This window comes from Vicugna pacos, chromosome 13 (genome assembly GCF_048564905.1).
Source record: "Vicugna pacos chromosome 13, VicPac4, whole genome shotgun sequence".
Classification (NCBI taxonomy): domain Eukaryota; kingdom Metazoa; phylum Chordata; class Mammalia; order Artiodactyla; family Camelidae; genus Vicugna; species Vicugna pacos.
In genome coordinates this window covers 48,419,068-48,525,160 of record NC_132999.1, presented here as the reverse complement: position 1 = coordinate 48,525,160, position 106,093 = coordinate 48,419,068, and the positions used below count along the sequence as shown (strand labels likewise).

Here is a 106,093-nt window from a genome sequence, read left to right as displayed (position 1 = left end):
TCGGTGCGATCTTGAGCAGGAGTGCTCACCCATCTGAGTCTCTGTACCCCCATCTATAAAGCAGTGGAGGGAGGCAATTAAACACATATAACAAAGGACAATATATTAAAAGATGACAACAACAGCCTGAGGCTGAATTCCCATTAAGGAGAGGACAGTGGCTGTGCCCTAACCCTGTCCAATCCACACACGGCTCAAGACATGGGACATAAAACACAGTGCTGGAAAGAGCTCCTTTATTTGAGGGCAGTGTCCAGGCCAGGTCAATGGGAAGAGGCAGGCCCAGACCTAATACCAGGCAAGGGGCCTGAAGGGACGATGGATGAGAACGGAGGCGGTTGAAGGATGCTCTCAGCTGCAGGTTCCAGGCCCAGGACAGGAGGGGATGCAGGTATTGGGCACTGAGCCTGCTCAATGCCCACAGGAGCCAGAATTTGGTGGTCAAAGTTTTTCCCACCCGCAGTGTCCACAAGGGGGTCAAGAGGGCAGCCTCTTCATCCTCTTCCCCCTGAGTGTGGAATCCAGGCCTGAAGGGGATCAAATTCTACAGAGGCCAGACAGAGAGGGCACTCAGGGAGGTGGCCCCATCTCAGCTGGGCCAAGGACTCCCATCCCCAGAGAGCAGGCAGCAGCCGAAAGAGCAAGCACTTTAATGGAGGCTGCAGCCATCAACCCCACAGCACACAGGGGCCACAGCACACGGGGCCTCAGAGCAGCTCCCCTTCGCAGAGGAAAACCAAACCGCACACATGGCCCAGGCTCCTGCCTGCAGCCACAGAGCTGCAGGTGGAAGGCTGCCTGGGCTGTCACCTACTGGTTCTCCTCCCTGCTGGCAGCATGAGGGGACAAAGACAGGTAGGCTTCGTTGGGCTGTGACAGCCGGGCCCAGGCTGAGTCCTGCCCCAGCCAACACCCAGCAGAGAGAACTTCACAACTGGAGGAGGGAGAAGGGGTGCTGCTCACATAGGGGAGGTTGGGAGTCATTGCCCTTAAGGCTGCCCCATTGAGAAGACAGTGCACTGCCACTAATGGCAACCTGAGGGGCCAGAGGTGGGCAAGGGCAGTGAGCCAGCCCTCGGCTGGCTGAAGAGGTACTCACAGGGTCTGGTAGGTGCTGTCCTTGGCCTTGAGGAAGCGCAAGACGAAGAAGGCCACCGCCTGCAGGCTCAGCACCAGCACGACGCCCCCAATGAAGCTGGCCCCATCAAAGCCAGGGCTGTGGGCCTCGGGGACCTGGGGGCTCTCTGCAGGGTGGAGGTCACAGCAGGCCACTGTGGACCAAGATCTTAGCCTCACCCCAACACCTGGCACAGGTCACCAGGAGGCCCCAGTCCTCACCATGGGAGCCTTGAGCGGCAGGCTCAGAAGTTCAACATTCAACCCATATCCTACGGGCAGTTGGGAAGTTCCTGGTGGGAAGGACAGTGCCTGGCTGGGGATGGAGGGGCCTTGGCTCCAGTCCTGGCTCTGCTCCTAAGTTGCCCTGTGGCTTGATGCCTCTCACACCCTCTCTGGGCCTCCTGATTGCAGGGACCAGATGGTGACTGAGCTCCCTGCCAGCCTCCCACTCACTTACTAGCCCAACAGGGTGAGGATGGACCCAGAACTTGGGCATTCACCTCCCTTTAGCTCAGAGTCCCTTTCAGCCTTGGATCTTGGGGTTTGAAGCCCAGATACAGATGCTGCAATCTCCTTTCATGACTCCTAAGTCCTGAGACTCTGGAGTCACCCAATGCCAGAGCCCTTACGTAAAGGGGGAAGGAGCAGAGGAAGAAGTGGAGGCCCAACCCTACTAAGAGGATAAATGAAGTCTAGGTGGTGTAGGTCAGAGGGAGAAGCTGGGCTCTGAGCTCCAGGACTGTCCAAAGTCACCTCATAGTTAGGGCAGAGCCAGACTCACACAGAATTCCCTGACCCTTTCCCCTGCCCTGCCTCAGGGCCCATGGTTGCCAGGACATCTGGGTGGCTCCCAGCTGTGCCATGTTAGCCATCAACTCCCACCAGGGATTCGATTTCAGGCCCTGGGCCAGGTGCCCAGGGTAGGGCAGGGCTGGTGGTGGAAGATCTTTCTAGGGCAGTGAAAGAGGCCCAGCTGGGAGCTGGGTCGGTCGGCCTCTCAGAGGGTGTAGCTTGCGGAAAGGGACCTGAGAATATGAAAGGCAAAGGGTGGTCCCAGCTGCAGCTCAGTGAACCCCAGAGAAGGGCATTGAGGAAAGAGGAGCAGAATAGGGAAGAAATGAGCTGCATAAGGCCGATCTGAGGCTCGAGCTGGAGGGAGCTGAGCCATCAATAATTCAGCCCTTGAGATCACGTTTCTGGCTTTAATTAACCAAGAGCCTCTTCAGCTATCCCTGCCAAGGCTGCTGACCTCTGGGTCCTGAGGGGCAGTGGGAACCAAGGGGTGGGGTTTTTGCTTCTGTTCTGCTGGGAAACTGCTTTATGACCCTCTCTGAGCCGGGAGGTTGCAGTAGGTAGGCACTGAGGACATCTCCTTGGCAACCTGAGCCATACACCCTCAGCACCCTCAGGTCCTGAGGGGGTCATCCTGAGTTCTCAGAACTGGTATTGGGGAGAAGGGTTGGGAACCATCATTTTTTGATCACCTCCCATGCATCAGAAATTGAACTAGATGCTATATACCCTCTCATAAAATCCTCATAGCAACTTTGTGAGGTTTTATCCAACACATTTTACAAATGTGGAAACAGGATCAGAGGGAGAAGCCACAGGGCTTAGGTCAAAGAGCATGTTAGTGCCTGAGCCCATTTCTGGCTTTCCCTGCACCTCCCATTTCCCCAGGAAGTACCTACCTGTTGTGATTGTCTTTGGTTCATAAGTTGGGTGGTAGCGCACAGCTGAAGAGACAGGGAATCCATAATAAACCAGGCTCCCCTCTTCATCCCCAACATACCATCAAGACCCCAACCCAGGCCAACAGCTGGACTTTTTACTCAGACCAGGTCCTCTGTCCAGGTCGAAGTCCACCCAATGTAATTTTGATGTCTTAGTTCACACAATTCCTTCCACCAGCTATGCCCTCTCTCTATCTTTGTCATCTCTGATGCCACCTTCTCCAGGAAGCCCTCCTCCTATTCCTTTATGAACTTCCAAAGTTGTCACTATGGTTTAAAATAGAAGAGTTAACTCCTTCATCCCTTCCATACACTTATCCTGGGTCTTCTGGAAAACAGAGCCAGAGAGGGGAAGGAACTTTTCTCTGAGCCAAAAGCAGAACTGAAATTGGACCCAGGTGTTCGTGGGCATAGTCCACTCCCTAGGAGAGGCTGATTCCTCATTGGAGGGCTGGCTCTGGCTGGGGACATCTCACCCTCCTCCCTCCAACTTAGCTTAGGCCAGCAGGAGCCCCCTTACCTGGACATGACTCTGAGTGGTTGAAGACAGAACAACCTTCCTTGACTACCTCATCTTGGGCCACACAGTGTCCTGGTGGGAGAAGGTGCAGGGAAGAGGTTTAGGGAGAGGGGCCAAGGACTTGGTGTTCAGAACTGGAGGCACTCAACCTGGGGAAGGTCTAACTCCATACCTGGCTCCTCCAGCTGACACTGCTCCCACACGCAGCCAGAGAGGTTGTGTGCTCTGTCCCCCTCTACACAATGCTCACAGAGTTTCAGCTGTTTGCACGCCCCTCGGACAGCTGGCCAGATGTTCATGCGGAGCAGGGCTCCCCTTCCAAAACCTCGAGCTCCTTTACCTGGGAGTGAGGTGGGAGCAACACTTTGAACCCAAGCTACATCTCCCTTCCTCCCCACTACTGAGTCTCAACCCTCTGCACACATACACTCACTTGGATCCCTTAAGCCCCACGACACACCTGGAGTTTCCAAAAACACATGGTTACACACATGTAGAACCTCGCTGACATTCACCCAGAGGCCTCTCCCTTTGCATACTCCCGAGGTTCACAGATATATTTGGAATAGCCCCCAGACACACCTGGGGCTGCTTCACTCTCATACACCTGAAGCTTCCTCACACCTGGAGCCCATATATACACACAGGGTTCCACACACAGCCGGATTCCCCTTCTACCCACCCCTGGAGCCTTATGCACATCTGGGAAGTCCCCTCCCGTCCCTCAAACCCAGACTGCTCCTGGCAGGCAGTTGGTTTAAGGGCACGCTCCACCTGCCGCTGCCCGGTCCCCTAACCAGACCCTGGCTCGCATTACCAGCTACAGCGAGCTGGGCACACAGGAGGAGGCAGCAGCAGCCGCCACAGAGCGCAGCCCGTAAGGCGCGGGGTCCCGGTGCGGCCATGGGCGCGGGGGCGGGGCCTGGGGGGGTCGGCGGACAGCTAGTGTGGCGTGTCCCTTCTGACTCAGCTCCGCCGGGGTGTGGGAAGCGAGACCCAGGCAACCCGGGGCAAGGCCAGGTGGGCGGGGTCACTCTGGGCGGGGCTAGTGACGTGTGCAGGTGGGCGGTGCTTGGTGGTCTGAGGCGGAGCCATATAGGGCGTGGCTAGTGGGCGTGGTCTGGTGGGCGCCAGGTTTGATGGTCTGGGTCCCGGCTCAGACTAAAGGGGGCGGGGTCCAGGACTAGTTGCCGGCCTGGTCCCTGGATATCTCCACCAGCAAATTCGCGAAAACTCTTGAGTTATTACTCTTCCTTCACAGGTGAGGAAACTGAGGCTCACAAAATGAGTGACTAGTCGGTCACAGAGTCAGTGGCAAAAACTGGATTTTAAGTGAGGTCACGTTCCTGACTTCCAGATTCCGTGCAGGCGGGGCCGTATCAAGGGCGTCCTCCAACCGAGCTCTACGACAGCTAGGACCGACCGCTAGGCTCTCGCAGCCCCACCTCGTTTCATCCCTTGCACCCTCCTCTCTTCTTCCCCTCAACGCACCGTGTCTGTCTGGCACCCGACTGCAAACCATGGTCACATCTTCACCCCCTCCCTCTGTCTCAGGCCCCAGGCTGAAGTCCTGCAGGTTCTGCCTCTACGTATCCCCTGGCTCCTGTTCCCTCACCTTCCCTTTGCTGGCTTCACTGCCTCTCAGCCTCCAGGCCCCTCCCCAAGTCAGCCTTCACAGTGCAGAGCTCTCCTGAAAATATGAATTCAACCATGAAACAACTTTTCAGCTCAGCTTGGTCTCCACGACCCTTTGATTCCTGGTTCTAGAAATCTCTACAGCATGACTTGTGCTCACCCAAACACCTTTTTACTCTCTGAGAAAATAGAATAGCCCCTTCTCAACACACACCCTCTTTTGTACCTCCTTGCCTTTATCCTATAGCTATTCTCTCTCCCGGAGGTTCCTTCTCTTCTCCTGACTCCATATGTCTGGCAAACTAATCCTTCATGACACCACTAAGAGACCACCTCCTGCAGGAAGCCCTCTATAACTGTCCCAGAGCCAGGCTGAGCTGCTGCAGCACTTGTCCCAACTGCACCCAAGCCCTCATCCTCTCACCATCTCTTGCCTGGGTGACTGCAGTGGCCTCCTGGTAGGGCTTCTGCTTCTGCTCCCCACTTCCGGTCTGTTCTCCACTCAGTAGCCAGAGTGATCCTTTGAAAATGTAAGTCAAATCACAACATTTTCCCATGTTTAAGCCCACCAATGGCTCTCATCTCACTGCTTTCCAAGACTTACATGATCTTCCCCCTGCCCACCTCTCTGAGCTCAACTCCTACCTCTCCTCTTGCCTCATTTGGCTTCAGACACACTAGCCTCCTCTCTATTCCTCAAATGCGTCAACTCTTTTCCTCCTCACACTTTGCACCTGCTGTGTCCTCTCCTTGAAACTCTATCCTCTCATCAACTGACTTGCTCCATCACCTCCCTACTTAAAAGAGGTCTCCTGGTTTGTTATTCTACATCATGACACTTCCTATTCCCTTCAGAACATGTATCAACTGTATACTTAATTACTCATTTGTTTCCTAGGCTATAAGTTCCATGAAGGCAGGAACCATGTTTACCTTCACCTGCACACATAAAAGTTAAGTAGGTGCTTATTAAATAACCACAATTACCATGTTGTGGCCATGTACATGTTTGTCTGTCCTGCTGGTCTGTGAGATCCTCAAAGTCTCCCTACTTAATATCACATTACTTACTTGTATATTGTCCATCTCTCCCCACTGGGATGGAAGCTCCATGAGGAAGGAAGTGATTTTTGTTCATTGCTGTATCCTCTGTGCTAGAACTGTACCTGGAAAACAGTATATGCTCAATAAATATTTACTGAATGTTGAAAATGCAGGGATATGGCCAGATCATCTCTCTGTCTGTGGCACCCACTCAAACTCAAGCCCAGGGGAACTGTCAGTGAATATTGGCTGAACGAATGAGTGGGTCTATGCTATGAATGAATGCACTGATGATGCCCATATTTGGGGGCTTGGACAAGGAGTTTGTGTGGATATTACCTGTGTCTCTCGCACACACACCTCTCTTCAGAGCCTAAGTGGACAGGATTCTCCAGGTTGAAGAGAAAAGAGGTAAAGTCTTACCTGGAAGTGAGCGCTCCCAGCCATCTCGTGGTCACCTGGGGAACTGCAAGCATTGTTAGCCCTAGTCAAACTTCACTTTCAGTCCCTTCTGGGGAGATGGTGACAGCTAAGCTAGAATGAAAGACACACTGGATTTGGTTATAGAGAGACTGACTTCTGATCCTAGCTCTGCCATTTACTGTGTGATTTGGGGAAGTCCTTTGGCTTCTCTGGGCTTCATCTATGAAACGAGGATGCAGGATTATTATAAGCACTGGGCTCTCGAGTTGGCACCTGGTGGGTAAGAAGGACTGGAGGGGGTGTCAGTGATGGGAATGAATCAAGGAGGCAGGGCAGAGGGCATGAGGAGGAGAGAGGAGGATGGGCTGCCCCTTCCCCTAGGCAGCTGATCTTTGGGAAAGAGAGACCTGGTTGGCAGTGATGGCTTCAATGGTCCTGTAGACATGGGGCAGTTTTGGAGCATAAGAGAGTGTTCATGTGAAAATCTGTAGCCTCACTTGAGTCTCTTGAGTTTCTGGGGTTTCTATGATTAGAAATATCACTACAGTCTTCTCCCTGGATGCCTGAGGATCGCCTCCATCACAAATGACACTATAATTATCTGGGTCAGGGAATTCTGGCCAACCAGCTACTTCAGTGGAAACATGATCATCAATGTTCTTTACCCTGGAAGGGCAACTCAGTACCCAAGACAGAAATTCGGGGAAAACTAGCCAAAAGTTACAAGACCACACCAGATGTCATCTTTATATTTGGAGTCACAACCCATTTTGGTGGTGACAAGACAACTGGCTTGGGCATGATTTGCGATTCCTTGGATTATGCAAGAAAAATAAATCAGCATAGCCCTGCAAGACATGGCCTGCCTGAGAAGAAAAAGAACTCAAGGAAACAACATACGGAACACGAGAACAGAATGAAGGAGGCCCAGGGGACCACAAAGGCCAATGTAGGTGCTGGCAAAAGGAAGGTGGGGGAAAAAAAAGAAAGGAGTGGAGATTCAGTAGTGACTTTATCTGTGATGATTGTGCAGATTTTTCATGAGAGGATTATTAAACTATGAAAAATTAAAAGGATCACCACCACTCAGAATAGCAGAAGACAGTCTCTCATACACTGTTTCATGCCAGCTTCCCAGCAAACTTCATGCTTCTCTGCGACCAGCTGGATAGTTATTGGTACCCAGCTCTGATGGGGGAGAAAGTGGATACCTGGGTCCTGGGGCACTGATGGCCTTGTATTCTAATGCCCCCAAATTTCTTGACACCTTGACACGTGCAAATTACTACTCTTTCTGAGTTTTCCTTCTCTCTTTCTAGATGCTATGTTTAGTTTAATCATCCACTCAACAAGTATTTATTGGATACGCACTATATGCCAGGCACTGTTCTCCAGGATGGGACAGAACAGAACAAAATCTGTACCCTCATGGAGCTTATATTCTGATGGGGCTGACACATATTTAAACACATACACATGAATAAATTCATAATTTCAGGAGCACTAAGTGCTCTGAAAAATAATAAATCAATTTCACCCCAATAACTTGGAAAAATAATTCAATTTTAACTTATTTCTGCTGCCTCTTATTTACCTCTCATTTATTTGTTCTACAATCCTGTTTCTAGACTTTTGTATAACATAATGATGGATAGTGAAATTGGTTTATCTCCTTGAAAAAAAATCAAGGAAAGGGAGGAGAGAGTGATGGGAAGGGGAGTAGTAATCTAGAGTAAATGTCAGGAAAGCTTGCTCTGGAAGAAGTGATTTAGGTGCAGAAACCTGAGTGAAGTGAAGGAGTTTCAGGCAGAGGGATTAGCCAGTGCAAAGGCCCAGGGGCAGGAACACACCCATCCACAGTCTGTGCTCTCAATGGTGAGGTTCCCTGAGGCTCCTCCTCACTCTCTGCTCCCTCCCCTGGTGATGTCCTCTACCCCTAGAACCTCAGTCACTAATCTGCACACCTGTGCCTCCCAGGTCTCCTCCTGTCAGATATACTGATAGTCAATACAGCCACTGGTGATAATGTGCCAGGCTCCTCCTGACAAAGTAGATACTAACATTCTTTCTATCTGATAGATGAGAAAACAGGCACAAAGAGCCTAAGATATTCACCCAAAGTCACACAGCTAGGAAATGGAGGAATTGGGATTTGAACCCCAGTCTATACTCCTAACCACATCTACCTACTAAACACCCCAAACTCACCACATCCAATCTGAAGTGCATTATCTTCCCCAGCCCTGACCCTCTCCTCTTCCCATGTACCCTTCCACCTCCTTCCCCTGCCCTACACTGACTGTGGGAGCTGTAGTGATTCTGTTTTGGGAAGAGAAGTTGGTGGGGCCCGGAATCTGGGCCCCTCTGGTTTCCTCAAGCCCTAACCTGATCCCTGCCCCCCACCCCCATCCCACAACAGGTCTGGTTGATTCCAGTGAGGATCAAAGCTAGAGATGGAGGAAGAGAAGCCAGTTCTCTTCCCCCAGGACCAGCCAAATCTGTCACGTATGGAGAAGTCAGCTGAGAGAGGTTCCCTGGGAACAGGCGGGGTTGGGAAAGGGGGAGCTCCTTCTCCGTGCCCTATCCTGCCAGGGTGCCTAAGACGGGTGGTTGAGAGGTGCCTGCCCTAGGGACTGAGCTGCCAGGTTTTCTGCTTCAGAGTTTTTCCCGGCTCCCGGCTCCTGCTGCTTCGGGGAAGTGCCCCCACCACCACCACCACCCTGCTGGCTTTCCAGATCCTTGAATAAATAATTCAGGTTTTGAAATCTTGCCAGGCCCACCCCACCTCCCGTGCTGTGAGGGCGCTATTGGGCTGACATGATTGACGTCACTCAGCTCCTTATGCCAGCCCCAGCATCACGAGGACCTGCCCTGGCAGCAACTTACCTGCCTGGTCACTGTCAGTCCAGACCCTCTCCCTTGTCCCAATCACCCTGGGGCCCACTCTCCACAGTCACTTTGTATCTTCATTCAAGGACCCTGTAATCCTTATCACAGCCTTGTCACTTCAGTACGTCAGCACTTGTGACAGGGTCACGGTGACCTGAAGTCCTATCACCTGGACACACAGTCTTCCCTTTCCCTTGCCACTGCCTCTGCCATCCTGGGATCCCTGAATCCCATCATGCCACACAGTCACCCTGACGCTGCTTCCCTCTCTACCTCCGCGTCCCACAGCCACCATCCCCCAAGATCCTGTCATCATGCTCATACTGTCACGGCCACCCACCTCCCTGCTCCTTCGTGCTCCTGTCACCGTCACCTAGGGCCCCATCATCTTAGCAATCCCCGTCATCTTCACCGGGGACGCTCATTCAGCCCCATCACTTTGTCTCCGTCACTTGAATTCCGTCAGCTTGTGTCTGCCACCCAAGGGTCCCATCACCCTACAGCCTATTCAGGTCCCCTTTCTGCTCCCCACGTACATCCCCTTCAGCCTCCCTAGGACTTCTCCAAGGCTCTCGCACCAGAGCCCCCGAAACCCCTGGCCGGTAGAGGGCGCCGCGTCAAGGACAGCGCGTACCGACTCAGGAGGGGGCGGGGCCGCAGCCACGGTTGCTTTTTATGAATGGGGGAGCGGGCGGCACGAGGCCTCATTACTATGCCGAGAGGAGCGCGCTGCGCCCCAGCGCGACGCGCCCATTGGCCAGCCGGACCGCTGACGTCACTGAACCGGTGGCCGGGGGCGGGGCGGGGCGGGGTGACTCACGCCGCTTCTCCCGCGGCCGCGGGGGCTTCTCGGGGTCCCCACATACCCTGCGCAGCCCGAACCCAAGCGGAGCCTCCCCTGGCCCGACCGCGCCCCGTCCCGAGAGGTGAGTAGCGGGCCCCGCCGAGGGCACCTGGCATCCGGGAGAGCACGTAGGATGCTGGGGCGCTGGGCCAGCGGTAAGGCTCCCAGTGGGTGGCTGGGGTCGGAGGTCGAGACCAGGAAGCCAGATTCTGGGCTAGCAAGAGGGGACCCAGTGTCTGCGTACTGAGTGAGAGCCCTCAGTTGGGTGACCTGGCTCGGGGGTGAGCACTCCTGCAGGGACTTGAGGCCCTGTAGGAACCAACGGTCATCTGAGGTTGGGCCGGCAGGAGGCGTCTGGGAAAGAACCCAGGCGTCCGAGCAGAAGGAGTGTCTGACCTAGGGATCCAGACATCCGAGCAGGAGGCGGAGTCAGGCCCAAGATCCAGGTGTCCGAGAAGAGGTCTGACTCAGGGATCCAGGCTTCCAGCAGGGGGTGTATGTTCCAAAGACCCAGAGGTTTAGGCAGAAAGAGTGGTCTGGCTAGGGACAGAAGTCTAGGCGGGTGTGTGTTAGGGGGGCTGAGTTCCAAAGTGGTGCTACCCTAGGAGGGCAATGCGGGGGCTGGCGGGAGCTTCATGAGCATTCTCTTGGGGTGGAGTCTGGGATGGCATCACTGAGAATCGTGAGGGGTCTGGTGAGCCTCAGAAACTGAGCATCATCCTCCCTGGTGGGGAGGGAGCAGAGCTGCCCTCAGTCTTAAGATGTTTCCCTCCCCCAGTCCTTGGCCTTTCCAGGTGTCTCCTGGATCCTATGGGCCTCCATTCACTTATGGTAGTCCTTCATCTTGTTCTCCTCTGGTCACACATGTGGGAGAAAGAGGCCTGCAGGACTCAGGGAGTTGGAAGGGAGGATGAAGAAGACCAGGACAGCGATCCCCAGGAAAAGAGACCCCTGTTGGCCTGGGGGCATGAGAAAGGGAGAGTAAACATATCCTGGAAGGAGCTCCAGGGCACAAGTCAGGGGACAAGGCATTGGGTCCCAGCCAAGTATCCTGTCACCAGACCCCTTCACCCAGCACCCAGCCCTGCCAGCTTCTCACAGGGCCTTTCTCCTGCAGGTACCATGATGCGGGGTGCAGGCAGCCCCCTGGCCTGGCTCTCTGCTGGCCCAGGCAACATGAACATGAGCAGCGTGGGCTCAACAGAGGGGCCCACAGACCCAGACGCACCACTGCCCTCACCTAGCGCCTGGGATGTAGTGCTGTGCATCTCGGGTACGCTTGTGTCCTGTGAGAACGCACTGGTGGTGGCCATCATTGTGGGCACTCCTGCCTTCCGTGCCCCCATGTTCCTGCTAGTCGGCAGCCTGGCCGTGGCAGACCTGCTGGCAGGATTGGGCCTGGTCATGCACTTTGCTGCTGTCTTCTGCATTGGCTCAGTGGAGATGAAGCTGGTGCTGGTTGGCGTGCTGGCGATGGCCTTTACTGCCAGCGTAGGCAGCCTACTGGCCATCACTGTAGATCGCTACCTTTCTCTGTACAATGCCCTCACCTACTACTCAGAGACAACAGTGATGCGGACCTATGTGATGCTGGCCCTGGTGTGGGGGGGCGCGCTGGGCCTGGGGCTGCTGCCTGCGCTGGCCTGGAACTGCCTGGATGCCCAGACCACGTGTGGCATTGTATATCCACTCTCCAAGAACCATCTGGTGGTCCTGGCCGTTGCCTTCTTCATGGTGTTTGGCATCATGCTGCAGCTCTATGCCCAGATCTGTCGCATCGTCTGCCGCCATGCCCAGCAAATTGCCCTCCAGCGGCACCTGCTGCCTGCCTCCCACTATGTGGCCACCCGAAAGGGCATCGCCACCCTGGCCGTGGTGCTTGGGGCCTTTGCTGCCTGCTGGCTGCCCTTCACTGTCTACTGCCTGTTGGGCGATGCCCACTCCCCGCTCCTCTACACCTATCTCACCCTGCTCCCTGCCACCTACAACTCCATGATCAACCCCATCATCTACGCCTTCCGCAACCAGGATGTGCAGAAGGTGCTGTGGGCTGTCTGCTGCTGCTGTTCTTCTTCCAAGATCTCATTCCGATCCCGTTCCCCTAGTGATGTCTAGTCTCATCCTGTTGACCCTTCAGCCCTGATCACTACAGAATTCCAGAATGTTAGGTCCTCCAGGGCTTTGTCCCAACCCCTCCAGCTCCACACCCCCAAGATCCAGCTGGTTCTGGAGTTCTAGGACATTGGGTATTTCACAGGATTCTGTTCAGATCCATACAGGGCCCAGCTGGCTCCATGGTTCCAGAATGTTACGGTGGTCAGGGTTCCACTCAGAAATGTCCCACAGCCAAGCTAGCTTGGAGTTCCAGCATGCTGCTGGGTGTTTTACAGTGCCATTCCAAGTCCCTGATCTTCCTCCTCCCTTGATCTTGATCATGTCACTTTACCTTTGAGTTTCTGAGCTAAAGAGTCAGAGAGGTTAGTTACTCAGTAGCCTAGATAAGAAAAAGAAAGATTTACCTGTATATATGAGCACATACAAAGAAGAATATCTATTTACTATTTATTTATTTATGAATTTATTTATGGGTGTTAAGGGGAGAAAAGAGACCCACCCCTTGAAATCCAGGCCATACCAGGGTACTCCTAGTCCCCAACACCCCCATTTCTGACCTCAGTTCCTAGAGGGGGGGAAGGGAGAGAGAGAAACCACGTATTTTGTTATGATTTTTGCTTATTTTTTAATCAAAGAGATCATAGAAACCAGAGCCTTCTTCCCAGACCCGCCCCCCTCGGGTCTGCAGGGGGAACACACCAGCCTCTGGTTTTTTATTTTTTTAAGAAGCCATCGCCTGAGAAACCGAGAATTCCTCTGCGCTGGGAGCCGGCTGCCCTCTGGTGGCCGTTTTGGGGAAACTGCAGCCCGGCCAGGCAGCCGGGACCAGGCCAAGCAACCCCAACTCCACTCCAGCCTGGCATCCAGCGCCACAGCCAGAGCTTGGGGGCCAGGCCCCACCCTGCGGTGCCCTAGAGGAGGCAGGGTGCAAGCCAACACCTGACTCCTCTGCCAACTGGGGTATGGCCCCCAGTGCACTCCCTATTTCTGTCCCTGACCCAATCCTCAATAAAAAATGATTTTGTGATAAATACTTTTGTTTGTGTGTGTGGAGGGGGTGGAGTGGGGCCTGATGGAGGATAGCCTTGAATGGGAGGATTAGGCCAGGTCTGGGGGTCTCGGGTATCCGGGGAGCTGGAGAACCAGATGGAGTATGGCTGGCCGGATTATGACACCTCCCACCCCAGGGTGCCAACCAGATGTGTCCCTCTGCTCAGACCTACGCACCACCAGGCAAGAACCCATCTCCTCCTGGGGACAGGAACCCCTGGTACTGGACCCTTCTTGGGTTGAGGATGCCCACATCCTGCCCACATTAACTGTAGTTTGGGGCTTTGGCATGAAGTATATACTCAAAGCATGTAGATGTTCCAAACAACCCCTTCTAATCATGAGTGTTTACTGTATGCTAGGTACTGTGCTAAGTGTACTATGTACATTACCTAATTTATGCCTAACAAGCATCCCATGTCACAGGTAATATCTTCTCCATTTTACAGATAAGGAACCAGGCCGAAGGAGGTTCAGTGACTAGCTCAGGTGACTGGCTTATACAGCTAGGAAATGGTAGAGCCAGGATTCAAACGAGGAACCTGTGCACTGTACTGGCCAATGGTCCCTTCCTAAGCCCTAGGCTTAGGAAATTCTGGACCCTGATTTGTGGTGGGGTTCAATCTCAGAGCCAGTGGCCACATTTTGGGAGGTGGTTGATGGGGTCTGTATATTCAGGAGCTGGAAGAGATTTTTCTATGCAAAGGTGAATGATGGTAAGTGTGTGCATGTGCCCTTGTGTGCATTTGAAGACCTAAGTGTGCAGGACCCTGAATTTGGGTGTTTTGGAACCAGAACGTGTTCACCAGGCAAGGGCAGGAACACATTTGGGGTGTGGTTGAAGAGGAAGCTCTGACTAGCTAAACCCCCTCAACCTCCCAGATGTGAAAAGCCTGGAGGCGAGGCCCTCAGAGCATCTCCATTGTACAGATGGGGAGACTGAGGCCTGAAGAGGAACAGCCACTTGCTCAAACTCAGATAGCTGTGCTAAGGCTCAGGTCTCTCCCCATTTCCCTGGCCAGAGATCGTTTTGGTGTTCAAGACTCCTCCCCAATAGTAGCCATGGAAATCTAAGGGGAGTAAACATGCCAGCAGGGGCTGGGTCAGAGCCGGTGGAGGGTGGGTCTGGGCTGAGCTCCAGTCTAGGCGCAAAGTGGGGAAGCTCCACCTGGTCAGTTCAAGGTTTATCTTCTCTCCCCACCTTCCTGGAAGGTCCCTGGGAAAAGATCCCCTCTCAACAAGTGCCCCCCCCACCCCAGCCACACTAAACATTTCACACAACATCACTGTGGCCCATTGGATGGTACTATTGCTCTCCCCATTTTACAGAAGAGAAAGTTGAGGCTTTGAGAGTAATGGGCTTTCATTCATTCAATGCTTGTCCTTGTGGGCAGCATGAATTCTAGCCAGGGGAGGCAGTAATCAAGAGACAAGTTAAAATATGGTAATGTCAAAGAGTGAAAAGTGTTCAGAGAAAAAGAGAAGGGGCACAGGAAATGCATGTAATCTTTAAGGAGGGTGTCCCAAAAAAGATCTTACTGAAGATGACTTTTGATTTGCCTAAAGTCACACAGTAAGGAGTTGAGCTGAGATTTGAACCCAGGTCCATTTTTCTCTAAATCTGTTTCTCTCCTAGGTGAGGAAATAGGTTTCAGAAGCAGCTCAGAAACAGCAAGCAAGGAAACCAGGGCAGGGAGGGGAAAAGTTGAGGGTCTCCAGGCTACCCCCAGACCTTTGAGAGAGCTGGTGTACGAAAGGGCCTCCTTGCTGCCTCCGCCACACTCCCAAGGAGCCCCCACCAAGGTCCAGAAGGAGGTGGGGCCAGGTGCCTATCCTACCCTGGGTGGACTTAGCCCTTTGCTTCCCCATCCTGGCTTCTGGCTCTAGGGCCCAGCAGAGCCTACTGCCTGCCAGCTTCGTGTCTGTCTGTGAGGGCCTATGGGGGACCGTCATGCTGTGAGTTCTTCTCTGTCTGGCTGTGGTTGTGTGGTGGATCTGAGGCATTTCTGGGAGCCTGCATCTACAGTCCCTGCCTTGGGTCCTGGGCCTACCCGAAGAGTGTCTGAATCTGCCCCTGGGTTTGAGCCCGTGTGTGTGGTGGGGCTAGCTGGCTTCTCCCTCCTCCCGAGATTCTGCAGGTACACCTGAGGTCCTCTGTATACCCCCACTTCAAGCCTCCTCCAGGAAGCCTCCTGTGGCTGTGAAGATGTGGTTTGTACAACACACCTTGCTACAATTCTCCTTAGTAAATATTTATGAAGAAGTCTTGCCTTCCTTGTCAGAATGGGGGCCCCTTAAGGCTATGTCCCCCTTCCAACTGAGAGTCCCTGAGAGAAGGGGCATGTCCATCCCTTCAAACTAAAGCCTTCTATGTCTCTTTCAGACTCAGACTCACCTGGCACTCAGCCTGGGGCTGCTCAGCACTACACACCTGTGTGCGTGCATGCATGTGTGTGTGTCTGTATGTGTTTTGGGAGTAGGGTAGCCAAGCCTGCCAGCCTCTCTGTCTTTGCCTGTTGTCCAACTCCATGCCTGATCCCACCCAGTTACAGAGGCTGCGGAGGGTGAACTGGGCAGTGGGGGCTCCCTGGCTTGGGGGAGGCAAGGGCTGGGGCCCAGAGCCCTGCCTTCCTGCTGGGGTAGGCCTTGGGGTAGGGGTGGGAGTGGGTCCCACCTCTCCTCCCCTTCTTCCCAGGTCCTGTGTGGGGGAGGGGGCAGCCCCCGCCAGGGCCATGACCAGCTCTCCCTGCAATAAGTGAGGAGACAGCAGCTATTAATATAAGATGAATTCACGGGCTCACAGCTTCTGCAGGCTGGAAAACAGGCTCCCGGGGCTGGGGGCTGCGGCAAGTCTCGTCTGTCAGATTCTCTCCTGGAGCCTGGAGCCTAGAGCCCACCAGCCCCACATCCCCCAGATCCCTACATGCTGAGACCTGTGCGCACACAGCTACGTGAATAAGGGCATGTGCACAGGGGCACACATGTCACTGGATGTTCAGAGAACATACACACATGCACACACATCCAGACACGCACATATACCCAGATGTGTCTGCACACTGGTACACTCACCTGGCTGCACAGATAAATCATAGCACACATGTGTGCAGGCTATGTCAACTTAATGTGCACATGTTTGCACACAGAAGCACATACTTAAATGTATGCACATGCCCTTGCACACACATATGTATACAAACTTACCCTTGTATATACATGTGTGCACACAGGTCCAGACATGCTTGCATACCCAGACCCATCTGTACACCACTGCACACCATGTATCTACAGACACAAAACGGCACATGTGCATACACATGGTATCCATAATCATGTACACACATCTGCATACAGAACCACAGTCAAGGACTTGAACGTCCTTCTGCGCAGTGTACACAGTCACACAGGCTCCTCACTGTCAGTGCTCAGCAATCATGAATTCACAGACAGACCCTTGGTTTCCAGCACCATCCAGTGGGCTCAGGCTCCCCTCCCCCAGCCTCATGACAGGCAGCTCATGCTCCTGCCAACCCCAATGCCTGCCTTCGGCTTCCCACCCCCCGGGGGTCCCCAGATCCCTGATTAACCCCTCGCTAATTGGCCACCAGCCCCTTGACTTTGCTGCAGGCCTTCTCGGGAGCTGGGAGCGAGAGGCTGCAAATTGGCCAAGCAGGATGGGTCTGGGGAATAGAGTGCAAGGGGGGGTGGGGGTGCTACGAGCCCAGTGCCTGACTGGAGTCAGGAAGGGCACCCCTATACCAGGGCTGGGGGAGGGCACTCCTAGGATTCGTGTGTACCCAGTCACTTGAAGCCTTCCATGCACGCAATTTTCCACACACTCAACAGTTGTGTGTGTGGACATGTTCCACCCCACTTCTTCACACTAATGCATGTGGACATTTGCACACACTCAAGTACTGAATAAACCCAGTATGCACACAAGCAAAATCTCACACATTCAAATTCACCTACCTTATATGCAGAAACCATTTACATATGTACATTCAAACACAATTCACCTAAACACACAAATGTAGTCACAAGTATACAGGCTTGCAAACACAAATTTACATGTCTATAAATGTATACCTAAGTAAACTTATAGGCATGCATGCACATACCACTCACGTGTGTGTACCTACCTTGATGAACAAGATACCAAGTGGCCACAGAATAAGGAGAACCCCTCAATGGAGGGCCAGCCACTGGCTTTGCAGAGGAATAGGAAACTTGAGGTTCCTACAGTCTACAGGTGCGAGTGGGCAGTGGTGGAACTCACCCAGGTTCCAAGTTGCCTTTTCCCAGCCTCCATGCTAATGCCCAAGCCTGGGACATCTCCTGGATTCTCCTCAGCCTTCAGGGCTCCTGGACAGAAGGGCAGAGGTTGTGGCTTTCACTTCTGTAGTTCCTGTTTCCTTGGCTCTGGGTCAGAGTGCACAGGGTGTTCTACTCTCTTGCAGGTGGCCTGGGGTATTGGAAAGAAGAGGGTTTCTATTTCCATGCTTGCTGCCAACTTGCTGTGTGACTCTGGGGAAGTTGTTGTGCCTCTCTGTGCTTGTGTTTCCTCAACTATAAAATAGGAATAAAAAGCTGTGTGTTGGTAATCCTCCGAGGACTGACCTGAGGAGTCCATGGGGGCATGTTTATGGATGTGCTTTACTCAGCCACACATGTCTGGGAGAGTTTAGCTCCCAAGATAGTGAATGAAATGCCAGAGTGGAGGGGCAGCATACATCATTCTGATCAAGTCCTCATTGAATAGGTGAGGAAGCTGAGGCCCACAGGGGAAAGAGCAAGGTAGGAACTAGAAGACCTGACTGCTGACTTAGCCAGGAAGTCTGCTTTAAATATGCAATCAGAGCATGAGCAGGTGTGTGCATATTCCCAAGATAAGGGAGGGGGGTGGCTGCCTGCTGTGGTGGGAGGGAGTCTATGCAGATTCCTGCCACCATGATATTGACAATTTTATCATGAGAGATTCTTTTGGGTGTGGAAGGCCTTTTTTTGTCCTCCAGTTTGTCCCCCACTAGCCCCATCATCTCCTGAGGCTAAGGCTGGCCTTGGGGAGCACCTGAAAATGCTCCTAGCCTCCTGTTCTAGGAGAGAACTAGCTGACAACTACCCCAGAGCAGAACTTACAGGAGATGGTGCCAGGTTGCCCTGGTCACTGGGCAGCCAGGAGAGGGCAGTGAGGAACTGGCAGAGGCAGCACAAAGGGAAGGGTGGGTCCTGAGGACTTTGTGTGAGATTTGCTTGCGCTTATGTGTGTTCCTGTAACTGTGTGCTGATCTGTGCCCTTGTTTGCACAAGGACAGGGCTCTGTGTGCATGTGTCCCTGGGCATGGTTCTCAAGTGTGTCTATTCACATGTGCAGGTGTCTCTGAGTGTGCACAAATGTGTGCACCTGAACAGGTGTGTGTGCACATATTGAGGGTGTCTGTTGGAAGCCCCAGCCCATACCTAGGGAATCCACTTTGTTCCAAGTAGTTGAGGGCACATGGTACTTCTAATTCTAAAGGATAGCTGGGCCCTCAGTCTAGCACTTGACTTCAAAGTAACAGCAAAAATAACCATCACCTATCAAACTGGGCACCGGGGGGTGAGGTAGACCATAACAGAAAACCTTTAGCATGCATCCTAAGGCACTAAAGACTATGATTCCAGAAGAAAATATTCTGAAAACTGTTTAAGCTGCACAGTGGACAGAGCATGGGAGACCCATGTGCAAACTGTGGCTCTTCTCTGGCCAGTTATGTGATCTTAGGCAACTCACTTAACCTCTCTGGATCTGTTTTTCTTAAGTGTAAAATGGGAGACCCTTGGCTCATAAGGTTGAAATAAGCTTAAGTGCAGGGTCACAGCTCCCAAGTGGAGGAGCTGGAATTTAAGCCCAGGCTTCTGGCTTCCCAGAACCACATTCCTTCCCTCCAATTCTCCAGCAAGGGCGGCTCCCGACACCACCATTTTGTCTTCTCCCAGGGCGGGCGTCTGGCTGCCTGTCAGTCACCGGCCTCGGGAAGCCAAGTGCTGACTAAACACAGGCCTGAACAGGAGGGTGGAGCGAGGGGCTCCGCTGGGGCGAGCTGGCTCCCGCGCCCCCTCCCCTGCACCCCCACCTTCAGCGATGAGCTCAGAGTGGCTGGCGCAGCAGTTGCTGACAATTCAAAACTTCTGCCCCCTCTCCTGGGATGCCAGTGGGTGACTGAACAGCAGGCGTGACCAGCCAAGTCACCAACCCTGTTCCTGCCCCTCTCCTGGGGCCACTCCACGGTGTCTGTTGGCCCAGGAATTGGGTGTCTGCTCATAAATTACCCCCAGGGACAGTTACCCGCAGCAGCTGTGCTCAGAACAACCGTTGCTTCCTGGGTAGGTCATTTTTTGGGGTCAGAATATAAACCCAGCCCCCTCGACTTCCCAGGCAGGAGAGGGGGCGTGGAGCAGCCTAAACCTTTTATCGGATTCCATTGTAAATCGTTCTATTTAAGGTAAGTTGCTTGGGTCTGAGAGGCAGACAAGATGCTGGCCAGATGTTGGGAGGCAGCATCAGCATTCAGCTTGTGCTCCTCTCCTGCCGGATGCAAGGAGTTGCTGGCAGCCCCTGCCAGCTGAGGGCCTCTAGGTCCCCCAGTTAAGGTTCCTCCTAAACCAGAAGGGTTTTGGCCTTTATCCCCCACCTCCTGCACGGGGTGCACAATCCAGACCCAGAGGCCTCCTGCCCTCCGAGCCCACCCACACCACCCTCCCTCCGGAACTCTGGCCACCACCTGTGGCAAACAGTGTTGCCCCCTTCTAACTATTTCTCCCATTAAACACATACAGACACACAGACACACACACCAGAGGTGGCTGAGTGGCTACAAAGACTTTATCAAATTATTTAAAATGCTGGCATTTATGTATTCGCATGTATAGATAAAACAATTACATGGAATCTTCAGGTCACTGGGGTGCTAATGTAGTACACACATGAGCCTGGCAAGGACTCAAATGAGACCGGGCTTGGAGGCACAGGGCTTTAAAAAACTGGACATCCTTCCAAGGACCTGAGAGGAGTAGGGTGAAGAGGAAAGACTCACTTTAGGTGTTTGGCTTAACAACATTACTCAGATCTCCACCTTAAGCTCCTTTCCCATCTTCAGGGGAAGGGGACCCATCTTCAGACTGTAGCCCCACTACATACATGCCCAGTCCCTAAAATCTTGATGTAGCAGACACACCCAAGAATCCACTGGATCAGGTCCTTATAAATATATTTATAACAGAGAAAACAAGGCACTTCGGGAGCTCTCCTACACATACATCATTCTAGACAGAAAGTAAAAATTGGTTAGTTTCTCAAGTGAACTGAGTAAAGTTAATACAGTAACAAAATTGTTCCCTAGCCCTTCCTGAGGCACAGGATGAGGCGCATCTCTGGGCGACACCTGGTCCCAGGTTAGCTGGAGCCCAGTAGACCTCAAAGCCTGATGCCCCTAGAAAGCCTGACATCTCTCCTGAGCAAAAGCCCCTGGCCTTGGGGCACTGCCTACCCTCCTCCCAGGCCCTGAGGTCAGGTGAGGGGGGCTGCAGTGGGAGGCAGGCTGAGCGCAGAGCTGGGACACGGTGGGAATGCTTAAGCAGGGTCACCAAAGCCACAGAGACCTCAATCTGTCCAAGCTGGCGCTGCAGAGCCGGAGGATCGGCGCCACGGGAAGAGATTTCACATTAGCCCTGACAACACCGCCTCAGCTCTGCGGTGACATTGGCCAGGGTCGTTTTTGAGGGCACTTGAGCTTCCACTGGAGGAGAGCTAGAGCTTGGGCCAGCTGCTCTGAGCCTCCAAGGGATCGCTGAGCCTGCCCCCTCCCCATGGTTGCTTCTTTGGAATGTGCTCATCTCACAACCAAGGCAAAGCCACAAGTCACTTCTGACCTTGCCGACTGGAAGCTGGGGCCCTGGGCCACAGGAATGGGGGCAGGACCCTGCGCTGGGCAGACCAGGGAAGGGAGGTGGCTCCCAGGCTTCAGCCCTTAGAGTCCTTATGGGCCATTGCTCCATATTCTTACCAGCCTCAGCCCACTTTAAATAATCACTAAACTTTGCATTCTATAACTACAGGATTCCAAAGACACACAATTACCTGCACAAGGTCCTTTATCATCTTAAAGGAAGCTCTGGGTTTAAGGAAATTTTTGTGTGTGTGTGCACATATGCATAAGTAGAGCCCAGAGGGCCTCTCGGCTGACTGGGTCCCCAGCACCCCCCCAGCTGAGGAGGCTTCGCAAGGCCGGCTGCTACAAAGCGCCGAGCTTGGCTGCATAGATTTTAATGAGAGCATCGGGTAGAGCTGTGCTGTTGCTCTCCGGGACTTGCAGATCATTACCAAACCAGCTGTAGGATGAGAACACAGCACATAGAAACCCTAGGAGGTCACTGAGCTAATGATCTAATCCTACCTTCCGCAGGCAGTGCCCCTCCCCACCTCCTCCTGCCCCCAGCCCTTTCCACAGCAGACTCTGTCCATTCCAGAAGCCAAGCCAACACCGCCCCCTTCAAGGTCAGAGCAGAATGATAGTGAGTGGTGCTGGCTCCCCCTTTTCCAGGAAGGAGGGGGATGGGGTAATTTAGTCAAAGCCATTAGGCCCAAACCCTGCCCTGGCCTGGCCAGGCCCCAGGACACCTATTTGGAAGAACCACTGTTCTCCGTCTGCCACTTCAGCCACTGCTGGGCTGCAGCCGGGGGCACCTTCAACAGCCATTTTAGGTTCTGAAGAAAGCCCCTTCAGCTCCCAGATCGCAAGGTGGGAAGCAAGGCAGGGGTGCACACCATCTGATACGCTCCTCACTGAGCCGGTGCCAGCCCTGTGCCAGAGACATCTGATCTGGGGAGAGCAGCCCCTGCAGGAGGGCATGCTGGCCTCTAAAGGCTCAGTCCCCACACCTGGAGTTCAAGGAAAGAAGAGGGGGAACATTCAGCCAGGGCACAGCGGCAGCACCCGTGCTTACACACTCCTCAAGCCGGAGGGGTTTATGAGGGCTTTGACAATTACTGTAACCATTTGCTGTGCTGGGTAGAGGCAGATCCTGTTTCTCTTTGTTTCAGGGCTCTGAAAGCCAGAGAAGCCAGGAGAAGCCGGTTTCAGCATAAGAGGCTACACAATAGTTAGGGCAGAAGAGAAGAAACCTCACTGTTGGCCAAAGCTGACCAGTTTTTTCCTGAATAATAGCACCTGTGTATTAGCTCTGGGAGAAAGGGGGAGCAAGGAGGGAACATCACCGTGTGCAGTGAGGAGAGGAGCTGGAAACAAGACCCAGAGTCCCTCTGCCTTTCAGCTCTTCTCATGGCTGCCAGGCCCCTCCAGGCAGCTACCTGAGGCAGCTGCCAGCCTGAGGGACTGAAGTTTCTACAGTTGGCAGAACCTACGCTTAAATTGGGGAAATAAAAGGGGGAGGAGTTGTAGAGGAATTGAAAGCAGCACCTGTCACGCTGCCTACCCTCTTCCTTCTCTCACTACCTCTGGTCCCCCAGAAGGGCAGCTCTCAAGGCCAGGTGGTTGGCTGGTGATAGGAAAGGGGGAGCAAAGAATTACAATAGAGGCTATAAGGGTCTGAGCAGCACTGACAGGCCTGGCACAGGCCCTGAGCCCTTCTACTGGGACCCCCACCTGTGGTGAGGTCTAGAGTTACACAATGCCAAGACTGCTCTGCCCAGACTCCAGGGGTGCCCACTATTTGGTCCCAGAAAGCACAGGTGATTTGGAATCAGGAACTCTGGGCTCTAGCTCTGTCACCATCCAACTGTGTGACCTTGAGCAAGTCACCTTCCATCTCTAGGCTGCAGCATCATTAAGAGGGCAGGACCCAAGGAGTTCTACCATTTTTCCAGTCCTGTAGTTCCAAGTCTCTAACCTTGGCTCCTGACAGCCAGCAGAGGCCCAGATCCCTGCGTGTCAGAGCTAGTTTGGTCATGGGTATTAGAGGTGAGAACTGGGCTATGGTGCTTGGAGGCACCTGGTGGTGGGGGAGAGGCATTTTAGGGCCACCTGAACACCACATTCATGAGAGGGAGCCTGGGAGGGAGGCAACCAGCCCTGCTTTCAGAAAGGCGTCGTTTCTGAGCAGTAGGGGGAGTGTGTGACACATTTCTTTAGGGGCTTGATGGCCCCGGGAATAAAGGGCATCCAGATACAGAGGTGGCTTAAGCAAAAAAGTAGCCTCACCCTGCTGATCAGGGCAGAAGGGTGAGGCACGCGGGTGTGTGGCCTGCTCTGCCCTCTTAGTGCATGGGAAAAGGGGCCAGCTGTGTCCCTCCAGGCTTTAGAACCTGAACATGGGGGGCATTATTCGAAGTAGCTGAGGGCAAGGATTCTGGAAGACAACGACAGAAAATGGCTCTTAGGAGAAGGCACCAACTCCAATTTAAACCCAATCAAAGGGATCTGCTTTGGGGTTTTTCCTTCTCTTCAATATGCAACAGTCACTTGAAGGGAACAGGAAACATCTCAGCTACTGAATCTCAGGAGCCGCATGGGGCCTGACTACGGGGAGATGGGAAATACATGTTGATTTGGAGGAAGCACTTGGATACATCTTTGGTTGCTTTAGGGAAGGCTTTGGCCCCTGGAAATTTTTTTTCTCCCTTTTCTTCCCCTTGGGACTGTTGGGATAGGCAGCAAAGAAGGCAGGTAGGCAGGAAAGAAAAAGGAAGTGGGCAGCAGGCAGAAGAGTTAATCCGACCATTCGTCCTCATCAAACTCAGAGGAGTCATCTTCTGAGTCGCTGTACTCCACAGCAATGCGACGCGACAAGATGGTGGCCACGTCATTGCCCACAACATCTCGCTTTTCTTGTTCCCGCTGCTCCTCAACCCTGCGCAGCTGAAAGCCTGGTGGGAGAGAGAAGGGTTAAAAAGGCAAGTCAGTCTCAGAATCCACTCCAGACTGAAGGGAGTGGCCCTGGTGGCTGTGGTGGGGTTAGGTACTGGAAAGGACAACAAAAAAGAAGGATCCTCTGGGAAAGCCAAGAGGGAAAGGGGGAAACGGGACAAGAAGTAAAGATGAGGTTTTATGAAATCGTGGCCCCAGCACTATAGGTGTTTCTGAAAGGAAGCCTGCCATTCTTCCTGATTTCTGCGCTCTCAGGCTGATGAGGATGGTACTTCTCATGAGGATCTGAGTGGGCAGTATCTGCCCTGAGTGCAGCAGGCACTCAGTCTGCCCAATTCATCAATTTTCATGGAGCTCAGCTAGGTTGTCTCCTCTAGACAATCCTTCAGTCCCTTCAGGATCAAACAGAAGAAACCACTATAACCCCTTGGGACCAGACCCAAACTCTGACAGAAAAAGAATAAATGCTCCCAAGGGTAAACTGATGATGAGGGAGGGGAGAAAGGTAGAGAGAAAGGAAAGGAAGGGGATAGCAAGAAAGGGGAAGAAGAAGGGGGTGGGAAGCAGGGGTGGGGGGAGTAGGGAGGAAGGATATAAAAGGCAAAAGTGGCGGACAGGGGGGTTACAGTCCAGCTGAGGAAATACCTTCTAGGACAGTGATGCTTGTTTTCCCCCGGGGCACAAAATAGATGCAAACACACACAAAGCATACATTTTCAAGGTCAAAGATCCCACGTTAAGAATCCTTTACTTTAAACCAAGGTGGAAAGAAATATAAACCTTTGTGTTTTTAGAGTGAAGCCTTCCTTCAGACAGATCCAAGGTCTGAGGTCCCAATCTCTCCCCACCCAATGAAAGCTAGTCCCTTAGAAGGGCACAGAACCCCTTGCCCACCCTCCAGTCAGTCATCCCAGCTGTAGGAAGACAAGGCTTCATGATTTTACCTTGACGGATTGCTGAAAGCAAGTCGCTGCGGGCATCACTCACAGGCGGCAAGGAGGACTTGGGCTTGGTGGTGTCAGAAAGTGGCAGAGGTGCAGCAGGCTGGCCATCTGCACCACTGAAAGGGGGAGGTGGGGGCCCCGGAGGAGGTGGGGGAGGCGGAGGGGGAGGGGCTCCTCCTGCTGGATGGGATAAGGGAGGTGGTGGCAGTGTTGAATAGTCAGCTGCTGGTGGTGGGGGAGGAGGTGGAGGGGCAGCAAAATCGGGGTGAGGTGGGAAAGATGGGGGTGAAGGTGGTGGTGGGGTCCCTGGAGACCCAAATCCTCCAGGCAGTGGTGGGGGTGGACTGTTCATCATTGGAGGTGGAGGCGGAGGGGCAGGTGGTGGAGCAAACCCGGGTTTGGGGCCTGGTGGAGAGCCCAGAGGAGGAGCTGGTGGTGGATGGCTTGGGCTAACCACACTGGATCTTTTGGGTCCAACTAAGCCAGACCCTCTTTGGTTACTGTCTGCTGGGTAGCTGAAATGACAAAGAAAAAAGACCCACCATCACTCTCAGGATGGAAACATCCAGCTATAGTTAAGCCTCTCTATAAGCCTAGGTTCATTATGGTTGATAGTATCATTTCATTTTGACTCCAAAAGAAAGGAAAACCTGGAAATGGTCAGAACAGAACAATGATGTGGGCAGCCTTGTAAGGTAATGAGCTTCCCATCAGCACAGGAATATAAGCAGAAATTTAAAAAAACTGAAAGAGTGGACTTAGGATTCTTCTAACAGGTAAGGGCTGGCCAAGATCATCTCTTCAAACACCACCCACCCACCAGGATCTGTTCCACAGGCTATTAACATTCACCAGATCCTGTGAGAGCAGGAAATCCAAGCCAAGCTAACCAAACTTGAGCAGGGTACAGATTTAGGTGAATGCACCTTCAGTGCTCATGTGGAAAAACTGGAGAGGGAATGAGGGCCGGAGGGTCAGCAAAGACGGGAAATGAATGTGGCACCAGACTTGACCCGGGTTGAGAGAGGATTAAGACGCACTTTTCCTGGGTCAGGCATGCTCCACTGCAGCTGCAAGGTCTCAGGCTATGTGTGAGACTGAAAGGCTTCTTTTTCCACCTTTGTATCTGCCCTGCACTAATAGCTACTCCTTAGAAAAGCATCCATCTTGGAATTTTCCACAGACCTTCAAGCCTTAGTAGCATCCGACAGGGCAACCAGCAAGAAGTGATTTGGGAGGCAGGAGATTTGAGATTAGTGGTGTCAAGAGCCAAGAATGGGGTGAGGAGTGGGGGTGACAGCACTGCTTTAGGTCTCCATCTGAGGGGTCCTCAACATATCCAATCACTGATTAAACAGTGCCCAAGGAGAAAAGCATACCTTTCAAAACTCTCACTTGTCAGGCATCAGACAAGACAAAGAAAAGTAACTAAGAGGAAACACTGAAATCTGAACACTCCCCAGATCCCTTCCCCTTTCAGCTATTACTTGCTAACTCTTCTCCTACACACCTCCACTGTCAATTTATCACAATGACACTGGCAAATTATCACAATGGTCACATTCTAAGTTTCATCTCTTTTCCTTTTGTTTCATTCTTTCTGGAGATTCTACCCAACAGTGGAATGAACCAGAGGCAACAGGAGGAAAAGGTGACTATCTTCTAGATAACTGGGCAAGATGTCTGCTCAATATGGATAGCAGCAGATTATACCATCTCATTTCATGCAGTGTCAAAGCTAAGAAAAAAACAAGTGATAAGCTGGTGACTTCTGTCACGTTCAGGTATAGCTAGTAGTTAAGAACACAGGCTCTGGAGTCAGACTGGCCTGCTTTCCAACTATCACTCTGCCACTAACTGGCCATGTGATCTTAGATAAGATCACTGACCACTCTGTGCCTCACTGTTCACTCATCTGAAAAATGGGTACTATCTCAAGAGGACTCCTGAATAATTAAGTAACATACAGTGTCTGGCATAATGCCTGGCAACTTACAAACATTTCATAAATGTTAATTACTTTTATTATCTAGACAGACTTGCCTGAAGTTATTTTAGTGCTCCTGGCCTGGATTTGGAACTCCTACCTTGTTCTTGAGTGTTTAACCATCCAAAGTAGATGGAAGAGGTACCACCATTTACCTGAATTCTGCTGGTGGGGGAGGCAAGCTGTCCTCAGAGAAGGAAGGAGAAGGTGGAGAAGTGGAGTCTGACTGTGGTGGTGGTGGGTAGTTGCTTGCATCCACGTTTTCAATAGAGCCAATGCTGCCATTCTGGTACACCAAAGTGGGTGGATACCTGAAAATGAACGCAAGGCCAAAACTGACACTTAAAGTCTGAGTGGTACTCTCTTATTTTTGCAAGAGACCCCACAAAACTACATTTGATATAAAAGCTATTAGGGGGAAATAAAATTGGTATATTTTCCATACAGTTTCTGTTGTACTGAAATTTTATTTTAGGACTAAACATACTATTGCTAAAATATCTCCCAGATATTTCTGCTCAATTGTCTGTAGAAATGGGATTCAACTCAGGTTATCAAAACCATGCTGTTGCTCTCCCAGTGTTGGCCTTGTTAAACCCAGCACTTCTTTTAAATTCTCTCCCAAATATTAGGAGCAGCCCAGACCCAAATCCCAAAGTCTGTCTTGTGGCAAAGGGCAAAGCCAAGCCCCAAGGCTAGTGAGCTACAAACACGTGACTGGCACACAGCCTGGTTTTGAGGTCAGCAAGCCTCTAGAGTGCTCAAAGGCCAAGGAGGCATCTGATTGCAAAATCAAGCTGAGGACAGATGCATGTTGCTGTGTGGTAGTTAGACATGGTCTCTGCCAGGTCTCTTTATCTAACAAAATGAGCTGCTGATTAAAGTGGGGTGCTAGGGCTTGCCTCGTGAAAACCTCCTGTCCTCACAGAACTGGGCCTTGGGTGAAACTGTTCTGGGTGGATGGCAAAAAACTTCCAAACAAGCACAAATACAGCCAAGCAGCAGCTAGCAAAACGGGGCCTGTTTTGCTCTACCTCTCCCTTCTTTCCACCATTGTTGGGTTCTAAGGAACTCAAGTAAACAGACTCTAAGAAGAGAGTTGGAGGGAACTAACTTAATCAAATGATGCTCTGATGTTGAGAATCTCCAAGGCCTGTAGCCCTGTAGACTTGGCATATCTCTTTACAGCTTCACCAATAAGCATCTGCAGGTCGACAGCCATGCTGACCAATCCCAAACCTCTTGGACAACAGGAAAACGGGAGGCAAAGTCCTCCTTTTCACCACCACAATTACATAGACACACAGACACACACACATACATGTACACACACAAAATTGTTGGTTGGCATTCCGAATATGCAAGCTGCTGGCCTTAGAGTCACTGAACCATCATATGACAAGGGCCTGTCTGAACAGCATGGAACTGTGGAACAAAATGGCCCCTTTTTATCAGGAGGAAGCTAATGGAGGTACCCCCAGGGCTGATTCCCCCGGAGAAAGAAAGGTTTAGTTTTCCTCTCACCATCTTCATCACTCTTTAAGACAAATCTCTTAATTCAGGAAGAACAAGTGTCAGAAGTGTCAAGATTTCTAAAAGTCAAGATTTTCAAGGTAGAATTATTCCTAAAAGCAAGAACAACTCATCTCTTTCCTTTTATCATTCCTAGATACCAGGCATTGGCTGGCATGGTTCTCTGACAGCCAGGATGCAAGGTATTTAAGGGAAAGACCAGGGCGACATTCATGCCAAGCAGTTGTGGTGACTTGGCTTGGAATGTCACACGGGTCGGACACCAGGATAAGCATCAAACCAAGCTTTAAAACCATTTTTTCCCTTTTAAACCTCTAGTGTGATTTGGTATTGGGAAATGGGGTCAAAATGACATCTACTATTTCTCCACAGAGATATATAGCCTCAATATTGGCTGAGCAACCTTTCCCACACTGTCTCTTAGGTCTGCTTTCAGTCCCTTGGCCAACCTCTCTTCTGAGACTGACAAAGGCTGACTGAAAAGTTGCTTTGGTGATGCACACAAATTCTGCCTGGCCCTCCCCACTCCCGTGAACTACCCAGCTCTTAGCCATGACCTTCAAATCAATGCTCTGGAGGCAAAAGCCTCCCAAGATCACTTTCCTTTCCTTTCTAGTCTTTCCTTTGAGACCCTCAAGACATACCAGTGTCTGGCAGAGTAAGGGCACTAGAAGGCATGGGCTTTCTTTTCCAGACCACTCTGGTCACCTCATTTAAACTGCCGAGTCTCTTGATTTTTTTTTTTTTTAGCAAATTTTAATCACCAGATGGAGGCACTTTAAACTAGCTGCTTAACAGTGGTATTGATTTAAGCCACACAGCCAGACTTCAGGGGGTAAGAAAGGTATCATGCTAGAGCTGTCAGACTGCTGTCCCCAGGTGCCCAGCCCCTTTAAAGAATGCTACCAAGACAACAAAAGCGACACCTACCCAGAAGGCCCCAGCTTCTCTTTGGATTCCACAAATTCTTGACCCATCTTCATTTTCTCCCACTCTTCCTTACGTGTCTTGATTTTACGCGGGTTTACATTCCCTCGATTTGGATTCTCTTTCTTTTCTTTCTATAATGAAAAGAAACAGAAAAGCTTTAAAACATTTCCCAAAGTTCTTCATTAAAATTCCATCCACCTTCATAGATGCACACCCAAGAGATGATCTGCCTAGACAACATACAAAAACTCCAGAATTTATAGAATTGCTGGGTTTAGAGTAACCTAGAGGTCATCCAATCCAAACTACCTCCTGGGCTCAAACACCTCTAGGGATGGAAACCCACTCTTTGAGTGGGTTTGAGTAACTGAAAGTTACTCTTTGGGTAACTCATTCATGTTTTTAAGCAGCTCTAATTGTTAGGAAGTTAGTAAACAGGTATTTGTTATTTGCTCTGCCACAAAAGGTCAGTCAAGAGAGAAGAGAAATAATAGCAGCTGTAGGTATCTGGGACAGAAATAAGGAAATAGTTAAAAAAAAAAAAACCCGAAATAACCAATGAAGAATTCTTCAGCCTGTACATCTGCACTAGCCCCTGGCACTCTCTTGGGCCTCCCAGCAGCCATGCTAATGGGACTGTGGGGATGCAACTGGTAAGTCATATGCTTATACATATCACTGGGAGTCTAAGGGGAGCGGAGCGTCTCCCAAAACTAGGCCTACACCCCCATTCCTGCCCCGCCCAATCGGTAGTCAAGGTGTTTAAGTGCTCCTGTTGCAAATCAAACACTGTAGAGCCTTGTGCTGACCTCTGAGAAATGAGCTGCAGAACTGGTGGGGAAGGGACTAGCTTAGCTTGAGTGTCCAGCAGAGTCAGGTGCAAATTGCAAGAGAAATAAACGGTGACTAGAAAAGTCAATTTCTAAAACTCAGCCTGAATATACTCAATTGTTAATAGCACTGGGGGGAACAAACACATTTTTGGTATCATTTATACTTTCATCTTGGTTGTGCTTGGAGTGGACACATTTTTTTAAGAGTTTCACCTGGCATCCAAGCAAGCAGCCACTCGGAATGATTACTTCACATAAGACTGGCTTCCTTTTTATCCCCCTCCACAATCGTGCCTACTGATGTGTAGAACAGAGGCCCCTTTCCCCTCACCCTATGCTTTCTCTTCTCTTTCATGATATCCTTGGTGTCCTGCAGCATCTTCTCCTTCCAAAGATCAAAGAAGTACGAAGGGTCTGTGTAGAATTTGAGTGCCTCTTTCCCATCGTCCCTGGGATAGAAATGAAGACAAGCAGCTGTCAGTGGACAGATGAGTTCCCAACCAAATCCAATATTCCAAACACCTACCAGTTAGCAGTTTTTACACTGAGGAATCAAAAAGTCATTCAAATCGATTGCATATTTCCTCTCCCATATCTGCGTTCCAATGACCCTGAATGGCATAACACTTCTTTACTTGTCTGGCTTTTTAAGAACCTTAGCTTTACTTTCAAATTTTGGTAGAGGAATTTGCATGATCACGGCAAGAATGAGCTACAGCACCAGGGATTCTGATTATTTCTAATGATCTGCATGGCCACAGACATCTCCCTGAGGACATTCTGATATCTTGGCACATCAGATGGGATTTCTGCCGCTGGTTCCCCTAACACCATCAACTGCCCAGGTCTGTCTAGAAATCATTAGTGGCTTCCCAACCACCCAAAACCTGTGCACACATGTGCAGGTTCACATGTGTACACATGTAATGCATATACACCCATGAATATGTGTAGGTGTGCAGCTGTTATTCTTCTGTAAATACAGATAATCACAGTACTCCACTTCCAATTGCTCCCTTCCAGAATAGCTCAGCTTCCGCCCCCCAGCCCCCAACCACAAGGGGGCCCCAGTGAGAAAAGATGGCCAGCTGTTTTATGACCACAAGATTTAATTACCATCTCTTAGTGGCTGTGACAGAAGTACAGAGTGAGCTACTGAGTGTCAATGTAAGGGTTATCTGCCAGACTCAATGACCTTGGTTGCAGTCCCGCACCTTGGTATGGCTAAGTCTCTCTCGCTTTTCAGAAAGCATGTCTGTAAGGATGGACATTTATTTTAACACTACTCTGAAGTAAAAAGAATTGGAAAGGCAACTCTTCCTTGACCTCCAATCCTATCACAACACACAGAAAGCATTTCCAAATCAAGCACTAATGATTTTTATATTAAATTGTGTTCTGAGTTAGCTACACCATTGCTCATTTCTGTTAGGCCAAATCCAGATAACTGAGTGGAGAATGTTAAAAAGGAAAATACTCTACATTAACTGAAAAACAAACTTGTCTTCTCATACTCCCTTCAATATTATCAGGTGTATTGTCCGTTCTTGCCCCACAACCTCTCTGCTCAGATATAATCAGCCTAAACTGATGGAGGCTACAGAGTCAAATCTCTGCTCTGCTGTGTTAGCGAGCCCCTTTGAGAGGCAAACATAATTTCACCCAGTGATAATACAGGATAGATGTCATGTACTTTCCTGTGTCTGTGTGAGAAGCGACTGTGCTCCTATTCCGGCTCTCTGGATCAGGTGGGTGTCCTTGAATTTCACACACACATATCCTACTTTGCAGTATACCCATGTCTCACAGAAGACATCTGCCTCCAGCTATCTGTAATTACTTTTACCTGTTCCAAAGATATTTATGGATGCAAGCAAGATAAATATTCACTTTCTGCCCCTGCTCGGTGGTTTTTCGCAGGATAACACTACCAGACCACTAGAGGGGAGGGACGTTATGTTGTCTATAAGGCTACCTTCTTTTTCAAGTCCAGCCACTGCACTGTAGGTCCTTTCAGAGGGGGCTGTTGAAAAGATGTTCAAAACAAAGTGAACGACACTCATATGGAAGAATGCCAATTACTCCTTAAGCTTTGGAAGGACCCTCAGGGCCCAGCATAGCCAGTCCACAAGGCTGGCCCCACTAACACGCCCAAACATCTGGTGATCTAGTGGTTTCAGAGTAAGTAGGAGCCTTGCTAGAATGTTGCCCCTGGGATGCATGCTATAGGACTGCCTTATAACAAAGTCCTTTTGGTTCTATAATAACTGAATTCCTTGGATGGAATCCAAGATGGACCTGGTTTATACCAAATCAAACTCTGCAGCATGCAATGCTATAACAAACTTTCAATATACATTATATTCATTACGAATTTCAGAAACCAAACAATAATGGGTGATAACTGTTTACGTGGTAAATGGTAGCTTCTGTGGCCACAAGCAACTCTGGGATAGTAGGTAGTATGTTTCTGATACAATCCTCTGATCTAAACATCTTTAAATAAGAAGGCAACCTAGTGTTGTTAACCACAGGCCGAAAAAGGGAGGAGCTAGCCAGGTTACCTATAAGGGGTAAGATTATTGAGAGGAGGAGGAGTATCACAGGTGTTGTATGTTTCCAAGACAGGTACAGGGAGAGAGTTCCTGTCAAAAAGCTTCTGGTCTTGAATGGTAGAGCTTCTGAAGGCCTTTCGGGTGTTGATTCCTTGTAGTGACACTGAAAGAAGATGGAAGGCATTAGAAAATGGACGACAGGCTATTTGAACAAACACTGAGTCACACCAGTCGGAGAGGCCTCAGCTGCCGCATTTTCTTGGCTGCGGCTGTCTGCAGCCAGGTTTTTTTTCCTCCCCCTCTGGGGAAGCCCCACAAGGCTGTCAGCAGCCCAGCCATTTCATGACTGAACAAAATGAGGCAACACAAAGGTTTACTATGTGGCCAGATCTAGCAGGCCTCTCCTTAGGAGGAATGAATCTTCCAAGTACTTTTATGGTAGCAAAATACGATCCTGGGGAAGGGGAATTTGGGAAAGAGGGAATGGGGGAAATGGGAGAAAGGGAGTGTGTGGAGGTGTGGTAGAGATAAAAAGGTTTCTTTACACCACCCAGGCTTGTGTCATTTCAAAGCAGAATTCCATAGGTCTCTGTGATTTCTCCCCTCATTTTTTATAAATCAGGGGAAAAAAAAAAACTCTAAGCAACTGCTCAGCAGAGCCTGCAAATGCTGAGCTCAGCTTCCTTACCTTCTTCTTCCTTGGGATCCAGCTGAGTGACTTTAACTTGTAGGCGGTCGACCCTCTCAGCAAGGGAGCTTACCCGAGAGGCAAAAGTATTTGCCTGGGTAAAGAGCTCTCCAAAAATGTCCTCAGCATATTTACCTGAGAGAGCAAAGAAACCAAGTCACTACTGCATAAAAGTGACATAAATGGTCAGAAAAACTGGCCACTAAAGACTGTACTCCCCGTCTCCCAAATACATACATCTGCCCTCTAAGATGGTTCAGGCTACATGCAGAGCCTGCTCTTAGAGACAGAGACGTACCCTCCAGAGCTTGGGCAGTCTGCACGTGTTTTAAAACTAATAGAGTCTTTTTGGCAAACTGAACTGTCACAAAACTCAAAGCAGGATGAATAAAATCAAAAGGTGTATTAGAAAAAAACTAATCCTGGAAGAGTGTACAGTATTTCTACACATTTGCCTACAGCCCTTAGTTTTGCTGATTTGTAAAATGTAAAAGCACTTTGTAAAAATGGTTCTGGAAAGTAGACTGGGAGTTAGAAGGATCTTCTAGATGTCTACAATTAACATGAAAAGTCAGAAATTACATCCTCAGTGGAGCCCCAAAAGTACATGATGAGATGTGATATCTTCAAGGGGCCTTGAACTTACTAACAACTCATAATAGACTCAGAACTTCTTCTAAGAGTTGAAAAGGTTATTTTATATTTTATAACCTAGAACTTTGGAAGTCTTTGTTTTAGGTTATAATCCTTCAAATTTACATCTCAGGGAACAAGTGAAAAGCTGAAACATTGAAGCTCTCCCTGAAAAACAACATACCAGTGGTCTCTTTCCACAATATCTTGTTTTTTAGAAAAAGAAAAGTGTTCTGTACTTTCAACCCTGGAATGGAAGGAGAATTTGCAGCCAAAGAAACATAACAGCAATCTGACACTACCTCCATATTGTCATTCCAAGCCACAAAGCACATTCTTGCTAGGAATGAAAAGCAGTGCATACGAATAATGTAGCATCTGAGTTTCTTACTTGCAAGGTGAAGGCAGGCATAAGTGACTGTGCCCAACCAAAAGATCATTTCTTTGAGAACTATTTAAAGTAGGCTCTGATTTTTAGCTTCTAAACTACATCTATGCTTAGTCTACCCTTGAGGAGAAAAAATTAGGCCAAAAGGCCAAAACTGCACCTTCAGGGTGAAGTGCAGCTCACTCACCTTCCCAGAGTAACCTGGAGGGTAAGGGTAAGACCAATCAACGGCATATTTTAAATTGCTGGTAAATTTAGTCAATAAAGAGTTTTTAATCAAGGAAGAAGCAACTCTTTGCATACCAAATGGTTTTGTGATCTAAACCATAGGAAGCTCCTGAGACCAAAGGACACAAATTGGCTAATGAGCTGCATTTCTACTCCAGCAGACTGAGGATCCTATCTGATCCCTGTCCATCATATGGCTAAGTTCCTGTAAAAACCACACTGTATGGACTCACACACACAGAGAACAAACTAGTGGTTACCAGTGGGAGAGGGAAGGGGAGAGAGGCAGGATGAGGTAGGGAATTAAGAGGTACAGACTATTATGCATAAAATAAGTAAGCTACAAAGATATATTGTACAGCACAGGAAGAGCCAGTATTTTATAATAACTCTAAATGGAATATAACTATTAAAAATTGTGAACCACTAAGTTGTATACCTGACACTTACATAATATTATAAATCAACTACATCTCAATTAAAAAGAACAAAGCAAAGAAATCATACTGTATCATGCTTGTCTAGGTAACAAAAACTTGTGATTGGAAGGCTAAAGTAGAGAAACACACAACATTAAGTGTGGAAAATAAACCAGGCTCAAAAGCATCTGTTAACCAACCAACTGTTTTGGAGGAAAAGAAAACCCCAAATTAACTTACCCTTAGGTCACCAAGAGAGTACCTAGGATTTCCTGCTCCCCAGTGAAGGGAGCAGTGACAGTGGGAGTAGAGCTTAGTGTGGCACAGTGGTTTTCAAGATAAAATCATACAAAGAACCCCAACATATAAAAATGGCAACACTGAGAACACTATTTGAAGAGGGAGTGAGGTGGTATGTCACATCATGTCAGGCCCTAGGCATGCTTAGAACTATAAGATGATACGTGGAAGAAGACTTCAAGTCAGAAAGTCTGGATTTAAGTCTTAGTTCTTTCTGTTTCTACCTGTGTACTCTTCAGCAAGTCTTGCTCTCAGTCTCAGTTTCCTCAACTGTAAAATGGGGACAACTATACCTTTCTCACCAAGTTGTCATAGGATTAAATGAGCCAAAAATGTAAACTGTTAAAAAAAGATTCTTCCTTATATTGGTCAACCACATCAGATGACTTTTTTAAGAGTGTGATCATTCAAGTATCTTAAGTTTTATGCTTAGATGAAATTATAAATATAATTCCTGTCAGTAATGTGACAGCCCTGTTCTTTAAGTAGGAAAAATTACTCCAATCTCTGAAAACAGAAGTGTGATACTTACACAGGAGAAAATCAAAGTGCCTTGTTCAGAGTTAAACTTCACTCATTCAGATTACCAAGACACTATCACATCAGGACATTCATAACAGATATCTATCCCATTTTACAAAAGATTCCAGCAGCAGTCTTCAATTTTTTTTTCCTTAGCATAACTTTTCAAATGAAATCTTATGTGAAACAAGTAAAACTGATTTTTAAAAATATGAAGCTGCTCTTGTTTGAGTTTGAGTGGGAGTCTTGGAGCTCCCCCAATGGCATGGCCTCACTGCACTCAGAAAAGCCAATACCACAGCATACCTTCTTAATGACCCAAGAGGGGGTTCCATTCTCCTGGGTGGTCAGGATCCTGATTCAGAAGTGCTGGCTGGCTGGCTGTGCCCATATTTCCTAAGATATGGCAACCTAATATGTGAAATGCCAATCTCACTGCACTGAGGGAAAATAAGAATTCTGGATATGCTACCAGGGAGCAATCTATGGCTGTGGAATTTTTTATTTTTGTACTTTACCCATTCCATAATCAGACTTTCTCTACTAGACCAAGCATTTCTGGCTATAGTATAATATATGAGGCCAATGTCATGAGCTTGAAGCACATATGACCCCATTTCTGCACCCTTCTCTGCTAAATGAAAATCTCAGTCAACTTTCAAGGCTCAGTTCAAATGTAACCTCTTCCATGAAGACTTCCTTGACTCTTCCTATTCCCCGTGTGCTCCTACTCCCCATAGGAAGTATTTCTCCCCTCCCTATATTCTCAGTGCACCAACTGCATGGAATGGTGGAGAGACTACATGCATGACTCATTTGACAAACATTTACTGAGCTTCTACTGAGTGCCGGGTACCACACAAGATAGACACTGGGATTCAAGGACAAACACATGATTTCTGCCTTCAAAGAACTTTTAATTTGGTATAGGAGATAAAGATAGTTTTCAATATAATGTGATAGGTAATAATACAGGCATGAAATAGGAGCTCAGAGGGGTGCTTAGTCCAACCTGGAGGAGGAGATCCCTGAGCCTTGAAGTTCAGCTACCAGGATGGTAAGGACTCTCCACACAGTGTGAAAAACCAAGGCACTGGGAGGAAGTAGGAGAGAGTATGGTCTGTCTCAGAAGCTATAAGTAGTTGGTAATCCATTCTTTCTTCTTTCCCTTTTCATCCCCTCTTTTTTCCCTTTTTCATTTTAAAAGAATCTTAAAAAGATTATAAAATGGGAAAAGATGGATTGCAGAAAATGAGGCTGAAAAGAAAGGCAGGTCTTAAAAAGTCTTGAATGCCAGGCCAAGTAGGAAGAGGGGAGATAAATTCATAGTTAACATTTATATTCTTACTTTAAAAACACTTTTTAAATTGTAAAAGTTAAAAAAAAATAAAACAAGACACTGCTTAAGAAAAAAAAATAAACTGCAAAAGTTAACATAGGCTTAACTTTTAAAAATTCAAACAATTCAAAATTGAAAAATGTAAAAAGTGGTATTTTAGTTTTGGGCAGACTACTCTGGCAAGAGTCTAAGTGTAAGATTTATAAGATTTTATAAGAGTTTTAAATTTGCAGATTTAAGTGAGATGACCAGAGAAGGGGGAGGCTAGAACAAAAGTTTAGGTGAGAGTTAAAGAAGGTCTAAACCAGGGCAGCATTGGCAGAGACAGAGACAGAAGATAGGACTGATACATTCTTATGAAGTCTGACTTTGTTTCTTACTAACTGTTCCTTCTGCAGGCAAATTATCTTAATTTTCTGAGCCTTCATTTCTTCACCTGAAAAATGGGAACACCAACACCTAATCTCATAGGATTATTGAGAGGATTAAGTAAAATAATCTATGTCAAGATCCTATTAAACCTGGCATAAAGTAGGCAATCAACAAATGTTGAGTTCCCTTCTCACCCTCTCCCCATTCTCCCCTTGAGAAATATTTCTTTCTTTCTCCTTTGGTAGATTATGAGCTCCTGGAAGGCAGAGACCATTTCTTATTATTGCTCTATCCCCTCAGCATCTGGCACATAAAATATGTTCAATACACATTTATTGGATGAATAAAGGGTCAGCTAAGCTCTACAGCATGAGGAAATCTTGTTTCCATAGGCACAAGCTGGCCCTGGCCCTCAGATCAGCTTTCTCAAGATAGGAGTGGTCTGATCACAAGTGGGAGAGTGAGCAATGGCATCCATCAACACTACCCTGGAAAAACACCTGAGAGAGAGCATAACTCCTGCTGAGTGAGAATAAGAAGCATCATTAGCTAGATGTCCTTTGTCCTATGGAGAAGGAACCAGTGTGTGATTGACTTCCACCCATTTGGCCTTCTCAGGGTGACAGAGGCAGAAATGATGCTTTTAAGAAGCAGTGAGGCTCTCTGCAGCCTTCATGTGCTTCCTTGTCAGCTGTACTGCTGCTGCACCGCTGTCAACGTTCCTTTGTGTAAGACAGACACTTGCAGGGTTTCATTTCTTTCATGACGCCCCATCCAGGTTTCCCTAAGCCCTGGATCAACTGAGATGGCCTCTGGGCTAGGTGAAGGCTTAGGAATCTCAGACCCCATACATCAACTGGTCACACAGCTGTCTCCTCAAGCCCCTATTTTAAAAGCAGGGTCTATTACTATCTGGGGGGAGATGTAGGCTTTCTTGATATTGCACTGCCTTCACTAAGGGGAGTGACGCAATAGGAGGGGTGAATGTTTGAAATAATTTACACCAAGATGCTTTTGCTAAGGAATATCACTCACATGGCATTCTGAGAGATTCTGGAGAGCTGGGGTGGCACTAGACAAACGCAGAGCCTATCCAAGCATCTGCCCTTCCCATACCTTGGCTCCAAGCAAAGTCAGCTTAATTCAGAATGAAATCCAAACCCATGCATGTACCTACCCCACCTGAGGCAGCCTTATTCATACTTGCCAATTAAAAAAAAATTATAGTTGAGCTGGCTTTCCCTCAGCTCCAAACAGACTGGGCTAACCCCCATTCTCCTCCTTAAGAAGAATGGCTCCAGTTACAATTTGTGTCACTGTGTTCACATAGCTTGCAAAACTCCCCAATACCCCAGAGACTACAGAAGCAATTTGTACCCTGAACTTGGACCTGGGGGCTTGCAGCACAATTAAATGTGTACCAGGGTAGACAAGTCAGCCAGAATCTCTCTGAGTGCATGTTTGCTTTACTCCTCTTTGGAAAGAAAAGGGGGTGTCGGGTAGATACAGACTATTGGAACATTTGTGGCTTCAACAAAGGCTACATTGAACAGCTCATGCAATTACAGGCACATTCCCCAACCCAAGATACTGCTCTGTGAACCTCCCACTTTACACACAGAGAATTCTGCTCTGTCATTCCATCTGCAGTTTCTGCTGCAGCCCTTCCGGCCACCCTTTCCACAGATTTCTTTTGAAGCAGGTGGAGGGGGAGGGGGAGGGAACCTAGAGGGTGGCGGTAGATGAAGAAAGGGTTGAGGGGAAGACTCTGTACAAAGGAGCCTCTCTTGGGGGGTGGGGGGGATACATTTTCACATTACCTAGGGAAGGCAGATGGGGGAGAAATAGGAAAACGGGAGGAGAAGGAAACTAAATAAAGAGCACCAACGACCCCTGAGGGCAAAGCACAGGCTCTCTGCGGCACTCACTCAGGCTGCCCAGCTGTCGGATGACATTTGCCAGTGTGATGTTGGTCATGCATTCCAGCTCGCTTCTAACGCTAGGCAACGTCTGACGGCACAGGTGCCTTGGCTCGATGTTCCTCGTTACTAACGGCATGGTGGACCTGCTTCAGGCAATGTTCTGAATGATGAAAAACAACCTAAAAAAGAAATAACAGGAAAGTATTACTCAACCGCAAATTCCAGGCACACTATGGCTGTGTGAGTCCTTTTTTTTGTCTTGCTCTGATCTAAAAAAACACTTCTATCTTTTTTTCTTTTTGAAGCCCTTCCCATCCCCCCTTTCTAAGGTTTGCTATTGGAGGTTTGCTGGGTAAGTTTAGAAATTCTGAACTGGTGACTGCTGGCTAAGGTATCCAGACAGCATAAAAACCTAAAAAACCTTAAAATAACAACTATGCTCCAACCAACAAGAGTCTCCAGAGGCAAGGACGCATGGTCAGAAAACAGTCTATTCAGCAGATCCTGGATGGTACAGATTCAATCCTTGCGGTGTCCATAACCAGGACAAATCAGATTCTAGATGATCAATTGTAAGAATCAAAAAAGAGCTTCTGTCATCTGATAATCTCCACAATCAAAATAAGTTGCCAACAGTGATTCCACTGATCTACACTGGGATATAACTTGTCCAGTTCTTCCCTGATAGAGGACTGTCAATGTACAACTAAATACTGCCAGTATCTATTAACACTACTAAAGTTTAGTCTGTAAATGGACAGAATGAAAGAGTATCAAGGAAACTTTTACACGTTCAATAGATCAAACACGATGACAAGCAAACTGTGCTATAAGATTCCCTAGTCCTTTCTCTTCTACCCACAGCTCCCTTTCTCTCTCCCATCCGGTTCAACACACCTGGGCCAAAAGGCTCTTGAGACAGCAGGAAGTGTCTGGAGCAGATCCGGAAACCTTCCAGTTACTGTTTCTTATCCTGTCGGCTGAGCCCCTTTCCCTAGGAAATCCCCCAGCACTTTAGGTTCATGCTGAGCCATTGTTTTAGAGTTAGATTACCAAATTCCTAGCTTTACAAGGATAGGAGGTTTTTTATCCAACAAAATGGATATGACTACAGCCAAGGCACACTGGGCTGGAACAGTTTCCCTATCTTGTGAAACTAAAGAAATCTAAAAAAGCCTAATGGGCTTCATGCTAGGGAAAATGGTGAATTCAAAAGAAAAGGTAAAGCATAAAGGTAACATACCCAAGTTCCCAAGACTACAAACTCCTGTTAAAAACAAACAACCCCCCCAGAGGTTTACCTACAGCATATGTTAAAACAGTTTATCAGTTCATCACTAGAAAGTTAATTGTGAATATGAAGTGCTTAAACCAAGCTAAACATCATAGATCTTAAAAGTGAACCAACATATTGTCTGACCGAAGGGAAAAAAAAAAAAGCACTTCAAGCTCAAAGAGGGAGTAGAACCCTTGGAACAGACTGCTCCTTGTTATGGACATTCTGATCTGCTAAGAGTAAAAATAAAACAGGAAGCCAGCAGCTTGGGGAACAAGATTTCCTGTCACCAACAGCAACAGCCCAAGAACCAAGAGAATCAGCTGTTTGCTCATAATTTTGAACCTCCCTTTAATAGTCACTGTGGCAGCTGTGCCTATCTTTGGGGTGCAGAGGTGTTTCCTGAATATTTGTCTACTGTCTAAGGAAATAATTTTCATTCCGCTCCTCTGCTAAGTTCCCCTTTGACTCAACAGGTTTTCTAATCCAAACTCTGGCCTTTCCCTTCCAGTCTAACTCGTCTCCTCCTTTACATAATGTAAAGGGTATTGGGTATTAAGATGCAATCTTTAGCAATACTGAAAAGAGAGTTTAGAACAGGAAAGGAGGCAAAGGGTTACAAATAAAAGAACTTCACAGAGCTCTGCATCCTCTGAATGCCCTTAGACTCCCAAATTTCAAGCTTTCTGGAAGAATCAGAAATTCAGGAGTATAGCCAGATGGCTGAAAATATGGCTTCCTCCATTAGCAATCATTTCAGTACTTGTTCTAGCTTCTCAGAGGAGCTAAAGGAGCCAGATCCCTTGAAAGTGGCCACTGACAAGGCATTTCAGACATTATCTTTGGATACCTAATGGAAACTGGATTCCAGATGGCTAGGTAAAAGTCAGATTCGGGGTGGGGCTGAGGAAGCAATGCTTAACACCTTGGTACTTTGGCATTTATGCTTTCCCAAGTGCCTTGGGTAAGCAGACACAAATGAAGTCAATTCTATGTCATCTGGGTGGGGTTTACCTGGAATCAAGTTTTCAATAGCAGGATAGCAACCTCTTGCCAAAAAGACTCCCAAAACTAGCTAGAGTTTTAAGTCAAGAAATTACAATATGTCAACATCCTTCAAGACAAAACAATCAGAAAAGTGAATCTGCTACTAAAAATAAAAAAGTCATTTAATATGTTTCAGAGCCACTAAAGAAAGACAAGATTCCCTATCCTATGGAATTACCTGTATCACTGCTCATTTTTCCTTCGGATAATCAAGGTTAGTTGTATTCTGCCAAAGAAGTATGGAATTACACATGATCTGAACCACAACAGTAATTTGATGACCAAGAGAAAAAAAAAAATCCTACATTCCCGTGAAGATAAACTTAGAAATGGGCAAAGACTCCCAAGGTTCCTGACTCAACTCAGCTTCAAGTTGTGGAGCTGAGACATACTTGGGTTAGTGCCCTGACTCTTGACCCCTTACTAGCTATGTGATCTTGGGCAATTTTCCTAGAGACATAAAACAATGTAACATATATAAAATGTCCAGTACAGGGCTAAGAAAAAAGGTAGGTATTTGAAGTTTCACAGACCTTAGGCAAATCTTCCTATAAAATCAATTTTATTCATTGATAAATATTTTAGAACATTTTTAACCATGGACATATTATGTAGTAGAATGCAACAGTCACATAAATTTAAAGATAAAACCCTAGTCTTTAACACAAATGTGTACGTTCTCAGCAGCACTATTTACAATAGCCAAGACATGGAAACAGCCTAAATGTCCATCAACAGATGATTAGATGAAGAAGATGTGGTATACAATGGAATACTATTCAGCCATAAAAACCGACGTGACACCATTTGCAGCAACATGGATGCTCCTAGAGAATGTCATTCTAAGTGAAGTAAGCCAGAAATAGAAAGAAAAATACCATATGAGATCACTCGTATGTGGAATCTAAAATAAAAAACAAACAAACAAAACATAAATACAAAACAGAAACAGACTCATAGACACAGAATACAAACTTGTGGTTGCCAAGGGGGCAGGGGGTGCGAAGGGATAGACTGGGATTTCAAAATGTAGAACAGATAAACAAGATTATACTGTATAGCACAGGGAAATATATACAAGATCTTATGGTAGCTCACAGAGAAAATAAATGTGATAACGAATACATATATGTTCATGTATAACTGAAAAATTGTGCTCTACACTGGAATTTGACACAACACTGTAAAATTATTATAAATCAATAAAAAATGTTTAAAAAAAAAACAAAACAACAAATGTGTACATTCTTTTTTTTTTCTTTTCCTGGAGGTTGCTCCCAGCCATGTTTCTGGACCTCCTGAAAAACACACTCTCTCTCTCCTCCACTCTTTTATACTGGGTTCCTTACCTGGACCACAGAACAAAGAATACGATCAGAGTGACTATCTTCTCAGTTCTCCTCAAGAGTATACAGAGCTAGCACCATTCCAGATGCACTGGAGAAAAGTTAATATGTTACACATACAATGGGTGCCTAATGGCATTAGGGTTTAATTCTCTCATGAAAATCCAGTTGAGAAAAGCTCCTCTACCATAAGTAGTCATTTTGTAGAAAATTGGTGGAGCACTAGGTATTGAGAAATCACTGAATTAAGGAAGTGACATGGTCAAATTTGCATTTTGGTCAGATCATTCTAACAGAAGAAGAGACGCTGTATTTGGCCAAGAGAAGGCTGGAGGTAAGAAGGTTAGTGGGGAATCTCTTCCCAGGCTATGAAGGAGACAACAGAAATGGAGATGCCCACCAGAGCTAGCAAATATGAAGTGAGAAACCAAGACAGGTTGCAGGGGTAAGTCCAGCCCTTCAGCCCTATATGTTGCTCTCTCCTGATAGTTTTGTACAGTTATATTCACAAAGTGATAAAATGTATGATTCTTTATTAAAAGTATTATGAAAAGAACTAAATGCTAGTGCTAGTAATGAAGAGAAAGTGAAGAAAACCAAGAAAGTAGCCGCTCTTAGCTGGAAAAAGAAGTTTTTCCATTATTCCATGTGAAAGCAGAATGCCCTGTCTTCATAGAATCAATAAAGCTCTTTTTGTATATAAAGTTATACTTTACTTTGATTAGGGAAATTATATGCTATAGTGATATTTGCTAATTTGGGGATCTGAGAAGGTCTTACCTTGTGGGGTGTTACACAGGAGAGGAATTAAATTAGAAACACTGAGAAGATAAAGTTACAAGGAAGTAGATTTCAATTAAGTTAGTTCCTTTTAATTAGAGCTGTCCTATATTTAAATGGGTTCTCTTCAGAGGTTATGAGTTCCCCTGTACCATCCTCTGGATGACCAGCTATAAGGCATGTTGCAGAAGAGTTTCCTAGACTGTAAGAAGATGTTGTTGAAAAGTCAGACTGGATGACTTCTACAATGCCTTCTAAGTCAAAGATGATATAATTCTCACTCTGGGCTTCAGTTTCCTCACCTGCAAATTAAAGGCACTAAGCTGGATGACCTTTACGAAGTTCTAAAATTCCTGGATTTGCTTCTGCCTCAGCTGCCATAACTTCCTCACTTGGCCAATATCCACTTGCCTTCAGAACACAAGGCCAAAGGCAGGTCTAGGGACTGTAGAGATGGATGGATTATGGTCATGAATCAAACCCTTTTCCAGATCGAGATTCATTTAGTTACTAGGACCGGTATGATCCAGAATGATAAAATGAACATTCCAGACAGAGTCCTGGGGTTAAGTTATTTACACCCTGGGAGCTTCCCAAACCAATCTGGGAGGTGGCTATCCAAAGAAGTCCAAAGGAAAAATTGGCTTTGGAAGAGTTCCAGACATCCAAGCAGACTCAGCAGAAACCCTCATCTTTACCCCTGGCTATTTTCAGCCTAAAGGACTTGAGAATGAGTCTGAGAATAAATAAAAGACTTAAGGCATCCCTTCCCAGCAACAGCCTGGCAGTATACTGAACAGTCCAAACTGCCAGTACCATGATGGGATTCATGCTTTGAATTGGAAACTGGATGAGGTATTCTTTGAGGTCCCTTCAAACTAATATTCTATAAGTCAGTATATTTGAAGTTATCATGGAATATTTATATATCACATTTGATCAGTATAAAGTCAAAAGGAGGCTTTGACATGTACCCTACACTCTGAACTCTCAACTCTGATCCCAACAGCCTGAGGCAGGAGTAGGGTGAGATGAGAGGTAGGGATTGGGAGGGTGGAAGAAGGTAATAAGGGAAGGCTGCATGTGGAGGATGCACCCATCTGTACCCCACATTCTGAATTCCTGTTATTACAGGACATAAGACAGATGACTGATCATTCTGGCAATGATATTTATTACTAGCTATTTACTATAAATAAATAAACAATGCTTCATTTAGAGCCAAGGTCACTGGTAACACCTGCAGATTTCGATGGTCACATCCAAAAGCAAGTATATCTGAGCTATAGCAATAACCGTAAGAACAGAAATGCTTCTCAAGGCAGTTCCTCTTTGAAATATACCCCCAAAATGCTGATCAGCAGTAGCAGGGGATGAGAACATGTGGGGATATTGTATGTGTGGCAATTAGGACTTCTGCTTTCACTTCAGCATTTCCCACTGTTCTATAGTTAACAACACTTTGGATGGGGGCATACAAGAAGAGCTTTACTTTGTAGACCAGTTTCTCTTTCAAGAGGTAAACTTCTTTAAAAGAATATGCGTTCCACATGGGTTCAAAATCTCGACTGAAAAATCAAATAATCATTTGACTTCAAAATGACAGACAACACACAGGTTTACTGTAATCTAAGTCTGTCTACTAATATGTTTAAAGAAGTATGAATTTACTGTTGCATATAGCAGTCCTCACTATCATGCAACAATCACAAGGAGGAATGCCTCACTATAGACTTAAGTATCCACCCACTTCCTGTTGAAATACAGGGTGGGGCTGAGCCTACAAATATAACTAGACTCTCTCTAAACACAAGAAATAACTGACAAATCAGTTTAGGTCACTAGAGTATGCCCAAAAGAGCTGGCAAGACAAATGGAACTCCAAGGGTAGACAGAGAAAAGTATCTAACTGGGAGAACCAAGAAAAAAAGCTTTCTTGTGATGTAAAACCAGGAGAAACTTCCTATTTCATAAGGGACCTACATTCAATAATTGTAAGGGTTGGGGGAGGGTATAGCTCAGTGGTAGAGTGTGTGCTTAGCATGTACGAGGTCCTGGGTTCAATCCCCAGTACCTCCGTTAAAAATAAATAAATGAATCAATCAATCAATAAACGTAATTACCTACCCTCACCAAAAAAAGAAAAATTGTAAGGCCCCTTCTTGTCCTGATTTGCTTTGGGGAAAGCAGCCCAGGGAAACAGGACTTTTAAAATACAGTATCTTACTCTTTGAACACACTGTACATCTATCAAGGATCATTCACATCCGGTAGTTCCATAACTTTCTATTATCTTTTGGGGACAATACCACCTTTTGTTCTTACCTTTATTACGCTTCAGGCTCTAATCATAGTTTTACTCTTAAAGTGAAAATTGGGGGATCACTTTTACCTTCAAAATTGGTTTCTTGTAGTATCAACTATTCCATAGAAGACTGCCTTTTAAATGGCCCAAATTAGGCTCTTTTTAGTAGGATCCATCTAGTTGTCCAAAAGAAAATACACTTAAACTGTGAGTCAGAAACCTGGATTCTAGTTCTTACTCTAATGATGACTAGCAACTGGGGAAAAACTTTCAATTCATCTTTTTAGTTCAGCTGCAAGCTGCACTAAAAAATGCTTGAGAGGTGCTATGCGAGACTGGGATTTTGTATGCAAAGTATTCTAAGTTCCAAAGAAAAGATTTATTCATGTAAAATCTCCATCTTTGCCCAAGTTCCCTGTTATGTATCCACTTAAATTACACAGGATCTACATCGTCATCACTGATGACTTACAGTCACAGACACAAAGTTCATTCTACTTTCCTAATCTAGCATTAATTTCTAGCAATTTCCAATTCATCAAAATGGAATGGTCTGAAATACTCCAAACTATCCATCTAAGAGGGCTTACTTTTAACCTATAATTAAAAAGAATATGAAAATGAATATATGTATGTATATGTATGACTGAAACATTATGCGGTACACCAGAAACTGATACAACATTGTAATATTGACTACACTTCAATTTAAAAAAAGGGAGGGAACTTACTTTTGATCCAGCAATTCCACTCCTGAGTATTTATCCAAAGACAAAAATACTAATTTGAAAAGATATCTACACCCTGATGTTCACTGTAGCATTATTTATAATAGCCAAGATATGGAAGCAACCCCGGTGCCCATCAACAGTTGAGTGGATAAAGAAGATGTGTGTGAGTGAATACAGATACACACACACACACACACACACACACATACACACAGAATACTACTCAGCCATAAAAAAAGAATGAAATCTTGCCATCTGAAACAGCATGGATAGATCTAGAGAGTATAATGCTAAGTGCAATAAGTCAAAGAAAAAGAAAAACTGTATGATTTCACTTTTATGTGGAATCTAAAAACAAATGAACAAAACATAACAGAAACAGAATTATAGATACAGAGAACAAACAGGTGGCTGCCAGAGGGAAGGAGCAAAGAAAAACAGGTGAAGGAGATTAAGAAGTACAAACTTCCAGTTGCAAAATAAATGTCACTGGTATGAAATGTACAGTGTGGGGAATATAGTCAGTAACAATGTAATATATTTGTTTGGTAACATATCTGGCTAGACTTACCCTGGTGATCATTTGAAATGTACAGAAGCACCAAATCACTATGTTGTGTAATAGGAACGAACATAGTGTTGTAGGTCAATTATACTTCAAAAACAAATAAACTCACAGGAAAAGAGATCAAATCTGTAGTTATCAGAGGCAGGAGGAGGGGGAATTGGATGAGGGCAGTCAAAAGGTACAAACTTCTAGTTATAAGATAAATAAGTACTAGGGATGTAATACACAACATGATAAATATAATTAACACTGCTGTACATTATATATGAAAATTGTTAAGAGAGTAAATCTTAAGAGTTCTCTTCACACAAATTTTTCTTCTAGTTCTTCAATTTTGTATCTATACAAAATGATGGACGTAAGTCAAATCATTATCCTGTACATCTTAAACTTATACAGTGCTGTATATCAATTATATCTCAATAAAACTGGAAAGAACAATAAATAGACTTACTTTTACTCCAACTGGATAAATATAAATTATGAATGATTTTACTCAGAAATGAAGAAATCTTATTCCTAACATTTGTGGGTACTCAAGTATCAGATTTCTTTCAGCTATGGTCATCAACTGAGCATTCTATTCACACAGGAGTTTAACATGAAAAACAACTAAACTGCTCTGAAAAAAAGAATACCAACTCATAAAACAAAGTACCAAACCTCAACAAATCAGTTCATAAGATTACTAGAAATATGTCAATAACTCACATAAGCCCTAATGAAGTATTATTTTTAAGAACTTCCTTTATTTATAGCCAATGATAGAAGAGAATGAGCTCCAGTTGGTGGTGGCCAAGAATTTGAGATAAGAGGATAGACACAAAATACATTCCTCTCCAAGAACCTGGGCTTGAGTACCTGGGAGGAAGCCAAATCTGGTCATGTGCTACCATATGGGAAGACACAGCTGATTTTTATGGAAGAGTGTCTAATCCCAGTTTATTACCTTTCCCAGGGATGGAGAAGTTGAAGCTAGGCTGTAACCTATCTTTCCTGGTTCTTGTAAGCAGCAGTCACTACTACACTAGGTTAAGCTCCCTATAGACAAGGCTCTAGAGCACCTACTGGCGGACTGGACAGAGAGGTAAGTTTGAAAATAAGGGAGGAAGGAGATAATCAGGGCTGAATCATATGTCAGGCACTGAGAGTAAGTCTCATTTCAACCTATTTGCTGTCTAACCACGCATCTTAACCTCTGTGATGCTTCTTTTCACATTATAAGTTCTCTCTGCAGTAACTACTCCCTCTCTGGGGTGGAAAGGCCGAAAAAGAAAAAAAGTTTTATATAAATGAGAAAGGCCAGGGGAAAAAAGGTTGCAGAGCAACAACAAAAAAAGGAAATTAAGCAAAATGTTTCACTGACAGCTCAGGGCAATATATAAATACACTGTGTGGCTATGGAGCAGATAGAAGCAGTAGTCCTGGATATACCAACTTAAGTGAGGAGAGAGACCTAGCAATCACAACTACATCTGAAGACAGTGACTGGAATTATGGAGCAAACTGCCATGAAATTCCATATAAACTATTCTATTCTGCTAGCTGTAACAAGAATTCATTCCTGAAAAAGTGTCACACACTCATCTATTACTAACGGCCAAACTGCCAGCAACTAAGAGTCAGCAGCAAAGGGCAGCTGTACATCTACTTCCTCTCACAAGGTCTATTCACCACTCAAAACATGGGATTTATAAGTAAAAGTCCTTGAACAGAGAGGAAAGTAAGTACCCATTCTTTTCTTTCTACCATCCATTTGTTATGCAGTTACCAAAACCCTCAAAACCTAATAAGCAGTGGCACAGAGCAGCAAGAGCATGGACATTAAGAGACAGAAGTGTGGATTTCAACCCACTACCGCCAAATTTCAGTTTTGGGACTGCAGCAAGCAGTCAATCTCTCAGTCTGTTTCCTAATCTGTTAAAATTAGTATGACTTCTTGTAAGGTTGTTGTGAAGAAAACTGAAATAATGCATATATAAAATGTTTAACATTGTACTTGACACAGAATAGATAATTACAATAGCAGCAGCAGCAGCAGCAGCAGCAGCAGCAGCAGCAGCAGTAATAGTAGTAGCAGCAGCAGGAGGAGGAAGAGAAGGAGAAGTAGGAGGACTAATTCTACATCTATAGCACTTAATTAAATAAGTGGTTCTCTTAACCATTAAATAACACTATTAATAAGCTTCAGATTGTATTAATGGCTAACAACTACTTACAGCACCCTTATCAATCAATGAATATTTATCAGGTAGACACAAAGAAATATAAAATTCCTCCCTTGAGTCCAACAGCTTATAATTTAACTGAGGAGATAAATAAAATCACAGTTAAGTAACAATATAGCAAATAAACAGAAGTTCAGTTATCAAACAAATGATGTAGTCAGTGATGACAATAGAAAGGATGAAAAGATTGCTGTGACCTTAAGACTGAACAGACTTCCCGAAATAAAGTTCTGAACTGGGCAGGATCTAGATATAAAGAATAAAGGGAAGGTGGGGAGGGTATAGTTCAGTGGTACAGTGCGTGCCTCACGTGCACGAGGTCCTGGGTTCAATCCCCATTAATGCCATTAAAAAAAATAATAAATAAACAAACCTGATTACCTTCACCTCAAAAAAAAAAAGGAATAAAAGAAGGGAAAGGTTTCTAGGTTTCCAGGTGGAGGTAACATAAGCAGAAGTCTACCACTTAGAATTTATAGAAAAAGCACAACTCTAATGGGTTTTAAGGTATTTCATCAAATCTAAGATGTGTCATGATTCAACAGATGTTAAAATGCGGAGAAAATGTACGTCTCAGAACCAGGGAAACATACTATTTCTTTTTCTACAATATGAGAGGGTGAACAAGATGATCTTTAGAAAGTTCTTTCCAACCCTAAAATGACATGATTCTGTAACTCAGACTTACAAGACAATATTCAAATTTTACCAAACCATCAACACCATGAGAAGAACAAAGATAATAAAAATAAGAGAGACTGGAACCACACTCCACTATTTATTTGCAAGGCTACAATGTTTACCACCTAATTAGTATGTTCATATTTTTCTTTAAATACTTGAACATAGTTATAACAGCTGTTTTAATATCGTTGGTAATTTCATCATCTCTCATTTCTGAGTGTTTCTACTGACTGATTTTTCTAATTATGGGCCACATTTTCCTGGGAAGTCTGGTGACTTCTGACTGGATGTTGGAAATTAAAATTTTAAAGTGTTGAGTATCTAGCATTGTTGTCTTGGTTTCAAGAGTGTTGGGCCTTGTTCTGGTAGGCAGTTAAGTTACTTTTCAGTTTAGTACTTCTGAGGTTTCTTTTTAAGCTTTGTTAGGGTGGATCTGAAGTACCCTTTACTCTGGATATTTTAGCCCCAATACAAAGATATGGCCCTTCTGAGATCTCTATTGGATGCTCTCTACCAGATCTCTGCTGGAGAGTGAGTAATATGGTCTCTCTATTCTGGCTGAAAGGAACTCAACCAACTCCCTGCACGAGGACCAGTTAGCTCATAGCTTCCTGGTCAATTTTTCCCCAGCCTCCTCTAGTTTGACCCCAGGCATGTGTGTGATCAGCCGAGCCTCAACCTTGAGGAGACTTCCAGAACAGTTTTTCTGCATAGCTCCCTCTTTTCCAAAACTCCACTCCATATCTCCCAGTTGCCCTGAACTACAATTTTCGACTCTTCAATTCAGCAAGACCAATGTGCTCTGCTTGGGATCCCCCACCCTGCTTCATGGTCAAAATATACATCTAGACAGAAAGCCAGGGTAATCATAAGGCTCACCTCCTTTATTTTCCTTCTCCCAGGGATCCAAGCCGCAAGCTTCCTGTTTAAATCAGGATTGATTTCCACTCTAGTTTTGCAAGGTCCCAAATCCTAAAAAGGTATTGTAAAATTCTTAAAGTCAGATTAATTTAAATTTATCTTCAATATGTGTATACCATGGAGTACTTTTAAAAGGAATGACAGGAAAAAGTTGGTAATATCCTGAAAGCAAACAAATAAGAAAGCACTACAAATAGGTAGAATATCATCATAATCATATAACATATTTTAATAATGTATTTAGTTAACTTTTTGAACAATCACAATGAAAAACAACGACAGAAAATGTCTCTTTTCTCTTTTAAATTTAACACTCATATAGGTGCTTACCATATTCAAAAATCAATACAGCTTGGTGAACCCAGAGGCATGCTCAGTCAAGAGACTCAAGGATTCCCTGAGCTGCTAGTTATATGACTTTGCATTGGTTAATCTCTCTGAGCCTCATCTGTAAAATGGGGAAAATAAAACCTACCTCACAGAATGGTTCTAAGGATAAAATAACATACATAAGCCTTCTAGAGGGGTGTCTAGCATTCAGTAGGTACCCAATAACTGATAGCTTTCGTAACTGCTAATTCAAAGGAACGCCGAGTTTGGACTCACCTCCTAGGGGTAATAAAATAATTTAAGGAGAGCAGGTCAAATTAAAAGCACTGAGCATGACACAAAGGGCTCTCCTAATTGGTTCTCTTTTCTTTGGTCTCAGTAGAGGCCAAGTAGTAGGTGGGCCTCTTATCTTCTGAAACAGGCTCTCCAGGAGTGTGAAGACAAGTGCTGAGAAAGAAATGGATGGCCTCTGCTTACGTTATGCCAATTTTAAGGATTAAGACAAAAGGTATCAGTCTTCCAAATCACAGTCAAGAGTCAATTCAATATTTTCACTTTATGTACTTTGAAAGCAAAATAGTCTCAAAGGTACTATTATCTGGATTGTGGCATTTCTTTAAAAAAAAAAAAAACTTTCATCTTAAAGGCCCAAGGCAAATGTCACCACTTCTAAGAAGTCTTCCTTGACTCTACTAGTCTGAAATCATTTCTCTCTCTTTACAAGTGCCAAGGAAGTATGCAGAACCTTTTATGGCAGTCACTACATTCTATACTGTAGCAGATTTCTGGAGTGTACAACTCTTTGAATACAGGAATGGAAAAACAAAATATCTTTAAATCTAACAGAAGCAGTAGTAACATCAGCAGCTATCTGGAGTCAAGGACGGGATTCTTAAAACTTTTTTGTATCCTATAGTTTCTGCCCAATAAATATCTGTTGAATTCCTAAAAAGTGTCAGTATTCATTTTCATTTTCTTGAATATCTCTAATCCTCAAAACACTTCTGTAAGGTAAGCTAATAGCATTCTGATTTTACAGGTGAGAGAACTAAAAAACTAAGAGCAGTTCTGCAATTTTATCAAAGTCACAGTCAGCTTTTAAACCCAGGTCCATTCGTGTCCATGACACCACTGACTTTTCACGGAACACCCAAACCAAGAAGTTAGACAAATATGCCCGTATTTCTCATTTTCATACACAAGTGCCACCAAACCCCAGTTTCTTCCCCCTCAAAAAAAGACTGCATGCTAACATAAGAAAGCCTTCTTGACATATTTACCCTAGAACTGAAATGGTGTTAATGAGAATAACACACTGCTTTCTCCCTCTTTATACCCAGTTTTAGCCAGCTGCTCAGGGACTTCACATTTTTCACTTTAAACAACATAAACGCTGGCTCATTTAAAGTGCCAGCCTCAGATAACATATTCAGATGCTGTTGCTTTCCAAACAAACTGCTGTTTTCAAACACCTAGGCATTTGGGGTTCCGTCACTTCTAACAGGTTACTTTTGTCTACAGGATCCCTGAAAATCACTTTTTATTTTCTGTGTGCTGTTCAGCACATCAAATCTTGTCATCAGGATTTGTTTTTTTTAAGTGCCTAATCTTTCATCTTCTTCTACAATGAACCGAAAGACATTCCTATGGGTAATTTCTAAACTGTATAAGGTAGTCTCCTCTTATCTCTCCTCTTATCCTCAGATATCCAAGACCCCCAGTGGATGTCTGAAAGTACCAAACTCCATATACAGTACATTTTTCCTTGTTGAGAACTTTCACCTTTTCACTTTAAAGGAAGCACTTCACAGCTTTCTCTTAGGCATATCTGAACTGCCAGAATCACTTCTCAAGCACTTTGGGGCCATTATTATGTAAAATAAGGATTACTTTAACACACGCACTGCGACACCTCGACAACCGATCTGATAACTGGGACTGATAAGTAACCAATGGGCAGGTAGCACACATAGTGTGGATATGCTGGACAAAAGGATGATTCATGTCCAGGGCAAGAAAGAACAGGATGGCATGAGATTTCATTATGCTACTCACAATGTTGCACAATTTAAAATTTATGAATTGCTTATTTCTGAAATTTTCCATTTAATAATTTTGGATGCTGCTGACTGTGAATAAATGAAACCATGGAAAGTGAAACTGTGGATAAGGGACAACAACTGCATGTATATTTTAAAATATTCTTCTGACCCTTTTTCTAAATGCACAGTTGTTTTTCCTTTTAGCCCAAGTAAAGATAATTATATCAGAAGTGAGTTTTCCCTCATCTCTCCCTGCATATGGGGAATACTGAAAAGATAAGTCTTTTTTAATTATTAAATGTAAATAGCTCATTAAATATAATCCAATTACTTTAATTGTAAAAAGGAAGTAATTACAATATGTATATGTATTCTTGCCTAGTAGATTTAATATCTTAAATTAATCTTTTCAGCATTAATATTTTAAATTAACCTCTGACATTAGAAAAAATTCAAGAAACTGATGTCTATTTAAAAAAAATATATATATATATATGTGTGTAAGGCTGTACTTTATGGATCTTTGTTGTGATTTCACCCACAAACAATTTTAGTGGGTTGCCCCATTCTCACAGAGAAGGGTAATTAAGTAACACCTGCCCTAACTGAACTGGTATTTCTTGTCTGCCATAAATCATGTTAAAGGGTCTGTTTTAAATTCTGATGCCTTTGTGGGACAAAAAGCCAAGAGATGAATTCTGTGGCATCTCAATGATCACAAAAGCTTTACTCAGAAAGACAATTCCAAGTCAAAATTTGTTAGGAGCATGTCTCTCATATAGTAGCCTAAATTTTCCACTACCTAATTTCTATTTTGTTACTGTCTACTATAGTTTCCTGAGATCACCTCCAAACATTCTTCCTGCTCTCTGGTCTAGACCCTCAAGTTTGCTGTTACATCTTCCCTTAGCGGCCACCTGGTTCTTTGATTTTCACTCTTTCTTGGTGACCAAGAGTAAGTAAACTGCATAGCTAAATCTCTATGGACTGCTTGGAAAATGGCTCTGCCATGGTCTGTGCACTGAAGAACTTCTATTAAAATGAAGGGGAAAAGCTTCACAGATGAGGAATTAAGAAGACTGAGCTTTGTTCTTCTACCTCCTACCAAAATCTGTCAATGAGTGTTGTCTTAAGATATGAATATGTATTTAGAAAAATTAAAATTTTATTTAGATTAACACAGAGCATTTTCCAGACTTTAGAAATAGCAAGAACTGTATGAATACATATGTGGAACTGGTAACAACCGGGACCATGTTTGTATAGCACTCTCCCTCCAAAGTAGAAAAGTTGTATTTAACGTACAAAGAAGCATCATGGGTTTTCAGCAACTCTCAAGAATTTCACTGAAATAGATTCTTCTGTTCAGACCCCTGTATTAATGAGCCAAAGATGTGGCTCTGCCTCTCTGATACCACTTCTCAAAACAAATTAATGAAACTGATAAGCCTGACTATGACTAACTCCTTTGGTCATTTGGACTTTAGCCATGCTGGAAGAGTTACTGACTCCATAAGGCTGGCTTCTGCTGTCAACCAGGCAAACTATGGAAAGCTATTTTATGTTCCAAAAGGACAGTGACATGGGTCACTGTGAGTTCCCTCACCCCAAACACTGTAATGAATTCTGAACAGTTACCAAAGGTTAGCAGAAGGAATGAAGCCTGATATCTGATGATCACAGTCCTCCAGGAGGAGAGTGCCATTAAAAGACAACAAGAAGTAATTTCACAAGTAAAAGATATAACAGCAGCTAAAACTAAGCCCCTTTCAAGATTTAAATGATTCAAGTCTCATCTTGATAACACTGGTATTTTTGTACAAAATATAGCTTATTAGGCCAGCCCCTGAAAGGTAAAAAGATGTCTTTAAATGCCTGCTGACCTAAAATTGCCATGTTCCATGCTTTAAAGGGACTGATTTTCTGGAAAAGGACAATAAGATGCCAAATTCTGTTCAATAGAGATCAGAATACTATTTGGTGAACCTATTCTGCACCTGTGGAAGCAAAAGAATAAGACTTGCTCATACACTCCAGAGGGAGGATGGTATTTATGTGGGCTCTCCCGATGACCTCTTTGGCAGCAAATGTAAGTAAGTTCTTTTTTGAGGCTAAGGGGCGGGTCCAGGACTTTCAACTACCCATTCAAGCAGGGTTACGGCTCCCCTCCTCCATAATTAAGTTCCCTTTCCCACTCTCCATGCATGCATGAATTGCAATGACATTGACATGGGGGCCTGACATTAGTCTTTGAAGGTCATTTAAATCCTCCCCCTTCCAAGCTGCCTTCACAGCAATGCATCATCCACTCCACAATGCCTGAGTGTGGGGTTTGACTAGATAGTACTCAAAGTGGAGTTACCTAAAGCATAAAAAGAAGGCTCCAAATTCAGCTATCATAAAAAGAACAAACCAAAGAAATAAAACATTAGCTAAAACTCAGTTGCTCAAGAGACAACAGTAAGAAAAACATCTAACATTAGATGAATGAAAACACTTCTACTGATAATCCTTTTTATTTAGGAAAGTAGAAAAGGTCATTCACAATATGGTCCCTTTATATGGCTCCAGTCTCATCCCCTGTCACATCTTCATATAAACATATCCTTCCCTGAACTCCTATAGACTTGCCCATGGCTCCCCATTACATCATGTTCTCTCTTGCCTCCATACTTCTGCTCCAGTCTAATCATTCACCACAACCCCCACCAAATTCTAGGATCTTCCATGATTGAGCTCAAGTTATATATCTATTGACATGCCTTGCTCCAACAGAGTTTGGTACCCCTACCCCACATATTCTTTAAAGTTCCACAACATCCTGTGTATGCCTATCCCATCACACTGCATTAAAATGACTGGTTTTCTTACTTGCTCTTCCACTAGACTGTGAATTATTTGAGGCTGGTGATCAGTCATCTCTGATCCTAGTTCCTACCACCATGATAGGCACAAAGAAAATGCTCAACAAATATTTATCAATGAATGAAGCTACAGTTAGTGGCTCTTGTGCTTTGACCCTCACGAAGGTGAGGATGGTGAGGGTGTCTGGACCTCCAGTCTCACAGCACCTCTTCCTGAGGGAAGAGAACCCAATCTGAATAGTTCAAGTTCAAACTCTGTTTTAGAATTATGATTCTGTGTAGCTCACCAGATCACAAGACAGTATCTACATATACTCTCTAAGCCCTAGGAAATATCAAGTGATAGAGTGAGATGTTATAAATTAAAAACCAAGGCAAAAAATAAAAAAAAAAATTAATTAAAAAATAATAATAAAATTAAAAAACCAAGGTCACCCTGAGCAACATAAGCTATCTGCTGCCTCCCTTCTATTCATGCATCTCAAAGCTCTTACTACCTAATGGAAAGAAAGATAAACGATAGAGTTATCAGCCAAAGAAGATAAATTCCCAAAAAGGCTAAGGAAGGTCAGAATAGGGTAAGTCATGAAAATCAGCACATGTCCACAACTTGAAAGAAATCCAGGCTGTTATTAAACTCTCCAGGCACTTGGCCTAAAATGTTATTAAGTCTCTGAACCTTTCCTTTCCCTCCCAAGTCAACCTCTTGCTTCCCTCCTCTCAGTACTTCTTCCTAACCCACCTACTCACCCACTAGCTTGTTCGCCTTTCTTTCTTTCCCTTTTTTCCTTTCCTTCCTGTCTTTATAAACACAGAGAGAGCTGGTGAGAATCTGGCAAACAAATGACAACTTCCAACTATATGTGGGATCTGTATAAAGTGATATCCAATTATTCATTCATTTGTTCATTCATTCAATGAACATTACATACCAGGCACTGTGCCACACACAAAGGGTATAATTCAATATTGCCCCTGGCCTCAGAAGCTTGAAAGCTACTGAAGGAGACAAATTTAAAAGGGGGACAGTAATACTGAGTGATAAATGTGACCATAAATGTTAGTTCAAGGTGTTATGGAGGCACTTGGCTCAGATTGGGGGTGAAGGGGGTCAGTTAAGAAAGTGTGTCTTAAAAGACAAAAAGAGTTGGCTAAAAGAAGTTTCAGGTGGAGGGAGCAGCGTGTGCACAACAGTGTTCCAGGAACAGCAAATAGCTTGGTGGCTGAGGCGCAGGAAGACACCAGTGAAGAGGCTAATAAAGCAGACAGAAACTCAGGCACAGAGCCTCATATGCTGCACTATAGCACTTGGAATGTGCTGAAGGTTACTGGAAACTACTTAAGATTGAGGCCAGAGAGTGACATGATTGGATCGGATTTGCATTTAGAAAGCTCTCCAGCAGCAGTGTGGAGAACGTACTACATGAAGGGGAGAAAGACTGAGGCAGTAATCCAAATGGAAGCACTTCTAATAGATTGATACAATCTACATTATGGGAAAGTTGCAACATAAAATGATAGAAACTGCTCCACACTGAGTTTGAGACCAACCTGTCACTGATAAGCTTTCTCTCTTGAACAATTAAATTACTTAATCTCTCTGGGCCTCAGTTTTTACATTCTGAAAAATGTGTTTATGTGTGAAAGCAGAATAGGGGGAACACTAGACTAGATCAAGTATCACCAACCTTTTCTTAATGCTTTAAAATTTATAGATATTAATTTTTTAAATTAATATGTAAGGTATAAAGAATAGTGACACAGCCAATATCAGCGTACCTACCACCTAGTTTTACAATATGACTATTAGCTTTAAAGTTCCCTGCATGTCTCTCCCCAAACCCATCTCCTTCTCTTTTCACTATAACACTATGCCCACACTTGTGTTTACCATTCCCTTGTTTTTCTGCATAACTTTATCACATTTATCTCTAAACATTATATTGTTTAGTTTCATGTTTCTGAACTTTACATGAATCTAATCGTAACATATATTCTTCTGCAACTTTTCACTCTACGATTTATTGAGATTCATTGATGTTGCTATAGTTGTAATTTAATCATTTCCACTGTTACACAGTATTCAATTGTATGGCCACATCATGATTTATTTATCCAATTCAGAGTTGATGGATATTGGGATTTTTTCCAGTTTGGATTTTTGGTTTGTTTTTGCTAATGCTAACTGTTGTTATGGACATTTCTGTACATGTCTCCTGCTACACAAGTGCAAGAGTTCTTTAGGGTAGATGCCTAGGGGTGGAATTGCTGGGTCATAGGGTAAGCACATCTGCAATCATGAGATAATGCCAAATTGGTTCGAAAAATAATTGTACCCATTTACACTACTGCTTGCTGGGTTCTGTTTGTTTCATATCCTTACCCACATTTTTGGTCAGACTTTAATTTCCAATCTGATAGACATAAAACAGTGTATCACTGTAGTTTTAATGTGCATTCCCCTAATTGCTAATGAGGCTAAGCATCTCCAACCCTTTTTGTAGAAAGATGCTACTTTTTATTGTTCAAAAACACTGAGATCGAATCCCTTCTCTGAAAGTCTAGAATGGTTCGAGGTCATTCAGAATGCTGCCTCCCAACAATCAGCCAGATGAAGACTGGTCTTTCTTAGCACAGAGGGAGGTAAAACTGTATAACCAAATCTCAGCCATACTGACACCTAATACACAGGCAAACCTGCAAATTTTCATCTGAGAACTGAAGGTGAGTTAGAGACTTTAGAAGGACTAGATTGAGACAGAAAAATCAGAGTGGAACAATTATTGTGGTACTTAAGGCCTCCGACTATCTGATATCAATATACTTTTTCAGCCTCCTTGCTGGTCACACTTTTCCAAAGCTCTACACTTCAGCCACTATTGTACTCTCATGCCTGTGGTTTCAATCAAGACATTTCCTGCTTCCTGGAATACCTTCCTTTTTTTCAGTTCTTTTTCTTTTCCTGCTTCTTGAAATTTTATTAATCCTTCCCTGCCCAGTTCAAATGTAACTACTTCCATGAAGCCATCCGGGCTCTTCCCCAGAAAGAATTAAGCTCTCTACTGCTTCAACAGCACTCTATTTTCCTCTCTGACAGCATCCATCCCACATTACAGTTATAACAGGGATAGACTGTGAGCTCTTTGAGGGAAGGTAGTATCTCCTAAATCCTGAGGTGCCAAGGAACACTCTGTCACCATCAATTCTTCATAAATACTGGATAACTGGATAGAAAGATGAACAGAATCTTCTAAGAAAAAAAATCTTAAAAAAATAAAAAGGTCTTTCTGACTCTTGCTGATTGTGAAGTAAGAATCAGAGAAAAGACAAGGAGAAAAGGAGTGGGAGCCAATGAAGAACAAACTGTACCAGAAACTAATACACCACTGTAAATTAAAAAATGGCTAGAAGACTAGAATAAGGGCAGAGATAAGGATCCAAAATATAACGATCTGAGATATCACAATATTGTGACATGTTCATGTGCCTCCGTGTTCCTAGAATATATAGGCTTCTTCTGGACAGAGGATCATGTCTATCTATCACAGTCTTTTGTACATAATATGTTCTCAGAAGTATTTCTTGATTTACTACATCAAATAAAAAATACAAAATTGGTAAGTACTTTATTATTTTGATTGATATATGGTTGACCTGAATAACATACTCATTTGTCTTTAAAATACAGACCACTTTTTAAATTAAATAAAAACTTGTTTCAGAGGCAACTCTCATTCATTAAATTAGATATAAAAACAAAAACAAAAACACTACCCATTTAAAAATAGCAATTCACTGAATTTAGAGAAAAAATCAGGAATAAGAAATTTAACAGCTTTGAACTATAAAATACACATTACTTTTAAAAATAAAAATGCAATTAAGACTTACTATAAAAGCATATTTCATGATTTAAGAAAAAAGAGTCAAATTTAGTAGTTTAAAATAAAAGGTATGGGGGGGTATAGCTCAGTGGCAGAGGACACGTTTAGCATTCATGAGGTCCTTGGTTCAATGCCCAGTACCTCCATTAAAATAAATAAATAAATATTTAAAATAACAAATAAATAAACCTAATGCCCTCTCCCCAAAAAAGTATGCTAGTCATTTGTTTTATCCACTTCTTCCCCAAACCTTATAACATAGTAGCTAACTAGAAGGAAAACTATCTGATTTAAATTTCAGAGTCCCTGCCCTGTCCCACCTTCTGCCTGAGTGGATGCTCATTCTGTGTGAGGATGACGAAGCAAAGAGGAAGTAGTTGAGTTTTAAAAATCCAAAGCAGATTGTATTAGAATCATTTTGAAAGCTTGTTTAGGGACTGACCAAAAATACTAGTCCTCTGTCAGTGAAGGTCAACATCTTTAACTGGACACAGTCCAGGAGACCGTTATTGCAAATAAGCACAATCAGAAGAACAGCAATGGACACTAACTACCTGGGCAATGGATCAGTAAAATAGCACATTTGCCTTTGATTCTAAACTGGTATAATCCTTCTTACCAAGCATTATCACAGCCTCCAGTACCATACAATACACATGCCCCAAATAGCTACGGGAAGTTGGACAACAGTAATACTTCTCTACCAATCTCGTAATACAGATGCGTTTTACTAGCTCCTCTTCTTACAGAAATCACATTAATAAAGTTGTTTGGGGATTTATGGTTTTAAACACCAATATTTTAAAAAACTAGACAAGTGTTACAGAAATTCCTGGTGATACTTTTCAGACTTGGAGGAAATGAAGTTTGGCAAAGAGTATTTCCCAGTGGTCTGGAAGGAAGCAAAAGAATTAACAAAATCAAGAGGAAAAAAAATATGAAAATGAATCAAGTGAAGGCCTAAGGTTTGTAGGCAGGAGAAAAAAGTGTACTGTGTAAACAAGAATCCATGGTAAATAAAATTCAATTATAATGAAGCAATTATTTATGTCTTGTCACATTTGTTAAAAATAACTCTGCCAACAGGTGTTCTTCCAGGGTGTCCATCATTTTGGTTTCCATCAGTTGTCCCAGAGTAATTATTAATAGTGCTCCCTGTTACTCTTAAAAAAGTGAACTGGTTTAAAAAATATCAAATCATTATATTGTACACCTGAAACTAATATAACACTGTAAATCAACTATACTTCAATTAAAAAAATTTTTAAGTGAACTGATTTACACAATAAAGTATACAATCAACCTATTCTTCAAGAACCAGGAGCAGAGCTGCTAAAACAGCTCAATATTCAGGTTCCAATCACAGTCCCACTTACTTAAAATTTAGTACAGATTTACTTCATTTATCTAGCACCATGAATATAACAGCAAAATAGCAGTGATTAAGAACACGGATTCTGGAACCAAACGGCTGGAGTTGAAATCTCAACCCTTATAAACTCTAGCTGTGTGTCCTTGGGAAATTTTTTTTGGTTTTACTTTTTATTTTTAAATAATTTCAAACCTGGAGAAAAGTTGCAAGAATAGTACAAAGAACTCCTCTATGCCCTTCACCTAGGTTCACCAATTATGAACATCTTCTCATATTTACTTTTATTCCCCTCTTCTCTAAACACACACACACACACAACTTTACTACTAAGTTTTTAACCATTTGATGGTAGGTTGCAGAACAAACTACAGTCCAGTTATCACTTTAAGAAATTTAACAATGATATAATATTATCATCTAACATAAAGTCCAAACCTAAATTCTACCAATTGTCCCAGTAATGCTCTTTACAGGAATTGTTCCCCTGAATCCAGGATCCTAATCCAGAACTGTGGGCAGGTTTCTTAATTTCTTCCCGTCATGGGATTATTGGGAGAAATACAGGAGTAAATATAGATAAAGAATGTAAGTTGTTGGCATTTAGTGCAGGTGTTAGCTGCTTTTAGAGAACAAGAGACTCCATGTAAGGTAGAACTGTCAGATAATGGAAATAACTCTCTAGACACTATACTTCTTGAAGTCATTTTTATGAAAATCTCTGTAAAATATATTGTGCATATACATTATTTCTTAAACAGAATATACTAAATATAATTTAACCTATTCTTGGTAACTCAGGGTCTTCCCATCAGCAGTGGTATTATGCTATAAACCATGATGCTGTCAGAGGCCCCTGAGGTGTGAGTGCTGTATGCCTCTGTCGTAAAACAGCTAAAAGTTCTGGACAGACATCTTGAATCTCCTCCTTCTGCAATCATGCTTTTGCTCATTAGTATGTATTAGTGCATCTAATCTATATTATTCTAATAATGCTTATGGTCATACAAAACTTCTAGTTAAAAAAGCACTTTGATATAATCTCCATTAATTCAATAATACCTACTGTCATTTGTTTAATTAGCTGATATGAATTTCACAAGTGTGTGAGGTAAAAAGAATATGTATTACTATTCCCAATTTTAATTACCTCATTATAGATGAATAAATTGAGGCTCAGAGAGGTCAAGTGACTTACTCTGCACTACAGAGCCAACAGGCAACACTGTCAACCCTTGCACACCTGGATTCTCTGTCTCTCAATATACACAGTTATCTCTAAATGAGGCCCTAGAGAGAGACACAACTTTTCAGGTAGGTGAATGAGCTTTCTGAAAGCTCTTCGACTTTCAAAAGCACTTTGGGCTTACTTTCAAATGCAAGGAGTCGCATTCTGGTAGGCTGAAAATGCCAACTGTCTCACTTTCCAGGTGCTCTTCCTCTGTACTTTCTCAAATATACTAAGGTTCTCTGAACTTTATGGCAACACTTTATTAATATAGACTCCACACACATTCGAAACTTGAGACAAACTCAGACCTGAGCTAAAGTTTACCTCTGCACTCTATAATAAAGAAAAGTCTGGCTAAGGAAACACTGTATAAATAAGATCGCAGGGAGAAATGTCTAATGAGCTGTTTTAAGCATTTCAGGAGTCTAATTTACATACAATTAGAGTTAAATTGCACTTCATTCTCATCTATTTATTAAACCAGGTACAGGGACCTCTATCTAACAAAATAACCTCGTAACACTATTAGCCTAGTTTCAGTTATGACTCAAAGTAACAGCTGCACCTAAAGAAAAACAACACACAACACTCTTACTAGGATTTACCCCAATTAGCCCAAATTAATGAGGTTTGATTGTATATCCAATGATGACCCACAAAACCTATCTTCCCTGGATGGCCTAGAGTAGAAGCTCAAATGCAGTTAAAACACCTGTCACAGAAACTAGGTAGAGGAAGCAAGGCAAAGTGGCAACGGCATAGAGCTAAGAGCCAGAAGTCCAGGGTTCTAGGTCAGATTATGCTGCTAAATCTGTGTGACCTTGGTTAAATCACTCTAGTTCTCCAGCCTTCAGTTTCCTAGGCAATAAATGTGGCCTCTAATACAGTATTTCACTAAAAGCATCCAGAGCTCTTTGACTAAAGGGCAGGAAATGTGAGTCTGGAACATCTTATACTAGAAAGCAAGGAACACTATCGAAAACTACTGTAGTTATGTCCAAAAGGCATCAGGAGCCAACTTAAAGAGGCTCCCACTCATCCAAGATGGGACAAATTGAACATCAATAAGAATAACTACAATTGATTAAAACATATCAAATATGTTTAAACCCTTTAATTCATAATGATGCTTTAAAAAAAAAACTCACTGATCCCTTTTGGAGTATACCAGGGAACCAACTCATCATTTTGAAAACACACAAATAAAGAAATAAAAGTAAAGAAACAAGTGTTTATCCTGCCTTTCCTGTACAAGTCAAAAACCTCAGAGTGACCAAAGAGCTAATTAGGGAAGTTTTTTTAAAAATATTCCAGCTCCTAAATGAAGAAAGAATGTCAGAACTAGAGTATCATCATTTTGCAAACATCTACTAAAATAAAGGATTTGGGTAATCATTATCCATGACCACTTAAAAAATAAAAAGAGACATCTGGACATTATAGGCTGCCTGTATTACACTGCCAAAGCAGGAACTTGACTTAGGTCAAGCCTCCAGAATTGTGCCATCCAATAGGTAGCCACTACACACATGTAGCTATTGAGCACTTGAAATGTAGCTAGCTCATCTAAATTGATATATGCTTTAATAAATAAATAAATAAATAAATAAATAAATAAATAAATAAATAAATAAACTGATAATGTGCTGTAAGTATAAAATACACACCGAATTACAAAGATTTAGTATATAAAATATTGTAATAATTTTATATTCATTACATTAGTTAAGATGATAATTTGCAACTATCAGGTTAATAAAAAATATTATTAAAATGAATTTCATCTGTTTCTTCTTACTTTTTAATGTGCCTACTAGAAAATTTAAATTTCATTTGAGGCTTGAATATTTCTATTAGACAATGCTGCTCTAGATCTAAAAACCAGCTTACAGGGAATTACAAGAGACAGAAAAACAAATAAACTGTAAAAATTCAATTAGCAAAATCCAGAATAGGAAACCTACAGAACGACTTGCTTTCAACAATAACAACAAATGCATATATATATATGGAAAAAAGAGGTAACAGAACCCAAAGATTAAAAGAGACTTGAGAGCCATATAAACCAAATAAATGTATGGACCTTTTCTGGAACCTGATTTGAATAAACCAAATGTTTAGAGAGAAAAGGGGGCACAGATGAAGGAAGAGAGAGAGAAAGCAATATAAACATTAACTGGATATTTGATATGTACTGCATACTGTGTTTGTTTTTAAAAAAGGAGTACTTATCTTTTATCTTTTAAAGCTACATAATGAAATTTGTACAATTTAAATGATAAGCTGTCTGGGATTTCTTTCAAGAGAATCCAGTGAGGATGAGAGAGTAGGTGGTAGTACAGACTGTAGTACAAGACTGACCATGAGTTGTAATTGTTGAAGCTGAGTGATGAGCATACAGGGGTTCATTATATCATCCTCTCTACACTTGTACACGTTTGCAATTTTTCTTTTTGGGGGGTGTGTAATTAGGTTTATTTATTTATTTTTTAATGGAGGTATTGGGGATTGAACCTAGGACCTCGTGCATACTAAGCATGTGTTCTACCACTGAGCTATACCCTTCCCCATATATTTTTTTAAATAGGAGAAAAATGTATCTATAAGGACACTTTCAGCTCTTGAATCTACAAAAATCTATGAAAATAAGTCATGGAATTGGCAAGTACCTCAAAAGGTCATACAATCTAGTTTCCTGCCTCCAGGAATATTATTTGCAAAATTATCTCACTCAACAAGTATTTACTGAGTAACTACTAAGTGCAAAGGCCATAGCACTGTAGAAGATGTACAGAGATATAAGAAATAGTTTCTCCTTAAAGAGTTCCATCATATAGGAGAGATGAGATAAGTACATAAATATAAAACAAAGTAAAAGTGATAAAGTTATGGTTTACTTCTGGTTAAGTAAATCACAAAAGGCATCATAGAGGAGTGCCATATAACTAAACATTAAAAACAAGATTTGGACATGTAAAGACAATGAGTATTATGTCTGAAGTGGACAGACAGTGTGAGCAGAGGCAGATAAGCAGAAAATAATGAGATGTTTCTGGGGAATGAGATGAGGACATTATTACAAAAGTAGCAGGAAGCAAGGCTGGAAAGACAAGTAGGGCCAGGTCACAGAATCTTAAATATCAAGTTGAGTTTGTACTTTAGTCAGTAAGTGATAAGGGTCCCACAAGTGGAGTTATAGAGTATAGAATATTTAGGAAGATGCTTTACATCTCTCTTAAGCAAAGAAGAACAGAATGGAGTTGGGTAGGGAGATTGGAAGTAGAAGCAATGGTCAAGGCAAAAGGACCTGGAACTGGAGTAGCAGGAGAAAAAGACAGGGAGGGACCTGAGAGTGTCTTAGCATGAAAAGAGACAGGGAGTCCAGAGAAGTCAATAGTAACCAAGGCCTTACATCTGAGTGAACTGGGAAAATAGCAGAGCCAGTGTTTGGTAATGTTGGCAGACCTACAGTAGCCCTGAAATGTGCTGAATAAATGACTGAATGAATGAGTAAATGGAAATATGTGAGTCAGGATAAAAGGTAGCAAGTCAGAGGGCTTGAGGAGGGGAGTGCGCAGAAGAAAAGCTTAGCCTCCTTGTTTTAATTTATGAGGACATTAAGGTCCTGAAGGAAAATGTTGCCCAGTATGCTACGCATCTTCCTTAGAAAAGCAAAGATTCCATCATTAAAAATCTATTAAAAATTCATCCTTAAAACCTATAAACATGTCTTTAAGCAAAGAGGAAACAAGCTGTACTAATTTGACCACTAGTTGCCAAAAACCAACAGTCCATAAAAAGCTGGACGTACAGAAGGGATATCTAGGTGGAGTGATTCAATAGGAATTCTGGGACTGGGGTTCAGAGATGGAAATACACATCTGGGAGTTAATACGTGGAAGCTGTAGTTAAAGACATGAGTCTTGTCTATACACATGAGATGACCTCCTAACACAAAAGCATAAACAGAGTGGCAAGGACAGAGGACAACTTGGAGATTGACAAAGAAGAAAGTATCAAGGAAGGCAGAAGGAGAACTAGAACAATGCTTTGTCATAAAAGCTAAGAGTTTCCAGGGGGGAAGGATATAGCTCAGTGGTAGAGTGTGTGCCTAATACGCAACGAGATCCTGGGTTCAATTCTCAGTGCCACCATTAAAAATAAGTAAATAAATCTAACTGCCTCACCCCATCAAAAAATAAGCCCAAACAAAAACTAGTAATTAAAAAAAAAGATAAGAAATACCGGTGAGGATGTTGAAAAATTGTAATCAACACTGCTGGTGGCAACGTAAAATGGTGCAGCCACCTGGGAAAACAGTCTGGCAGTTCCTCAAAGAGTTATCATATGACCCAGCAAATCCACTCATAAGTATATACTCAAGAGAAATGAAAACATATGTCCAGACAAAAAAATCTGTACATGAATGCTTATAAGCATCATTATTTATAAAAGCCAAAAAGTCGTAACAACCCAAATGTCCACCATCAACAGGTGAATAGATAAAACAATTAGTATATTCATCTACCGGATTATTACTTGGCAACCAATGATACTTGCAACAAGAATGAATCTCATACTAATTATCCTGAATGAAATCCTGACACCAGACACCCTCCCACTGTCAATGAGCACATACTGTATGATAACATTTATATAGAATTCTAGAAGATTCAAACTATTTTATACTGATAGAAAGCAAACCAGTGGTTGCCTATGTAATGGGGTGTGGGAGTGGGCATCAGAGCAGGAGGGAGTGATTATAAATGAGCAGGAGAACCCATACACATATGGTCAACTGATCTTCAACAAAGGAGGCAAGAATATACAATGGAAAAAAGACAGTCTCTTTAGCAAGTGGTGTTGGGAAAGCTGGACAGCTTCATATGTATCAATGAAGTTAGAACACTCCCTCACACTATACACAAAAATAAACTCAAAATGGCTTAAAGACTTAAACCTAAGACAGGACACTGTAAGTCTCCTAGAAGAGACCATAGGCAAAACATTCTCTGACATAAATTGCAGCAATGTTTTCCTAGGTCAGGTCAGTATACCAAGGCAATAGAAATAAAAGCAAAAATAAACAAATGGGACCTCATCAAATTTATAAGCTTTTGCACTGTATAGGAAACCATGAACAAAATGAAAAGGCAACCTATGAACTGGGAGAAAATATTTGCAAATGATGTGACTGACAAGGGCTTAACTTCCAGAATATACAAACAGTTCATCCAACTCAAAAACAAAAAAAACAAGCAACCCAATCAAAAACTGGGCAGAAGACCTAAACAGACATTTGTCCAATGAAGACATACAGATGGCCAACAGGAAAATGAAAAGATGCTCAACATCGCTAATTATCAGAGAAATACAAATCAAAACTACAATAAGATATCACCTCACACTGGTCAGATTGGCTACTATTAAAAAGGCCATAGGGAGGGAGGGTATAGCTCCAACCCCCCACCTCCTGCCAAAAAAGTCCATAAATAATAAATGCTGGAGATGGTGAGGAGAAAAGGGAACCCTCCTACATTGTTGGTGGGAATTTAAGTTGGTGCATTCACTACAGAAAACAGTATGGAGGTCCCTTAAAAAACTAAAAATAGACTCACCATGTGATTTGGCAATCCTACTCCAGGACATCTATCCAGAGGAAACTCTAATTCAAAAAGATATATGCATCCCAATGTTCACAGTAGCACTAGTTACAAAAATCAAGACAAGGAAGCAACCTAAATGTCCATCAACAGATGACTGGATAAAGAAGTTGTCCACACACAATGGACCACTACTCTCAGCCATGAAAAAGAACGAAATAATGCCTTCTGTAGCAACATGGATGGACCTAGAGATTATCATACTAAGTGAAGTCAGAGAAAGATAAATGTCATATGATATCACTCATATGTGGAATCTAAAAAAATGACACAAATGAACTTAATTACAAAATAGAAACAGATTCAGATATAGAGAACAAGGTTACCAAAGGTGGGGGGAGGGATAAATTAGGAGTTTGGGATTAGCAGATACAAACTACTATATACAAAATAGATGAACAGCAAGGTCCTACTGTATAGCACAGGGAACTATATTCAATAGCTCGTAATAACCTATAATGAAAAAGAATATGAAAAAATATATCTACGTATAACTGAATCACTATGCTGTACACCTGAAACTAACACAACAATGTAAATTAACTACACTTCAATAAAAAAAAACCCAAAGGGGCAGGAGGAAACATTTAGGGGTGATGAATATGTTCATTATCTTGACTATGGTGGTGGTTATAATGGTATATACATATGTCAAAACTCACCAAATTTTACATTTTAAATATATGTGGTTTACTGTGTGCCAATAATATCTCAATAAAGCTGTTGTAAAAATGAAATAAAAGCACTGCTAATTCAAGTATTTAAATTGCTGGAGTCCATAGGCAGGATAATAATTTTAAATAAAAGTTATATCATTAATGGTTACTCTGTAGGGTGATATGTATGTTAATTGGCTTGATTGTGATTAATCATTTCATAATGTATATATGTATCAAATTATCATGTTATGTACCTTAAATATATAAGATTTTTGTCAATTATACCTCATAAAGCTAAAAAAATTAAATAAAAGCTACACTGTTGAAAAAATAACAATAGGGGAGAAGATAGGGTATTAGAAGAAAAAAAGATTGGCCATGCATTAATAATTGTTGAAGTTAAGAAATAGATACACATTTTCTTTACTTTTTCATATGCTTGAAAATTTGCATTAAAAGGTTAAAAAAAAAGTTCAAGACCTCAATTGAAAAAACAAAACTCATCAAGACTTCCCATTTTACTTAAATATAAATTCCTTATCAGCCCTACAAAGTTTTGAAGTATCTTTGCCCTTAAAGCTCCTTCTACCTTGGAACTCTCTTTCCTCATCTCTTCATTTGGCTGGTTCATTTTCACCCTTCAGTTTCAGTTTGTCACCTTCTGGGAGAAGCCTTTCCTGACCATCTTTATCTAAGTTCCTCCATTACCTCTATTATAGCACTCTATTTCATTCTCTTCCTAACATACCACAATCTCAACATTTTATTCATGTGTTTGTTTATTGTCTATCCAAGACTCCTTAAACTGCATGAGAGCAGGGGCCTTGCCTGTCTTAGTCACTGAGTTGTAGTCTCTGTACTTGGCACATCACAGGTGCTCAATAGTTATTTGTTGAATGTTAAACTAATAACCCAACACTGAGCATTATCTAATTAATGAACATTAAATACAGCAAAGCCCTTCAGAGAACTTACTGTTTGTAAGCTTCAGGTAACTCACACACATATCTGAAGTGAGAGGATATGTGATATAATGTAAATTAAATAGAATTAAAAATTTAAAAAACTCTTCCGAAGGCCACTGAAAACAGCAAATAAATACGGTTTAAGAAGGCTAATTTTTCCCCACAAAGAATTCATTTAGAAACAGAAACAAGAGAGTTCTGATATAACACATTCTCTAGATAAAGATATATAAACAAAGGGGTACTCCAGGGACTGATGCTGAACCCTATCACAAGTAACATTTTTAGAAATTACCTAGAAAAAACTGTCCAGTGAAATCTTCCCAGTTTGCAGATGACTCTAAAGCAGTAGCTAAGGGGGAGGATATAGCTCAAGCGCTAGAGCGCATGCTTAGCATGCAGGAGGTCCTGGGTTCAATCCCCAGTACCACCTCTAAAAACAAACAAACCTAATTACGTTCCCTCAAATAAATAAAATCAAAAAAAAAATTTAACTAAAGCAGTAGCTAGAAGTATGATGGTACAAAGCAGTGTTGAGAAATGTGGAAAATAGCTTCCATGCAGACAAAAATAAGGTAATGCAGTATTGCAAAAATAGTCCAAACTATAATTATCAGATGATGAGCTCTAAAGCTGCCTGATACAATGTAAGAAAAGGGTTTCAGAGTCCCTGGATTTATTCTGAATATAGCTACAAAAAGGCAACAAAATACTGGTTGTTACTATGAAAGCTTTGGAAACACAGAACACATTATCCTGCCCTTGTACAAACCAAAGTGTATGTGCACCTAGAATAGAATGTGCAGTTGTGGCCATCATAGCATAAAAGAGGTAAAATAGACAGAGTAAGGCCTAGAAAGATACCCATCCCCCCAAAAAAAGATAGAGGAGCTTATGTATGCATACAGATTTTTAAAAAACATACAGACGTATAAAGGACACATTAATATGAAACAAGGAGGGTGTGAGACTGTAAACAGAGACTGTATCAAATTTTATAAGTTATAAGGCAGTTAAAAGTCTTAAGAAACAGGGTGAGGGGTGGGTATAGCTCAGGGTAGAGGGCATGCCTAATATGTACAAGGTCCTGAGTTCAATCCCCAGTACCATTAAAAAATAAACAAATACCTAATTACCTCCTCCCCAAAAATAAAAAAAAATTTTTTTGAAAAGAAGTCTAAAGAAACAATAAAGTATATATATATTTTTAAATTTAAGGTCAGCTTTTAAAATCAGAAAGATGGGAGTTTTATGTCAAAAAAAGGAAGGGAACGGAACAGAAAAGAACAGAAGGGAAAGGAGGAGGTAAATGAATTCTAGTCCCAGGAGGCTTAACTGTGTGATGGTGAGAATGTTACTTAATTTCTTTGAGACTCACCGCTATAAGGATGGAGATATGCACTACCTGGCATACAGGAGACACTTATTACCCAGTACTACTGCTTTTATTAGGACCAATAAAAATAATAGTTTACTATGCAATCTAACATATAATAAAGTAATAAAACTCATTACTCAGATGGGGAATACAGAATGTAAGAAAAAATAATTTGAAGATAGTCTAAACAAATTCATAGGTAATATTTCCCTAAGAACCACCTCCCTAAGAGAAATTATAAATTTTGGTTAACATAGCCCTAAATTTTGAAGTTAACATTTTCATCTCTTTCCCACAAGCAGGAGAATTCTAGGCCACATAAATGACATATCCAACTAAACATGCCACTCACTGTCTTAATTTACAACAACTGTTAACTTTATTTGAGCAGTGGACTAAGTAATGATATCATTTAATCCTTCCAAAGTCCTCTCAGATACACTCCATATTTTACAGTAAAATTAAACAGGTCCCCATCTTTACAGATGAGAAAACTGAAGCTAAGAGAGTCATTACCCAAGGCTACACACAGAGCTGGTAAGCGGAGGCGCCTACGTTTGAAACCACATGGACTGACTCCAGGATCTATACTCATAACCCCAGAACTATACTGCCTCCTATCCTGAGAGAAATGCTGGGTGTTTGGGTACCAAGAATGAGGTGAGTGATGAAGGAGTGTACATTAAGTATTCAAAAAGTCTGCTTGATATATGGCCAGCCCAGCCAAGGTAACTGCCAGCTAGATACTCAGATTTGGGGTGGCCACAAGCGTGAACCCTGAAATAACAAGAACTGATTAACAAGGATGTGACAAACCTAAAATAAGAATGGAAGCCTAAAAATCACTGAACTATGGTCTCAGCTATGGTAAACAAAATACAGAGAAAGAGGAATACATATCAAAATGCTAACTAGTGAGATTATGGGTGATTCTTTTTTTTTAATAAGAGGTACTGAAGATTGAACCCAGGACCTTATGCATGCCAAGCACACACACTACCACTGAGCTATACCCCCACCTCTACTTTTGTAATTTCAAAGAGATTTTAAAAACAAGTAAATTTAATACATTAGAAAAAGGAAGTAAATTACATGCAAATACCAAAGCAAAAAAAAAAAAAGAGTATGATATAAGAATAAGCAAATCAGTAACTGCAGTGTGCTGGAAAGAACTCTAGATATGCACCAAAAGACATGGGTTCATACTAATATACACATCAAAAATTTTATGTTGAAAAGAATTCAGACACAAGAATGCATATAGTATGAGGCAAAATTAATATATAGGACATAAATCAGAACAGTGGTTGCCTGTAAGACAGTAGAAACTGACTGGAAGGGGTATGAGGGAACTTTGGAGGGTGTGGAAACATTCTCTCTCTTCATTGGGGTGTTGGCCACACATGTGTTTACATTTGTCAAAACTCATCTAATTATATCCTTGCATCTCCATGCATTTCACTGTACGTAAATTTACCTGCAAAAAATCTCATTTAAAAGAGACAGGGTTCAATTTCAAATCTGCTATTTATTAGCTGAGTGTCTTTAAGGCAGTTACTTAACCTCTCTGAGCCTGTTTATCTGTACAAAGTGTAGCTACTAACATATAACAATTTATCTCAAGGGCTAGGGGCTGACTGTAATGACACATATCAAAGTGGGAGACTGTGCTTTGCAAATTATCATCCAATGAATGTTGAAGGAACTTTAAAAGTAAAAAGGGGGCAAAGCAGGTCTTGTATTTCTCATAATTCCACAAATGGCTTTGTTATCAGGAATACTACTCTTTAAAGACGATCAGAATTCTACAAAGGGAAATTTACTTACAGCTCTCAATTGTGAATGGAAGGGAACATCATGGGCTTGACCTAAGACCTCCTTCTACACAGTTAAAAACAATTTCTCAAGATATGATTTGAGAGAAAGCTTTCTGGCAGAGTACTTGCTAGAAAAATGATATAATCAGGGGAGAAAAAGTTGTCAGTTATATATATGTGAGAGTAAAAGAAATGTTCCGTTACTTTACTATGTCAATTACAAAGTTTAAATGTCTCCGTAAGCCACACCATAAATAGGTGTTTAAGTATGTATGTGTGCATATACATACACATAGTCACTCAAATTGGAACTGAGCTGAACCACTGCTTTTTCCCAAAAGGGCCTCTATATTCTAAAAATAAGAAACTTAATTCTGTTCAACTGGAATTAGTTTTACAACTGAGAGTATGTCTCAGACTTTTCCATATTTTACCAGAAAAGAGGAACAGTTCGAAAAGTAGTATCATAGGCAAAGTTTAATAGCCTCTCCCATCAATCTCAAACTATTTTTCTTTATGAGTGTATAGAGATCATGATGAAGATCAAGTTTTTCTGAAATATTTCTATATCTGAACATTATTTCTTCTGCAAGCATTCGACAATTCTTGGTTCTATTCTTCTCTTTTCTAATTCAATTCTGTTTGGTTTCTAAGTTAAGAAGTGTGTTTCATTTACATAAACGGTAACTATTCTGAGATACCATTCATAACTATACATTTGAATTCTCTAGAGTACTATTCATAACTTCAAATGAATAGGAAAAAAAAACCCTCATTCAACTTCACTTTAATGGTGACTAAGACATGAATGATTATGTTATATTGCAGAGGGCTGGCCAAAGGAGTGAAGTCCCCAAATGTTACTACAAACTTGTCATCATTTTATGAATACCCAAAGGGACCAAGGACCACTGCCTTGACCAATCTACCTATCACAAAAAATACTGAGCTTAGAAAAACACACCTGTTAGCTAAATATTTTTTAGAGTTATAAAATATCTATGTGAGGACATCCAAAGATATAAAATATCTTAGCCATGAAGCTCAAAAATGAGCAAAGAAGAATCCTGACAAGTCCTGGCAAGTTTTCTATAAAACCAATGCTGGTTATTCTTTAGGTGTTAAACTTTTCAGCTATTAGCTTTTCAGAGAAACAGTCTTTCATGCAAGGTAGTAATAGTCTAGTAGTTCTTTACTCCATCTAATGAGTGACAGAAACTGAATTTACATAAATCTGCATAAATAATTCAGCTCTCTGTACAGCTCTAATGTATTTAAACCAAATAAAGTAAAATTTGAACAGAATAAAATAATGTAGCTATTTTAAGGCTGTCACTTTCTGATTTCCCTCATTTATCTTTCTCATCCAAAAGTCAGAGATAAGAGACTATAACCAGAAAGAAGGAATGAAAGGATAGTACACACCTGAGGACAACTATACTCAAGTCCCTCTATGACTCCACCACTTCTACCCTTGACATAGCTTCAACAGGGGGCAGTTCTGCTCCCCTAGGGACACTTGACAACATCTGGAGACATTTTTGGTTGTCACAGCTGGGGCAGGGAGGTTGCAGTATACTAGGTAGTTGGAAAAGACCAGGGATGCTGCTAAACATCCTTCAATGCACAGGACAGCTTATCACAATACAGAATATTATCCAGCCCCAAATGTCAATAGTGCCAAGGATTAAAAACCCTGCTCCAAGGTCCAAGACAGACCTACCTCTCAATAAATGTCTGCTGATCTGAACTGAAAAGGAAAGACCATGAACTGGAAGAAACAGAAGCCTACAAGAATAAAGTAGAAGACAGAGGCCTAGTTTAAACATCACTAGCATTTATTAAGCCTTTATTGTGTGCTGAGCACCAGTCATACAAAAATGAACAATATAGTCCAGGCCTTATGGAGCTCACCATCAGGTAGGGGAAAGAGTTTTATAATTTGTCTGCTATCTGATAAATGTTTTAATAAAGGAAAACACACACAAGAGAGTCATTCAACTTTTCCTAGGAATGATTCATGGAAATAGATGACATCTTAGCTCAGTTCTGAAGGATAGGAGGAAACATCTTATTTCACAGTTTATATACCTCTTTCTAAACGAAGAGCCATTCGTTTCTTCAGTCAACAAAAACGAGGCAACACCAATTATGTCCCATACATCGTGTTACGTGTTGGAGATGCATTTAAATTACAACTTTCCACTTCTTCCCTTGGCATCACTGGTACTCAGCAGTCCACTTCTCCGACTCAAATCCCCAACAATTCTTTCATTTCTACCTATTCCCAATTTACCAACTGTCACTCCAGTCTATCTTAGCACCACCCAAGGATTAAACAAAACTTTCAGTTGCCTTTTTACAAGACTGTATCTAATCCTGCCTAGATTACAAAATCTAGGTGGTGATGCTGGCAGAGTAACTGGCAATGAGCTGACTATGGGTCCAGATCTGCCAACTGTTTAATGTGTATTGGTATCTTGGAAAGCTGTTTTACTTTATAAAAAAAATCTGGGTCCTTTTCACCCTACCCAATTCACACAAGGTTCAATATAGCAAATTAATCGACATATATTTATTCAACACCTACAACATGCTTACACCAATAGTTCTCAACTGGTTGTTTACTGACATCACAGCTCCCAGATATATATAGATAGATAGATAGACAGACAGATAGGTAGATAGATACATTTTTTTTTAGATATAATTTATTTTCTAATGGTAAATTTTGATGCAGGATGTTCGAGGCCCTGGCCTTTAGGCTTTACAGAATACAAAAGAAGTGTGAGACACAGTTCCTGTTTTAAAAAGGTTATCCACAGCCACAACAGAGTAATTTGGAATAGTATGTTTGTTCATTGATTTGTAATCCTTTTGTAATATTATCAGTGCTTATGAAACAGAAGAAACTGAGGTAGCTTGGATAAGAATTGCTCCTATTCCCTAGTCCAAGCATACATCAACTGCACCTGCAACTCCTGATACACAGTCCCACACCCCTTCTATCTCTCAGACAGTGAAAGCACCATTTTCAGGAACTATGGAGGCACTCCAAGTAGGAGGATGAATTGAGGTGGCTGTTTGTCCTGAAGGCCAGAATCTCTCAGTCATGCTGTCATGGGCCTTTTTTTAAAGAGAAGAAACAGTTTTTTGACCTCCAGCAATACCAGTCCACCTCACTCTACAGTTCAAGTGTGCAAGAAAATTAGAGTGGACTGAATTTTTTTTTACTTGTTTACTTTTTTTTCATTAAAAAAATTTTTTTTATTGAAGTGTAGTTGATTTACAATGTTGTGTTAGTTTCAGGTGTACAGCTAGACTGAATTTTTATAAATTTGCTCCTAGAAGTCCTTGGTCATTTAAGGAAATCACCCAAATTCATAAAGCTGGTAGGCTCAAGTTTTTCACATAGCATACATTTGAATTTTACAATATTCTAAATTAAATATATTTTAGATAACTCCGTATGGAGATGTACAAATTGTGAACACTTAATAAAAAATTTTAAAATGTTGACATAAATCCCATCTAACAGTGAAGACCATCCTAAAGCACATCAGCTTTAAATTCTGCAAACATGAATCTACAGATCTTCAACTGATTAGTCTTTCTCTAAATCTTATAGGAAAAGGTACAATTCTCTTAACTGCTATACAAAAACTGATGAGCACAAGACCCTATAAATTACTTTTTTTTAAAAAAGAGGGGTAAGGTGTCATTCAAACATCTAAACGGACCAAAGATGGTATTAAAAGGTAAAATTTGGTACTTAAGAAAAAATGCATATTGACATATGTTTATTAGAATAACACTGTCACATGAAAGAGAGAAAAAAAGTTTCTTCTATGTAATACTGATTTTAGGACTTATGACTTTAAAATTAGCTTGGTTTACAGTATTTGTCCTTGCAATTGTTCTAAGTTTTATCCATAGACATCTACAGTCCCTTAACTTCAATTCCAAAATCCAAAAGGCTGTAAAAACAAGCTTTTCATTATTCATTTGGCAGCAAATTCTAACATGAAATGACATAAGACTATTTATAGTATTTATTTATCCCAGTTGGTATGAACATTCTGACATTTTACTGTGGAAATAGTAATATGTCTGATTACAAGGTGCTGCCCCCACCTCTCTGGGATGTTACATAATACATAGTACATGTACCATATTCCTTTTCTAAAATCCAAAAAATTCTAAATTCAGAAGCACATTTGGTCCCCTTTTTTTTGGCCCCAAGGTACTGTAGACTGGTATACCAAAGACTAAATCTTATCCAGAAAATATAACTAATACTGAGAGTGAATGTAGATCTTCACATGCAATAAATTCAACGTCTTAAATATTCACACATACATAATCCTGTAAAATAAAGAAGACTCAACAAATGTCAAAAGCCAAACACACCATTATGTGCTTTTCAAGTGATGGTGACATTTGCATCATCCAATATACAGATCAATTCCTCTTAGGCTAAAATCCACTAATTTAAACCATAGTTTTTAAAAAAAAAAAAAAAACCCAAAGACTGCAATTGGTAATTATGTTGAGAAAAAGAATCATCCACTCATAAATAATGTACTCAGTAAAATGTTCTAATTTAAAAAAAATTTATCTCAGAGAGTTTAAGGTTTAAAATTCTTTCATTCTAGAATATAACTTCTGAACGCTGAACAAATTACAATTAAATTTTTCTGAGAAAGCAGAGCCTTGGACAGAGGGGCAGTAACAGGGACAGTCCTTAAAGATATTTCAACAGGAAGAAGAGTTTCACAGTTCTTTCCTTCCTTCCTCCTCCAGTTGCTGCTTTTCTGGTTTTAGAATTTCAAACAAAGAAATACATATTGGCTCTACTGCTAAGAAACGCCCTCTTTCTCAGCAACTTCCTCTTCCAATTTTCTTCCCTACCATTGACATATGAGAACAATACATACTGCCAGTCCCACCATTTTGATTAACCAAAAGCTCTGAGGCTTGGAAAAATTAAGGGCTGCAATTTACAGTACCCACTCTAGGTCCACCATTTCACTCATCTATCAGTCAAATAATAGGGAACACAAAGAAAGGAACATTTCACCTAATCAAGAGGTCGGCTATTGAAACTTTCAGCCCAGGAATCTAAAGAAATTTGCACTAACAAATGGGAAATTTTTCCTATCTCAAGGAAACAGCCTTCTTAGTGAGGAGAAAAAGTTACTGGGCTGGCACCACTCTGAAACAAGAGTCTAGTCTATGCACCAATAGTTGATGAACTTTCTTATACAGGTCACGCATGCAGTCAGGGTTTCAAATTGAGTTCTCTGAGGTTCTGACACACTTTAAAGTGAACTTTGCAATTTAGAAATGGTCCTTTCCAACTCACAGACTGAACAAAGGGTATGTACTTATAATTAACCAACCAGGGATCAAGACTTAGCCTGTCTCCATGCCAGAAGTCATTTCAAGTGCCTGGAACCAGACCCCTCCCCCCATCTGTGACAAAGCAAACTTCCTTTAAGTGGACAGCAAATTCCCCTTTGCCCAGTGATTCTCAAAGAAAACACTTCAGTGTTGGTAAGCTCTGTGTGACCTTACTGTGTGACCTGGGGCAAGTTACTTAACTCCTATGAAACTTAAGTTTCCTTATGTGTACCTTCTCAAGGGCAGCCGTAAAACTTCACCAAGAACATGTGCCTAAATCAGGTTTGACACATAGTAAGAGAGCCATAAACATTCTTCCTCCTCCTCCTAACCCTCCTGAATTCTTCTGGGCCTAAATTTCAATCACAGCCCCCAGGTCTCCAAAGATTCCTTCTTCTCTGATTCTATGGAGACCTGTATAAAACTCCCCCATCCCAGAGGCTCTAGGATCCTGGAGAACCAAGACAACCAGACACCACCCCATCATAGTCTGGGGTCCATCCAGAGCCTTCCTGGATGGGCCCCTTTAGCCAACTCTCCTTACTCTGCAGGCCATCCTGTACACACACGTAAGTACACGTACACACACACACACACACACACACATGTCCTCTCCTCCAGTCCAGTCTGCAACTTAGGCCAGGAATCTCAAAGAGTACCTTAGTACCTTTATGGGGAAGAACTTGCCCAAGATCTCAGACAACCTCTGAGCTCCATCTCAAGTACGTCTGCCTGCAAAGCCTTCATTTTACAAATGGGGAAAATGGGGCCCAGAGAGGGAAGTGACTTGCCCAAGGTCACACAGCGAGTTGGTGGCACAGCCATGTCAAGTCAGGGCACTTTCGCAGCTTTACAGACTAGCGGGGCCTTCCAAGTCTCCGGGGGGATCTCCGGGCCACCTCCTCCCTGGGGAGGGGAGTGTAATGTAAGGCGCCATCCCACGCTGACCGCTCACCCGACTTCTGCGGGGCAGCGGCAGGAGGCGCGGCCCCCACTCCCCCGGGACCCTGCGCGACTCGGGAGGGGAGGCACGGCGCGGCCCGGCCCGGCCAGGCGCCTGACGACGGGGCCCATCCGCGGGGACTTGTTGCTCACCTGGTCTCGCGCGGTGGCCCCAAGCGAAGGAAAGGCTGGCCAGCCGCCCTCCTCCGCACGGGGTCTGTACTCAAGGGCCACCTCAAGGACTGCCACACAGCCGGACCCCCCTCAGCGCGCTACGCCCCCAGCCGCGCTCACCCGGCCCGCGTCCGCCATTACGCGATTCCCCGCCCTGGGACTCAGCCACACCCCGCCAGCCGCCCTGATTGGCTCTCTGCCCCACCCGCCTGAGGCTTCCAGGCATTCCATTGGCCTGAATGGAATGTCAGTTAAATAGCTACGCAAACGACGTACTCAATGGTACTGTGCGGAGAGCTCCACCCGAGCTACTTCCGCAATCGGAGTAAACAGCAAGGGGGCAAACTAAGTGAAGTGGGGGTGGATTTTAAACTAAACCAACTCCTAAATTCAAAGTAGGAAAACCCCATCTAGGAACGTGTAAAAACTCGTACAAAGTTTATTAAGAGACAAATCCTTTTTTTTAGAGTTCAAAGAACCAGTATGTTTGGTAGAAAGAAGGGGCTAAGCCCATGAACTTTCTGTGGACACCCCTCAAGCTGCAGATAGTTTTGTCCCTTCCGTCCGGGTCTCAGGCTGGGCAGAAAGAAGGGTCGGGAGAGTGAGTCACAGGTTCCTGTCCGCCGCTAAGGGATCCGTCGGGGCGGGGCCCGGGATCCTGGGAGTGGGAGCTGGTTCTGAAAGTAAGGTCAGGTGAGTTGGACAGTGGTTCAGCCACCACCTCACTCTGCAACTTCAGACAACTCCCTAAACTTACCTGGGTCTCAGTTTGTCCTTCTGCGAAATAGGAACAATCATGTCAGTCCGGTGTCCTGGAGCGTTTGTTAAGGATTCATGCATGAGTGGGTATACGTGTGTCTTGTCGATTATAAAAGTTGCAGTCTGGATATCAATGTGACAAATTCACAGGTTAGCAAAGATACCACAATTCGTTCTCTAGAGCAACTCTGCAAGGCAGGTATTGTCCTTATTTTGCAGAAGAGAAAACTGAAAATTCCATGACTTACCCAGGGAATTGACTTCCATTCCTGTATTTCTCCCTTCTGGGCCGGGTGTCCCCTGAGAAAGACTTCTCTCCTCTGACCCATTAGCGCTGCAGGGAGGGTCTTGAGGGTGCCAGGTTAGTCCCCCATCTCAATGGTCACCATTGACTTAGACACAGCCCCGCCCCGGCCCCCTCCCCGCGCCCAGCTATTGTTAATCACCAAGGTTCCTGGGGAAAAGTGATCCTAAGAGTGCACCCGAGCTGTTTCTGGAGTCCTAGGAATCAGGAAGGATGACAGGTGGGTCAGCAACTCAGACAGAATCCCAAATGAAGACACAGAAGCTCAGAGAGAGGGGCAGTTTCCAAGTCAGGACTTAAGTCCAGGTCTCTGCTCTTAAGAACAGGGCTCTTTTCACTGCAGGATTGTTTTTCTCAGAAGAGCTGCTTTGGCTGTAATTTCTAGTCCTTTTCCCTCTCTGGAAAGGAAGGAAGCCAAAAAGGGAGTGGGAGGGGGAATCGCCTAAGACTTTAGAAGGGCAGAAAACCACCAAGTGGGTGGTGCCGGCAAGGCCCCAGTGCCCGCTGAGTCAGTGACCTCCAGGCTCAAATTGGGACGCATGGTCTGACAACCAATGACTATTTAAATCCTGACTGTGGCCGCTGGGTGCAGGGAGGTGTTGTGCAGAGGTCAATGACTTTGGGGACAAACTGACCTATGAATGAATCCAGGCTTCATCACTTTCTAGCTCTCAGCCTCACCTACAGCCTCTCTAAAATGGGGACAATAGAGCAGTTGTGAGGATTCAATGAGTTAGCTGTGAAATTAATGAGTCATGTGTGTCAAGTGCCTGATAGCTATTTATTCATTCATGGTTTCATCCACTCAATAAAAAATTACCCTACACTGGAGCAGGTGTAGGGCAGCCTGCCAGTGGTGCAGCTACAATGATGAGTGAAACAAACTCAGACCCTCATGGAGCTTACAGTTTGGTGAGGAAGCAAGTTGTTGATCAAAATACAGTTAGAAACTGTGATAGGAACAAGAGGGCAAAGTACAATGTGTTTGAGAGTGAATGTCAGGGGATAGGGTGGGTCAGAGGAGGTTTCCTGAAGAGGTAGTTGATGAATGGGAGTTAACTAAGCAGCTGGTGGTTGGGAGAAGTGTTGCAGGCCAAGGGAGAGGGTATAGAAGGTCTAGGCCAACGGTATAGTGGCATTGGGGAGGTGGGGAGCATGGAGCTCATGCTCAGGACCAAACAAATAAGGTGGTACAGGAGAAAGAACTTGGCTTTGAAAGTGGGTCTGTTCTCCAAGAGTCTCTGTTCTTTTCTGATAGTCCCTGAAAGAATGCAAGTTTTGAGGCCTACCTACCTGGGTTTGAATCTTGGCTCTGCCATCTCACTTTGGACTGTGTGACCTTGAGCAGTCACCACACCTCTCTGTGCCTCAGCCACTCTTCTGAGAAATGGGGATGCTGATAGAAGGGCATAAGGTGAGGGGCGAGGATTTAATGTAGCAATTTGTACAAAACGTTCTGGCACATAGAAGCCACTCCATAAATGATGCTTGGTCATCGCTGCGTGGAGGGCGGTGAGCCTGAGGCAGCAGATCCAGCAGATGCCTTTGGGAGAGAGCTGATGCAAGCGTCTGTGCACTGGGCCAATTGTTCTCTGGCCTTAATTGTAGAAGACTTCCGAGCCGGGCAAGCCTGGTTTCCAATCACAACTGTACCACTTCCTAGCAATATGACCTTGGGCAGGTGACTTCACCTCTCTGAGCCTCAGTTTCCTTATATGTAGAATGGGGATCATAATTGCTTCTATTTCTCAGAGCTGTGAAGATTAAATGAGATAGTAGAGGCGAAGCAGCACAGTGATTGGCACATAGTAGCCGTTGTTGAATGTTAACTGATGATTATTATTATTATTGATACTAGCAGTTACTATCTGTACTAGATGAGATTCTGGGGTTTTGCTTGAAAGTTGTCTGGCAACAGGAGCCTTAGTTTCTCCTTTAGGCAATAGAGATAGACAAGTTGCTTTCAGAGGGAGTTGTACTGGGCATCTTAATAGTAATATTAAAAAGCACTCACAGTGAGCATTTATTATGTGCCAGCCATGCTTTACATGCATTAATTCATAAATCCTCATAGCAGTCCTATAAATCAGGTCCTATTATTGTCATTATTTTACAAATGAGATAAAGGAAGCACAGAGAGGTTAAGTGACTTGCCCAAGGCCAGCCAGTCAGAAAGCAGCACGACTGGAATTTAAACCCAATCTCAGAACTTGAGAGGGCTTGCTGCTCCTGAGAGGCAAGCCCTCCCTCTTCTACCCAACAGAGTTATCACCTGGAGCAATGAAATAATTCACTGCCCATAAGTCCCAGATTTCGAAGGCCAAGCCACATTCCTTTCTCACCAGTTCTAAAAAATAACCCCTGCCTGTTCTCTGAGGCTGATAAAATCAGGGAACAGAACTTCTTCCTCTGCAAGGGAAAGCAAAAAGACATTTAGAGTCACTAGAACTGGGTCCGAGTCCCAACTTTACCACTTAATGGTTCTGTCTTAGCCAAGTCACACCCTCTCTCTGAGCCTCAGTTTCATTACCTCTGAAATAGGGATGACAGTAGCTTTGCCATGGGGCTGTTGTGAGGAGCAGAGAAAACAAGTCCTGTATGAACTATAAAGTGCCATCAGCACAAGGCTTCCTCTCCTTGTTGCTATGGGGACAGCAAGCACTCCAGGAAAGCAGCCGAAGCCAGCATAGCATTCAGCAGGCAAATTGTCATCTCTGGAAACAGTCCTGAATTCGAGTCCTAGACCTGCTTTTATGGCTGTGTGACCTTGGTCAAGTCTGAGCCTCAGTTTTCTCATCTATAAAATGGAGTGAATAATACTGATCTTGTAGAGCCGGAGAGAAAGCACAATGAAAGAATGTGTAAAAAAAAAGTGAGCCAATGCCTGCTACAGAGCTGGCAAAACACAGTCTGCAAAGGGAATCTAGGGATTTAAAGCAGAGGGACCAAGGAGAATCACCCTGACCCCCTCCACAGCACCTCTGTCTGAGGGCCAGTGGGTGGACAGCACTGTGCTCAGAGCCAGAATGGTCTCCAGCCACTGCTCTTTCTCTGGCATCCTCAGCTCTTGCTGGGTCCACTGCATATCTCTCTCTCCCCCTCTCCCTCTCGTCAAACAAGTTCTTCTCCACTGAGCAATCCCAGGGGGCCCCCCCCAACCTCGGTTCCAGCCAAGCTGCAGGCTTTCCCCGCCTCCACATCCTGAATCCACAGCCTTTGCATTTGCCATTCCTTCCACCTGGAATGCTCTCTCCTCCCAGAGCGACTTTGATGGGGAAGAGGGGGAGTAGAGTGCTGGAGGGAAAGGATCTGGAATGATGCTCCCCCACCTCCTCACTCCCCTTTCCTGCATCCCCCACGCTGCAGGCCTGACCTCCCCCCTCCCAGCGTGGGGGATGAGGCAAGCGCTGGGAGGGGGAGGAAAAGGGGGAGGACTCCGTGAAGGGCCCTCTGTGGGGTTTTTCACCTGCTCTGAAGAGGCAGACGGAAATGAAAGCTCTAGAAAAACGCCTGCCGCTCTGCTCCGGAGGCCCCAGCTCAGTGAAGCCTCCCTGCCTTCCCACTGTGCCATCTTCTCTTCCTCCCCCTCCTCCTGCCGGCAGGTGTCACACAGTCAAGGAACACGGGTGGGCGGCAGGCCAGAAAGACTTGAGTTCAAATCCCATTCCTGCCACTTACCCAGAGAGTGGCCTTAGCAAGATGTTTGGCCTGCTTACACCTCATTTCTTTGTAAAAGGACACAAGGATCCCTGTTTCTCAGGCTGCCGTGAGGACTAAGTGAGATCCCAGGTGAAAGTGCCTGGCACAACCAAAGGTCTCAGCAATGGAGACAATAACAATGACAGCAAACACCACAGTGCCTGGGTGTGCCTGGCACAGCTCTCAGTACCTTGTGTATATTAGCCTGTTCACTTCCTGGCTACGATTACTAGCTCCATTTTACAGATGAGAACACTGAGGCACAGAGAGAGTCTATAACTTGCCCAAGGCCACACAGCCAGTAAGAGGCATGGCTTATTTCTAACACTATGGTGCTCTCAGTGACAGTTGGCACGCTTATTTGCTTTTCTCTGTACTAACTCTATGCCCTCAGTAAGTACATGTTATTTTCTTTCCTCCCACCTTCAAAATCCTGCTAGAATTTTCCCTCCTCTGTGACATCTTCCAGTCTATTCATTTAAGGAGCATCTATTGTTGATGGCTCTGGCCAGGCTTATGGCTGGGCACTGGGGATCCAGGGATCAATCCACCCAGTCTCTGCCCTCGAGTGGCTCACAAGCTGGTGAAGGGGAAGATAAATACATAAAAATAACAGTAAAAGAAGGAAATACCAATTGCAGCAGAAACTGTGAGCTCAGAGAAGCATAGAACTTAACTGGAGGATTAGGGCAGGCTTACAGAAGAGGGGTCATTTGAATGGGGTCTTGAAGGGTGAGTAGGCATTCCTCAGATGGAGTTATAAAGTGAATATATAGACTATGATGTACAGGACAGACCCTGCAAAGGTGACTGAAGAAATAAAGGCAAGAGAGTAACATGCTGGAGTCAGTTGTATGCCAGGTCTCCTACTGGGTGCTACAGATATAGAGGTGGAGAGATATTAACTGGGACCTCAAGGAGCTTACAGACTTGGTGTCAGGGGATGGAAAGCAATAAGCAAAGCAAAAATGGCAATATTAAAGAAAAATCCAAAGGGACTTTGGGACTAACAACAACAACAACAAAAAGACCTGAACCTGTCGAGGGGTCAGTGGAGGAGTAGTTGAAGTCTAGGCTGAGATTTTAAGATCAGAGCCAGATTATGTTACCTACTACCACTCCAGCCCATGTGTAAATTCAACAAAAAAACAAAACTAACTATAAAATAAGAGTAAGGAACTCCAATAAACTTCTAATTTTTCCCATGAACCCTATTTCAATGGTTTTTTTACAATTATCAAACATCAAATTATTTCTTAAAAGTAATGTTTTTAGTGCCCCCTGCCTTGCTGGTGCCCTAAATACATGTTTGCTCTGCTCACTGGGTAATCTGACAGAGTGACAGGCCAGAGGGAGTCAGCCAGAGAGGTGGAGGAGGGTGTGGCAGGCAGGGGGAATTTCACAAAGGTCCAAAGGCCCAGAGGCAAGAGAAAAGATGGCATGTTGGGGGTAAAAAGGAAATCCTTCAATGAGAGCTACCAAATGGGAAGAGGTAGGGATGGAGTTTTAAACTGGATTCCAAGGGTGCTAGGGAGGCATGGAAGGGCTTTAACCAGGATGTGACATAACCAAATGTCTCTTTTGCAAGATCACTCTGAATATCGCTAGAGACCTTTTTATGCTTTGAATTCATTCATTCAAGAGACACCACGTGCCAACTAGGTTTCAAGCACTGACCCAGGTGCTAGGGCTGCAACAGATAATTAAAAGTTCCCCAGACGGAGCAAGACGTGGCAAGACATTGAGTGCCCCCGCTACAGAGGGGCCTCAGTGGATAGAGGCTTGGAGTGTGAAAGTGGATGGCTTTCACAAATAGAAAGCCAAACCCTGTGCTGGACAATGAGGCAGTGAGATGGGAGATGGCGCTCAGGGAACTTGCAAGGTCCTTGCATTGGAGAGACCAAGGATTCCTAAGATAGAAGAATAAAGAAATGAAAATGGGAGGAGAGGCAATGGGTTAGGGGTGAAAAATCCTGATCCTGTAACCTCCCTAGAAGGTGGCCAAGTGGGCGGAGGGGCAGAGGCCCCGGCCCCCATGCTTTCTTAGCCCTGCTGAGCTCTGCAGCTTGTCTCCTCCTGGCTCTAGAAGTCAGACCAAACCCTGAAGGAGAACAGAGGCGGGTGAGGAGGGGGCGGGCGGGAAACAAGCCCAGGCCTCTCACCCCAGCAGGGCCTTCCTTCCCAGCGGCTGGAGCCAACCCTGCTGAGGAGCCAGAGGTTACAGGGAAGGATTAAGGAGTTGGTTGCTTTTTTACCCAAACTGGCTGCATTTCTCTCTCTTTCTTTCTCTCTCTTTTTTTTTTTTAAAGGAAAATGTTCCTGTACACGCACCCGGAGGCTTTTGCAGGAGGCGGCTGTTGGAGAACCGGGAAAACAAGCCAAGAAACAAGAGAGAGGAAAAAGACCACGCCTCGCTTGGCAGATTCCTAATGGCCCAGGAGACCTGAGGCTTTACAGTGGGAGGTCGGTGGGGGCTGGCTTGGGTGGGAGGGAAGGGCAGGCCGAAGGACAGCCACTTGCTGGCCAGTGACCTTGGGCGGGATGTGGCCTGCTTCCCTCTGGTGAGAATGGTGGGGAGGGGGGCAGGGGCAGGGCTGGCCGGCTGAGGTCACAGGAAGGCCCCTTTCAGCCTGAAACGCGATCTCGGGATGTGGGGCCTGCCAACCTGCAGCGACCCTGGGCCAGCAGAGATGAAAGGCTGCCTGTCCCCAGCTTCCGGACCCCCGAGGCCCCAGTGCCTCAAACTTGAAGGGCAACAAAGCTGCTGCAGCTGGCTGAAGCCGGCTGCTGGGCCCCCCCCCACCTGATGTCATCCAGTCCTCCCTTCCCTGTTTTACAGAGGACACTCAGGCTCAGAGAGGGCTGGTGACCTGCCCGAGGTCACACAGCAAGTTAGAGGCTGAGCCAGGACTCCCCACAAAGTCTCTGGACTCCCAAGTCCCAGCCTCATTCCCTTTCCCAGAAACTTGGCTGCCTGGGGGCTTACCCTGGGGAGTTGGAGAGACCCAGGGTTAGGGAGGACAGTTGGGAGCTGGGTCTGTTTGAAGTCACAACTTAATGTTGATTAAAGTGCTTTTTTTTTTTTAAAGACAAAAAGAACATTCCCAGCCCCTGCCATGAGCCTGGACTTGCTCTGCTGGCAGGCGAAGGAATGCAGCTCTGGCCGCCACAGCTGCTGGTGGCCAGCTGCGGCCTCAGCTCCTGCTGCTCCCACCCCAGCAGGCACAGGGACAAAGGCCTCTTCTCAGCCTGTCCCCTCCAGCCCCCTGGATCAGTGGGGGCAGAACATTGACCAGGAGGCTCTGTCACTGACCAGCTCAATTGCTGTTCCTCTCTGGGCCTTAGTGCCCTTTCTGGAAAATGGGGGCAGTCTCTGCCTGACTGACTTCTCAGCACCATTTTGAGATTCCAAGGAGTTAAAGTACAGAAATACAGACCTCTCAGCATCTCTTCTGCCTGAGGGTTGGCCTACACAGAGACCCTCCTGCCTCCAATGCCCCTCCCTCCCTCCCACTTCACCTGGCTAGCCCCAGCTCCCTCAGCTCAGCTCAGCTCAGCGGGACCATCCCTTGCTCTGGGGAGCCCTCCCTCACCTTCAGACCATGCTGCTCCTTCAACGTATTTATCACTGTTGTAATTAAATAATTAATTGTGTAATTGGATCTATCTCCCCACTCAGATGTGAACTCTAGAATAATAATAGCTGACACAAAATGCTGACCCAGTGCCAGAGACTTTCCAGGTATTAACCCAGTTAGTCCCTGTTGTAGGTACTGTTAGTGTTCCCATCTTACAGATGTGGTAGCTGAGACAATGAGAGATTCAGTAACTTACCTGAAGTCACAGCAAGTTGGAGGCTGAGCCAGAACTTAGCACAAAGAAGGTGCAGAATCAGGATTCAAATCCAGACCCCAGACTAGAATCAGTATGCCACTAATAAGGCAGGTTCAGCTTGTTCCCTGGCTATCCCAGCTCCCAGAACATCTGGCATACAGTCAGTGCTCCATTTATGTTGGGTAAATGAGGACACAAACAGGTGATGAATACACAGGAGTATTTGGAGAAGACTAAAGTGCCTTCCAGGAGTGAGTTTTGCAGGTGCTATGTGTGGAGCCAAGCCGTGGTGGGGGGAGGGGGTACCCAATATAGTACTAAAGAACAATTATTAGGCTTCTTTCTGAAACACATAGGCCAAAAACTTGGGACGTCATCTTTGATTCCTCCTTCCACTTCATCTGCCAGAGCCATTCAGTCCCCAGGTTCTGCTTGATGTCTCTCTCTCAGTGCACCCCCTCTTCTCCATCCCTCAACCCCCATCTTTTTCTTGGATTTTTGTAGCATGTCTTACACGGGTGTCTCTGTCTCTAATTTCTCCTCCTTCAAAGTGGGCCTCTGAAAACAAAGCTAATTGTGGGTGCCATCCCTCTTTACCCCCTCCCTCACTAATGAACCTTCCATGGCTCCGCATTGCTTTCTGGATAAAGCCCACACTCCTCACCAGGGCTTCTACCACCCAACCCCTGCCTCCACCCGTCCAGTCTCACCTCCTGCCCCACTCCTCCACATGTCCTTTGCCCAAGCTACTCTATATAGTAGATGTTAAGAGCATGGAAGCAGACAGACCTGGGTTCAAGCCTGGCTTTTGCCATTTACTAGCTGTGCGAGTTTGTAAATAAATCAGTTTCCTTCTCTAAGCCTCAGTTGCCACATATGGGAAAATGGGCATAATTATGATAGCTCTTCATAGAATTGGTGTAAGGATTAAATGAATACATAAGGTGCTGAGCATACCCCCTGACACTCCCAATAGTTCCTATAATTCTTATACTTTTCTCTGCTACAAAGAGCACTTCTTACTGTCAGCCTTACTATTCTTTATGACCTAGCTCAAATGTCACCTCTTGGAGGAAATTTTTCTTGATAGTCACACTCTGTTCCCCAAGTGAAATCATTCTCACTTTGCAGACTCGCTTGCACTTTGCACCTCTATAAAGCACATGTAATATGGTTGTTGCACTCTTTCCCCCATGACCCCAAGAGTTCCCAGGGAGCAGGAACAATACCTTCTTGACTCTAGCACAGTGCCTGGCATGCAGCAGGTACTCGAAAGGTGTCAGTGGAATTGAGTGGAGGCACTACTTTCAGTGCCTTTCTTGAGCACCTTGCAGTGAGGAGAGCTGAGTGGTGAGATGGCTGGACTGGGACCTGGTTGCCTGAGTCCCACTCCAGCTTTGGTGCGGGGTACATTGGTATACGTGGGAATGGGAATGAGTGGAAGAAACCCCTGACCTCTGGGCTCTTTCTTCCTGGCCGGGACTCTTCAGTCCTTTAAGGGAGGGAGAGAAGGGAGAGGAGGTGAGGAGGTCCAGGTGCTGAGCAGGGGTGAGGTGGGGCTATAATAGTTGCTGGGCGTGAGTGGGAGCTGGCAGACTCCAGCTGCTCTCAGACCAGGGCGGGGCCTGGCAGGACAGGGCCTCACAACCCAAGTCCCCGCCTGCCAGGCCCCGCCTCATCCTGGCACCTGGATTAAGTGACTTTTCAGGTTGTAAAACTCCATCTTGATCTGCAAGGAAGTAGAGTCCACACCTGGCCTTGTCTGGTTGCTGAGCAGGGAGAAAGGGGAGTGTTTCCTTTTCTTCTTTTTGTGTCGGTAACCCCTTGCAATCCTGGGCACATCAAAGAAGGTAATACTCTTTGCAAACCCAAGTGAAGGTCACATTATCCCCAGCTGTTGCTTCACTTGCTGCTTCTGCCACTCCCCCTACTTAAAGCCCTTCTCTCACTGCCCGGTACCCTCAGGATAAAGTCCCAACTCCTAATCCAACCCCTAAAGCCCTGGGAGGTCTGGCCCCTGCCTCCTGTTGGACTTTCACTTCCCTCTCCCCCTGCTGCCGCCTCTTCTGGCCTTTTCTCAGTTCTCCCAGCACACCTTGCCCCTTCTTTCCTCTGGGCCTTCACGCATACTGTTTTCTCTGTCTTGAGTGCTTTTCCCTATCCCCTGGTGATTTTGTTTCATGTTTAGTACTTTCGATGCCTAAGAAATCTTTGCCTATCCCAAGATCATGAAGATTCTCCCATCTGTATTCTATAAGTTTATAGTGTCAGCTTTCACTTTAGGTCCATGATTCATCTTGGATTAATTTCTATGCATTGTCAGCTAGGGGTTGAGACTCATTCCCACTCATTCTTTACAGTTCAGTTTATCTCTCACCTCCCTTGAGAAGCCTTCCTTGACTGCTCCCAGACTAGGTCAGTTCCTCCCACTCCACAGCCCATAGCACCCTCTACTTTCTTGTAGCACTTGCCATAATTGTAATTAAACAATTATTTGTGTAATTTGTTGTTTAACATCTCATCTCCTCTAGTATACTGTAGCTCTCTGAACTCAATACTTGTGACTGTCTTCTTAAAAAACTTGTTACTGCAATATACACTCAGAAAAACCATACATATCAAAAACAGCTTGATGAATTTTCACAAACTGAACACACTATGTATCTGATACCCAGATCAAGATGTAGACCATTATGACACAAAATATTTCTGTACCCAGGAGCCCCCTCATGTCCCTTCTAGTCCTGGCTGTCTTTTTTTAATCCTTAGATTCTCAGCTCAGAGCCTGGTATTATTAATCTCTCCAAAAATAAAAAAAAAAACTTCATTGAATGAATGAATTAGTTGGTGATTCTCCTCCAGAGAACTTGACATGGACTCTAACAGCTCTTGCTCCAGCTCAGTGTGACCTTAAGGAGGTCCCTCTGCTTCCTGGGTCTCAGTTTGCTTGTTTAGGAAATGGGGGAGGGTGGGATGGAGGGAGATTGGATAATAACCCCTTTGAGGCTTTTTCAGATGTGACATTTGAGGCAGAATTAACCCCCCCCAGGTTCTATCAATACATTATCAGGAATTATTTTGGTTTCCTGCCTGAAAATGAGGGCCTGGGAGGATTAGAAACTTGATCCATGTAGAGCATCAGGAGCCAGAACCTGAGAGTCAGAAGACCTGGGTTTGAGTCCTGCCCTCACCTCTGGGTGACCTTGGGCAAGTCTCTTCTCCTCCCTGGACCTCCTGGGTTTCTTCACTTAAAATGAGGCATAGGTTGACCTCAAAAGCTCGACAAAGAGTGATGCTGTCTCCAGGCTTCTGAACACCAGGTTTCAGTTTCGGAGCACGGGCAACTCTGGCTCTGGGCTCCTCCCTGCCAGGCACCGTGGAGGGAGAGGAAAGCACAGGATGTGATAACCACCCTAGCAGAGGGAACTCACAGTCTGGCCAGGGGGACCCAATGTTCAGCCAGGAACCAAGTGGAAAATGGATTGATGGTCCAAGTGATTCTCTACGTGTGGGGCTGAAGAGAGAGGAGCTGGAGTGTTCCAAGTAGGGGTAGGAGACCTGGGGGTGGGGGTGGGGGAAGACAGAGATGGCTTCCTGGGGGAGAAGCCTTTGGAAATTGGCAGGGCAGCCCAGAGATGGGAGGAGGCAGGAAGGAGGAAATTGGGTCCAGGTGACCACAGAGCAGCAACTTGGCCAGGGAGTAGGAGAGGCGGGAGCTTGGGCAGCCGCCCCACAGCTGAGCCTTGAAGGGGAAGGGGGGCTGCTGCCTCTGCCTTGGTCCTGGGAGGGCGCCATCTTCTCAGGCCACAGGCTGGGAGGAGGGCATAGTTGTGAGCTCAGCTAGAGGATCCCCACTCTTAGCAGCCCCCAGGGCCCTGCCCGGCTCTCCTGGGGCGGCAGGACAGAGGGTGAGGAGCAGAGTCAAGCCGCATCCCCCTCCCCCAGTTCCTTCCACAGGGCCCTCCCTTTAGCATGGATCACATTTTCTGCCTCTTCTTGGCTTTACAACCAGGGGGCACTCAGAACATCTTTGCTGAATCCCATTCCTCAGACAGATGACTGAGGCAGAGTGGTTGGTAACCAAGGAAGGAAGTGAGTTGTAATTATGCAAATGGTAATAGACAGCAGAGTTCAGAGCTTGACTGCCAAGGTTCAACTCCCAGCTCTGCCACTTATGAGCTATGTGACCTTGAGCAAATCCCTTAACCCTTCTGTGCCTCAGCTTCCTCATCTCTAAAGTGGGATGATAATATGACTTAATAACATTGGGTTGTTGTGAGGATTAAATGAGATTATAGATGTAATGCATTTAGACATAAAGTGCTGCCACCTCAGAGACTGCAAAACGAACAGGCTTTGGAGTCACTCCTCTAGTCTGAGCCTCAGCTTCTTTATCTCTAACACGGTGCTAATAATTCCTGCCTTTCAGGGCATTTGTGAAGGTCAGTAAGGACAGGCTGGCCCCTAATAAGAGTACACCAGAGACCTTTCTCTCCCACCTCCTCCCTACCTCACCATCAGCATGTTCAAGCTCTATTCACCCATCCCCAGAAAACAGCTGCCCCTTGGCCACCCCTCAGGCCTAGGAATCAATCCTGGCAGTGGGGTTTGGACCCGGCAATGACCATTTAGGCTCTGGAAGTAGCTCAAGGAAGTTTATGGTCAGGTACCCAGAGATGGTCTAGAAAGGTGTGGAGATGGGCTCTAGGTGGGCATGGCCTCTTGACCTCTCTGACTCCTCCCTCCAAGAGGAAGGACCCAGCAGAGGAGGCCTAGTGTGGGCCCTTTAAAATGTGGGGGTTCCTGCCTCACTGGTTGCCTGAGTCTAAGGACCAAACTAATTAAGAATAACTGACAAAGCCGAGTACAGCACATAGCAGACACTTGGGAAATTGTTAGAATGACTGCCATCCATTATCTTCACAACACTGAAAAGCAGGCACTACTGAGCCCATTTTGAAGATGAAGAAACTGAGGCTCAGAGAGGTAAAGTCACTTGCTTGGTGGTTACACAGCTATTATCTAAGGGCACAGCTGAGATTCAAAGCTGGATCTGTCTGATTGCAAAGAGGCTGTTAGCCAGGGCATAGGAATCCCAAGGTCACCAGCAGACCCTGTTGGAGCTGGACCAGGAGCCAGATGCTGGGCTGGGCGTGATGAGGTCCAGGATGATGACCAGGTCCACTCAGGACAGAGAGGTTTAATTTACCCTCAGAAACCTGCCTGTGAGCCCAGCTCATGGCCATCTAGTAGCGTTCTAGCTAAAGTTATTTTTTCACTCTACACCCATTTGCACACCCCTCCCATATGTGGAGCCATATGCTGGACCCTGGGGACCCTGGATGAATCAGACTTGGACTTGCCCTCCAAGTGCTGCTGGTCTGGTAGGAGAGGCAGATACACAGCTAGAAAACCTTACTATAGGATGAGGTGGATGAGGGTTTAAGCACATGAGCTGTGGCAACCAACTGCCGGGGTTTGAGTCCCAGCTCTGTCTCATTCTCTTCAGAAATTGGGCCAGTCACTTAACCTTTCTGAGCCTCAGTTTCCTATGTATGAAATGGGGACGATGATAACATACTTCTTTATAAGACAGCCATGAGTATTAAATAATAGCATGAACATGGAATGTTTATATAAAAGGCTAGCACATAGAAAGAAATATCCAGTGAGTATTAGCCATCTTTAGTGAAGCGTAATGAGGGCATAGGGGAGAAACCTATTCTTATTGGGGAACTGGGGTCAGGAGAGGCTTCTTGGAGGAGGGGATATCTATATTGGGTCTTGAAGGATGAAGAGTTCACCTGGATAAGTGGGGGAGGGCATTCCAGGAGGACGTACTGCAGGGACAAAGGGCCAGAGGCGCGGGAGGATATGACCTGTTTGGGTGTGGCTGAGCAGAGTCAGCTGGGAGGAGTGATAGGAAATGAGGCTGGAAAGGCGGTTTCAAGGGCCTTGAGTGCCTGGCTGCCGAGTTTGGACTTTAAAGGACTGGGGACAGATCAGGACTCTAAAAGCTGGGAAGGGACATGATTGTGCCTATTTTAGGAAGATGATTCTAACTGTAGTGTGGAGAGTGAACCGGAAGGGGAGAGACTGGATGTCGTGGAGTGGATCTGAGCGCATGCTCCCGTGGGTTAAAGTCCCCAGGGGGCTCCCCACCGGCCTGCGAATTGGGCTGTGACCTCTCTTACTACCCACCTGCCCACGTGCTCTTTCCTCTGCCTGGGACACCTTCCCCTTCCCTTTGCCGCCTAATTCCTTGTCCTCCCTCAGGTCTCAGGTTGGCCGTGCTTTCTCCTGAAAGCTCTTCTTGGCACTCCAGGTCTAGATCAGGTCCTCCTATTCCCACTCCGTATTTGTGGACTTCCCTGGACTGGACTCTGGACGAGGACATGGTCTGTGTGGTCCTGCTCATGGCTCCACTGACAGGGCCCAGCAGAGTGCCCAGCGCCTAGGGGGCGCTCCACCCACAATCGGAGGAATGACTGAACCAGTGGGTGAAGGGACAAGCCTGTTAGGGGGCAGGTGTGATAGTCTAAGTGAAAATGATGGGGTCTGCAGTGCGGTGAGGAGAGAGAAGCCAGTGAGAGAATTGACAGGACACATGATTGATGAGAGGAGAGCACAGGGGGAAAAGAGAGTTGGTGATAACTCAGAGGTTTCTCCCTCCGAGAGCCCTGGTGCCTTTAACCAAGATAGGAAACATGGATGGGGGCGGAGGTGGGGCCCTGGTGCGGGCTGTTCTCTGGAATGCCCTTCCTCCCTGTCTCCCCACTGGTGACTGTCAATGTCTGTGACTCTGTCAAAATGTTGCCTCCTCAGAGAGGCCACGCTGACCACCCTAGGTAGGCTGGCCCCCTACAAATTACTCTCCACCGTCATACCCTCTCCATTTGCTTCCCAGGCCTCATCATGACTATCATCATATGTCTATTGATTTCTGTTTTGTTTATCGTGTGTCTTTCTCAATAGACGGGAAGTTCCACTAAGGCAGGGCTTTTGCTTGTTTTATTGACCACGTATCCCTGGCAGGATCCCTGAAACACAGTAGGTGCTCAAAACAAGATTTTTTTGGTACAAATAAGTGAAGGAAGGAAGGAATGAAGGCCTTGAATGCCATGATAGAGAATTTGACTCTTAGACTCAAGGGAATGAGGAGCCATGGAAAGTTCTTAAGGGAGGCAGTGTCAGGATTCAGGTTGTGTTTTAGAAAGCTCAGCCTGGGGGTTATGTTGAAGACAGATTGGGGAGGGAGGCACGGGGGAATGGAGGAGCCACTGGGGGAGACAAAGGCAGTACCTGGGGCCAGGCTTGGAAGCCCCCCAGCCTGTGGGGGCCCGGAGCCCCTCCCTATCCTTCTCCACACCCCAGGCAAGCCTGTTGTCTCAGAGCCCAGCGGCGGGGCGGTGGGAAGAGCAGGGCTGGCAAAGCTGACACTCACTAATCACGGCCCTCACCCCGGAGCCGCACTGACTGTCTGGTCTCCATGGAGACACGGCAACCTCCGGCCACTTGTTAATGGCAGCTCAACAAGGCTGCAGCAATGGGGACGGGCCTGACCAGCGTGCCCCAGCCCTGCACCAACTGTCGCAGCCTGGGCTTCTGCAGCAAACCCCAGGGGCCCCTATGTTGGGGGACAGAACTGGAAGTCTGGTGGTTGCGAGGCTCCCCCACCCCTCCGTGGCCCCACCTCCCTTGGCACTGCCAAGCAGTGAGAGGGCAGAGGCAGCCTCTGCCCTGGCTGACTCCTCCGCAGGGCTGCTGGGAAGCTGAGCTCATGCAGGTCACCCAGGCAGGGCCAAAGGGCTGGAGGGGGATGGTGAGGAGACTGTGTGGGGGGGACCTGCCTGCATCCCACACACGAGAGGAATGGAGGGGAGGGCACTTCGCCTGCCCTGACAAACCTCTGCTCTGCTAGCCTGAGGCAGGGACCCGATTGGGAACCATCTGTCCAGAACCTCTTCCCTAGTTTGCTGTCACTACATCTGAAATCTGAAATGCCACCATTAGCAATTCATTCCTATGGGAGGTGGCGTGGCATAGCACAAAAAACGCTGGCTTCACAGTCAGGATGTAAGGCCTGGCTCTCTACCTCAGAGCATTGATCTCCCCATCTATGAAATGGGACACTAACTGCACCCACATGGACACACATTCGAACGTGCACATTTCTCCCCGCGGACTCTGACTTATCCTAGGAGCCTGAGCCCGGTACCTGTGACTCCTCCTCCCAGAGGCCCTTCTTCACCCGCGCAGATGAGCTGGGTGTCTCCTCCATTGTCCCCAGGGCTGTTCCCTCAGCATCCACTGCCCTCCAGTAACCGTCTGTCCCACATTTGTCCTCCCCACAGACTGCCCTCCAGGGCGGGGCAGAGCGAGTGTCAGGAGGGGTTTGTTCAATAAAGGAGGTGGGTGGGAGAGAGCCTCCCGCCCTCTGTCCTTTGTCCTTCTTCTTCTGCAGAGAGTGCTAAGCCCCTAGAGCAGTGCTTAAGGGCCTCCTTTCCCTCTCTCCTTCATACCTTTGTTTTTCCATCTGTCTCTCCATCCAGACATCCTGCGAATACTCCCTGAGTGGGACCTCTGAGAAGGCCCAGAAGTGACCCCAGCAAACAGGTGAGGCAGAGGCCAGATACCTGCACACACTCGTGCCAACCGGGACCTTCCGACAGCTGCCTCCCCCAGCCGTGTTTCTTCTTGGTCAATCCCTAGGCAACATTCCAAGCTGAGAGGGCCCTTGGAAATTGTCTGGTCTAATCCACCGCAGTCAGATGAAGAAACCAAGGCCCAGAGAGAACTGTGGCTTTCCCAAGATCCCACAGCAGCTCTGTTTTTGAGTTGACAATGTACCAATTATGTGGGCCTGCTTGGGAGGTGGCTTTTGGCTCTCTTGGCTCTGCTGACAGCTGTGTTCCCAGTGGCAGCTGGAATGCTGGTGGGAGGCCCATCTGGCCTTTGCACCCTGACTCCCCAGGGTAGAACCAGGTGGCTCTGGGGGGCCCAGGGCCGGGAGGGGTGTGGGGGAGCCTCAAAGGGGCAGCCAGGATACCAGCGGGAACGTGGGATGACTGGAAGATGAAGGAGGCAGCACTGATTCTAGAGACTAAACGAGAAGCCTTGAGCTGCTGTCTCAGCTCTGCCACACTCACTGGCTGGGCAACTTTGGGTGCATCATTTGAACTCTATGAACCTTAGTTTTCTTATCTGTAAAATGGTGCTACCTTTGTACAATGAAAACATTTTGTTAATGGAGACAGCCATACAGAAGTGAGGAATTTTTAACTGTTGAACTGAAAAGCTGAGTCTCTGAAAGGGGAAGGGGCTAGCCCGAGGTCACAGGGTGAACCCACGTTGCCCTCCCATGAGTTCTCCACGCCGAACTGGATACAAAGTTTGGAAGCTGGAAGGAGCGTCCAGATTAGACTGTTCAGTTGCTGAAGGAGGAGGAAACAGTACCAGAGGCGGGGGTAGCAAGTTCCCCAAGGTCACCCAGTGAGTCTGGGGCCAACGTGGGCCCAGAGCCCAGGCTGGGCACGAAGTCCCCCTGCCCAGCTGCCTCGTTTGCTCATCCAGCCCCCTTGGTTTTGTCTCCCCCAGTGAGTGGGCGCAGAACGGGCCCAGCTTCCTTCCTGCCTCCCTGCCCGCCGTCTGCCACGTTGGCAGCCGCCCGCAGCCTTCTCGCCCCTGCTGCTGCTGCTGCCGCTGCTGCTGCGGCATCAGCCGAGACCAACCCGCAGAGAGTTTGCCCAGAACAGCCAGGGCTGCAGGAGCCCGGGCTGGGCTGGCTGACGCTGCCAGACAGGAGAGAGCGAGCCAGCCGGCGGAGGGAGGGAACAAGGGCTGAGCCAGCCCCCGACCTTCTTAGCCCTTTCCCACCCTTACCAGCCAAGAAAGGGAGGCAGGAGACTGGGGCTGGGGGCTTGGGGCTGGAGTGTCTGTGTGTAAGGTTCGGATAGCTGAATCTGCCCGCGTGCACCCTGACGCATGCAGGGCGGAGCATGCTGGGGGTGATTTGTGAGTCTGTGTTTGCCTGGGTGCGCAGGTGATGCTGTGTGTGTGAGTTTGTGCTGATTTGTGCAAACCCGGGGGCCACTGCGTGTTTGTGTAAGCACAAGGGAAAGCTGTGTGTCCTGAGTTTGAACACATGTCTGTGTTCAGAGAGATGCTGCGTCTAGCAGTGTGTGCACATGGAAGACGACTGTTAGTGACAAGAAATCCTTGTGTGCACAAAAGGCTCAGCATCTGTGTCTGAGTTTGTGCACTTACCTCATGTCTGGGTGCGTGGGGCCCCTGTGAATTTGCAATTGTGTACAAGAGGATAACGCCGTAACTGTGAGTTTGGGCTCATCTGTGTGTACCCAAGGGACAGTGATTGTGCGTGCACGGCGGAGCACTGCCTGCAGCTGGGATTTTAGGCGGGTGCCCAGGAAGACACTGTGGAACAGTGTGGACTGGTCCAAATGTCCAGGACATGGGCGCAGGGTGTCTCTGTGCCCGGCAGACTTTGTAAGTGTGCTGATCTCTGGCGATGCAGGGGATCACTGTGTGTGACTGTTGGTGCTCGGCTGTGTGTACAGACAACAGGCGGGGTTGTGTTCCTGGGGTTGCATCCGCACAGGGCAGCAGTCATGGTGGTGATGGTGGTGGCTGTGCTGGGCAGGAAGACAATATGCTACGGGTTTGCACTTGTTTCTCTGCTCGGCAAGGCCCTGTGTGTGACTGTGTTTGTGCGTGTCTGTGAGCACCGTGTGCTGGAAACTGCGTGCTTCTGAGTCTGTGATAAGCTGAGTGTAGGAAGTCGAGGGTTGTGGGGGAGGACATGGCTGTGTTTGTACTTGTCTGTGAGCCTGGGGTCAGATTGCGCTCCATGTGCTACCTCCTGTGTGCACAGGTGGCCGCTGTGTCCACCCGTGTCTTTGTGTGTTTGGGTCGTCTGAATGTGCAGAGGAGGAGGACATGGAGGGGGGATTTGAGTGCGTGCCTGTGCAGGCCCCTTTAACGTGGCAAGTCTAAGAAATGTCGGCCTTCTTGGCAGCAAATCTGGGCTTGGTTCCACTGGGGGTGTCTGCAGAGAGGGGCTCTTAGAAGGGACGTGCTTGAGCGAGAGAGACAGGAAGGGAAGGGGGGGCCAGCCCCAGCTCGGGGTTTCTAGGAGGGAAAGCCAGACATTGGAACTTGTCAACGCTACCTCCTTCCCCGCCCCCACTGCCCCGACTGCTGCCTCCCCTCCTGGCGCCTGAAGGCTGCTGGCAGCCGGACAGACAGACAGACAGTGCACACAGAGACTGTCTCACCAGCACAGAGACTGAATGTGAGCCCCTAAATACACAAGCCTGGACGCCTAAGGTCCAGAGAGGGCAGAAGACATAGCTAAGGCTTGGGGAAGCACGTGTGTTTATATGTGTTGGGGGCAGGGGGTGCTGTTGGCCTCTGGTGCTTTAATCCTGACTAGAGCTCAGGCCTGGGAGGGGGAGGAGGCAGGGGGAAAGCCTCTGAGGAGGGGGCTCTTATTACTCTAATCAAACTCCTTCCCTGTTTATACAACTGCTGCAGTGTCTTTGAGAATCTCATTGCCTCAGACATCACGAACTACAACTCTCTCTTTGTTAGAAGCAAAAGAGAGACCTAGAGAGGGGCAGCACCTGGTCCAGGGTACCACAGCAGAGTCAGGACTAGAACCCAGGGCTGCTTCTTCCCCTAGCTGTGTCTGCAGTGCACGCTGGCCCGTCCTATCCTATCCTGTCCCCCTCCCACTTCTTCAGGATATGACAAGGACCTCTTGCTTTTGTCTTTTTTCTGGTCCCAAGTGATGTCTGTCTGCTTGTTAGTCTGTTTATCACAAGGGCTCCAACACACTCAAGGACAGAAGAACCTGGGAGAGAAGAAGAGAGTTTGGTTTTGGGCAAAGGGCTACTGGGGAGGTGGGGGTGGGATGGGGAGATGGAGAAATGGAAGGAAAGGAACTCAAGAAGAGAGGGAGGAGGGGAGGAGAGCAAAGCTGGGAGGGGATGGGGGTGGATCTGAGAAGCAGAGACTCTCCTTTGGCTCCACCTCTAGCCTGGGCACCAGGGGTGAACTTGAGCTCAGAGGGAGTCCTGCCCCTCGCTGGGATGGGGACTCCAGGGTTTCTCTAAGGCCTGGACTCAACCCCCAAACCCTGGGGGCAGCAGCATTCTGGCTGCATGTGTGGTCAGAGGTGACCACGCTCACCTTGTGAGAAAAGAACTGCGGGGGTGGTGTGGGCGTGAACCTGAGTATGAATTGACTTAGGGTGGGTGGCCTCTTTGGAGCATGGGAGTTGGGTGTGTATGTAAAGTTGTGAGTGTGACAGGACTCTGTGTGTACACCTGTGAACGTATGGCAAACAGGCTTGGGTTTCACTGGGTGGGGGAAGGATTGTGGAAAAGTGTGTGTCTGTGATACTCAGGGAGAGAAATTTTACCCTGAGGGAATAGTTGTGTGCCTATGTGTGTGAGTGTGAGTGTGTGTGTGTGTGTGGTGGGGTTGTGTGCACTATACGCCGTTGTGAAGGCTGTATTCCATGTATGCAGGTAAGTAAACTATATAGCTATGCACTGTGTGTGGGGGGCTGGATCTGTGTGTGTGACTCCTGTGTTTGAATTGCATAAGTATTTACATGTAGAACTGCATATGTGTGCAGCTTTGTACACATATGTGATTGTTTTGAGGTACATAGTGGAGTTGTCTGATTCTTGACTCTGGTATGTGCAGATGTGTGTATTTGTGGGGCAGTGAATGTCAGGGAGCTGTTCACATGTGCGGTTGTATATTTTGGTGGATTGGGTTAAATGTGTGGTTCTTGAAGCAATACTTGGTTTATTTATTTTTTTCTTCATGGGCAAACTTTCCCTACCAGAATGTAAACTCTATGAGGGCTGGAATTTTTGTCTATTTTGCTCACCAAACCCTTAGTGTTTGGAACTGTGCCCAACACACAGTAGGCACTGAATCATATTTCTTGAATGAATGATGGAGTCCACTCCTGCTTGGCTAGGTGTGGGAAGTGTGTTACATGTCTGGACTGTGTGTGCATGTATCTGTGTGTGTGAATGGATACATTGTGTGTCCAGGGGTGTGAGGTTTCGGGTATAAATGGCACATGAACCGAGTGTGTGCACAGGTGTGTGTGTGTGTCTAAATCCATCGCACTTAACTGTACGCCTGAAGCTGTGACCCTTAGGTGAGCACTGGGAGTGTTGGGGGATGTAGCTGTGTGCGTGCACATTTGTGTGTGCATGTGCAGGGGGGTGGGAAGGCGCTGTCGGCTTCTCCCAGCCTTCAGCACTCACTCAGCTTCACCCCAGGTCGCCTGCTGCGAAATGTCAGTGGCAGAGAAGCTAAAAATATCCGCTCTCCTCCGGCTCACTGCTTGGGCTGATGGGGCTGTGGGGCCCCAGCAGGCCCCTTGGGCCCTGGAGGGAGGAGGAACTGCTGGGTGAGGGGCGGAGTGTGGGGTAAGATAAGGAGGCCCTCCTCAGCACACACCTCCCCCCTTCCTCTTGGGCTCCAAGACCAGGCCCCAGGCTCACCTCTGTCAGGAAGCCCTCCAGAACCCCCCAGGAGCGGCCACATGCTGGTATGTGTGTATATGTGTCTGCCTGTGGTGTCCAGAACTGCCTGGGAGGGAGATATGGCCTCCATCAGACCAGGGGTCATCTGGGCAGGATAGGGCCTCCTCTGGCAGTCCAGGAAGGCACTCAGGAGGACAGAGCTTCAGATCGGGGGCTCCTGGGGATGAGCTGTACCTTTCCTCTCACTGCGAGGGCTCCCAGGGAAAGAGCTGGTGTTGTTTCTTCCCTAGCACTGAGGGTCAGGAGTGTAGGCCAGGCTGTATGAGTTCATTTGGAGCTGGTCCTGGGGCCACTAGGGCCCTCTGACTCCAAGGCACATCTGCTGCTACTCAGGGCTTGTGGGCAGGGAGGAGTCTCAGCTCTGCCCACACCCTAGGCTGGCATGTGTTTATGCTACGGGTATTTGTGTGGGTGCGGGTGGGACATGTCAGGGCCCGTGGTCCTTCAGGGACCTGTGTCTCTTCACATATTGGGCTCCTGGGTGTGTCTTTGCTTATGTCAGTGGTGTCAGCAACTGCCTGCCTTGAGCATTGTGGGCAATCAATAAAAATTTGGGGAGTTATGTGTTTCTCTGTGTGCATGTGGGTAACTCCATATGTGAGTCTGGGTTTCCTCCTTTCATCATGCAGACCTGCAAACTCTAGTTGGAATGAACTGTGCTAGTGTGAGAGCTGCTGGTGTTACCACGTGGGGGTTTCAGTGTGTCAGCCTGTTGGAGTGTGTGTTTCTATCAGATGGTCAATGCCTTTTTGTCCCCTGTATCAAGAGGTCTGTGGGTGTGTCTGCATGTTGGGGTTTCAATCACTTGATTACTGCATTTCTGTGTGTTTGTGTGTATCTGCCTGGATGTCATTATGTCAATGGGCATCTCTGTGCCTGTGTGTGTGCCTGTGTCAGTTTGATTTTGTGGGTCTGTGTGTCCATGTGTCCCAGTGAGTGTTGGAGTTGTCTGTGTGGGTTGAAATCTGTGCGCAGACTGGGCACCCCTGCCCCCCAGCCCTGTCATAGTCTTCCACCATTTCTGTGTTGAAGGCCTCAGGTTGTGTGTGTGTGTGTGTGTGTGTACATCAACTTTCTCCAGCCTCAAAGCCTCCAGCTCTGAGATCTGCCCTCCCACTCTCCCGTTGGACTTGAGGTGGGAGCTGAAGCAGAGGGCAGGCAGGCAGACACAGAGCCCACCACAGCCGGGGGCCAGGGCCAGGCTGCCACCAGGGCACTGCCTCAGCTTTCCTCCAAGCAAGCGGTAAGCCAGAGCCTCGGTTACATGTAAACACCAGCTGTGTCAAGACAGCGCAGCTTCTTCTAGGTCAACAGACAGCTGTGGGGTTGCTAGGCAACTGCCTGGCTCCCCCCTCTTAGACTCCCCCTCCCACTGCCTCTACCTGCAAACCCTCTGCTGTCTCCCCCGACCCCAGGATACCACCACGCCCCTCTGAGCCAATTAAAACAGTGGGGCTGAGAGGGTAGGGGGTCAAGGCTGCTTAAAAGGGGGGTTCTGGGACTGGGATCAAGGTATAGGAAGATGTAACCCTTCCAGTGCCACTGCCCCCTCCCCTCAGTCTTCAGCACACTCCTCCAAACCCCCACCTCACCAGTCAGACTAGGGCAGAACTGACGTGATGGTAACTGATGGTCTCCCAACCCCACAGGTCAAGCCAGAACTGGAGAGATGCTGGAAGCAGATGGAGAGTGAGTGGCGTAGACTGTATTAGCGATTGGTCAAGTCCCTCCCACTCCTCAGCCAGGCCTGGGGAAGACTAGCTGGAGGGCCCTCTAACAATAAAAGGGTTAAGTTCTCCCTTTATTTGGCTCCCTGGATAACTACCCTCATTTCCAAGGCAGCACCTGAGCTCCCAGCTACCCAGCCCATTTGGTGCCCGCGTCCAGGCCAGGCAGCCCCCGAATCCCCCTAGGCCGTCATCCCGCGCCGCCGGCTTTCACCCGGCCTGGGCCACCTCTGGGGGTCCCGCAGCCCCGGGCCTCCCGACTGCCCCAGGTCCCTGGCGGGGGACTCTGGCCCTGTGAGTGGGGTGCGTGGGCCGAGTCGCTGGTCGTGGCGATCCGGGAGGAGCCTGAGGAGGAAGGCGTGGGAGGAGGGCGCAAGGCAGGCAGGGGGCAGCGCCTGTAGCCGCTCCATTAGTATGCTGCCCCGCTCTGCTCGCCATGGCAACCGCTCCCCCCGCGCCGCGCCGGCCGGGCAGCCCCGGGCCCAGCGCGCACCTTTCCTCCCACAGGTGGCGGCGCGCACGGGCGGGCACGCACGCACAGGCACGCACACTCGGGGCGCCTGCGGGCGAGCCGTGGGCGCCAGGTGCGCTGGGCCGCCCTCCCCGGGCTCCAGCTCCCTCCTCCTGTGGGCGTGTCCCCAGGTGCTCCAGAGTGAGCCCCCCCCGGGGGGGGTGTACCTGAGGATGTTCTGCCTGTGCCTGGGTGTGTCCCCAGCGTGCCTGTTGTGCCCCTGTCTCTGATTGTCCTTGAGGGTGTTTGCCTGTGCTCATTTGCCTCCTTATTCCTGAACGTACTGACTCTGAGTGTGACTGCCACGGTGTAACTGAGTGTGCCTGTGCCTTTGTATATCTGTGTTAGAGTGTATGATTGTGTCTGCCATCTTTGTGCCTGTGTGTCTGTATGTCCCTGAAGGTGTGTGTATGTTTGTGTCGATGTGTGTGCCCATGGCCCTGGGTTTCCCTCTGGAAAAATGCTCCGGGTATGCCTGTGACTGTGTATGTGTACATGCCTGGATAAGTATTTGTCTGTGTGTGTGATTCCTTTGGTAGTTGCATGTGACCCTCGGTGTCAGGAATCCTTGTGTGTTTGGGGTTGCAGCTGTGTGTTGAATTGTGTACCTGTGTGTATGTCCTGTGAATGTCCCTGAGAACCCATCTCTCCATGTATGTCATTGTGCTTTCCTGTGAGCACCCTGAGTACGTGTCCTGGAGTGTGGCTATGTGTCCAGGGGCTGCTGGCTCTGTGCCCTCCTCAGCTTCACTCCCTGCTGCCTGAGTGAGCCGACACCTGCTCCCTGAGCACTGGGCCCCCTCCTCCCACCTGGCAAGGACAAGGAAGGACATGGAGACAGAGGCAGACATGGAGGCAGAGACAGACTTGGAGGGGGACACAGAGAGTCAAGTAGGCTGGAGTGGTGGTGACCTAGAGTCATATGATTAGTCTCAGAGCCCAAGATCCAGAAGAGAGAAACAGGGATGCCAAGATCCGGACATTAGAGAGAGGGAGACCCAGAGTCACACAGAGACCCAGGGCACTAAGTCTGGAACTGCCAAAACAGACCAGGGATCAAGGATGTGGCTCTCTGGCCTCCCTCCCTCTTTCTCCTTCCTTTCCTCCCACTCTAGAGTTTTCAGCCCCAGCTGTGCCTCCTCCACATACCCAAATCGGAATTCCCTTGGCCCTGGAAGTTTGTGCCCTGGGACTAGAACTCAGCCTCCTCCTTGAAGCAGCTGGCTCTGT

At 45.5% G+C, this 106,093-nt stretch overlaps 3 protein-coding genes and 3 long non-coding RNA genes across 14 annotated transcripts; 4 read left to right on the top strand and 2 right to left on the bottom strand.

The window, feature by feature from the left end:
• Positions 1-416: 416 nt before the first annotated feature.
• Positions 417-9,449, bottom strand: CD164L2 (CD164 molecule like 2). 2 transcript variants are annotated; one of them, XM_072975006.1, is made up of 9 exons: positions 9,361-9,449; positions 6,475-6,585; positions 6,079-6,173; positions 5,432-5,527; positions 3,545-3,712; positions 3,373-3,444; positions 2,811-2,855; positions 1,100-1,271; positions 417-544 (listed from the first exon to the last, which is right to left on the bottom strand). In XM_072975006.1, the coding sequence occupies exons 2-9, from the start codon at positions 6,525-6,527 to the stop codon at positions 538-540; spliced, it is 708 nt and encodes a 235-aa protein (XP_072831107.1). In that variant the 5' UTR covers positions 6,528-6,585; positions 9,361-9,449; the 3' UTR covers positions 417-537. The 2 variants fall into 2 exon arrangements, with proteins under 2 accessions (XP_072831107.1, XP_072831108.1); XM_072975007.1 differs by lacking the exons at positions 417-544; positions 5,432-5,527; positions 6,079-6,173; positions 6,475-6,585; positions 9,361-9,449 and adding an exon at positions 4,190-4,341 and having other exon boundaries at positions 1,096-1,271.
• A 722-nt stretch (positions 9,450-10,171) lies between these two features.
• GPR3 (G protein-coupled receptor 3) lies at positions 10,172-13,353 on the top strand. Of its 5 annotated transcripts, none has more exons than XR_012079370.1 (3): positions 10,172-10,289; positions 11,325-12,684; positions 13,011-13,189. XR_012079370.1 is itself a non-coding variant. In XM_072975005.1 (3 exons), the coding sequence occupies exons 2-3, from the start codon at positions 11,330-11,332 to the stop codon at positions 13,235-13,237; spliced, it is 1,107 nt and encodes a 368-aa protein (XP_072831106.1). In that variant the 5' UTR covers positions 10,172-10,289; positions 11,325-11,329; the 3' UTR covers positions 13,238-13,353. The 5 variants fall into 5 exon arrangements, 2 of the variants coding, with proteins under 2 accessions (XP_072831106.1, XP_031539744.1); XR_012079369.1 differs by having other exon boundaries at positions 13,049-13,126; XR_012079371.1 differs by having other exon boundaries at positions 13,052-13,110.
• Positions 13,354-20,219: 6,866 nt separating this feature from the next.
• Positions 20,220-97,810, bottom strand: WASF2 (WASP family member 2). 4 transcript variants are annotated; one of them, XM_072975003.1, is made up of 11 exons: positions 97,670-97,810; positions 81,195-81,319; positions 51,675-51,767; positions 39,837-40,009; positions 33,708-33,842; positions 33,029-33,182; positions 30,796-30,913; positions 29,632-29,762; positions 27,324-27,479; positions 25,182-25,696; positions 20,220-24,236 (listed from the first exon to the last, which is right to left on the bottom strand). In XM_072975003.1, exons 4-11 carry the CDS (start codon positions 39,964-39,966, stop codon positions 24,079-24,081), a joined length of 1,497 nt encoding a protein of 498 aa, XP_072831104.1. In that variant the 5' UTR covers positions 39,967-40,009; positions 51,675-51,767; positions 81,195-81,319; positions 97,670-97,810; the 3' UTR covers positions 20,220-24,078. The 4 variants fall into 4 exon arrangements, with proteins under 4 accessions (XP_072831104.1, XP_072831103.1, XP_072831102.1 ...); XM_072975002.1 differs by lacking the exon at positions 97,670-97,810 and adding an exon at positions 81,445-81,561; XM_072975001.1 differs by lacking the exons at positions 81,195-81,319; positions 97,670-97,810 and adding an exon at positions 80,417-80,598.
• LOC140700949 (uncharacterized) lies at positions 59,565-61,877 on the top strand. The gene is made up of 2 exons (XR_012079711.1): positions 59,565-59,676; positions 61,686-61,877. It is a non-coding gene; the product is annotated as an uncharacterized lncRNA (long non-coding RNA).
• Positions 80,977-91,869, top strand: LOC107033636 (uncharacterized). Its single transcript, XR_001459143.3, has 3 exons — positions 80,977-81,130; positions 87,509-87,662; positions 88,289-91,869. It is a non-coding gene; the product is annotated as an uncharacterized lncRNA (long non-coding RNA).
• Positions 97,811-103,077: 5,267 nt separating the features above from the next.
• Positions 103,078-104,429, top strand: LOC140700749 (uncharacterized). Its single transcript, XR_012079368.1, has 2 exons — positions 103,078-104,088; positions 104,275-104,429. It is a non-coding gene; the product is annotated as an uncharacterized lncRNA (long non-coding RNA).
• The last annotated feature ends 1,664 nt before the right edge of the window (positions 104,430-106,093 follow it).

Excerpts from the sequence above, each read along its gene's own strand:
- CD164L2 (XM_072975006.1), bottom strand. The coding sequence starts at position 6,527 with ATGCTTGCAGTTCCCCAGGTGACCACGAGATGGCTGGGAGCGCTCACT. Across the intron at positions 3,445-3,544 it reads GTGTCAGCTGGAGGAGCCAG|GACACTGTGTGGCCCAAGAT; the intron begins GTATGGAGTTAG and ends TTCTCCCACCAG. Across the intron at positions 2,856-3,372 it reads CCACTCAGAGTCATGTCCAG|CTGTGCGCTACCACCCAACT; the intron begins GTAAGGGGGCTC and ends CTGTCTCTTCAG.
- GPR3 (XM_072975005.1), top strand. The coding sequence starts at position 11,330 with ATGATGCGGGGTGCAGGCAGCCCCCTGGCCTGGCTCTCTGCTGGCCCA. Across the intron at positions 12,248-13,048 it reads GCAACCAGGATGTGCAGAAG|AAGCCATCGCCTGAGAAACC; the intron begins GTGCTGTGGGCT and ends TATTTTTTTAAG.
- WASF2 (XM_072975003.1), bottom strand. The coding sequence starts at position 39,966 with ATGCCGTTAGTAACGAGGAACATCGAGCCAAGGCACCTGTGCCGTCAG. Across the intron at positions 33,843-39,836 it reads CCGACAGCTGGGCAGCCTGA|GTAAATATGCTGAGGACATT; the intron begins GTGAGTGCCGCA and ends TTGCTCTCTCAG. Across the intron at positions 29,763-30,795 it reads AAGAGAAGAGAAAGCATAGG|AAAGAAAAGAAAGAGAATCC; the intron begins GTGAGGGGAAAG and ends TTTTCATTATAG.